Source organism: Budorcas taxicolor, chromosome 19 (genome assembly GCF_023091745.1).
Source record: "Budorcas taxicolor isolate Tak-1 chromosome 19, Takin1.1, whole genome shotgun sequence".
NCBI classification, from domain to species: Eukaryota; Metazoa; Chordata; class Mammalia; order Artiodactyla; family Bovidae; genus Budorcas; species Budorcas taxicolor.
The window spans coordinates 45,944,420-46,088,598 of NC_068928.1; the positions used below are offsets into that span (position 1 = coordinate 45,944,420).

Here is a 144,179-nt window from a genome sequence, read left to right on the forward strand (position 1 = left end):
CCTCTGAATGTTTTGATACTGCATCTGCTTTGGGCAGCCTTCTTCCAGGCTACCACAAGCTCTAAAATAGCACATCTCTTTCTCTCAGGACCTGCTTTACTTCCTCCTGCCCCCCAGCCATTCCTTGGGTCACACTTGGGTTTAGAGAGACAGTTCCACCTTTTACTTTTACTTCCTCTGTGGCCCCGCTTTTTGCTGAGTTAGCATTCCTACGACACCCCTCTGAGTTTTGGTCCAGACCCTGCTGAACCCCTGTGAGTGTCCACCACTCCCCATCCTCCCCCTCCCACCCCCCCAGCTGGTGCCTCGGGTTCACAGGCTTATTGCGTCCCCATGGTCCCTTCGGTTCCACTCTCCTTGATCAGGCTCCGATGGCCTCTGCTGGACTTTCTCCTTCAGACAGGTGTGTCCCTTGTGTTGTGAATCTTCTTGACGGTCAACACTCACATGCCTGTTCTAGCGGTTTTACTTTTCCTAGAACAGAGTCCATTGTTGAATGGAGATGATCCCTATCTCACAAATCTATGGTCACACCCAAGACAGTGTGTGCACTTCCTAAAAAATCTTCACTATTTTACATTCACGTAAGTCTCATAAGATGTTAGTTATTAGGGGCTGATGTGTCATTTCATAACAAAGGGCCGTTGTCGGTGTAAGGACAGGCTGATGAGGGTGTCCTGAGTGTATCAGTTTGTCTTTGTGCAGGGCGAGATTTGGGTCTGGGCATTTGAGGACTTGAAACAGTGCGTCTGGCCGTGCTGGTCTCAGGGATCCCTCCATTCCCAGCCCTTGGGCTTCAAAGGAAATTTTAAAAATGATCGTGTTACCCCTACACTTTCTCCCATTCCATCCCACCCACACTTCAGCCCTCATTGCAGCCCTTCTGTGCCCTACATATTGAGGAGCAGCCAGAGGTTAAAGATCTCGCGTTTTAAAAGCTTGGTTACCAGCTGGAATGTGGAGAGCGCTCTTGTGTGGTTAGTTTCATAATCATTTATTTAATGCACTTTATTACTGGTACTGCAAGTTTTTGTTTTTAGAATTTAGTCTTTGTGATATTTTGCCAGTGTCTAGTTTCTGATAATGGCAGCTGGAGTTTTGCCAGGCCTCTGAGGTTTAGAAAATTGAACAGGACCTGGTCGTTGCACTCAGAGCTGGTAGGTAAGTTAAGACATAGTTTCATGCCTGTGCTCAGTTGCGTCTGACTCTCTGCGGCCCCGTGGACTGGAGCCTAGTTTCCTCTGTCCATGGGGTTTTCCAGACAAGAATACTGGAGTGGGTAGCTAAGACATATATGGTACACAAACAGAAAAATGTCAAGTGGAAGGCAAAGGCTGTAAGATAGATACTAACAAGGAAGTGGGGGGATTTTAAAGGGAAAAGCAGCACTATTTCCAGTTAGGACATCAGAGAAGGCTCTTTGGAGGAGGAGGGGCTGGCACTGAAACTGTAGACGATGCAAGTGACTTGATGCATGCTCTTAGAAGAGAGCCGTGGTTAAGAGTGTAGTCTCAGGGTCAGGATGGGTCTATACTCATGAGCTGTGTGACCCTGGGCAAGGTTTTCAACCTCTCCAAGCCTCAATTTCCTAATTTATAACATGGGATAACAGTAGTACCGACCTCATTTGGAAATTACAAGGATCCAGTGAGTTGATCAACGCAAAGCACTTAAAAGAGCATTTGTATATGTATAACGGATTCAATTTGCTGTACACTTGAAACGAACAGAGCATTGTAAATCAACTATACGCCAATAAATTAAAAAGAAAAAAATCTAAAAAAACCCACCCAAAACAAAACAGCATTTATAACCTGGTAAGAACTCAGTTATTAACTCTATAGGCAGAGGGGTATTCTAGGCAGCACATAACAGTTCTAGCAAAAGAAGGAAAACGAAAGAACTCTTATTCTTTTGGGAAATCCTCAAACAGAAGTACCTGGGAAACAAGAGGGAGAGAAACAGCACTCATCAAAATAGTGGTAAGGAACCCGCCTGCCTAAGAGGTGTCTTCTGCATTGACAGATGGGTTCTTTACCACGACGCCACCTGGGAAGCCCATGATTAAGGTGGACATGTTACTAAATTTATTTTTTCCTGGGAATTTGGACTTGTTAGGAGTAGTCTTGTGTGATAACCATTCTCATATTTTTTATTTGCTTTTGTTTTACAGCTTGATAAAAAAATACAATTAAAAAATTGCTACAGATAAATAGGGGAGAGACTTAACGTCCCCAATCCATGTAGCTAATTGCATGTACTTTGGCAATTTACCACGTGCTTCTCCTCCATCTTCTGCCATGCTGCAATTAGTTTCTAAGTGTCTCTAAGAGTTCTGTCTTCCAGCCTCAAAGGACACTTATGGTCACCTGCCTCAGTGTCCCAAATGTCCATTATTATTCATTTTTTGGCCTTACCCCATAGCACATGGGATCTTAGCTCCCCAACCAAGGACTGAACCTCTGCCTCCTGCATTGGAAGCAGAGAGTCTTAACCACTGGACTGCCGGGGAAGTCCCTATGACGTATTAGTGCCTGGCAAATAATAAGCCCTTGATATTGTTACCTTCGAAGTCATCATCATCCTGTCATCTTACCTTAATGGATTGCTCAGTAGAGTTCTGAGGCAGTAGGCAGTAAAGGTTCATTCTGTGACCTGGGCAGAAGAAAGCTCTAGAAAACTAGGATGCCCCCAGTCTGAAGGCACTACTTCAAAATCCTTAGAGTACTTAGGGGATGGCTAGAGTGTAGGGTTTCCAAGGAAGAATCAAAGACACAGGGTCAGGAAGACAGATGAGCGGTGGTTGCAAGTAACCATCCACAGATGGGGAACATAGCCTTCAGGGTAATCATGGGTGACTGAGCTCCAGAAGGGAGGAGAAGAGGGTGAGAGGAGAGGGAAGGAGGAGGGGGAATCCGGGAGGTCAAGGTGTTCTCCTGCCAGGGTTCCTGGTTGGAGTGCCCTAGGTATGGGCTTTCCCCTTCCATGCCTTCCTCAGAACTTGGGGCTCCCAAGGTCCTTACTGCAGGCCTTATTGGGTTGGAAGCAGCCAGAGCCTTGGGGAAGTGAGGCACACTGCTGATCATACACCCAGCTCACAGTCACCCCTCTCTGTGTCACCCTTTCAGGGAAAAGCTGAATCCCAGGGGCTCTCTGTTCGGCCCAGAACTTGGTCTAACGCCCAGGTTTTTCCGGTGTAGTTGTCATATCTCAGGAGTCAGGCGGGCATGGCTGGTAACTTCTTGTAATAGTTAAGACAGGAAGTGGTCAGGACCTGGAAATAGAGCAGGGCTAGGCAGTGGGAGGGTAAGGAAAAGGCTTTTTCTGGAGAAAATGTTCTGTGTGCTTTCTTGGGCAGGGAGCACAGAATTCCCAGTCTTGGCCTGGGCTGCAGAGACCCTCGGGGAGACTTCTTTATGGACCTCCCGATTTGATTTCTTCCTTTATTCCAATATGAATTTCTCCCATGAACAAGGGAGAAATAGCAAGGCCCACTTGAAACATTAGAGGGTATTGGGCAACCTATAGCCCCACTTATAGTCAGGGAGACAGTGGGGTGTAGAATCAGAGGGACCTGCTTTCTTAGTCCGTGCTTTGTCACTTACTACCTAGGCACACTTTTTAAAAAAATAATAATTGACTAGGCTTTACTGGGTCTTAGTTGTGGCATGTGGGATCTAGTTACCTGGCCAGGGATTGAACCCAGGCCCCCTGCATTGGGGGTGCAGAGTCTTAGCCAGTGGACCACCAGGGAAGTCCCCCTAGGTGCTCTTCAGCTAACTATCCCATTTCTCTGAGCCTCTGTTTTTTCACTTGTAAGATCAGGATTCCCATGCCTATTTCGTGCCGATTAAATAAAGTATGAAAAAATTCTTAGCATAGTATTTTGCATATAAAAATTACAAAATAAATGAGAGCTAATATAATAACAACAACAATAATAATTGTTCTATTATCCTACTTGACCTCAGTTTCTATTTCTGTAAAATAAGTTATTATGAGGATTAAGGGAGATGATCAATATTTATAAAGAAAGTGGTGTATAAAAAGAAAGATATTTATTTATTTATCAAATTTATCTCAAATTCTAGTTCTTTTCCTTGGAGGAAAATCATACTTGGGGGAAAGGGCCTGGGTCAGCAGCTTATGACAGTGAGGGGACATGGGGGGTGGCAGGGAGAGGCCATTCTCTGGCTGGAGAAGACCTGGGGAGATAACACTCCCTGTTGGGAAGAACTGGGTTGAGGGATTGGGGAGTGGATTCAGGCAGGTTTTGGGAGACCCAGTGACTGGGCCCTGTTTCTTGGACTGATAGTAAGGACCTGTGGATACTCTTGACATTGGGCCTTTCTGAGTCCTCAGTGGCCCAGAAGAAGGCCTCCCAGCCTCATGAACTAGGGCTAAATAGGGTTCCCTTATCCCAAAGTGATAGTTCTTAACACATGGGTCACAGACCATTTAAGAAACTAGTGAAACCTAGGGACTATTTCTGTAGAATACACAAACTTTTGGCTATCAGAGGGGGTTCACAGATCTTTTGAAACTCATCCAAGGACTTGTGGTGAAGAAACAATGTCCCTGGCTTCAGAATAGCCCTGATGCTTTGGGTGTTGGCAAGAAGAGTGGTCCATGCACTTCGGACAATCTGAGACTTGTCCCAGCAACACTGATTATGCTAAAGATCTTCCAGGGGTTGAAATAGGGACAGGGACCTGATCCAAGAGCTACATCAGGGGATGGTCACTTTGACCAGCAAGGACTCTCCCCATAGCCTGTAACATCCCTCTGCCTCAAGTAATCAGCTCGCCTCAAGTAATCAGCTCACCTCAACTAGAGCCCAGGAGGCTAGTGACAAGCAGCAACAATGAAGCAGTGGGTATCGTGACTTGCAGAGAAAATTTGGGGAATTCAGTACAGATGAACTGATCCTAAGGGGAAGAAATAGCTCACTTTTATTGAGGATGGGATGGCTAGGTAGCATCACTGACTCAATGCATAGGAACTTGAGCAAACTCTGGGTTAGGACTTGGCACTTTGACTGCAGTGGCCTGGGTTCAATCTCTTGTTGGGGAACTAAGATCCCACAAGCCACATGGCATGGCTGGGAAAAAAGTCTGGAGCCCAGTTGCAAGTTTGGATTCACTGAAGCAGGGCCCCAGGGAGGGTGACTGAGAATAGAAAGATACCTGAACAGGAATTTGGGACCAGAAGTCAAGCAGCAGCTCTGTTACTGGAATGAGGCATCACCCTGGCTTGGGGTTTGGATGGAGTAAGTATCTGATTGGTCTGAGACGGGGTGTGAGCAGTCTTATGATGCCTTCTGTGCTCACAGAGCTTGAACCTGGGCTTGGCCAGGTGGTACTTTGTATGATGAGTTGAGATAGAAAGTCCTTGGGCTCTTACTTGTTCTTTTCAGCAGAGAAAGGTCTGGCTTATGTGAGAATGCACGCCAAGACAGAACTTGACTGTCTTAGGCCCAGTGGGGCTCAAGCTTTGGGAGGGCAGGGCCTGGTGCTCTTCACTGCAGTGTCCTCAGTATGCTGACACACAGCAGGCGCCTAATACATGTTTGTGAATGAATGTGAAATGCCAAGGCTGAGCTCATCCCTTCACAACTTTGATAAAAATCTAGGGGTACTTTCCCATGCAGCTCCCTAGAGCCCAGAATTCCAAGTTCTATCATCTTTAAGTCAGTGTAGACTCTGAAAACTCATTTCCTTTAAGCCAAAGGAACAGCTCTGTCATCCCTCTCTCTCAATGGAAAGAAGAGCCTCTGCCAAATGTGTAGGAGAATATTGTGAACCAATACACTTACTCCACACTCAAGACTCCTTAACTATAGGAACAAATTAAAAAAAAATTATTTATTTGACTGCTATGGATCTTTGTTGCAGCATGCAAGCCCTTAGCTGTGGCATGTGGGATCTAGTTCCCTGACCAGGGATTGAACCCAGGACCACGGCTTTGGGAGCACGGAGTCTTAGCCATTGGACCACCAGGGAAGTCCTCAGAGGAATGAATTTGCATTGATAGACCTACAATATCTCAGCAAATAATAACAATAAGAACATACTTTTCTGTGTTTTTCAGATTCTAGAGGCTTTCATATCCCTGATTTCTAGAACCTCATAAACATGTGTGGGTGTTGGGAGTGGGGGTGGGGAAAAGGGCAGGGAACAGTTATTTTTTACAGATAAGAAAAATGAGTATAGGGAATTCCCTGGGGGTCCAGTGGTTAGGACTCAGTGCTTCATGGGCTCTGGTCCATGTGGGCGTGGGTTTGATCCCTCATCAGGGAACTCAGATCTCACAAGCTAAGAAGGAAGGCCAGAAAAAGAAAAAAGAAAGAAAGAAAAATGAGTATAGATAGGATTTGGACTGTTTTTAGATCACTTAATCGGTAAGAGGTGGGGCAAGAATGTGATCCCAGGGACCTTCTGACTCTAAGTACAAAGGGGAAATAAACATGACCTTGAGGAAAGAGATACAGGAAATGGCCACAGAAGTGTTTCCTCCAACTTACAGTGGTGACAATGAGCAACTGGTTGGAGTGGGGCTTCCCAAGGGGGCTGACTATTGACAAGAGCACAGGGAAAGGGTCCCTATCTTGGTGTCAACCTGGCCAAGGTCAATCAGGGAACCAGATAACGTGACTCCTGCATCCTAAATGGATCTTGGGGAAGACCTACCTGCCATGCATTGGCTATCCCTCCGTGGTCTGATCCATTGAGGAATATGGCACTTGGGAAAATCACAGAATAGACACTCAGATCCCCCAGCATCACTGCTTGATTAACAATTTTTTAACATTAACCATCAAGGACTGCTAAGAAGGTAAAAAGGAGGAAGAAATTATTTTATTTACCGAGGGCCTACTGAGTAATATAAAGATGAAAAGCTACTGTCCCTGTGCTCAAGGATCTCACTGTCTACAAGAAAGAGGTGACGGCGGGAGAGGCAGAGATGGATAAATAATCATGGAACTTCTGCTCCTGACTATGACAAAGCGACTGGTATGGAACTCACTTTCCCACAATAAACAAGAATATATTCAGGCAAGATATTTGAGAAACTGCTTTAGACAGACTATGGCTAGCAGAACTATAATCCTCATGGGAAGGGAAACACATGAGGTGAGGAGCTCTACATCTGTCCAGCTTTTGGCCTGGGGGAGCTTTCTGGAATGCAGTGGGAGAAGGTGGAGCCTAAGAAGGGGCATGCTGGTCTCACTGGGGTGAAAAGCATAGATTAGCGTTCAGGGCCTCTGAGGAAGCTGTAATTTATGGGAACGGCTTTCAGAGAGGAGGAAGCTGAACAGAGGGGTGCCCCCAGAAGTCCGCATGGGTGATCTCTATGGTCTTTGGACAAAGGCCGAGCTGCGCAGGCACATAGTCAGGCTCTATAAGGCTTAGCAGAGAGCAGCAGAGAGCTGAAGAGAACACTAGAGGTGGCATACGGCTTAGAGATGGAGTTTTAGCCCAGTCAGAATGAAAAGATCTCACTAAACAACTTGGTGATACCGCTTAGATAATACAGGACGTCCACACCTTAGGAGCAAGCACCACGTTCTACAGACACATACACACAAACACACTCCAAGATTAAGGGTAGAATTGGAAATGACCAGCTCTCCCTGAAAAAGAATAACACCATCCTGTCAAGATAACCTGCCAGTAATTTGTCTAATAGAACTAAACTCAGTTCTCCTCAAGGGAAGACAACATAAACTCTGAAATGAATAAGTCACAACGTTCATATATAATCTAATATTACTATACATGTGAAGAAGCAGGAACTTGGGACCCACCATTTTTTTAAAAGCAATAAAGGTATACAGTTCCTGAGATGAGCTAGAATTAGCAGACTGGAATTTTACAATACTGGTTATAATCATGTTTAAGGACATAAAGGAAAATATAGACATAAATTATTGAAGATATGGGGAATCTCTGCAGAGCAAGTGAAACTGTGAAAGAGAAGCATGGGAAAATTCTAGAACTTAAAACATAATGGGCTTAACAGCATAATAGAGACTGCAAAAGAAAGGGTTGGGATAGAGATTACTATTTAATCAAAAAGCAAACAATAAAGCGATTTAAAAAACCTGGAGTCTCAGTGACCTGTAGGATAGTTTATTTTAGATGATATCTAAAATATGTGTGGTGGCTCAGCGGTAAAGAATCTGCCTGCAATGCAGGATCAAGTTTGATCTCTGGGTCAGGATGATCCCTTGGGGAAGGAAATGGCAACCCACTCCAGTCTTCTTGCCTGGGAAATCTCATGGACAGAGGAACCTGGCGGGTTACAGTCCATAGCGTTGCGAAAGAGTCGGACTTGACTTAGTGACCAACTGACAAGAAAACATGTGTAATTGGAGTTTCAGAAGGTAAGGAGAGAGAATGGGCAGAAAAAACATTGGAAGACATAATTGCTAAGGAGTTCCTATATTTGGTGAAAAACAAACCACTTACAATGTCTTCCCTGGTAGCTTAGATGGTAAAGCATCTGCCTGCAATGTGGGAGACCTGGGTTCAATCCCTGGGTCAGGAAGATCCCCTGGAGAAGGAAATGGCAACCCACCCCAGTACTCTTGCCTGGAAAATCCCATGGACGGAGGAGCCTGATAGGCTACAGTCCATGGGGTCACAAAGAGTCGGACACAGCTGAATGACTTCTCTTTCTTTCTCTTTCTATATAAGGAGAAAAGGGTGGCAGAGGATGAGATGGATGGATAGCATCACCAATTCAATGGACGTGAACTTTGGCAAATTCTGGGAGAGTGAGGGACAGGGAAGCCTGGCGTGCTGCGGTCCATGGGGTCACAAAGAGTCAGACATAACTTAGTGACTGAATGTAACAGCAACAAAAACCTTTCAAGAGTCCACCAACCGCAAGTTGGTGAAGAAGAAAAGCACCTATTCATCTTATAATCCAACTGCTAAAAAAACTGATAAAGAGTTAACTTAAAAGCAGCTATAAACAAATCTGAGACAATGTGGGCAACAAAATAAGTTATGATAGTTTTGTATTATAATTCATAGAATAAAATAAATACCCACAAATTCACACTGAATTTTAAAAATGAGAGGGAAGAGAGCAGGTCTTCCTTACTGTGGAATGCTAATTAATAGCTATAGAAGGAAAAATGGAAATAAAAAATTACTATTAACCAAATATCACACTAATTAATTGCAATCAAGAACCATTGATGGATGCTGAAATTAGTGGGTGAACGCAGGAAGAGAAACAGGATATTTGCATACAATTTAAGTATCTTCCCAGAAAATATTAATTACAAAGAGCAAAATCATTATTTTATAGTGAAGAAACCTGGCAGACATCACCTTCACCATGTGATCAAAGTTAACATCGTAAGCAATAAGATTCATTGTTATGTCAAACACAACTGAATGACTATACACCTGCCTCCCCCCCACACACGCATATACACACACTGCCTGGTATAAGGTAATGACAAAGCACATACTTTTTGTGATATTCTTGCTTAGAAAGCTTCAATACACTCATGAGAGAACACCAGACAAACCCAAAGTGAGGGCCATCCTACACCATGTGTGTGTGTTTAGTCACTCTCAGTCATGGCCAGCTCCTCGTGACCCCATGGACTGTAGCCCACTGTAGCCCACCAGGCTCCTCTGCCCAGGCGATGCTCCAGGCAAGAATACTACACCATAATTGGCCTAATAATTGACACAAAAATGTCAAGGTGATGAAAGAAAAGAAAGACTGAGAAAATGTCATAGATTGAAGGAGACTAAGGAAACATGGTAACAATACAATATGGGATCCTGGATTAGATCTTAGAAAAAGGACATTAGTGGAATATTGACAAAATTCAAATATTGTGTCTAGATTAGTTAACAGTATCATACTGAGGTTCCTGTACAGTTCTTCTGTATATTCTTGCCACCTCTTCTTAATATCTTCTGCTTCTGTTAGGTCCATACCATTTCTGTCCTTTATCAAGCATGAGATGTTTGCATGAAATGTTCCCTTGGTGTCTCTAATTTTCTTGAAGAGATCTCTAGTCTTTCCCATTCTGTTGTTTTCCTCTTTTTGCACTGATCACTGAGGAAGGCTTTCTTATCTCTCCTTGCTGTTCTTTGGAACTCTGCATTCAGATGGGTATATCTTTCCTTTTCTCCTTTGCTTTTTGCTTCTCTTCTTTTCACAGCTATTTGCAAGGCCTCCTCAGACAGCCATTTTGCTTTTTTGCATTTCTTTTCCATGGGGATGGTCTTGATCCCTGTCTCCTGTACAATGTCACGAACCTCTGTCCATAGTTCATCAGGCACTCTATCAGATCTAGTCCCTTAAATCTATCTCCCACTTCTACTGTATAATCATAAGGAATTTGATTTAGGTCATACCTGAATGGTCTAGTGGTTTTCCCCACTTTCTTCAATTTCAGTCGGAATTTGGCAATAAGGAGTTCATGTATGGATGTGAGAGTTGGACTCTGAAGAAAGCTGAGTGCTGAAGAACTGATGCTTTTGAACTGTGGTGTTGGAGAAGACTCTTGAGAGTCCCTTGGACTGCAAGGAGATCCAACCAGTCCATTCTGAAGGAGATCAGCCCTGGGATTTCTTTGGAGGGAATAATGTTAAAGCTGTAACTCCAGTACTTTGGCCACCTCATGTGAAAAGTTGGCTCAATGGAAAAGACTCTGATGCTGGGAGGGATTGGGGGCAGGAGGAGAAGGGGACGACAGAGGATGAGATGGCTGGATGGCATCACCGACTTGATGGATGTGAGTTTGAGTGAACTCCAGGAGTTGGTGATGGACAGGGAGGCCTGGTGTGCTGTGATTCATGGGGTCGCAAAGAGTCGGACATGACTGAGAGATTGAATTGAACTGAACTGAGCTTCCTGTGTTCAATAATTACAATATGATAACACAAAATGTTGACAGTAGGAGAAACTGAGTGAAGAATAAAAGGGAACTGAATATTTTGAAACTCTTCTGTAAATGTAAATGATTAAAAAAAAGAACAAAACTCAGAGGGAAAAGACAAGGAAACAAGAATATAAATGATGGGAATTCCTTGGTAGTCTAGTGGTTAAGACTCCATGCTCTCACTGATGAGGGCCCTGGTTTGATCCCTGGTTGGGGAACTAAAATTCCACACACCTCATGCTGAAGCCAGAAAGATAAACAAATAAAATAAATGATGGCTGGCTTCTCATCAGAAACAGTGGAGCCAGAAAACAGTGGGACAACATCTATAAAGTACTGAAAGAAAAAATAACCCTATTAACGTAAAAATCTCTATGTAAGAAATATCATTAAAAATGAGAATGGAACAAATGAAAGTTGAGCATTTTGCTTTTTAGTCACAAAGTCATGTCCAACTCTTCACAACCCCATGTGCTGGAGCCCACCAGGCCTCCTCTGTCCATGGGATTTCTGGCAAGAACACTGGAGTGGTAGCCATTTTCTTCTTCCGGGGATCCTCCCGACCCAGGGATTGAAACTGGGTCTCTTGAGTCTCCTGTGTTTACAGGTAGATTCTTTACCTCTGAGCATATTTGTTGCCTTTAAAGTCTGCTAAAGATAGTTCTTCAGGCTGAAGGGATGGAAACTTGGACAGCATATTTGCTGGACCGGTGTCCACCCCTAGAGGTTGGTACCAGCAGAGTTAGGCTGGGGAGACACCTAGGTGAATGGGAGATGGTTTATATACATGCTGCTGCTGCTGCTGCTGCTGCTGCTGCTAAGTTGCTTCAGTTGTGTCCGACTCTGTGCGACCCCACAGACGGCAGCCCACCGGGCTCCCCCATCCCTGGGATTCTCCAGGCAAGAACACTGGAGTGGGTTGCCATTTCCTTCTCCAATGCATGAAAGTGAAAAGTCAAAGTGAAGACCCCATGGACTATAGTCTACCAGGCTCCTCCGTCCATGGGATTTTCCAGGCAAGAGTACTGGAGTGGGGTGCCATTGTTATATACATGAGAATGAACCAAATAAGTAAACATCTAGGCAGAGATGAAACCTGTGTAATCTGGATTTTGATCCAGGGCAATAGCAACACTGTTAAAGTGGCTTCTGACCTAGAGGCCTTCCAGCATTTAGGAAAAGTGTATGGAGCTCAAGTCAGGAAGCCCAGCGACCCTTTGTGGGTGGCTCCTCCCCTGCCTCCTTGCAAATTACTAACGACACTTCTACTGATGTGTGCTCTTCTCTTTCCTAGTGTTTGGGAGGTCTGAGGAGGAAATGCCTATCTCTGCTGAGGCTGGGCAGAAGGAAGGGGGGGGAGGGGTGGATCAGACATGATTATATGGAAGAGGTGACATCTGAGATGTTTTGTAAGATAAGTGGAATTTTCCAGGTGGAAAAAGGAAGTAAGATCAGTCAGACAGAAAGGCGAGGAGTGTTTGGGAATGTTACATATCTTTTTGAGCTAGGATGGGAGATGAGGGTGGAGACCTGAGGCAGGGCCAGTTTCCAGGTATCTTGTGCGTTTCAGGAGAGGGTTTAGGGAAGCCTAAAGACAGCCTGGAAGGCTTTGGAGGAGCCCAACAGCTGGAGAGACTCCAAATCCTGCCTGATGCCTCAGGGCTTTTTTTCTTTTCTTCGTTTTTTAAAATTTTGGGCTGCTCTGGCTCACAACTCTTTGTTGCTGAGTATGGCTATCCCAAGTTGCAGTTTTTGCAAGAGGGGGCTATTCTCTAGTTGCATTGTGTGAGCTTCTCATTGGTGGCTTCTCCTGTTGCAGAACCAACGCTCTAGGGCTCCAGGGCTCAGTCATTGCTGGGTGTCAGCTTAGCTGCATGTGGGAACTTGGTTCCTGGACCAGAGAACCAGAGAACGAACCCAGGTCCCCTGCAATGGCAAGTGAAAGTGAGTCACTCAGTCGTGTCTGACTCTTTGAGACCCCATGGACTGTATAGTCCATGGAATGGGGACTGTACATTCCATGGAATTCTCCAGGCCAGAATACTGGAGTGGGTAGCATTTCCCTTCTCCAGGGGATCTTCCCAACCCAGGGTTTGAACTCAGGTCTCCCACTTTGCAGGCAGATTCTATATCAGTTGAACCACCAGGGAAGCCCCTGCATTGGCAAGCAGATTCCTAACCACTGGACCCCCAGAGAAGTCCTCAGGCCTTGTTTTTAATTATCCTTAGAGTTTCCTATTGAGGCAGCCTGCACCAGCCCCTATCTGTGGTGGCCTCCTGCTCATAGTCCTAGCATTGTCCCCTTTGAGCTTCCCGAAGTTTCTAGTTTGTGGAGGACCCAGAGACCTATAAGTAGGAATCCAGGGAGGCAGAAGGCCTTTGAAGAGAATAAGATAAAGCTTCAAAGCCTGTGAGTTTGAGTGCAGTGCAGACTGTCTTGAAATGTTTATCAGGTGCTTACTCCGTGCAAGCATCTATTTGCAGAGAAAGGTCTTTTATGGACATCAAGTGCTTACACAAGCTTGAGATGCGGTCTTGTCTTCAAGAGGCTTACTGTTTACTGGAAAACCAAACTAACCCAAGATAAATATTAGTGAATAATAAAAGACTAAACCGGTGCCTGGCACAGAGTAGGCGTTCAGCAGGTTTGCAATTAAATGAATGAACGTATCAATGACCAAAAGTCAGGGTACAGAAGGCAGGTGCCCGAGGAACTCTAGGGAAAGAGAAAGCCGTGTGGGTGTCTCCGAAGAGAGAGACCACAGGATCCTGGCTTTTCTAAGCATACCAAGGGCCCGATGCGGACCCTGGGGCCAGGATGTCCTCGGAGGATGCGCCCTCGACCTCCCTGGGGTCCCAGTCTTGCCTTGCATACCCGCAAGGCGATCCTCGCGGGCTGAGTCGCAGCGGCAGAGAGGAGCGGCGGTTTCCCACTTCCCGCCCTGCGGTGGAGGGTCCGCAGAAGGGCCGGAGGGGAGGGAGCGCCAGTCCACGGCCCGCCCCGTTGCGTCCCACCCACCGCGTCCCCTCCCCTCCGGCCCCGGGAAAAGCGGCCGCGGGCGCCGCTGCTCGCCGTGGGGCGGGAGGACGCTGCCGAGACGGAGCGCGGCGGCGGGCAGACGAGATGCGAGCGCGGCGGCTCTGGGCCGCGGTGCTGGTGGTGGGGGCGCTGGCGGGCGTCGGCGTCGGAGGTGAGTGGGGCTCCCGCGGTGGGGACCCAGGTCTCGGGTGAGCCGCGCCGCGCGTCCTGCCGCGGCCGAGTGTACAGAGCAGACGTGGAGCGGGGAAGCCGGTCGGGTGGGTCCTGCGCCTCTGCGCTCAGAGTGCGCGGGGCCAGGCTGGAGCCGTCGGAGCTGGGGACCTTCCGGGCTCCGCTGCGGCCAGGGCGAGCCACAAGCTACGGGCGGGTCCACCGGGACACCCAACTAACTCTTAAGCCGAGTTAGGCGGCTGTCCCGGGCCATCTCCACGTGAGCGGCGCGGTGGGCGCATCTCTGAGCCCCGAGTTCAGTCCCGGCTGCGCGCCTCGCAGGTGGTCCCGGCCGTGCGAAGGCAGGGTGGCTTCCGGAGCCCGGGCGAGCTTCCCGGGGCTGTTCCCCCGCGTTTGCAGAGGGATGCGGTTGTCGCTTCTCAAATGAGAGCTTGTGCGCGCAGACTTACCGGTTACTCGACATTTCTCTTTCTCTTTGTGTACACTTTATCCCAAGTTTTTGTTCGTTTAGTTTTTATTTGGAGGCTCCCCGCGGGAGCGATTCGGAGGAGGACAAGAGCGCTACTTCCTACAGTGTCCCAGGGTGGGGGCAGTAGCCTCCGCTTCCGGGAAAACCCAGCATCCGAACACTCTCCACTGTGTGCGAACAGCCACGCCAGGGGTCCCCGGAGCTGGCTTGGCTCCCTGGCTTTGTCTCTCTTGCTGCCGCACACGCACTATCAGCTGCCAGGGCACTTGGCATTCGGCCTCATTGGTGCTGGGAGGGGCACAGCCCAGGTTGCTGCCCGTGGTCTTTCTGGTACCCGGGTGACCCCGCCAGGGAGAACTCTGTCTCTTGGTCCACTGCGGCGTTTCTCTGCAGAGGACGCACAAGTGTGCGCATACCTACTTTTAGTGAAAAGAGTAGTACTCATGGTAAGTAGTACTCCCTGAGGGCTCAGTTGGTAAAGAATCCGCCTGCAATGCGGGACACCCCGGTTCGATTCCTGGGTCTTGAAGATCCGCTGGAGAAGGGACAGGCTACCCACTCCAATTTTCTTGGGCTTCCCTGGTGGCTCAGCTGGTAAAGAATCTGCCTGCAATGTGGGAGACCTGGTTTCCATCCCTCGGTTGGGAAGGTCCCCTGGAGAAGGAAGAGGCTACCCACTCCAGTATTCTGGCCTGGAGAATTCCATGGACTGTATAGTCCATGAGGTCGCAAAGAATCGGACAGGACTGAGTGACTTTCAATTTCACATTTTCATGGTAAGACAATTTAGATCCTACGGAAGATTAAGATTTATTGCTAAATCCGTCAGGAAATACTCGATGACTTCCTTTAAGACTCTTGTATGTATAACAGATTGTCCAGGATAGGGCAACAATATCTTAAAAAAAACACAACACTTTATTGAGGTAGGATCCACATTTTAAAAGCTGTATATATTTAATGTATATGACTTGAATTTTGAGATAAGTATACACTCATGAGATCATCACCATTTATAATCCACAATTTGATGAAGGAGTTCCAGATAATACATAGGGGGCTGTTTAAGTTATTGCTGCAGAGGCTTCCCATGTAGTAGATGCTCAAACAAGTCAACTGATGTCTTTAGCCTGCAGTGAGTGGCCTGATGACTATGGCCCAGAATTATGAATCTCCAGCATTCCACCCGGGGAGAGGTTAGAGCCTTGGTTTGGATGCTGTCTGAATGGAGAAGTCTGGAGGCAACTAGGCGTTCTCCTGCAGCGATGCCTGCTTCCGTGAACTTAAAACATTTTTTACTTTCTTTTCACATCTGCAATTTTCTGAATTTCTGAATGATTTCTGAATTTAATCATAATGTATTTTTACAGTTTTAGAAGTAAGATAATATGAGATAGAGTCTAGCATGGTACTTGGTTCAGCTGGTGAAGATGAAGAGTGCATTTTTTATTTTGCTGTCTCTCTTTCTACCCCTCACTTCTAGTATACTTTCTGTTGATCTGGTTTACACAGTTGTAATGATCTGTATAGGATTCTGTGTTGACATACCTAAGTTCACATGAATTATTCTTTTGGGGATCTGTTCACAGGTTCATCATTGTGATTGGAGTGATTCCAGAGTGGTGATGGGCTATGCTGAGCTAGCTAACCCCAGAGAACCATTGAGAGGCAGGGTAGAGTCGTATTTAAGAGTATGGGCTCAAGACTTCCCTGGTGGTCCAGTGGCTGACTTTGGGTTCCCATTGCAAGGGGCACAGGTTTGATCCCTGGTCAGGGAACTAGATCCCGCATGCTGCAATTAAGAGTTCACTTGCCGCAACTAAAGATCCTGCATGCCTCAAGTGAGACCCAGTGCAGCCAAATAAATAAATTTAAAAAGAGGATGGGCTCTAAGCAACTTCCTGATAGTCCAGGGGTTAAGACTCCACCCTTCCACTGCGAAGGGTTCTGGTTTGATTTTTGGTCTGGAAAATTTGCTGGTTGGGAAGTTCCCCATGCTGCGAGGTGTGTCCAAAAAACAACCCACAAAAACAAACAAAACAAAAACAACAAAACAACAATAAAAAAACAAAGGACAAAAGATTATGGATTCTAGAGAAGACCTCCAAAGTAATAAACCCCCAGTAATAGTGGCTTCCTCAATGTCTCAGTGGGTAAAGAATACACCTGCAATGCAGGAGACGAAGGAGATGCAGGTTTGGTCCCTGGATTGGGAAGATTCCCCTGGAGATGGAAATGGCAACCCACTCTAGTATTCTTGCCTGAAAAATCCCTTGGACAGAGGAGCCTGGCAGGCTACAGTCCAAAGGGTTGCAAAGAGTCAGACACGACTGAATGGAGCTGAGAGCAAAAGCAGTTTCGGTTATATTTCACACCCTCTTCACTCCAGTGTTTATGATGGGGTTCCAGGCATCATCAGATCCTTGGGAGGCAGATATAGGATGAAAGTAGGAGAGCTCTGTTGGAACACAGTGTCAAAGGGACACAGACTAGATGCAGATATCACAGAAAGGCTGTCCCAGTGTGGGAGAGTCTGGTAAGGGGAGAAGAGAGGCTGTTTGGTGGTAGACTTGAGTTTTGAAATTCATGTGCAAAGATGATCTTTTTAACTTCACTCAAGAAATATTGGGTTTTGTGGCTTCCTCACATATGGGTCTTTATTCTAACCTAAGACCTACTGAGTAACAGGTTTGTTTTCTATCTAATTTGATTAGCTCTGAGCTGAGGTGCTGATTTCTCCTCCTGAATTTATAATCTAAAACTCTCCAGCTGAAAGGAACTCTCAGAGCCTAGAGAGGCATAGCAGGGGGATTTTTGGCTGGGGAAAGGGACAGCTGTGGTTTGAATGTGTGAGTGCTAAGTCACTTCAGCCATGTCTGACTCTTAGCGACTCTATGGACTGTAGCCTGTCAGGCTCCTCTGTCCGTGGATTCTCCAGGTAAGAATACTGGAGTGGGTTGCCATGCCCTCCTCCAGGGGATCTTCTTGACCCATGGATCAAACCTGCATCTCTTGCACCTCCTACATTGGCAGGTGAGTTCTTTACCATTAGTGCCACTTGGGAAGCCCAGCTATGGTTTAAAGCCAATCAAATGTGGGTTTAATTCTTCTTCTTTTTTTTTTTTTTAACATTTTATTGTATTGGAGTATAGTTGCTTACCAATGTTGTGATAGTTTCAAATGGACAGCAAAGGAACTCAAATGTATACATGTATCTATTCTCCCCCAAACTCCCCTCTCATCCAGGCTGCCACTCGATGTGGGTGTAGTTCTTAATTTTGCCTCATTATCCCTTTTATCTTGGGCAAGTGACTTAATCTCTTAGGTCCTCTGTTTCCTCCTCTATAGAGTGGAGGAATTAGTACTTGTACAGTTGTACCAATTAAATGAAATAAAGGCACAAAATAAGTTTTCAGTAACTGTTAACCACTCCTGTCATTATTTTACTTGTCCATGGTAACTACAGTGTTTTGGAGGTTAGACTGTTAATGCTTCATCCATGCATACAATTCTAGTTCTTAGAATGAGACCCAGGCTTCTGTGGTAGGGGCGTGCATACGTGCTAAGTCGATTTGATCATGTTCGACTCTTGGACTATAGCCTGCCAAGCTCCTCTGTCCATGGAATTCTCCAGGCAAGAATACTGAAATGCATTGCTGTGCCCTCCTCCAGGGACTCGTCCTTATTTCAACCCATTCTGCATTGATATATTTCAGCCGCTCTGACCCAGCAAGAGCTCACAGAAGAGCCCAAGGGGGAGTGAGGGGTCTCTCCCCATACATTTGCTTTATCCACAGAAAACTTTAAGTCCTATCCCTGGGAAAAGAGGAAAGTAAAATACATTCATAGGATTTGAGAAGAAGGATGCGCCTACTTTGTTCAGTACTCTATGTGCAGTGGTACCTAGGTACAAAATATGTACCTATGGAAAGGCATCCTGAGGAGATATGCCTCACCTTAAGATATATAATATTTGAATATCTGCATTCATTCATAGACGATACTCAAATGCTCCCTCTGGGCATTCTGGAGGATATTAGAATACAGTCGAGACCATGAGTTCTTCGGGCACTTGGACCCCAACACTCTTGTGCCATTTGGACCTCTGCTCTGAAGGTCCTGGAAACTCAGGGGATCATCGTGAAGTGTCTGCCTTTGTCCCTGTCTTCTGGGAGAATATGCATGGGAGGGCAACATTCTCCTTTCCTCCTTTCAAAATTGTGAGTGTGAGTGGCAGAGGTCTCCTGGGGACAGCATAAATGAGACAAGGAGGCAGAGTGAGGAGGGGGAGTTAGGATATGACTCTGGACTTTCCTAGTAGAAATTCCTCCTCTGCAACTCCCCACCCAACTCAGGATCCCTGGTTATCATTCTCTCCCAGACCCAAGACTCCTTTTGTCCTTTTTGGCAGGAATAGCCAGAAAGCATGCCTGCAGGAACCACAACGCATGAATCAGCAGACAGATAATTAACTGGGGGAATGACTGAGCAGCTTCGGGGATTGACCGCTTAGTTTGACCCATCCCCTTCTGCTGCCCACAGAGCTGGCCTGCTGCTTCACTCCTGACCTCTGGCCCTTTCTGCGTGGAATGGTTATCGTGGCTAATGGAGCCCAGGTCACGAGTAGAAAAGCAAGTGGAAGCAGAGGAATGAGGCTGCCTGTCCTTCTTGGGAGAAAACTGCTGGTGTTTTTCAAATGGGGGACTCTGCAGCAAAGAATTGATAAAATCTGCCTTTCTCTCCATGCACAGTATCACCAGGAACACTCTTTTTTTTTTTTTTAAGTTTATTGAAGTATAATTTATGTACAGTGAAGTGCGTTCTTTGTAGGTGTTCAGTACTATGCGTTTTGACAAACACACAGTCAAGTGGGCTCTCTGAGTGGCTCGGTGGTAAAGAATCTGCCTGTCAATGCCGGAGACGCAGGAGACTCTGGTTCGATCCCTGGGTCCAGAAGATCCCCTGGAGTAGGAAATGGCAACCCATTCCAGTATTCTTGGCTGGGAAGTCCCATGCGCGAGGAGCCTGGCAGGTCACATTGCAGGTGTTGCAAAGAGTCTGACACGACTGAGTGACTGATGCACGCACCAGAGCGGGAGGGGAGTGTGGTGTCTCCTTCTAGGACTCCTACAGGTTGAGAACAGACCACACTCTCTCCTGGGAGTTTCCTGTGGGAATGGGCTGGACCAAGTTTCATCTGGAGTTCCCCTTGAGCTTTGGGATTCCAAGAGGTTACCAGGTTTTGACGCTGAATGTGCTTATTTGTATAGAGCCTGGCGTGCTCTGGAGAACCTGCATTTAAATGAATGCAAATCTAGAGACTGAGGCAGAACACAGGATATGTAAAAATAGCTGTATATATATATATATATATATATTTTTTTTTTTTTTAGCTTATAAAAAAGTAATTCAACTTTTTGTGGGGGGAGAAAAAAAGTCAGTGGAATTACCTGTCCGTCCAGTGGTTAGGACTCAGGGCTTTCACGGTGCTGGTCCAGGTTTAATCCCTTGTCAGAGAACTAAGATCCTGCAAACCTCGCTCCGTGACCAAAAAATAAATTAAAAAAAGTCAAGCAGTGCAAAAATAGAATAATGTAAAAAGTACAAGTGCCTTGTAGTCTTGTCCTTAAAGATAACCACTTAAAAGTTTTTTTGAATTATAGTTTTTTATTTTTAAAATTATGAAATTATGATAACATATTTACAGAAGACTTGGAAAACAGAACAAGGTTACATATAGTTCCACTGTATATTGCACTTATTTTTTAAGTAGATAAATTAAGATTTTTAGTTGGAGTTTCATATCAAACTCTCAAAAATTAATAGAATGAATAAGCAGAAGTAGAAGTAGACCTGAAAAGCACTATGAACCAATTCAACATAATAAAGATTTATACAGACAGAAAAAAACAAAATTCTGTAAAGCAATTATCCTTCAGTTAAAAAATAAATACATTTTAAAAGTTAAAAAAAAAAAGATACAATTTTCACACAACAGCAGGGTACAAACTCTAGTCAAGTTCCCATAGACTATAAACCAGGAGACACTGAAACATATCCAGAGACATAAGATCAGGTACAAACATTTCAGGTCTAAAGGTATTGAAATCATACAGAGTCTGTTCTTTTATTATTGTGGAATTATGTTAGAGATCAATATGGAAATATTTGAAGATAGCCCACATATTTTCAAGTGTGGTGTGACATTTACCAAGAGAGATCCTTGACTTAGCTATTGAAAGCTTCAGTTAAGTTAGAAGACCAAAGAGACACAGAGGGTGATTGCAGAGAAGAAAGCATTTAAATGAGAAATTAATATCAAAGATACTTTAAAAATCCCATGTACTTGGAAATTAAATGTCCACTTTTAAATGATAGGTGTAAGATAACCACTGTTGGCAGTTGCTCCAGAATTCTATGTATATGGAAATTTTATTTCCATAAATAAATTTCTAAGGAAATATTTTCCCATGTATATTTCCACTGTATATAATTATTTATCTTTATTGTTGTTTCTCAAGCAGAATCATTCACAGTAGCATCATTGTCACTTAATAATATACCATGGGCATCTTTTTATATCAGTTTATGGCTTTCTATTACTGTTTATTCTAAGAGCTGTCATTCTAGCCCAAAGGCATATTATTATATGGATATATCTGAATTTTCTTAACCAAGTCCCTGTTGGTAGTCATTGGGATCATCTCCAATTATCTGCTACTACAGATAAAGCTGCAGGGGACATCCTTGTTCATTATTATGCACCTTTGTTCAAGTGTCTCTAAGGCTGAATTTCTTAAACTAAAATTCCTGGGTCAAAGGACACAAATATTTTAAATTCAAATTTTTATAGCTTTTCCGAATTGTCCTCGAAATGGTGGGACCAATTTGCCTTCCTACCAAGACAGGCTGGCAGCAAGGGCTGGTGACACCAGATATAGCAGATATGACCACAAGATATGAGTCGGAGGAAGGAAAGTAATGAAACTGAACAGTCAAATGCCAAGTGAAGTGAAGTGAAAGTCATTCAATCGTGTCCGACTCTGTGTCCCCATGGACTATACAGTTCATGGAATTTTCCAGGCTAGAATACTGGAGTGGGTAGCCTTTCCCTTCTCCGGGAATCTTCCCGACCCAGGGATTGAACCCACATCTCCTGCATTGCAGATGGATTCTTTACCAGCTGAGCCACCAGGGAAGCTAAGGAGGTCACCAAAAGGGCACTGCTTGGCTGGGCCTCAAACAGAGCTTGGTACAGGCTTGCCTCTTTGCTATATTGAGTGAGTCAGATAGGAGGTGGGTCTTGTGCTGATAAAGTTTTCCAGAACTTGAAGTGCAGCATTTGAATGAAATGTTAGTTAGTTAGGACATTAGGAAGAAATAGACATGAATATAAAATTAGAGGGATCTTGGGCCCTGGGATGCTAGGCTTCCTATTAGCCTACTGATATTTTCTGCCTGGAAAATACACTTTCAGGGCTGGCTACACTGTGAAAATCACTAATTTGGTCCCATTTATTTTACGGAGAAGCACAAAGGGAGGTCCTGAGAGGCAAAGAGGCTCAAGATCATACAGCTAGTTTAGTGGCATTGGGGGAGTCTAGCCCTGAGGGCTCCTGTCTCCTGGCCAGTAATTCTTCACTGTATTCCGTAGAGACCAAGGGCCCTCTCTCATCTGCCCCTGAGGTGGGTGGGGAAGGTGTGGGGGTGGGCATTCCTAGTGCAGGAAGTGATTGGCATGAAGGTAAGGAGGAAGGAAACCAACACTTACTGAGCACCCACTAATTTTTTTTCTATTTTAAAATTGGAGTATAATTGCTTCTCATTGTTGAGTTAGTTTCTGCTATGTGACGAAGTGAATCAGCTATCTGTGTACATATATCCCTTCCCTCTTGAGCCTCCCTCCCAACCCATCCCATCCCTTTAGGTCATCACAGAGTGCGGAGCTGAGCTCCTTGTGTGATACAGTGGCTTCCCACTGGCTATCCAATTTACACGTCGTAATGTGGGTTGGGGAGATCCCCTAGAGAAGGAAATGCCAACCCTCTCAAGTACTCTTGCCTGGAGAATCCCATGTACAGAGGAGCCTAGTGGGCTACAGTCCATGGGATCCCAAAAGAGTTGGACACTACTTAACAACTGAACAACAACAACAACAGCTAAGTGTATATATCTCAATGCTACTCTCCATTCATCCTCCCGCTTCCCTGCTGTGTCCACAGATCTTTTCTCTATGTCTGTGCCTGAGCATCCGCTATTGATGGTTCATGTTATCTCATTGAATTGTAACGACTCTTGCAGTGAGTATTATGCCCATATTTGGGAGTGTGGGGGGGAAAGGAAGCAGTTGTTGAGGGTCACAGGGCTTGGTTGATGTGGTTGGGTTAGAGCTGTTAAACACAAGAGAGCAATGATAAGTTCTTGAACAGGAATGTGACAGAGACTCAGAGTCACTGGACCTTAGAGCACCAGAGAAATGAGGGGATGTGCTTGAGGTCACACAGCCGGTGGAGTGGTTAAAGGGCTCCTGCCTGCTGTCTGCATGCTTCTCACCACATCCACTGTTACACAATAATAACCTTCATTGTGTTTTAAATTGGGGCTTAGTTGCTTTACAATGTTGTGTTAGTTTCTGCTGTACAGCAAAGTGAATCAGCTGTACATATACATGTATCTTCTCTTTGTCACACACACACACAAATGTTCATTGTTTTCTCCTCCTGCCTTCAAGGTGTTAGTTTTCCAGGGGTCGGCTGTTAATTTTAGATGGCAATTACACGGAAGACAGGACTCTGTCCTTTTTATGTGGTGTTCAGCACATGGCCGTCTAATTACACCAGTTGGAGATGATAAGCAGACATGATCTGGCTTCACTTATAAGGACGGGGACTACTGGCTGAAGAAGGGTCAGTGAAAGGGCATGGCCAGTGGTCAACATGTTTGAAAACTTTGTCCAAAGGGATCCACTTGCTCATGGCAAAATCCGTCCTGTTTTTGGGTCTTGCCCCTCATACCATTGGATCAGCAAATCCTCAGAGTACATCTAGGGCCTAACCACACCATGAACACCACTACCATCCAAATCCAATCCCCTGCCCTCTAATGCCTGGATTACTATTTAAAAAAATTTTAAATTTATTTAATTTTGGTTGTGCTGGGTCTTTGCTGCTGCAAGCAGGCTTTCTCTAGTTGCAGCCCACGGGGGCTACTCTTTGTCGAGATACATGGCCTTCTCACGGTGGTGGCTTCTCCTGTAGCTGAGCAAAGGCTCTAGACATGGGCTCAGTAGTTGTGGCAGTGGGCTTAGTTGTCCTGGGGTATGTGGGATCTTCCTGAATCAGGGATTGAACCTGTGTCCCCAGCGTTGGCAGGTGGGTTCTTAACCACTAGAGCACCAGGTAAGTCCTGATGCCTAAATTATTGTAATGCTTCCTAACTGGTCTCTTTCTGGTCTTGTTCCCCAACTTTCTGCCCTCCTTTCAGTGGCCGGGATGCTCTTTTTCTGTTCATCTCTGCTCACAGTCCACCAGCGGCTTCCCACTGCATGGAGAATGATGGCCACACTCCTGTGGCTACCACCTCCCAGTATTATGGTTCCTGACTGCATTTCCGGCCGCCTCTCCACCTAGCCCCTCTTCCCTCTCTCTCCCTGCTGTTTCTTAAAGAGGCTGAGGTCCATCTAGCTGTTGCGGGTGTTTTCTGGAGTACTTGTCCTCTAGATCTTCCTATGATTCACTCCTTCATGATTTTGAAATATCACTCGGAGAGGCCTTTCTTGACTTTTTAAAGAGAATTATTTATCTATTTGGCTGCATCGAGTCTTAGTTGCAGCACTCAGAATCCTCACTGCCTCATGCGGGACTTTTCCTTGTAGCGCCCTCGCTTAGTTTGTCCCGTAGCATGTAGGATCTTAGTTTCCAGATCAAGGATTGAACCTGAGTCTCCTGCATTGCCAGGTGGATTCTTAACCACTGGACCACCAGAGAAGTCCCTTGACCATTTGACATCCTCCCCTCACTGATGCTTTACCCTGCTCTATTTTCTTTTTTGAGAATAAATTTATGTACTTTTAATCGAAGGATAATTGCTTTACAATATTGTGTCTGTCTCTGCCGCACGTCATCATGAGTCAGCCCTACTATTTTCTTAATGCATTTGAGTATTTTTTGCTTGTGTGTGTTTTGGTTTTCTGTTGAGCATGTTTGATTTTCTAAGCTCCGCCAGAGTAGGGCGGTTGTTTAGTTCATCAGTGTGTCTCCAGTGCTTAGCAGAGTGCCGGACACAGATAGGTACTCAATGAGTTTTTGTCGGGTAAATGAGTGGGTGAATGAATGGCAACGTCTTGGATACATCTTAGTAGAAAAGTATATAAGTCAAGTGACTACTTTTCTGTTATCCATAGGTGGATTAACCATTGCAAAATGTTCAGTCTAGGCTGGTTTTTCTCAATCATGCCAAATATTTCAGGTCAGTGTTCCTCAAAATCATGTCATATATGCTGCTGCTGCTGCTGCTAAGTCGCTTCAGTCGTGTCTGACTCTGTGCGACCCCATAAACGGCAGCCTACCAGGCTTCTCCGTCCCTGGGATTCTCCAGGCAAGAACACTGGAGTGGGTTGCCATGTCCTTCTCCAATGCATGGAAGTGAAGAGTGAAAGTGAAGTCGCTCAGTCATGTCCAACTCTTAGCGACCCCATGGACTGCAGCCTACCAGGCTCCTCCGCCCATGGGATTTTCCAGGCAAGAGTACTGGAGTGGGTCGCCATTGCCTTCTCTGTCATATATGCTATGGAAATGCAAATCCATTTTACATTAACTTCTTAGGGCTGCTGTAACTGGGTGACTTAAAACAACAGAAGTTTATTCTCTAGAGGCTTGAAATCCGAAATCAGGGTGTCAACAGGGCCATGCTCCCTCTGAGACACTGGGGTGGACTCTTTCCGGGTATCTTCCTAGCTTTTGGTGGTAGCTGGCAACGCTTGGTGTCCCTTGGCTTCCAGCTATATCACTCCAACCTCTGCCTCTGTCTTCACATGGTGGTATTCTCTCTATGTCTTCACCTGATGTTTTCTTCTTATGAGGACATCAGTCATACTGGATTATGTATTCCAGGAGCTCATTTTGATTACATATGCAAAGACCCTATTTCTAAATAAGGTCACAGGTATAGGTCCTGGGAATTAGGACTTCCATATGTCTTTTGTGAGGACGCAATTCAACCTATAACATATTTTAATATTGGTTAAGACAAGTTGTACACAAATGCCTTCAGATGTTAAGTACCATATTTAATTGTCTCTGATACACTTAAAAAAAAATGGGAAAATCTCTGAAATCAGGATGCTTTCTGTATGGTTGGGCTTCCCAGGTGGCTCAGTGGTAAAGAATCTGTCTGCCAGTGGAGGAGATGCAGGTTCGATGCCTGGGTCAGAGAGATGCCCTGGAGTAGGAAATGGCAACCCACTCCAGTACCCTTGCCTGGGAAATCCCAAGGACAGAGAAGCCTGGTGGGCTACAGTCGGTGGGATAGCAAAGAGCTGGACTTGACTGATTCACTAGGCAGGCACATATGCACCTGTATGGTAATTTGGACTCCCTACTGCTTTGGGTGATGCTTACTGGAGCTTTCTGTTGAGAGCACTGGGTTACCTTGAACTCCACCTTCCTGTCTTCTTCCCCTTCCTTGGCTCACTGAGCTGCCCTTACATGTAATGAAAGAACCAAAATAAAATAAACTCTCTTAACAACTTGCTCCAGAGAAACCACTTGTTGCACACACTGTGCAGTTAGGGTATGTTTTGCTCTTGGATGACTCACTCAGCCAGGTGACTGCAATGGAGGATCAGGCACCTCCTGAGTCACCCAGTGTCCCCGTGAACCTGTTTAGGAAATCACCAGTCAAAGGTCACTGGCAGGGCCAGAACTCTTCCCTGGCAGACAGTGGGAGAGATAGCTGTAGTGTTTGCAGGGTGGATCGTCCTTTCTGCCCACTGAAAACCTCTCCCTTTGACTGAGCCCTCTCAGAGGGCTCACGAGGGTGGCCTGTTCCTGAATGCTCACATCCTGTCTCATTGGACAACATATCCTTGAAATAGCTCTCACTGACGCATTAATAACTTCCACTGGTTCCAACTCCCTTCCTTGTTCCTCTTTTTTTTCCTCTATTTTTCCCACTCTTTGTCTCTCCTCTGGTTCTGTGAATTGATCTGATGTGTCAAACCACAGCCTTCTACTTCTACTTTCCAGGCAACATTCTTGGCTAATCTCATTTGTCTTTTCTAATTGGCGTTCTTTTCTTGACCATCCCTTCTAGACTGGATTTTTGATCACCTGCCTTTTACTGCTTGGGACTCAGGATAAAAACATCAACAACAAAAACAATAGCGTCAAATAGATAACCAACGAGGACCTGCTGCATAGCACAGGGAACTCTGCTCGGTGTTATGTGGCAGCCTGGATGGGAAGAGAGTTTGGGGGAGAATGGATACATGCATCTGTATGACGTAATTCCTTTGCTGTCCACCTGAAACTATCACAACATTATTAATCAGCTATACAGCAATACAAAACAAACAAACAAATGGCAACCATAGCAGCAACAGCCTCTATAGGATGCTTCTGTTTTTGCCAGCTGCTGTGCTCAGAGTGTGACAGGGGTTGGTTCACTTATAACTACCCTGGGAGGAATGGGACCAATCCGACCTTGTTGTCTTGCTCTAGCTAAGCTGTCCGAAGAAATGGGTGGTGGGAGTTGTTAATTCATTTCAGGGACAAAGTTCTAATGAAGGTCCCTCATTCTCCAGCAGGGCTGAACCTGGCCCTCTGAGACTGGGTAAGAAAAGAGGCCTTATGAATGACTGGAAACAGACCTAAACTCCTTCCACATGTTTGCAGGGGAGGGGTGGCCTCAGAGCAGCAGCTCACTGAATCAGCACAGTCAGGCGCAGGGACTTCTGATGAGTCAGTTGCTTTCAGCCACTGTGTTCCAGGGAACCTGCCCTCGGTGGCAGGTCTTGGTGGGGGGCATTCTGGGGAAAGGGGGGAATCATTGCTCTCATGAAATCGACCTGTGGTTCATTACACAGAGGATGGGTAAGGGGAACTGGGTAACCATGACTCCCCAGGCATGACTTCCTAAAGCAGCTCCTCTCATTCTCTGGGGTCAGGGACCGCCTGTTCACGGGGAGGGGGCCTGCTGTTGTTTATTTCACATCCGGTAAGGCGTTCTTTTGTGGCAACAAGTCAAGGAGTCCTGGGAAATGCTAATTTGAGAATGAATGGAGGGCTAAATGGATAGACTGGGAAAAGTTTTAAAAAAATAATTTGACGGTGCACACACCTCCTTGGTCGGTCCTCTTCTCTTTTCGAACTTGTCCCTCATCTCCCTACTGGAAATCCGTGGTACTTATGTCCAGAATTACTCCCCTGGATGCTGAAAACTTCAAAAAGGGATGCTTAAAATAATGCAGGCTCTGTTTTTCTCAGAACTCTTCCAATAAGGCAGGAAGGAGTTCACATCAGGCTGAGAAAAGAGCTAAGAGAAGGCCAGGCAGCCTTGGCAGGGAGAGGCCTCCTGGATGCATTGCAGGTTCTGAACTCTCTGTCATTCTGCCTCTGGCAGCTCTGGGAAGACTGGCTGCTTTTCTCCCATTAGAGGCAGTACATGGCTGAGGGCTGTCCCAACTCAGAGATGGCCTTGGTGCCTTAGGGCCAGACCTGGAACTACTGCTGTAATTTCCACCTTGCAGCCTTGGTATCACACACTTAGGCTGGAGTCAGTCAGAGGCTGGAGTCGTAGAAGTTACTCATGAGCTTACAGTGGCATGTGACTTGCAGAATTTTCAAGTTGAGAAAGGCCTTTGAAGTTAGACAGACTCAGGGCTCTGAGGAAACATGGGGCTTCCAGGAGGTGCTTCAAAGATTCCACATATAATCTAGTGTTCTTCAGAGAACAATGAAAATTTCAATTTTCCAAGGAACTGTATCAACCCATTTGTGTGTTTTATATCGGAATTCTAGGCATAATTTGGAGAAATGAGCTCAGTTGCTTAAAAAACAAAACAAAACGGACCTAGTCCAGTACTTCGCAATTTGCTCTGTTTGTACGTGTGTGAGCTCAGTCACATCCGACTCTTTGTGACCCCATGGACTATAGCCCACCAGGCTCCTCTGTCCATGGGATTCTCCAAGCAAGGATACTGGAGTGGGTTGCCAGTTCCTACTCCAGGAGATCTACCTGACCCAGGGATGAAACCCACTTCTCCTGTGTCTCCTGCATTGGCAGGTGGATTCTTTTACCAGTGAGACACCTAGGAAGCCCCATTAAATGTCTCATCCAAGACCATGTTGTTAGTGGGTGACTCAGAACCACAATATACTGATTGTGTGTATACCTTTTCTGTTAGGTCACTCTGTCCTGAGCTGGATACTGTTGCAGTGTAATTCTTAGAGTTAAAAGTATGATTCTCATACAACTATAAAATGAAGCGAAAGTGAAAGCTGCTCAGTTGTATCCGATTCTTTGTGACCCCATGGACTGTAGCCCACCAGGTTCCTCTATCCATGGAATTCTCCAGTCAAGAATACTGGAGTGGGTTACTCCTTCTTCAGGGGATCTTCCTGACCAGGGATAGAATCCAGGTCTCCCACATTGCAGGCAGATTTTTTTACTATCTGAGCCACCAGGGAAGTCCAATAAAATGAACACGTGTCAAAGATTTCATTCAACTTAATGAGAGAACCAGTAAGATGTTGACTAGTTTAAAAGAGAATTCAAGGAAGGGAGTTACCGTCAGTCAGTCAATGGAATGCTGAAATCAGTTGCCCAATAGAGTCAAGATTGGTTAATGTTCTACAAAGCAGTAAACCTTAACCTCTGGTGGTTATCTTTGCTACTAGACAGAAATCATTTGCATTGCTGTTGGATAAGAATCATATACATCATTCTCTTCAAGAATTATATCCATTGTTATTCATTTTCTACAGGCCAACCTCTGCTCTTATAGGACTATAAGATATCCTAATCAATAGAGGTCAAACAAAGATACACACCCCTGAAATTATATAACCCCTTAACATGGTGAGGCTACTGGTCAACCCCTTGCATTACCTTGAAAAGTCACCCAGTATTCCCTTTGCCTATTTCCACATTTTGGATAATTTCTTTTAACAATATCATGTGTATGTTTGTACGTGCACATTTTCTGTCCCCCCTGCCCCCCCAGATGTTGAAAGGGAGTTCAGTCATAGTATTATAAAGTGATCTGAGATACCCAGCTCTGTAAAAAGTTCAAGGGACACTGGGGAAACATCCCAATGATGAGGATGATTTTCCCTCAAATATATTTGCTGGTCTTAACGGCTAAGGACAAGGGACCAATTCAGAAAATTGGATAAACGAATTGTCAGGATAATTGAGTCATATCAGGAAGGGGTCTGGGCTTCCCAGGTGGCGCTGGTGGTAAAGAACCCACCTGCCAATGCAGGAGACATAAGAGATTTGGGTTTGATCCCTAAGAGATTTGGGTTTGATCCCTGGGTCAGGAATCAGGAGGGCATGGCAACCCACTCCAGTATTCTTGCCTGGAGAATCCCATGGACATAGGAGCCTGGAGGGCTACAGTCCATGGGGTCACACAGAGTCAGACATGACTGAAGCGATTTAGCACGCATGCACAGGAAGGGAGTCTCCCTCATTTTATTCTTTGCACAATTGTTCCTTGGGATCCACAGGGGATTTATTCCAGGCTCCCAAAATCTGAAGATGCTTAAGTCCCTTATAAAAATAGTTTAGTGTTGGTGTATAACACACATAGTCTTGTATTCTATAAATCATCCTACATTCCTTACAGTGTGAATGCTATGTAAATAGTTGTAAATCCAATGTAGATAAATAGCTGCTGCCACATGGCAAATTCAAGTTTTGCTTGCTGGCACTTTCTGGATTTTTTTTTTTTTTCTGTATATATTTTGACCCTTGGTTGTTTGAATCTGCGGATGTGGAACCCATGGATGTGGAGGGGTGAATGTACTGGAAGAGGCCTTCCTGGGAGCCCTGGAGGAAGAGGTTTCCCTGACTGAGGCCGGGAAGGCTAAGCTGTGGGGAACATGGAGGATGGGGGCTTCTGTCCAGGGGAATGTCTGTGGTTTACTTCCTGGCTGGACTTCTTATGGAATGCTTTTCATCCCTCTGGTTGTCTCTGTTCCTCCCTCAACTTTTTCTGCATCCTTTGACAGTTTGAAGACTGTTCACAGTCTTCAACTGAACTGAGATAATTTGGAACCAGTTCTCAAAATTCTGATATAATCAGACTTGAGGGGTCTTTACCCTTCCATGTTATTGGAATCCAATAGCAATTTATTGAACATCTATTGCTCTCCAGACACTGCAAATGTAGTGACAAAATGTCAAAGTCTCTATGATCAACATCAGAGATTTCTTCAAAAAAAGGAATGTTAGTTCTCTTCTGGTGTTCCAAAAAGGTTCGACCCATCTCTTGTACTTTCTATGTCAATAGTCCTGAGCAAGGAGATTTAACATTTACAGTGTCATTTTGAATGGCATTTTGTAGTGTACCCAATGCTTCTTTACCTCACTGAATTCCTTGCACAAATCCTGTGAGATAGATATTATCAGCTTCGTAGAGGTTCACCAGGTTGACGGAGGTCATGACATGTCTAGCTAGCAAAGCATTCAGAATTCAAATACAGGCTTTCTAACTCTAAAATTCCATGTTCTTCCAGCTTATATCAGTCAACTTTTTCTAGTATTTCTTTAGTTCTCCCTAAAGCATTCTATGCTTGCATCCCAAGATATATGTATTGGGAAGCTTGAGAAGAGTTCAGAAGATTTGCTTTCCCCTCACGGTCCAGTTGGACACTCCCGTGGCTATCACCCACTACCCGCATATTTAGGCTGTGTGTTAATATTAGTTCATCCAGGCTCTGAATTCCCTGTGTAGTGGCTATGAATACATCATTAAAGTAATTACCATGGCGCTGGACCTCAGATTTTTATTTGTACAATGTAAGTGTTAAATCAGTTGTTAAAGCCTTTCTTTATTAAATCTAGTTTTTGAGTGTATGTGTGTGTTTTAATATTTATTTATTTAGCTGCATCCAGTCTTACCTGTGGCACCATGAGATATTTCACTGGTGTGCTGGCTTCCCTCTAGCTGTGGTATGTAGGCTCTAGAGGGCTTGGGCTCAGTAGTTGTGGTGTGTGGGCTTAGTTGCCCTGTGGCATGTGAGATCTTAGTTCCCTTACCAGGGATCAAACCCATTACCCCCTGCATTGGAAGGCAGATTCTTAACCACTAGAGAAGTCCCAATGAAAGCCTTTCCAACAGTTATGATCTGACACTTGCTCGATCACTTGCCATCCCTGTGGCCTCATCAGTTAAGAGCAGTGATGAGTGTCTCTTGACTTTCCTCATTCTCCTTCTCTTTCCCCAAACTGTCTATGTTGGGTAAGCGCCTATGGGCTGGTGAAGGTGTATTTGTGTGCATCTGAGAGCTGTAAACTTGGGCATTTGGGGAAGCTGGGCAAGGATAAGGCAGGCCAGTTACTGTGTCAAGCGAAATTGGATGCTAAAACTTCTGTTTTCTGTTGCAGGGCCCAACATCTGTGCCACACGAGGTGTGAGCTCCTGCCAGCAATGTCTGGCTGTGAGTCCCATGTGTGCCTGGTGCTCAGATGAGGTAAGGAGCAGATATCTGACTTTATTTCTTTCCCAGACTTAGTTGCCTTTGTGTAGAAACAGACCCATGGGTCTATCTCCTCCCTCCTAAGTATACAAACCCTTGTCCCTTCTGGGCAACACTAGGGAGAAGCCTTCCCATGGATGGATGTTGAAGGGAGCTGTCATGCGCTATTGCTGGGAATGCCATCCAGAGCGTGTTAGGCAAGTAGGCTGGACCTCTTGGCCTCCCCTGTGGCCTTTTTACCACTTTGCTTGTTTTTGTTGGGGTGCAACACCCCTGGGAGGCTGGGCCTCAGGTCACAAAAAGGGAGGCACAAGGGGGTTATAGGTACAGAGTGGATGCTGGCTTATGAACATTCCAGAATTTTTAAAAGGCAAATGACAGACGGATCTTGCATTTGCGTGTCATGTGGGGTTGTTTAGTCAGAGGGCCTCTTCTCTCCCTTTCCTGTCTGACAATTGGGCCCCGTGGCTTTACCGTCTCCTCTCTCTTTCTCTCCTTCCTTCCTTCTCTTGGGAAGGTGTTTATGAGAGAAGAAGCTGGGCCAATTTGATGAGGCCGGGAGGGTGACAGGAAAGGGTTAGCTGTGTCTAGGCAGTGGATTTGTTGTGTCTGGGGCCCTGGGGAATGAGTGTGTCTGAGGGGATGGTTGTGTTTGTGGCTAGGATGGGAATTTGGAGCTGGCAAGGCTGGGCGTGAGTGTGGCTGGAGGGGGTCCAGTGATTACAGAGTGTGAGGCTGAGTCATGGGCTTCGTCCCCGGCAGGTGGTTACCTGAACTCCTGGCCTGGGTGGGTGTCAGCCGCCTGAGGTGGCCTCTGTCAGGACAGCCTGTCCCCGCGCTCCGTGGTTCTGTGAAGTGCCCTAAACCGAGCCCTGGTTCTCTTTGTCCGGCTCCTCTCCCCCATCTGCTGAGTTTCCTAAAAAGGCAACCTCCCTGGCAGGCTGGTGAGAGGAGGGGGAATGGGAGCTGCGAGGCCGTGTTTATCAACGAGAGGGAGGCCGGGACCGGCCGAGGCCCGCCCAACACAATGCCTTGGCCTCTGTGCAGTTCAGCACGAGAACGGCTTCCAGAGGCAGCTGCCCAACATCTGGGCTACACTGACTTCATTTAGCAAATGAAACGTTCCCTGAAGCCGGGAGTCGGGGTGGGGCGTTGAGGGAGTCCTTCCCCTCCACCCCCGCGGGTTCTCCACCCCTCTGGGCTGAGCTGGCTCCTCAAGTGTGATGTGGCCTCTCCCTTCTCGTTTGCCATATCCTTCTTCCCTTGATCATCATCATATTATTAAGCTTCTTTTACAAGGAAATTGGAATTCTGCGTCTGAATCCTTGAAGAAGGGAGAGCCGGATGGGCAGGGTGCTGGATTGGAGGGCGTCTAGCTGGCTGGAGCAGAAGGGTAGTCAGGGGAGAAGCCCTAGGATCGCTCAAAGGATGCTCCTCCCTCTGTCTTCCCCCCTTTGCAACCCAAAGCAAGACAAAAGGGAGAAACTGGTTCAGAGGAATCTGGGGGAAAAGAAAACCATTCTTGGAATGTCTGTCACCTCTCTTGATTGGCGTAGGGACAAACCAGGTAATAGATATGCTGAGCACCTACCGGACAAAGCCCTTGGGTCATGTGACCAGATTTTAGAGAAAAATGTAGAATATTTAATGGTGGCCATGGTGAATTTTGTCCAGTCTGAGGTGGGAGGAGGAAAGAAAGAGGGGAAGAAAGGTACAAGATAGGATCAAAGCTTAACATAGGACAAGCCTAGGGATGAGGGTGTGGAATCAAAGAGAAGAGGTGTGTGTGTGTGTGAGTGAGTGCGTGCATGCCCAGTCATGTCTGATTCTTTGTGATCCTATGGACTGTAGCCCGCCAGGCTCCTCTGTCCATGGGATTTTCCAGGCGAGGCTACTGGAGTGGGTTGCCATTTCTTATTCCAGGTGATCTTCCCCACCCAGGGATCGAAGCTGTGTCTCCTGCATTGGCAGGTGGATTCTTTACCACTGTTCCTCTTGCGGTGTATTTCTGGGACCAAAGAAATCTAATGAGATGGTCCAAAAAGATATTTTCTGGGAGGATGGAATTTAAACAGGAAAGTGTTTGTTTATTTGTTTTGAGTGTCAAAGTCAGATTTATTGCTCTGGGTTGAATAAATGGAGACAGGACCTAGGGAGCAGAAGGCGGAGACAGGAAGTTGGTGAAGCACCCTTTTGGCCTTCATCAGCATCCTGGGAAAGCTGGGGGTGGGGTGTGGTGTGGAGGCTATAGGGCTTAGTGAATGACTACAACTATCTCTCGAGGAAGGAGGAGGGGAGGCGGGATAGCAGAGGAGGCCAGCATGGGGCAACGTTTATCAACCAGCGAGAATGGAATCCTGGCCTGTAACTTGAACATGACTGCCATTTTCATTTTTTTCCCTGAGGGCTTCCCCTGCACTGACCAAGTGTAACTGCTGAAAGTGTCTTGGCTGTTGATTTTGAAAACCAAAATGAACCGTCTGGGCCATTTTGCCTGTGATTTGTTGAATAATCGACCCTGGAAAACCTTCAGCTTCTGCTTCCCCTACCTTGGCTGTTAGAGGCAGAGTTGGCAGTGCCTGCAAAAACAACTGGTTGGGCTGAGCTTTCCTTGGTCCTGCCGGACAGCAGCTCTGGGTGTGGACAGCAAGCACTTGGCTGGGTCTTAGGAAAACATAGCCAATGTGGATGAGTGCAGACTTTTCGGCCCATCTGCATAGGGTGTGTTCTTGGGGGGCTGGATGCTGATATGGGTTGAGGTGGTATGCTGTCTCTGGACTATGAATCTAGCAGAGAAGTTGGCCTCACACTGAGATTCAGCTTGTGGTCTTGGCCTCGGGGGCATCATGTAGGGAATTAGAACCTTCCAAACTTGCCTGCTGGTAAGAATCAACTTGGGTGCTTGTTAAATATAAGGATGTCCAGGATGAACCCTGAACCTGTTGCATTAGAATGGGTTGTTATTGAATATCAATAACAATAAACTAAAATGCTTTCCTTTTTCACTTCTTTCTGTTCTCTCCTCACCTCTCTCTGTATGTTCAATTTCTTGTCCTCATCAGATGTCAATCAAGAGAACAATTTATTATTGTTAGTTATTGTTAATTTATTTGGAGGCATTTGTTAGCTCTCTCAGAGAAGGCAATGGCACCCCACTCTAGTACTCTTGCCTGGAAAATCCCATGGACAGAAGAGCCTGGTAGGCTGCAGTCCACGGGGTCGCTAAGAGTCAGACACAACTGAACGACTTCACTTTGACTTTTCACTTTCATGCATTGGAGAAGGAAATGGCCCAGGGACGGGGGAGCCTGGTGGGCTGCCGTCTATGGGGTCGCACAGAGTCGTAGACAACTGAAGCGACTTAGCAGCAGCAGCAGCAGCAGCAGCAGTTAGCTCTCTGGGAGAGGGAAAAGCCACATGATATATTGTTCCTTGCCCTCCAAGAAAAAAGCATACAGTAATAGTAGTAGTGGGGATTTTCCTGGTGGTCTAGTGGCTAAGATAACACGCTCCCAATGCAGGGGGCCCGGGTTTGATCCTTGGTCAGGAAACTAGATCCCACATGCTGCAACTATAGATCTCACATGCTGCAAAGAAGTTTGGAGACCCCATTTGCTGCAACTCTGACCCCGCACAGCCAAATCAATAAATATTTAAAAAAATAGTAGTTAATACTTACCTGGCATGGGAGATACCATGATCACGAAGGTGGTTTTCCCAGGGCGAGGCTTATCCATTACACTCCGGATGTGCTGACCCCTGCGATTTCCCCAAATATGGGAAACTCAATTGCATAATTTGTGGTAGTGGGGGACTGCTTTCCCCTGGAGGAAAAAAAAAAAAAAGTTAAAATGGCAACAGTAGAAAAGAGTTACCTATTTGAACTTATTGTTTCTCTGTGTTAAGTTGCTTTAGTTGTGCCCAACTCTGTGGACTGATGCTGAAGCTGAAGCTCCAACATTTTGGCCACCTGATGGGAAGAACTGATTTATTGGAAAAGACCCTGATGCTGGGAAAGATTGAAGGCAGGGAGAGAAGGGGACAACAGAGGATGACATGGTTGGATGGTATCACCAGCTCGACGGTCATGAGTTAGAGCAAGCTCCGGGAGTTGGTGATGGACAGGGAAGCCAAATGTGCTGCAGTCCATGGGGTCACAAAGAGTCGGACATGACTGAGTGACTGAACTGAACTGAACTGAACTGTGCAACCCTATGGACTGTAGCCTGCTAGGCTCTTCAGTCCAAGGGATTCTCCAGGCAAGAATACTGAAGTGGGTTGCCATGCCCTCCTCTAGGGGATCTTCCTGACCTATGGATTGAACCCAAGTCTCTTCCATCTCCTGCATTGGCAGGCCGGTTCTTTACCACTAGTACCACCTGGAAAGCCCTTGTTTATATCAGATCAAAAGGACTTGAGTATATAGGACTTAGACTGAGATTTTTACATCTTGAAAGCATTTCCTGTTCACGGTTTTATTTTATCCCCTGACCAGCCCTGTGAAATAAGTAGAATAATGACTATTTGCACTGTGCTTCCCCAGTTTCTAAAATGGGATTAATGGAGAATGGGACTAACAGCGTGTGTCATTCTCCCAGGAGAGGGTGGGAATTCAACTCATACAGAACGTGGGCTGGAGCCTCCCACCTCTGTGCTCCAACCCTTTCCCTGGGTCTGGGTTATTTTTGCCCTTTTTGTGTAACATCTGGTTTCACTAGGCACTGGAACTTGACCACTCCTCTCCGCCTCCTTCCAGCTTTCTCTCTGAGTCACCTGCACGCATTCCTTCTATCTGCTCAGCCTGGGTTATTAGGACAGGGAATGGAGCCCAAGTGTGTTGAGGTCACTGCCTTGGTGTGCTTCTGGGATAGCAAGCTCTCAGGGAGAGGGTGGCCAAGGAGCAGCCCTGTTAGGCTCCTGACCTCTGATGTCAGCGACCACGGAGGGAGGGGAGGAGAGTTTTTGTTTCTTAGTGTTTAGATTTCTAAAGAAATTCATAACAAACCATAAGCACTGTCAGCAAGGCTTAGTACTTCAAACTTTCTTCTACTAAACACTGCCTTGTTAGAAAATGGGGGTCAGGAAACCCCCTCCAAAACATTCTCTCCCTTTACGATGCAGCTTGAAGATACCCGACAGCCTTGCTGTTCTCATTGTTTCCTGGGCTCTCCCTTCCCCCTCTCTCTTTCAGCATCTGTCTTACTCCTGGAAAGGATCAGCAACAGGGCATCTTGGTCCATCCAGTCATTGCCTTTTTTGGAAGGTTTTCTGCCTGGGGCTTTGTGGGCAGCTGGAATCAGAAGTACAGTAGGGAGTTTTGTGAGCAAGAAAGAGACTGCTTCCTGAGAGAGAAGGATTGGGAGAGACAGGCAGGAGCAGGAAGAATTAGAACACAAAGACGCTAAATGCTCATGAGTTCTCCTCTCTGCCATTCTGCCCCGGGCTGAGCTAGGGGAGTGGGGCAGGATTTTCATCTCTCTGAGACTTGGAGGAGCTGTGATGTCCTCTTAGGATCTTTTGAACCAGGAAGGTTAAGTCTCGTGTGCTGTTTCCCGTTGCTGATGCCGTTTCTCTACCTCTTACCCGTGAAACCGAGAGAGTAAGAAGGAAGCTCTTTCCGTGTTTTGCCCGGGCCAGGTTGGTGCTTGTGCCATTTGTCTTAGTCTGTTCAGGCTGCTGTAACAAAAGTGCCATAGCCACAGTGGCTTAACAATGAACATTTATTTCTGACTCTTCTGGAAGCTAGAAAGTCTAAGACTGGGGTATCAGCAAATTCAGCATCTCCTCACTATGTCCTCAAATGGCAAAAGGGGACAGGGAACTCTATTTTTTTTTTTTTCCTTCAATTTTTGGCCATTCCTCTCAGCATGTGGGATCTTAGTTTCCTGAACAGGGATCAAACCTGCACCCCCTGCTTTGGAAGGTGGAGTCTTAACTACTGGACTGCCTGGGAAGTCCTCCAGGGAGCATTCTGGGGCCTCTTTTATATGGGCACAGTACCTTTCATGAGGGCTCCCCCTCATGATCTATCACCTCCCAAGACCCCACCTCCTAATACCATCACGTTGGCGGTAAGGGTTTAGTGTATGAATTCTGGGGGGATGCAGAAATTCAGTCTGTAGGACTGTTGGTGTTGTTCATGGTCCCATCCATGCGGGGAAGCCCTTCTGCCTATTAGAGGAGGGCTGGGCAGGAGAGTTCAGTTCAGTTCAGTCGTTCAGTCATGTCCGACTCTTTGTGACCCCATGAACCGCAGCACACCAGGCCTCCCTGTCCATCACCAACTCCCAGAGTTCACTCAGACTCATGTCCATCGAGTTGGTGAAGCCATCTAACCATCTCATCCTCTGTCGTCCCCTTCTCCTCCTGCCCTCAATCTTTCCCAGCATCAGGGTCTTTTCAAAGGAGTCAGCTCTCCGCATCAGGTGGCCAAACTATTGGAGTTTCAACTTCAACATCAGTCCTTCCAATGAACACCCAGGACTGATCTCCTTTAGGATGGACTGGTTGCATCTCCTTGCAGTCCAAGGGACTCTCAAGAGTCTTCTCCAACACCACAGTTCAAAAGCATCAATTCTTCAGTGCTTAGCTTTCTTTATAGTCCAACTCTCACATCCATACATGACTACTGGAAAAACCATAGCCTTGACTAGATGGACCTTTGTTGACAAAGTAATGTCTCTGTTTTTTAATATGCTGTCTAGTTTGGTCATAACTTTCCTTCCAAGGAGTAAGCATCTTTTAATTTCATGGCTGCAGTCACCATCTGCAGTGATTTTGGAGCCCCCCCCAAAATAAAGTTAGCCGCTGTTTCCACTGTTTCCCCATCTCTTTGCCATGAAATGATGGGACCGGATGCCATGATCTTCGTTTTCTGAATGTTGAGCTTTAAGCCAACTTTTTCACTCTCCTCTTTCACTTTCATCAAGAGGTAGTTTAGTTCTTCTTCACTTTGTGCCATAAGTGAAAGTGAAGTCGCTCAGTCGTGTCCGACTCTTTGCGACCCCGTGGACTGTAGTGCACCAGGCTCCTCTGTCCATGGGATTCTCCAGGCAAGAATACTGGAGTGGGTTGCCATTTCCTTCTCCAAAGAGTGGTGTCATCTGCATACCTGAGGTTATTGATATTTCTCCCAGCAATGTTGATTCCAGCTTGTGCTTCCTCCAGCCTAGCGCTTCTCATGATGTACTCTGCATATAAGTTAAATAAGCAGGGTGACAATATACAGCCTTGATGTACTCCTTTTCCTATTTGGAACCAGTCTGTTGTTCCATGTCCAGTTCTACCTGTTGCTTCCTGACCTGCATACAGGTTTCTCAAGACGCAGGTCAGGTGGTCTGGTATTCCCATCTCTTTCAGAATTTTCCACAGTTTGTTATGATCCACATAGTCAAAGGCTTTGGCATAGTCAATAAAGCAGAAATAGATGTTTTTCTGGAACTCTCTTGCTTTGTCCATGATCCAGAAGATGTTGGCAATTTGGTCTCTGGTTCCTCTGCCTTTTCTAAAACCAGCTTGAACATCTGGAAGTTCATGGTTCGCGTATTGCTGAAGCCTGGCTTGGAGAATTTTGAGCATTACTTTACTAGCATGTGAGATGAGCGCAATTGTGCGGTAGTTTGAGCATTCTTTGGCATTGCCTTTCTTTGGGGTTGGAATGAAAACTGACATTTTCCAGTCCTGTGGCCACTGCTGAGTGTTCCAAATTTGCTGGCATAATGAGTGCAGCACTTTCACAGCATCATCTTTCAATATTTGAAATAGCTCTACTGGAATTCCATCACCTCTACTAGCTTTTTTTGTAGTAATGCTTCCTAAGGCCCACTTGACTTCACATTCCAGGATGTCTGGCTCTAGGTGAGTGATCACACTGTCGTGATTATTTGGGTCGTGAAGATCTTTTTTGCACAGTTCTGTGTATTCTTGCCACCTCTACTTAAAATCTTATGCTTCTGTTAGGTCCATCCTGCTTCTGTCCTTTATCGAGCCCATCTTTGCATGAAATGTTCCCTTGGTATCTCTAATTTTCTTGAAGAGATCTCTAGTCTTTCCCATTCTGTTGTTTTCCTCTATTTCTTTGCATTGATCGCTGAGGAAGGTTTTCTTATCTCTCCTTGCTATTCTTTGAAACTCTGCATTCAAATATAACTTTCCTTTGCTCCTTTGCTTTTCACTTCTCTTCTTTTCATAGCTATTTGTAAGGCCTCCTCAGGCAGGAGAGGGAGAAGGACTTCAAGCATCAGGAGAGGTTTTAGGCAACAGATTCAGGATTTTCTGAATATGGATGGCTCCTTGTGGTTCAGTCTTTCTCCTGGAAACATGGCTTCCAGTCCCCTGAGGGGCCGGGAAGACAGGATGTTACCTATCCATCCCACACCTCCCGTATCCCCATCTAGCATTCCTTTCCCTACTCGCGGCATTCTCAAGTGTGGCTCTTCCCAGGACACTCTCTTCCACAGTCCTGATTCTCTGCCTTGATTCCCACTCTACATGGAGTGTAATACAACTTACCATTTTATCAGGTTAATCACAGTCAGGCCATCTAGTCAGCATCTCACCTCTGCCCCTTCTGAGCTCTGCAACTCTGGGAAAATTACCTATTTCCTCCAAACCTTTGATTTCTTACTCATTAAGATTGGGTTCCTCATTTGTGAAACCTCCAAGCCTCAGGTTTGTAATTTGTAAGAAAGCAATAGTTCCAGCATTATAGAACTGTAATCAGAAGGACTACACTATTCCACGTACAGTGCTTCTTACAGTGCCTGACATGCAGTGTGTGTGTGCGTGTGTTAGTTTCTTAGTCATGTCCAGCTCTTTGCGACCCCATGGACTGTAGCCTGGCTGTCCATGGGATTCTCCAGGCAAGAATACTGGTGTGAGTCGCCATTTCCTTCTCCAGGGGATCTTCCTGACCCCGGGATCGAACCCAGGTCTCCCTCACTGCTAGCAGATTCTTTACTGTTTGCGCCACCAGGGAAGTTACAGGTCAAAGAGTTTGTGTTGTGTGGTTGTCGCTTTAAAATGCGCAGTGAAGACCGTTGAGAAGCAAGGCCAGTGTTTCTTCTGCAGAGACCACGGTTTGGCTCAGAGGATGTCCCTCCACTCACGAGCGTGCACCCAGCCCCGGACAGCCTCGGGACAAGGGCCTCAGCCCTAGAGGTGGAGGCTGAGGGTGAGCTTGGTGGTGTCTTGGTCCCATGTGAAAGAGATCAGGTTTCACTCATTTGAAGAGGTTAATGACATGCAGTACGTACTCCGTAAATGTTAACACGCGTTGTTCTGGGATGTCGGTAGGGTTATTCAGCTGCCTTCTGAAAGTGGTTGTGAGAGGGGGTGGCTGGGGGTGTGGGGGATTGTTGGACTGAAGGCCTAGATGTTGTGAAATAGGTCTCAGGAGAGGTCTTCTAGCTTTCCAGGCAGTCCCCCCACAAGGCTGGCAAGAAGCCCTAGTGGGCTTGTGTCCACAGAGTGCTGGCTAGGTTTGCCGAATGTCAGAGGAGGAAGAGGCTGAAAGCATCATGTCATCTAAGCCCTCTGACAAGGGTGAATGGGAGAGGAAACTGAGGCTCAGTGGAGTGAAATGACTGTCTGAGGTCACATGGCTGGTCAGTGGCAGACCTAGGATCGAACCCATTTACTGATTTCTAGTGTCTTTTCTGACACAGCGTGTCCCCCTGTTCAGTGCTTGGGTGGGAACACACACAGAGCTCCAGAGGGTGGTGGGACGCATTCCAGGGTGTTTGGAAGGGTGCTCAGCCTGCCCTTTGGCCAGCATGAGGGAGGAAGCTGAAAGTAATAAAACAGGCTTGGGTTAGTGGCCTGACATCATGGGATTTGCCCAAGCTTGTGAAGTTTATTCATAATTAATTTATCCAGGAACTATTAATAGAACGTCTTACAATAATAGCTAACATTTATCGCGCACTTACCCTATGGCAGGCACCGTACCCTGTGTTTTACAGGTACTGCCTTATACTGTTATCCTGTGGAACATCCTTGTGAATATGACGAAGCAAGGCCTGGAGAGTTTAGGTCACTTGCCCTGGTAACTAGCTAGTAAGAGGCAGTCCTGAGCTGTGATCTCAGCCCATCTGTGCTCTTAGCTCCTACTTACTCTGTTCTCTCCCTGTATCCTCCCCTATCACCTTGGTGGCCAGCCTCAGATTGGGTGCTGGGAATAGAGGGGAAAAGAGATACACATAATCCCTGCTCTCATGGGTCTCACACCCCAGCAGTGTCTTAACACAGTGGCTTCCAAACTGTTTGGACCCTGACTCACAGAAAGTACATCGTCTTCCTTTCTTTCTTTTTTATTGGAGTATAATTGCTTTACAATGTTGTGTTAGTTTTTGCTGTACGACGAAGTGAATCAGTTCTATATATACATATATCCCTTCTCTCTTGCCTCCTTCCCACCCACCCTTCATTGCAGAGCGCTGAGTTGAGCTTCCTGTGCTTTATGGCTTCCTACTTGCTATCTGTTTGACACATGGTAGTGTGTATGTCCATCCTGCTCTCCCAGTTTGTCCCACCCTCTGCTCCCCCAACTGTGTCAGCGTGTCTGTTCTCTATTTTGCATCTCTATTCCTGCCCTAGAAATTGGTTCATCTGTACCATCTTTCTAGATTCTACATATATGCATTGATATATATTTGTTTTTCTCTTACTTCACTCTGTATGACAGGCTCTAGGTCCATCCATATCCCTACAAATGACCCAATTTTGTTTCTTTTTATGTCTGAGTAATATTCCACAGTATATGTATACCATATTTATTATACAATTTATACCCCACTTCCCAATATGTAAACCTTTCACAAAATAATATTTACTTTTACTACTTATGTACTTTGATACTTTCTATTCTGTTATGTTGTTGTTTAGTTGCTAAGTTGTTTCTGACTCTTTTGGGACACAATGGACTGTAGCCCACCAGGCTCCTCTATCCATGGGATTTCCCAGCAAGAATGCTGGAGTGGGTCACTGTTTCATTCTCCAGGAGATCTTCCTGACCCAGTGATCAAACTCCTGTATTGCAGGAAGATTCTTTACCACTGAGCCACCTGGGAAGACATTCTATTATGTTGTATTTTACTTAATTAGTGGGTAGTTGAAACCTACTATGTTGATTTTTCCAACCCACAGGTAGATTGCATTTTACAGTTTGAAAAACTGCCCAATAAGCATCTTATTGTACTGCCCCTCTTGTTACCTGCCAATCCAAGAACAGACACTCACCTAACCTTTCTGATGCCTCAATTTCCCCATTCTGTACAACAGGCCTAGGTACTGTCTTAGGAAGGACCACACGTGTTCATTGATGTTGGTTTAGCTCCAAAGTGCTGGGTAAGCTCTAGGCGGTTGGGAGGTGGCAGAGGCTGCAGGAAGCAGAGAGCCACCATTGGTCTGATCACAGGACTTGCCCCTGGACCTCTGTCTTACAGGCGCTGCCTCCAGGCTCGCCCCGCTGTAACCTGAAGGAGAACCTGCTGAAGGATAACTGCGCCCCAGAGTCCATCGAGTTCCCGATCAGTGAGGCCAGAATCCTGGAGGCCAGGCCCCTCAGTGACAAGGGCACTGGAGACAGCTCCCAGATTACCCAAGTCAGTCCCCAGAGGATTGCCCTCCGCCTACGGCCAGGTAGGGAGCCTGTGGACGTGGCTCATGAGGAAATTGTGGTGGGAAGAGAAGGATGTGGGGGGAGGTATGAGCAGGAGAATGGAAGAAAATGGAAGGCTTGGGGACCTGGAGTCCGAAGATCGGAGTTTGAATCTTCACTCTTCCATAGATTAGCTGTTTGACCTTGGGAAAGTTATTTAACCCTGCTGACATTGTGATGCTTAGTCGCTAGGTCGCATCCCACTCTTTGTGACCCCATGTAGCCCACCAGGCTCCTGTGTCCATGGGATTTTCCAGGCAAGAGTACTGGAGTGGATTGCCATAAAAATGTCGGTTTCTTGTTTTCCTCAATGTCTGTTTTACTGAGTACATAGCTTTCTCTTGGGGCTCAAATGATATATAAGATGAGGAAGCAGTTTATAAGACCCTTTTCCATGTGAGATTGAGGCAAAACCATGCATAGGGACAGAGAAAATAGGGGCGGGAGACCTTCAGAGGGGGTAAGGATTAGGCTAAGAGACAGGCTTTTCAAAGCACTGATACTGACTTTCCAATTAAATCAAGAATTTAAGAAAGAGCGTTTTATGTGCAAGGCATGTGTTGGGTACTGTGCGATTCCGAGAAGAGTGGAACACAGTTCCTCCCTTTACGGAGTTCGGAATGTAGTAACTGCCAACACTTCTGTGATCCTGGGTGGTAAACCCTTGGGACCCAGGGATTAGACAGATGGAGATTTAGAGACAGTGAAGACTTTTAGAATGGAAAAGAAGAGGTTAAAAATAGGTGAGTTAAGAGATTGAAAGAGTAACAGAATCGCAAGGGGAGAGAAAGAGGAACAAGGGCTTTCAAGTTCGGTTTGCTCAAGAAGTTACTTCAGGGAATTCCCTGGTGGTCCAGTGGTTAGGACTTGTCACTTTTACTGTGGTGGCCTGGGTTCAGTCCCTGGTCAGGGAACTAAGATCCCATAAGCCACATGGCACAGCAAAAAACAAAACAAAACAAAAATTTGCTTCATCGTAAATATGTCCAAAGGCTTCCCTGATAGCTCAGCTAGTAAGGAATCCACCTGCGATGCAGGAGACTCTGGTTCCATTCCTGGGTCAGGAAGATCCCCTGGAGAAGGGATAGGCTACCCACTCCAGTATTCATAGGCTTCCCTGGTGGCTTAGATGGTAAAGAATCTGCCTGTGGGAGACCTGGGTTTGATTTCTGGGTTGGGAAGATCCCCTGGAGGAGGACATGGCAACCCACTCCAGTATTCTTGCCTGGAGAATCCCATGGGCAGAGGATCCTGGCAGTTTACAGTCCACAGGTGGCAAAGAGTCGGACACAACTGAGCGACTGAGCACAGCACAGCCCAGCAAATATGTCCAAATCTGCTTAAGTCTTAGAGGAAGAAGAGGAGAAAACTTAATGTCCTTCTGCCTTACAGATGATTCGAAGATTTTCTCCGTCCAAGTTCGGCAGGTGGAAGATTACCCTGTGGACATCTACTACTTAATGGACTTGTCTTACTCCATGAAGGATGACCTGCGGAACATCCAGAACCTGGGTACCAAGCTGGCCTCCCAGATGCGTAAGCTCACCAGTAACCTGCGGATTGGCTTCGGGGCCTTTGTGGACAAGCCCGTGTCACCATACATGTATATTTCTCCACCAGAGGCTATCAGAAACCCTTGCTATGAGTAAGTCTCTCCTGTAGAAGCCAGGGTAGCATCTCTTCCCATTGCCCCACATGTGCCCAAGTCCTGCTTCTTATTTCTACCTCCAGGTTGGCTTTGTTGGCTGCCTTCTGGCCACATTGTTTCTCCTCTTTACCAAGGTCTCCCTGTCTGGCAAGCGGGCTGACCCACTGACTGTGTTCATAGTTAATAATTAACCAAAATTGCTAATAATAAACAAGGCTATTTGGAGACCTAGAAAGGAAATTCATTAGCTTCCTGGTCTAGGTCACAAATAAATAGTAGACAAGAGAGAATAAAAGAGAAATGAGACCAAACGTAGAGAGAGAACTTTATGGATAAGTAAATAGAGGAGTTATGATTTCAGAATGATTGATTCCATTGTTATTGTCCTCCTTATCTAGAAGATGGGTCCTACAGGGTTAAAATGCAAGGAATTAAGTCCTAGAGGAATATGAAAGAGTGGAAATGATATTTTTTGAACCATCTAGCATAAATGGATGTGTCCCTACTTTGAGACTTTGGCTTACAACTGAATGGTTTATTTATTTAATTGGTGGAGAGACTGTGCAAATTCATGAATTATAATTTAAAATAATGGTTATCAAGTCTGTCAGGGTACGGCTTTACTTTTTAGATTTGAGAGTTATGTGGGTTGTAAGTTTACCCAGTAAGGATGTCAACCGTGAGTTAAAGAAATAAACCAATGGAGTGGGGACAGAAAAAAAAGAAAAAACAACTATGTCCTGTTTGACACAGATCTATTAATTTATTGATAGCTCAGAGACATAAAGTTATTGATGAACTTTTGCTTATTGTTATGTTAATGTTACTTTAGAGAAGTGTTGAGTATAAGGTATTTAGCAATAGCAACCAAAGCCTCACTCTGATCTGAGAACCTTCCCCATGTTAACTCACTTAAACCTTACAGCTAAAAGACGCTTGCTCCTTGGAAGAAAAGTTATGACAAACCTAGACAGTGTATTAAAAAGCAAAGACATTACTTTGCCAACAAAGGTCCGTAGAGTCAAAAAAATCTGTATAATCAAAGCTATGGTTTTTCCAGTAGTCATGTATGGATGTGAGTTGGTCCATAAAGAAGGCTGAGTGCTGAAGAATTGATGCTTTCAAACTGTGGTGTTGGAGAAGACTTGAGAGTCCTTTGGACAGCAAGGAGATCAAACCTGTCAATCCTAAAGGAAATCAGTCCTGAATATTCATTGGAAGGACTAATGTTGAAGCTCCAATACTTTGGCTACCTGATACAAAGAGCTGACTCATAGGAAAAGACCATGATGCTGGGAAAGATTGAAGGCAGGAGGAGAAGGGGACAACAGGGGATTTGATGGTTGGATGGCATCACTGACTCAATGGATATGAGTTTGAGCAAGCTTTGGGAGTTGGTGGTGGGCAGGGAAGCCTGGTGTGCTGCAGTCCATGGGGTTGCAAAGAGTTGGACACAACTGAGCGACTGAACAACAAGGCTTCACAACAACCCTTACTAGCTATCATGTCCCCATTTGTTTTATAGGTTAGGAATAGAGAAGCTTGCCTAGGGTTCCATGACTAGTAAGTCAAGGAACTGGGATTTGAATCAAGGGAGTCTAGTTCCACAGTTTACCCTCTTCTCCACTGAGCTAGGTGGAGGTTAGTTCAACGTGATGCCTAGGTAATTTGAAGGGTTGAGAGTCTAAACTCTCTGGATAATTCTAGCTGCATAGAACTGGACTGGGTATACCACTTTCCACATCTCTCTCCCACTTTTCCCTCCCATTCCCCAGGTAGTCTTTTCTCCACCCTTATCCCTGGCTACCCCGCATGGCATGTGGGATCCCTTAGTTCCCTGACCAGGGATCAAACCTGCATTCCATTGTATTGGAAGCACTGGACTGCCAGGGAAGTCCCCCTCCCTGCCATCTTTTATGTCAGATGTCTGTTTAAATCATCTCCTTCCCTCCCTAGTATGAAGGCTACCTGTTTGCCCATGTTTGGCTACAAACATGTGCTGACACTAACTGACCAGGTGACCCGCTTCAATGAGGAGGTGAAGAAGCAGAGTGTGTCACGGAACCGAGATGCCCCAGAGGGTGGTTTTGATGCCATCATGCAGGCTACCGTCTGTGATGTGAGTTTGGAGGGTGTGGAGTGCCAGGTGTGGTTGGTGCAGACCAAAATGGGGAGGAAGTGGTTCAACGGTGGGGATTTCTGGGTGAAATACAAGATAGGAACTAAGCAGAGCTTTGTACAGTATGAGCAACATGTTGCTGCTGATAAACAACCTCTGCTTGTATTTGCTCCCTGGCCAGAGCTGATATTTTTTTGAACCTTAGGGGACCCACATGCTTACTGGGGAGAGCATCTCCCTACCTTCCCTGGAAGTGTATCTGAGTCCAGGCTGGGTTCACTTAACCTCAGCAAATTGGGCAGATGTTCAGGCAAGATTTCTTCTAGCCCAGCCCAGCTCTGTAGATGCAGGTGGGTTTTTGGATGGGCCGTGTGATTCTCATTGAAGAAGTTCTATTTGGAGATGAAGTGGGTGTCTTTCAGCTCCTTGAGCTAGTGAGCTCTGAGACTGTTTTTCTAAGAGAACAGAAACTGCTGAGTTGGATAGCTCCAGCTTGTGTTCCAAGGACTGGGACTGAGGCCATTCTCCAGCCCATGTCTAGCCCTTCAGATTGGGAACTCCTTGGGTCTTTGTTTTGCACCAGTGACATAGCTAAAGTTGCTGTCTTTCACCTTTTTTTTAAAAAAACAGGAGAAGATTGGCTGGAGGAATGATGCCTCCCACTTGCTGGTGTTTACCACTGATGCCAAGACCCATATAGCGCTGGATGGAAGGCTGGCAGGCATCGTCCAGCCCAATGATGGGAAGTGTCATGTGGGCAATGACAACCATTATTCTGCCTCCACTACCATGGTGAGATTCTTTTTTCCACGTATGGTTCCTATTCACTGTGGCCAGGACTGCCCTAACTCAGGCAGAGTCTTTGTGTGAATATGAAAATGACAGGCCTTCCTCTGGGCAAGATACAGGGCTCTTTGCAGCCTGTCTTCATCCAGGGTTCAACCTGCACAACCATTAGAGATGGTCCTGGCTGGGGTCAGTGTTACTGCTACCCCCACTGCCTCCAGCACCAGCTGCAGCCTCATGGCATCCAGAATGGACCCAGAGGACTTTTACATGTTCAGCTGGAAAGCAGGGCCATCCTGTCATTGTGTACAGATTAGCCCCTTCTTGAAGCATCATGCTCTCTGTGGTTATTGGAAGAAGACAGAGGAAAAAGAGACAAGGACTGGCCAACCACAGCGAGCCAGTCCTGTGAGGAAAGGATAAAGGGCTTAGAGTCATTTAGCTGGAATACAAGGGCTAAAGGATGGCTTAGCTGATACATGAGAAGACTTTTTAAAGTTAAAAACTAAAAAAATTTTATTATTATTTTTTAATATGGAAAACCCTTAAAGATATTTAATTTATTTATTTGGCTGCATTGGGTCTCAGTTGCAGCACTTAGATCTTTGATTTTCATTGTGGCATATGAACTCTCAGTTGCAGCATGTGGGATCTTAGTTCCCTGACCAGGGATTGAACCCAGGGCCCCTGCATGGAGAGCCTGGAGTCTTAGCCACTGAACCATCAGGGAAGTCCCAAGAAGACTTTTTTAAAAGTTATAATTTTTTTTGAGGTAACGTTAATTTATAACATTATATATGTTTCATGACGTACATCAGTATCTTTCTGCTTCTGCATACACTTCACCATGCTCACCACCCCAAATTTAGTTTCCATCTGTCACCATACAGTTGATCCTCTTTACCCATTTCATCCTCCTCCACCCCTTCCCCTCTGGTAACCACTACTCTGTTTGAGAAGACTTCTTAGAAGTTGTTTTCTATGTCCACAGAAGGTAAAACAAAAGAAAGGAATTTACATGGAAACAAAAGAAATTGCAGTAAACCATAAAGAAAATGTACAGACCTGCAGAATACTGATACTCTGAGTATATAGGGGGAGATGGGAACTCTTCATTTCTTAAAGACAATATAGCAATTACTCCATCTAGGTGGCTTAAATGTACACCTGTGTAAGGGTAGGAACCTGAGTTTCATGATCTCATGAGCTCCCTGAAAGGTCTAGGATTCCAGAGATATGTTCATAATTCGTCAGCACTGCCTTTTTGGCTTGAGTTTTTGGTATCAGCCACATGCAGGTTGAGTACTACCAAGCAATGGGTGAGTCTATAGTGACTGACATCTAGTCTATGCAAGGCCTTGGGGCTTCCCTGGTGTCTCAGTGGTAAAGAACCTACCTGCAATGCAGGAGACTCAGGAGACGTGGGTTCGATCCCTGGATTGGGAAGATCCCTTGGAGGAGAGTATGGCAACCCACTCCAGTATTCTTGCCTGGAGAATTCCATGGATGGAGGAGCCTGGCGGGCTACAGTCCATGGGGTGGCAAAGAATTAGACATAACTGAAGCGACTGAACACACACACACTAGGCATGCCCTTACTGGGGTTGGAGAATGTTAACAAGACTATATAATGCCCTGCTCTTAAAGAGTTTTTGGTTTAGTCAAGAAGATATGGTACCAATAACAGAAGGTGCATGATTAATGCTAACTAAGTGAAACATTTGATAAAGGCTTTAGGTATTCAAAAGAAGAAAGCTCATTGTGAATTGGGGTGGTCAAGGAAGGCCTCCTGGCAAAGGTGAGACCTGAGCTGGATCCTAAGGAAGGAGGGTTAACAAAAAGAAGTCCACTTCAGGTGGGAGAAAGACAGAGTTCCAGATCAGTGGTGAGTGAAAGGGGGAGAGAGGTTGCATGATGACTGGAAAGGAAAGTTGAGATCACATGGCAGAGTACTGTGAGCACCAAGCCAAGGCATTTGTCAGGAGCCGCAAAACAGGAGTAGGCATCAAAACGACGAGGCCTGGCAGTACCTGGTCCAGGAAGCTGCTCCTTGGTGTGGCTGCTTCACATCTGAGTAGGAAGAAAGAGGTGTTTAGTTTTGATACTACAAGCCTGTATCTCTTCATCTCTCCTGAGTTCACACCTGAGTTTGTGTTTGCTTCTCATTGTCATGGGGTGAAAAAGTTAAAGCCCCACCACTGTCTGGGCCATGGCCCCAGTCAACCAAGTCCTAAAGTTTAGAATCCAGGGATGTATGTGAATAGACTTCTTACTTTTTAACTAATTCCCACATCCTCCCTTTTTACAGGATTATCCCTCCTTGGGGCTGATGACTGAGAAGCTATCCCAGAAAAACATCAATTTGATCTTTGCAGTGACTGAAAGTGTAGTCAATCTCTACCAGGTGACTCTACCTTCGGGGCTTCCTGGAGTGGGAGTGGGGTCTGTGATGGGTGGACCTATCTCAGGGAACCAACCCAGACTACCTTTGGCCATGGTCCCCAATCAGGAAAGACTTGGGAGCTAATGATTACTTTTGGTGAACCTCTCTCCTCCAACCTTGAACCTAGAAGGATGGGTGTATTGACGTTTGCAGAGGTGGAGGGGAGTAATTTAGTGGGAAGAGCGGTGTGAGAGGTTCTCTGTAATTTTTCTCAGGGCTGAAAAGCTGCTAGATATATTCCTGGCAGTGATAAGTAAAATATCCCATCCCTCCCTCAATTTTCTTTTCAAGACCCTCCATCTATTTGGGGAGGGCTTTGGAGATCACCACCTTTATCAGTCGTTCCTAGATATCTTTGTCTTCTTTTCTAGAACTATAGTGAGCTCATCCCAGGGACCACAGTGGGGGTTCTGTCTACTGATTCCAGCAATGTTCTCCAGCTCATTGTGGATGCTTATGGGGTAAGTGTCTTAAACTGGGAATAGACCCGCTAAGAGTCCACTGCCCTTGGCATTACCCAGGAGGCCTCAGATTTGGGCGTCCTGGCAGCTAGTCCACCATGCAGCCTTGACTGCCTTCTTCTTGTGCTTCTAGAGGCTAGGCAATAGGCAGCACTGGGAGGAGTGCAGCCTTCTGCAACAGAAGTGGCTCAGGAGGGGATGGAGGGAGCCGTAGGAACAACAGAGGAAATGCTTAGAGAAGGTGAAATGGAAAGAGACAATGGGGATGATGTTAAGGAGCAGGGCCCTGAAACTGGGAGTGGGTACAGACTGAGGGAGAGCTGGGCTCCAACAACAGAGGAAAGAGGGAGCTGAATTATGGGGAATGTGAGGCTGATGAAAAAGTAGGTAGAAAGTGGTACTACTCAAGGCGAGCAGTATCAGCACTCCTGCAGGAGGGAACAGCTGGTTTAGATTTTACCCAGACTCACCTAGACACAAGTGGAGAAAGAGCAAGAGCAGGTCTTGGGCTGGAAGGTTAGTGGGATACAGGCTCCGAAGGATGCTGTGGCAGGCAGGTGGACCTCAGCATTTAGGGGGGTAGGTGAGTCCAGGACCACCTGGTGATTTTTGCTTGGGATGTAATTGACCCCTACTTGTGTCCTCTCAGCCCGTTTTCTTGCCTCTTTTGCCCTTTTTTGCTCAGAAAATCCGCTCTAAAGTAGAGCTGGAAGTGCGTGACCTCCCCGAGGAGCTGTCCTTATCCTTCAATGCCACATGTCTCAACAACGAAGTCATCCCAGGCCTGAAGTCTTGTGTCGGACTCAAGATTGGAGACACGGTGAGGTGGGCTGGACAGGGGCTGACGCTGAGGCGCTCACCTTGGCTCGTGCCCTGGAACCTCTGTGGGCACCCACCCCTTCCTTCCCTGTACTTTCTTCCTGAACGTCCTTACAAGTCCGATGTAATGGAGCTGCCAGCCTTTGCCTCCGAGGCTTCTGTTACCTAAACTTTCTCCGTTAAGTAACTTCCCTGTCAGGATTTTTTAAAAACTTGCACTTAGGTGACTGTTTATGCACAGTCGATTGCAGATGATAATATTTCTTGCCTTCAGCCCCTTACTGGTCTCCACCCTCCTCTAAAGTAATGCCTTTCTTTGCTTCACAACGTAAATGGAAATGTCATCTGTAAATATTTATTGAGCCCTGACTTTGTGCCAGACATTGTCCTAGCTGCTGAAGATTTGGCAGCCAACAGAATAGGTGAAAATACCCACCATCATGGAATTTCAGAATGCAAACGTTCATTTTGCCTCCTTAGTCCCTCTGTGGCTTTCCTTCCCTAGTGGTTCGTTCTCCTCAGCTTCTGCCTTAGGGGAGAGGGATGGTGAAAGGGGTGGGAAGAAAAGAGGGGCTTATCTATAGTTATATCATCCATGTCTGTATTATTTAATGTCCATATCTATCCCTCTTTCTGTCTATATTCTAGGCACATGTGCACACACCCTAGTAAGAAACATTGGCCTGAAACATGTTTGATTGCACAAGTGATGAAATGTCATATGGAAATTGAACAGGGATCTCCCTGGTGGTCTGGTGGTTATCACTCTGGGCTTCCACTGCAGGGCGCATGGTTTCGATCCCTGGTTGGGGAATTAAGATCTTGCATGCTGCAAGGCCGGACCAAAATAAATAAATAAATAAAGAACAACAAAAACTATAAAGAAATTGAGCAGTAGGTCTTGAGCCTGAGGTTGGCCACTGTGTGACACTGTATGGGTTAGGGTTAGGGTTACCGTTGTTGCTGTTTAGTCGCTGTCATGTCTGATTCTTTTGTGACCCCATTGACTGTAGCCCCACCAGACTCCTCTGTCCATAGGATTTTCCAGGCAAGAATACTGAAGCGGGTTGCCATTTCCTTCTCCAGGGGATCTTCTCCACCCAGGGACTGAACCTGTGTCTCTTTCATTTCCTATATTGGCAGGCAGATTCTTTACCACTGAGCCACCCGGGAAGCCCCAGGGTTACCATACAATGCCACAAAATAGTGCTTTGTGTACCTTGATATTATGTAATCAGCTAGTTTAGTTGGCCAAAGACAGAGTGTTTATAAGATCATAGGTTCTGCTCTGCTTGAACTGGTTTATTTATTTTTTTTAAAAAAAGCTATCTCGTGATTATAAGCCATGTCTACACCCAGCCAGCAGGTCACAATGGCACAACTGTCCCCAGGTCTTGCTTTGGCTTTGCAGACCCTGGTAGTGGCAAAGCTGAGGAACTTTGGCTTGCGGGGGACAGGACACCCAGTTTGAGAATTCCTGGGCAGGGCAGGGAACAGCTTCTTTCCCTCCAGCGCTGGAGTGTCAACAGGGTCCCCTGTGTCTGAACACGATCTTACTTTCTGTCCAGGTGAGCTTCAGCATTGAGGCCAAAGTGCGTGGCTGTCCCCAGAAGAAGGAGAAGTCCTTCACCATCAAGCCTGTGGGCTTCAAAGACAGCCTCACTGTGCAGGTCACTTTCGACTGTGACTGTGCATGCCAGGCTGAGGCTGAGCCTTACAGCCACCGCTGCAACAATGGCAATGGGACCTTTGAGTGTGGGGTGTGCCGCTGTGGGCCTGGCTGGCTGGGATCCCAGTGCGAGTGCTCGGAAGAGGACTACCGCCCCTCGCAGCAGGACGAGTGCAGCCCCCGGGAGGGCCAGCCCATCTGCAGCCAGCGGGGCGAGTGTCTCTGTGGCCAGTGCGTCTGCCACAGCAGTGACTTTGGCAAGATCACGGGCAAGTACTGTGAGTGTGATGACTTCTCCTGTGTCCGCTACAAGGGGGAGATGTGCTCAGGTGAGTGGAATTGCACATGCCTTCCATCCTGGTACCCACACACACTCACGCATCTGCAGCCTCTGGAAATGGATGCAGGCTAGGGCTTGAGGTGGGCACAGGGTGGCTCAGGGGCAGAGGGAGCTGATGGTGTTCCACTCCAAGGGCAGGAAATAGAAGCAAGGTTCTCTTTAATTCCCCTCAGCTCCCTCTGTCCTTTCGCGAGGGACACAAGGAAGGAAATGAGTGTCTGCTTTCAGAGGGTGGGAAAGAGTGGGGAAAATTGAAAGTGAAGATAGTTTTTTTCTTTTCTCTCATTTGCCCTTCGGCTCACATTTTAAGTCACTGGTTTCTAATCTTTTTGAGGATATGAATCAACCCCTTTTTTAAATTAAAAAAGTTTTTGTTTTTTTTTTTTGCCATACCATGTGGTATCTTAGTTTAGTTCTTCGACTAGGGATCGAAACTTGCCCCCCCTCCCCCACATTGGAAGAGTGGAGTCTTAACCACTGGACTACCAGGAAAGTCCTCCAACCCTTTTTTTTACTTAAAAAAAAAAAATCGCTGACTAATGCTAATTAGAATTTTAGTATACATAGGTTTGGAAACTACACGATGTCAGAATATGTAATGAAGTTAGTAATGATTATTTTACATGAATTTATATTTTCATCACACAACATGTGGAAAACAAGTAGTGTCTTTGCAAGATATTGGAGCACATTTAATGAGCCAGTACACTTAGGAGAGTGACTGAAAAATAGTAAGTGTTGGTACTATTTTATTATCACTGTTGGTATATTATTACTTTTTGTACTTTAGATCTCTACAGTCCAAAATGGTGGCTATTTAAATTTAAATGAATCAAGTTTAATGAAAGCTTAAGTACAAAGTTTAAATCAAATTAAATAAAAAAAGTTAGTGTCTGTGTTCCTCAGGAGCCATGTGTGGCTAGTTGCCACCGTATTGCACAGCACAGATGGTTTTTGGGGGTGCTGCCACAGACAGTCCCAGACTGCAGGCTGCCGCAGACAGTCCCAGACTGCAGGCTGGGGACTATGAGTTTGAATCCTCCGACCTGCAGGATACTGAATTGTTGTGTACCTCATTACAAAATTCAGTAAAATCTTGAGGCCCATGATACTCTCAAGCTGGTTTCTGCTTACCCCAAAGCCCACTCCTGGGGTACTTCCCTAGCTAGAAGTCCAACTAAGTTAACATAATCCTTATCTGCAGACACACTGACAACATTCCCAGAGGCAGTTAGGCAGTCTGAGTTGTTCCTGAGCACTAGGGATACATTTTTGCTGGGCTGTAGTCACTGTGGCTTAATCCCCATTGTGAGAGAGAGACTGAAGATATCTGCAGTTTGGTTGGGACCAGTTTGCAGTTGTATTGTGTGGCCAATTGAACAGAGAGTATCCCTGGGTTCTGGGGTCATCAAGCCTATGACCCAGATGGGCTTCGCTTGCGCTGGGGCTCTAACCAGCGGAGCTAATCTACCCAGGTGTTCACTTTAACATTGGCCTTGAGGAAAGCTTGATGAGAAAGGTAAGTGTGTGTCATTCTAAAGCATACCCAAGTAATATAAAAATGGCTTCTATCTATTACCTACAACATTGTTTACTCAAGTCAACAAAATTTGAGAGACTGGAGAAAAATGGTATCAGAGAAAAGGAATACTGTTCCTAGAATGTTAAAATCTTCAATTTGCGGTAATATTTTATAGCATATGAGACTGATCAAATTAAATATCTTCTTATAACAAAAAATTGATATGAGAGAGATTAGGGGAAAGAGAGATCAGATATGCACGGACACACAGACACACCCAGCAATTTGAATTCAGGAGTGAGGCAAGAGTTTCGGTTCCTTTTCACAGGGGTCCCCAACATCTGGGATCTAATGCCCGATAATCTGAGGTGGAGCTGATGGATTAATAATAGAAATAAAGGGCAGAATAAATGGAATGCTCTTGAATCATCCCCAAACCATCCCCCCCAACCCCAGTCCATGGAAAAATTGTCTTCTGTGAAACCCATCCCTGGTGCTAAAATGGTTGGGGACTGCTGCCTTCTAATATTTAACAGTAATTTATGTCGTATCCAGAGCTCCCTGGTGGCTCAGACAGTAAAGAATCCATCTGCAAGGCGGGAGACTTGGGTTTGATCCCTGGGTTGGGAAGATCCCCTGGAGGAGGGCATGTCAACCCACTCCAGTATTCTTGCCTGGAGAATCCCATGGACAGAGGAGCCTAGCGGGCTACAGACCACGGGCTTACAAAGAGTCGGACACAACTGAGCGACTAAGCACGCACACGTCATATTCAAGGCACCAAAGGGAATGGTTAAGTTTGACGTGGGAGACACATGAGGAGAAGGCTGGGACTGAGGGAAAAAAAGTTCCCCTAGGAGAGGCTTACACACAGACCACGACGGCACCAGGGTGGGAGGGAGGCCCGCTGCTACTCTATGGGCTGATTGTTCCTGGTCTGATGTGGGGCATGCGGGGGGGATCCCAGCCAGAGTGTGTTTCCTTTGGCTGCCCGCCCCACTGAAGCCGCAGAACAAAGGCCCTGGGTCAGCAGCCCTTATTCCTGCCTCCCAGCCGCACAGGAACAGCTCGTCCCCAGTGAGCTCCAGCCCATCACACGAGGGAAGCCCAGGCAGCCACTGCAGCTCTGAGGCCTCCCTCTCCCTTCCTGCCAGGGTGTTGGGTGCCCACTGGCCTCAGGTCTGGACCCTCTGTTGCCGTTATCACATCCTCCAGGGACACATGCTCGCTGAACACCTGCTCTGTGCCAGGCCCTCGGTCCACATGGGTGCAAAGGGGTCATGTGTGGTTCCTGACCTGGCGGGGCTTATAGCCCAGCTCATCCTTGTCCCTCCCTGCCTAGAGCTGCTGGCCTGGTCTGTTCTTTGCTCAAGCAGGGGCTCGGGAGTGCAGTGACTTGGCCATGGTCCCAGCCCCTGGCTGTCCCTGTCCCCTCCTCCCCACTGGAGGCATGGTCTTTGTGGTTGCATGGTATCAGCACCCCTCAAACATCAGGGCGTGTGCATCCTTGTCCTCAAGGGATTCTTCCCCTGTCACATCAAGGTTTTTTCCCAGAAACTGTCCTCAAGCAGGATACATTATTGATATATAATCCTAAAGAATGTAGAGGGAAAAAAAGTTTGTCCTTTCCTCCTCCTTGAGAATTCCAGATCCCTGTCTCCTTGGGGACCCCCGGGCTTCTTATCAACCTGCCTAGGAATTGACTCTCTCACGTGAACGCTGATCAGGCGCCCATGTGAGCCAGGTTCTGTGCTGTGTGCCATAGTGTTGTGGGACAGAGAGGCATGAATAAGGGACTTCCTTGGTGGTTCAGTTGTTAAGATTCCAAACTCCCAATGCAGGGCGACCCGGGTTCGATCCGTGGTCAGGGAACTAGATCTTGCAGGCCGCAACTAGGAGTCTTCATGCCGCGACTATGACCTGGCACAGCCAAAAAAAGAAAAAGAGAGAGAAGCATGAATAAGACAGTTTTGTCATAAACTTATCCAAGGAGAATTCACAGCACAAGGCAGAACCTGCTAGATTCCAGAAGTGAAGTGTCCTCAGTGAGTGTTATAGAGAGACTCACTGTGGACAGGGGAGCCCTGGGGGGCTTCATGGAGAAGGTGGGAAGTCAGAGAAAGGGCTGGCCCATAGAGGAGGGCAGTGGAGTGATGTGTCAGCCCAGAAGGTCAAACTGTATGGGGGAGTGGCTGCCTGACCTCTGTCCTGAGACCCCTGCTCCTCCCTTTCCGTCCCCTCCCCCACACCTCCCGGGCCACCTTCTTTCTCTCCCTCCTCTTTCTCACGTTTTCTTTTCATTTTCCACCCTCCTCCCCTGACTTTCCTGTGAACCGCTTTTGCTGGAGGGATGCCAGTCCTGTGACATTACCGCACTTTGGCTTCCTTTTAAAGCTTGACCCTGCCGGAGCCTTGGAGCCAGCCTGCTGGCGCTGGCCTGCCACTGTCCACTCCCAACCTTACTCCCGGGCTGGCCTGTGGGCCGTCTTCTCAAAGATCACTTTGTTTAGCCTCACAAAGGAAACACTATGAGACAAGGGTTTCTGAGGAGACTGAGGCCTCTGAGTGCTGCCAGGCCTCTGTGGGGTCCGCTTTTCCTTATCCAGGAGGCATGGTCAAAAGCTGGGTGTAGCGGACGCTGTGGGGGTCCCACTCTGCTGGCTGGCCCACCCATCCCCCTGCCGCTGGTACGGCTGCTGGGAATACCTCACAACTGTACCTTCTCTGGAGAATTATTTTCAGCTGATACGAGCTGGATGGCCCTCAGACCTTGGCTAGTGACTGGTGGACAAGGGCTTACACAAGGCCAGTCCCTTTGCCTCAAGGTTGCTGTGGTGCTGGTCATGCCCATCAGCCTGCCGTGGGATCAAGCTGAGGGGAGTTGTCAGGCAGGCTGTGACCACATTCCTGCCAGCTTTTTTTTGATGTGGACCATTTTTAAAGTTTTTATTGAATTTGTTACAGTATTGCCTTTTGGTTTTTTGGCCACTGGACATGTGGGATCTTAGCTCCCCAAACAGGGATTGAACCTGCTCTCCTTGCGTTGGAAGGCGATATCTTAACCACTGGACCGCCAGGGAAGTCCCCCTGTGAGCATTTGACTCCTGCCCTGTCCTGCTACCCTTCTTCCCTTCTGCATCCCCAGGAAGTCACTGGGACAAGAATTCTCACCACAAGCCATACTTATAGGGAACCCAACCTCAAAATGCAGTCTATCTTCTTTCTTCATCCTTCTACCAGCCCAGTATCTCTACTCTCTAGATCAGGGGTTCCTGATCTTCGGGATCTAAGGCTTGATGATCTCAGGTGGAGCTGATGTAATAATATTAGAAACAAGTGGAGAATAAATGTACCAGGCTTGGATCATTACAAAACCATCCTTCTACCCCAGCCTGTGGAAAAATTGTCTTCCATGAAAACATGATGTCTTCCACTTTTGACCATGGTGCTAAAAAGACTGGGGACAGCTGCTCTAGATGTATTAGGTTGGCTGAAAGTTCATTTGGGTTTTTACCATAAGATGATATGGAAAAACCCCAATGAGCTGTTTGGCCAACCCAATATTTGGCAGCTGGGGTCACTGGGGTTATGTTTCCCATCCTTCTTGGGAAACAGACACACACAGTGAAGGTGTGTCTGAGCCTTGAATGCCATTGTGGTTCCCAGAGGATTATGCTGGTATCAGTCATCCTTTAGTGGGTGATACCAGCCAGAGGGACCTATAGGGGCCAAGAGATACTAATCGGACCCCCGGGGTCACTGGGTAGCAGGGGCTGTGCCAGCTCATTGCTATTTGAGCCTGGCTGTGTACCATCGTCTCCTCCACCATCTTGGGGCCCATCTGCTCACACAATGGTTTGGTTTTCAGATCAATTCATGTTACTTCCCCCTTGCTCCCTGCCTTTCCTCTGATTAACAGTCAGATTTTTATTATTCATCCACTTCTTCCTGATTCAGAGTCCTGGAGAATGAGTCACCTTTCTACAAGATTTAGGAGCCAAGTTTTAAAGCCTTGGTAAATGAATATTAGGGAAATATAGTGTTGAGAGTTAATGCCTGCATTTAAGCAGTCTAACCCCTACCCTCACCCTATCTCTCTCTCCTCTTCCTATACTCAGGTAGGGACGCAAGTAAGTCTTTCCTAGTAAGGCTGGTGGCTCTTTGCAAACTATGATAATACAATGAAGGGCATATGTTGGTGAAGGTTTATGTGTATTTTCTAGGAATTTAACTAGAGGAGGTAAGATCTATGACAGTAGGGATCTTGCCTGTCTTGTTCACTGTTGAGTCCCCAGTGCTCAGGATGTGGTATGAGCTCAGTAAATATTTGTTGAATGAATAGATAAATAAATTGCATTAGTTGTACACCTACTGTGTATCAGATTTTATACTCATCACTATTGATGGAAAAATGAATATAATGAATATAATATTGTGCTGCCCCATCAGGGAGCTCACAATCCAGAAAGAAACAGATCAGCAAGCAAATGGGTTGAACATCAGGGTTGAAATAAAGGTATCTATAAGTACTGGGAGAATACAACTGTCCCCACAACAGTTGATTTGGCCTGGGGAGGTCAGAAAAAAGTTACAGAAGGGAAGGAACATTGGAGTTGGGCTTTAAAGGATGAGGAGGAGTTCGGTAGCGGTCTCAGGATGAAAGGGCATCTAAACAGAGGGAACAGCAGGGAGAGAAGCATGAGGCTATAACAGTGTAGAAGACAGTGAATGGCTCAGTGTGGAGGCAAAAGCGTGGTGATATGAAAAGGGTGATGAGGGGTAAAGCCCCGAATACCGTCCTGGAGGGGGGTGCCTCACTGACTGGTCTGCCCCCTTGGGCTGTGTGTTTGCAGGCCATGGCCAGTGCAGCTGTGGGGACTGCCTGTGTGACTCCGACTGGACCGGCTACTACTGCAACTGTACCACACGCACGGATACCTGCATGTCCAGCAACGGGTTGCTGTGCAGCGGGCGGGGCAAGTGCGAGTGCGGCAGCTGTGTCTGCATCCAGCCTGGCTCCTATGGGGACACCTGTGAGAAGTGTCCCACCTGCCCTGATGCCTGCACCTTTAAGAAGTGAGTGGGCAGAGACGTGAGTTGGAGAGAGTTGGGTGTCTGGGATAGGGAAGGGGGTCCCCCATACTGTGCAGGTTCTGTCCCTTACTCACCAGAGCTTTAGAGAGACAGGAGTCTGTTCTAGCAAATGACTGGCTTTCATCTTTCCATTGTAAACTTGAGGGAAAGCTGGAGATAGAGCCAGGGTGAAGGAGACAGAGTGGTACCAGCTGGACTGCAGTTGGAGAAACCTCTCTTTTAGGTGGGATCCTGAATCCCTGAGTTGGGAGGAAGGCTAAACCAGATTAACTCCTGGGGAATGTTCCAGTGCTGAGGATCTGATTTTGTGAAGGATGTGGGGCTGGCATTATGAAGGCTACTGTGTGAAACAGGAGACATTCACCACTACAAACATCATTCATCTCGGGGCAGAGGAAGCCCCATCAACCCCGGTGCATGGCCCCACTCTTTGTCTTACTACTTTAGCCTGGCTGGACTCATGGGTGTGCAACCTGCACATTTGTACAGCACCCTGTGCTTAGAAGGGCCTCACATTTTGTTTAATGCTCTGCTACCACTGTTTTGAAATTCTTCCTAATTTAAAGAAAATTTATTTATTTATTTATGGCCACACTGGGTCTTCACTGCTGCACAAGGGCTTTCTCTACTTGTGGTGAGCAGAGGCTACTCCTTAGTTGTGGCATGTGGGCTTTTCACTGCCGTGTCTTCTCTTGTTGCAGAGCTCAGGCTCTAGGGTGCACAGGCTTTAGCAGTTGCAGCAGGCGGGCTCAGTAGTTGTGGCGCAAGGACTTAGCTGCCTTGTGTTATGTGGGATCTTCCCGGACCAAGGATCGAACCTGTGTCCCCTGCATTGTCAGCAGACTCCCAACCACTGGACCACCAGGGAAGCCCCCTACTAATTTTTGAATAAGGGACTGACATTTTTGTTTTGCTCCAGGCCCCCAAATTATGAGACTTTAGGGCTCCCAGAAGTGACATAGAGTTTGCCCTCCTGTCACAGTCTTGGATGGGACATAAAGAAGTTTAATAAAGTTCCTGGAGACCTCTGCCTACCTAGCCTTACCTATCAGTCAGGAGGGCAGTCCCACCCCTGAACTGCAGATGTGAATTTCTGGTCCCCCAGGGTTGTCTTACAAATGTTTTTCTTTCTGTGTCTGTTTTCTGGTGTGTGTGGGGAGCAACTTTCTGGGTATATGGCAGGCAGAGCCAGACTGTAGCACACTTAGGGGTCTTCCTTCCCTGCCTTCACCCCTGTGTCCCCTCTCTTTTAGGGAGTGTGTGGAATGTAAGAAGTTTAACCGGGGAGCCCTCAACAAGGAAAATACCTGCAACCGTTATTGTCGTGATGAGATTGAGCCTGTGAAGGAACTTAGTAAGTTCAGCAAGCCATAGAGTTATGCACACCCACGTTCTAGATTTTTCCAGTTTAACCCCAGAAGCTATCCAACTCTCATCTGTAAAATGGAAGAGTAATTCCTACCTCAAAGGTATACTGTGCAGGCCTGATACACAGTAGTTCCTTCCTAAAAGCTAGCTTCCCTGAGAGTCTTTCTGCATGTCTGCTAATGTGTTCAGCAGTCCCCTCCCCTTTTACTTCATAGAGCCCATGGGCTCAGCAAAATCCTGCAAAGAACTTTTAAAGTATGTATAAATCTGGCAACCCTAGCTTTACTACCCCAAGGAAAGAAAGATGACGTACCCCATTTTACAGGTGAAGAAACGGAGGCACAGAGTGAAGAAGTAGTTGCCCATGATAATCTTAGTTTGGTAGGCCAGTAAGCATTTACTAAGGGGATTCCAGGTGGCTCAGCGGTAAAGAATCTGCCTGCCAATGCAGAAGAGGCAAGAGACATGGATTCGAGTCCTGGGTTGGGAAGATCCTCTAGAATAAATAGGAAACGGCAACTCACTCCAGTATTCTTGCCTGGAAAATTCCATGGACAGAGGAGCCTGGTGGGCTTCAGTCCATGGGGCTGCAAAGAGTGGGACACGACTGAACGACTGAACACACAAATTTACCTCAGCATGTTAAGCAAGGTCCAGCATACAGGTCTGCAGATACAGAGGGAAACCTTCACCTTTATGGATTTGGAGCCAGAATTATTAGCCTGAAGTCCTTTTGGCTCTTGGGAGCCCTTCCTGGCATAAGACAGAAATACAGTGAGGAACAAACTTGCCTGCAGTTATTCTGGTTTGTGCTTCATCTTGATTTAAAAGGAGTTGCTCTTTGCTGCTGCCACATATCTGATGTAGTTATCTAGGTCAGTTAGACAGTGGGCGATGCTGAGAGATAGGGATCTCACATGAAGGAAGGAACACCTGTTCAGGGGGAGCCATAGGAAGACACAGCTAGCCAGCCAGCTTCAGGGTGGGGGTGCTTTGGGAAAGAGTCAGATTTCTAGATCCTTTGGCTAATGTCTGAAGTGGATCTGGAGTAATAGTGATTTGGGAGTTGAATTTGAAAAGGCAGTTTTTCCTCTGGAGGAGACCAGGCTTGCTATGATTAGCTTAGATGGAAGAGGCTGCTGATAGGAGAGATTTTTATCATCTAGACTAGATGAGTATCACAAGTTAGTCGATAAATACCCCCATCCTCCAGCATGATAATCATAAAAATAAATGCTTCTTTGTATGGAATTGTATAACATACAAATGACAAAAGTATCTTTTTGTGCACATTATCTTATTCTTCTCCCAATAACCTAGTAAAGTAGAACTTAGTCCTATTGTTAACCTCATTTTTGAGGATAAGAAAATTGAATCTCAAGAAAGTTGTCACTTTCACAAAGCAAGTTAGTGGTGAGTTAAGGTTGGAACTAAATCCTGAAATCCTTACTCTTTGCATTGTCCTGTAATACCACTGGTTTACTGAAGGCTCTGTAGGATGTGGTTTGAGACTCATGTCCTAGTCCTGCTCCATCACTTGTTTGCTGTGTGACCTTGGTACACTTGCTTAATCTCATCATGTATCAGATTTATCCATCTGCTAAAGCTGGTGGAGGGCATTGCGAAGCTGGTGGAGGCTCTAGCGCAGTTGGTGGAGGGTAACCCATAGTATCACAGTCAGAATAACAGGTTTTAGAATTGGAAGGGATGAAGCCAACAAGACATGATGAGATTAAGCAAGTGTACCAAGGTCACACAGCAAACAAGTGATGGAGCAGGACTAGGACATGAGTCTCAAACCACATCCTACAGAGCCTTCGGTAAACCAGTGGTATTACAGGACAATGCAAAGAGTAAGGATTTCAGGATTTAGTTCAGAGAACTAAATTCAGAGAAAATTCAGAGAAAAAGAGATGGCTCTGGGGAGGAACACTGGATAGAAAGCAGAAACAGAAGAAATCTAAGGCTTGAGTAAGCAAACTATTGGGAATCATTGAGCAAACAGAGAGAGGAAAGAGAGGAAAGGGAACACCCACTGTGTGTTAGGTGGTTTATGCTGTTTGATTCTCAACCATCCTTGTGAGTGAAGGCATCTTTTCTGCTATAGAAGAAGAAAGAGATTCGATGAGGTCAGGTAACTTACCCAAGATCACACAGCTGGGAGGTGATAGAGCCAGGCTTTGAATCAGACTGTAATACTGTTACGTCATATCCCTTCCAGAGGAAGGAATAAGAACCAAAAAGTACTTTGTGAGGGACAAAGTACTAATATAGCAGTGAGAGTCATCTAGAAGCAATTGCCAGGCACGACAGCCATCTCTGAGCATACTGCCTAATGTCAGACATAGGGTTTCCTGTCACATGCTTTCCCAGAAGTCTCAGGACTGGATTTGGGGTGGCTCTGTCTTTCAGGGATTGACCTGTTTTTCATTCTCCCATCTTGCCTCCTCTCCCAGAGGACACTGGCAAGGATGCTGTGAATTGTACCTACAAGAATGAGGATGACTGTGTCGTCAGATTCCAGTATTATGAAGACTCCAGTGGAAAGTCCATTTTGTATGTGGTGGAAGAGCCAGGTGAGTGAACCCCGAGGGTCCCGACCCTTCCCCAAGGGAGAGTGAGACCAATAGTAGACAGTTAGTTCCATCCATCACTCCTCTTAAAAAGAACATCTGGGTGAAACCTGATGTTACAAGTGATAGATCAGGGCTTGTCATCTCTCAGTGTGGGGTACATAAATAAAGACATTAGCAAGAAGATGACCTGCTAATTGAGGAGATAGAAGAATAAGAAGGTGGGTAAGGAGAGGAAGAGGGTAGGTGTGGAGCTCATCAAGGAACAGATGATAGCCTGGTGTTTTTTTAGGTGACGTAAAGAAGAAGTAAGAAATTTAAATTCTAGCACTTTTAAGCACATGGCATCTGCTCTACTAAGAGTTAAATGGTTGCCAGGAACAACCTGCTTGGGGCTTCAGAGGAAGGCCTGAGGTTTGAGGTCTTCACCTTACTAGCTTTGCCATTTGATGTGGTGAAGGATTTGAGGCTGCCTCCAACACTGAAAAGTTAATGCTTGCTCTCAGGACCCTCTGGAGGCAGGAGAGCCCATTGTATCATACACACACCCACCACAGGTCTGTCACCATCCAGTGCAGTAGATTTGCTTGTTTCCCCTTATTTTCTTTATCTCCTTTCTTTCCCTTAAACAACAGATGAAGGTGTGAATCATTAGACTTTTTTTTTCCCACCACATCACTCAGCATGTGTGATCTTAATTCCCTGACCAGGGATTGAACTTGCACCCCCTGCACTGGAAGGTGGAATCTTAACCATTGGACTGCTGGAAAAGCCCCAATCATTAGACAGTGTTTTTGAGTACTTATTATACATCAGGCATGGGCTAGGTGCTGGGGATGTAATAGTAAATAAGGCAGGTGTGGTACTCACAGGCCATGGATGAGAGAGGCATGTAAAGCACTCGTGACACTGCAGGGGGATAAGGGCTATGGTATGGTGGGCATGGGGGATGGGAGGGGTGGGCCAGAACTCTCTGGAATGAAGGAACAATCTCTGAAGGCAGAGGCTAAATCAGTTGGTCACTTGACATTCTTTACAGCTGTAGGAGTTTCTTCAAATCTTTCTTTAGACCAGGGGCCAGCAAACTGTTTCTGTAAAGGGCCAGATGTTACATATTTCAGGGTTTGTGAACCAGATGGTCTCTGCAGTGACTGCTCAACTCTGACACAGTAGCAAGAAGGCAGCCGTAGACTATATGCAAATGAAGGCATCTGAGTGTGTTTACCAAAACAGGTGGCCAGCCACATTTGGCTCACTGGGCTGTTTGCTGGTCCCTGCTTGAGAGCAGTGGTTCTTGAACTTTTGTATGTTCCCTTGTTAAAAAATCCAGAGTTCTGAACCCTGTCTTACTTCTACAAGCCAGTGCCTCTCTGTTCATTGTTAGTGTTCCTGGTAATTGCGATATATTCTCCAATGTTTTAGACATACCACTTCCCAGGTGAGCCATCTCAGACCTCCTCCAGCATCCATTCTGATGATTAGATTTGGTACACATCTTTGATTTTCAGAGCAGCTGTGCTTCCCCACCCCACCGCTTTTTTTCTTAAGTTTTTTTTTTTTTTTGGTATGGACCATTTTGAAAGTCTATTGAATTTTCTTCAATATTACTTATATTTTATGTTTTGTTTTTTTAGCTACAAGGCATGTGGGATCTTGGCTTCCCGACCAGGCATTGAACTTGCATCCCCTGCATCGGGTCACTGTGCTTCCCTTTAGATCGGCTAAGTTGTTATATTGCTTCTTTAGGGAATTCCCTGGTGGTCCAGTGATTAAAACTCTGTGCTTCTATTTCCAGGGGCCCAGGTTTGGTCCCTGGTTGGGGAACTAAGATCCCACAAACCTCAAGGAAAACAATTGCTTCTTTAATCTATATGTTCCTTGAACACAGAAATTGTGTCTGTCTTATCTATTGTTATAATATCTCTATACCTGGCTCAGTTATTTACAGAGAAGATACGTCATACACAGTTTTTGAATGAATGCATAGGATGGATTATGCCCAGGGGACAGGCAGACTCATATACATCTTAATATCTGTTGGGAGAATTTTGGCTGCTTAAAGACAGGAGCGGTTGAAAGTGGGGAAAGGGCTGCGTCTATGTCACTGGGGGTGTTGTCCTCCCCGTGGGTGGAGGAGAGCATGGAGTCCCCATTTGTGATATTGTTTATCTGTCTCTCCAGGGCTCTCATCCTTTATAAGGGAGAAGACAGGTAAAGAAAGGGTATCACCTTAGTTTTATTTTGTGACTCAAGGGAACACTGACAGGGGGAAGTGGAGAGGAAAGAATCTGGGTATGTACTGGGTTGGCCAAAAAATTCATTCAGGATTTCCCATAGGACGGTATGGAAAAATCCGAATGAACTTTTTGGCCAACCCACTACCTCTGGGGAAGCAGATGTAGGTTAGTTTCAGCATGACTGCCTCGTACTTTCTCATCCACCTGTGTTAACAGGTTAAATGGATTTTTCCACACCCACCCTATCTGTACTTGTGTCCCTTCTCATCTCAAAAATGCATGTGTTCTTGCTTTGGGGTTTAACATTACCTCATCTCTTTGCTATAACAATCTGGCTGGTGCTCCTGCTGTAGCATGCACAAAAATCATTTGACCTGGTATTCTGAGACTGAAAACTATTGCCTGGAGTCCTGGGAAACAAAGATGGTGATAACTGGGATGGTGACACATCACTGGTTAACAGAGTGGAGGGTAACTTTTTACAGCCTTACTGCCAGTATAGCCCTTCTTCCACATTAGGAGACAGGTCCCCACACCTACATTTCTTAGCCTGTGGCCTTGAATTCCAAATTCTGCCTCTCCTCTCATCCTGGCCTCCAATCATTTTCAGGGGCTCTGGTTTTGAGTAAAAGGTACCATCTGGGGCCCGCAGTCTAGGAGGAGATTATTCTCATTTGCTTCCCTAACTCTTGCCCTTGCAGATGTTCTCTTTGAAGGGCTGAGCCACTACGGGGCCATGAAGAGGGCACCACTAGAGTTTGACATTAGCCAAGTGGTCAGGGAATGATCTTTGAGCTGGGCCCTCATCGCTTCCAGATAGGGTTGTCTGATAAAATACAGTATGTCTGCCACTGGACATTTAGGCTGTTCCCATGTCCTTGCTATTGAAAATAGTGTTGCAGTGAGCACTGGGGGACATGTGTCCTTTTGAATTACAGTTTTGTCAGGGAGAAGATATGGTTCATATGTACAATGGAATATTACTCAGCCACAAAAAAGGAATGAAATTGGGTCATTTGTAGAGATATGGATGGATCTAGAGTCTGTCAGACAGAGTGAAGAAAGTCAGAAAGAGAAAAACAAATATTGTATATGAACACAGATATGTAGAATCTAGAAAAGTGGTCCAGATGAACCTATTTCCAGGACGGGAATAGAGACACAGAGACTGGGCATGTGGACATGAGGGGGGAGGGGAGGGTGAGACGAGTTGGGAGACTAGGATTGACATATTAATATATACACGACTAGGCTTGAAATAGATAGCTAGTAGGAAGCTGCTGTATAGCACAGGGAACTCAGCTTGGTGCTCTGCGATGACCTAGAGGGTTGAGATGTGGGTTGTGTGGAAGGGAGGGCCAAGAGGGAGGGGATATATGTATACATAGAGTTGATTTCACTTTGTTGTACAGCAGAAACTAACACAACTTTGTAAAGTAATTATACTTCAATAAAAAAGTACAATATGTCCTATGCAAGATGTGGTACATACTTAAAAAGTTATTTGTTATTTATCGGAAATTCTAATTTAACTGGACTTCCTGTACTTTTGTTTGTCGATTCTGCTAACCCTCCCCAGTCGTCCCTGCCTTTAGGTCATCATCCATCATGGGTCATCACTGTGGCTGGGAAGGCATTTCAGAGACCACCTGGTCTTGTATCTGTTTCCAGGAAACCTGCCATCCACCCCTTTTAGGACAGATAGTTAACAGGTTTAATCTTTCCCCTGAAGATTTGGCTTTGTACCTGTGCTGGCCATACTGACATGTAAAATTGAAGTGATTCCACTTTGAAGTTTGAGGGTCAGCCCTACCTCAGTCTTCCAGAGAATTCATAACTGCTTTTCCCAGAAGAACTGGGACCCTTCATCCCTGGGAACTCAGACGTTGGGATCTCATAGCCTCTTTCCAGACATTCCTTTAATTATAGACAGGTTGTAATTTGGTGGGATAGGAAATAGCCAGCTTGGGTTGTGGTGGTGGTTGTTTTTGGGTCATGTGTGGTGAGCATAGTGTGTATGTTTAGAGAAGAAGGTGGGAGACAGTGTGGAAAGTAGGTGTGACATCTCTTTAGACCCATCAATACTCAGATATACAAACACCTAATTATATAACACCCGAGAAGTTACTGGAGTGAGGTCACTCATCAGACGTCTGTGGTTTATGGGAAATGGAGCTGTTCAGAGCATACTCAACTTGGCCCTCAGAGGGCTGACGTCGTACCTCTGTTTATGTTGGTTGTTGACTGGGGTTGAACAGGAAGTTGGTTCTCAACAGGGTGAGGATTTTAGATGACTAAATATTTTGGGAAGAAACCCAAAATATTGTCTTGGTTGGCAGACCTCCTAGTTTCAAAGTATGTTAAAAAGGTCATTAGGTTCCCAGCCCTCGGGGGGTTGTAAATATCTGAACTAGGGTAACTAACTCAGATACCCAGCTCAAACTTGAGGAGCTGGGTAAATAAATTAGGGAAAATAGCCTCGGATAACAGGGATACCAGTAATAACGGTAGCTGATATTTATTGAGCTCTGACTCTGTGCCAGGCACTGTTCTGAGTTCCTTAAATATATTTAACTTAATTATTCCTTTTTTAAGATTAAGAAAATTTTTGTTTTATTTATTTTGGCTACACTGGGCAGGGCTTCATTGCCATGCATGGGCTTTCTCCAGCTGCGGTGATTGGGGGCTACTCCCCAGTTGCAGGGTTCGGGCTTCTCACTGTGGAGGCTTCTTGCTGAGCACTGGCTCTGGGCATGCAGGCTCGGTAGTTGTGGTGCGTGCACTTTTTAGTTGCCCACGCATGTGGAATCTTCCTGGACTCGGGATCGAACTCGTGTTGCCTGCATTGGCAAGTGTATTCTTATCCACTGTACCACCAGAGAAGTCCTTAATTATTCCTTAACTATTACTCATAATACATTTTTGAAATCAGGGCTATTACTGTTAGAGATGGAGAAACGGAAAACAGACACCCAGAAAGTTGATATCATTTATTAAAGATCACATAGCCAGGATTTACTCCCCGGCAGTCTGGCTCCAGAGTCCATAGGGGCACAGACTTGGTGACAAGTCACACTTCGCCTCTGTTTAAAGCAGAAAAGAAAGAGTGGTGAGGAGTCTGGCAAACTAAAAAAAATGTGTTCCGACTAAAAGTGGCAGCTACTCCTCAGCCCTAGCTGTTTGAAACCCTATAAAAGTCTAAGTTCAGTGTTTCTAGATCTTTTGACTTTTTTTTTTTTCTGAAGAGAAGAAGAATCTGAAATTTTAGGGGGAGAATTTCCTGGATTAATGTTGCCAGCAAAATCAAACGTTTTCTTTATTTGGCTGCACCAGGTCTTCACTGCAACGTGTGGGATCTTTAGCTGTGGCTTGTGAACTCCTAGTTGCAGCATGTGGGATCTAGTTCCCTGGCTGGGAATTGAACCTGGGCTCCTGCATTGGGAGCTTGGAGCCTTAACCACCATTGAACCACCAGGAAACTCCCCAAATCGAATTTTTAATGAATATTTGTGTGAACTCTCACCAAGACTCTGCTTGTGGATGACCAGCTAATGACCTTTGATTTAAACCACTCAGGATAGAGGATTACTGCTCTAAGGATTTTACCCCCTCCTTTTAAAAATTAATAGGCTTATTTTGTAAGTTCTGTTTCCTTTGGAGAACGCTCCAGTTCTATATTCCTTTGTCGAGAAGATCTCATTTGTAACCAATTCACATGATTCCTGCTCCATTCCCAACCACCCTGCTCTCTGCGCTCTCTCCTGATAGAGTGTCCCAAGGGCCCTGACATCCTGGTGGTCTTGCTATCCGTGATGGGGGCCATTCTGCTCATCGGCCTTGCGACTCTGCTCATCTGGAAGCTCCTCATCACCATCCATGACCGGAAGGAGTTTGCTAAATTTGAAGAAGAGAGAGCCAGAGCCAAATGGGACACTGTAAGAGGCCGGGCTGGGCATTTTCTTAAGTTGTTGGTTCAAGAGTCTGAAGTGGAAGTAGTAGATGCTTATGTAGGGAAGGCCAGGTTCAGCCAGCACCGTAGTTTCCCAGTTAGCCTTTTTCTGGAAGTTGGGAGATGGACTAACTCTCCTATTGTCATTATGCTTCCTGGAAACCATCTGATTCTTTCTCTATGACATCAGTGAGCACCAGCTGAGCACAGATAGGGCTCAGCTCTGCCCTGGAAGCAGGGAAAAGAAAACTTACTCTCCAAGTGAGTAAGATAAGAAAGACTTGAGAATCCTACATTGAGGACATATAGTAATCCACTAGATACTGATGAAGTCCAAAGCATTCAACAGAAACAGAAACAAATGATAACAGCTACCGTTTGCTGTTAGCTGAAGATTTACCATGTACCAGGAACTGTCCTAAATGCTTTTTATGCATTAACTTATTTGCTTCCTGTAACAGCCCTATGTGATAGATAACATTATTATCTCCATTTTATAGATAAAGAAACTGAATATAGAGAAATTAGCAGCTTCCTTGATTATGGGAGGGAACTAGGTTATGATAGGAATTACTTTTTGTATCAGCCTCTTAAAAGAATGCTCCCTGCAGTTTGCCCTGATTGAATTTAATCAAACAAGCTTTTAATTGAGAAACTTTTATATACCTAAGCCTCCTCTCCTCTGGCTCATGTTCCACATTTTAACTTTTTCCTGGATTTCCAAGTGAATGACTTCATTGAATATCCGAGGTTAGGTTGAAAGTTTGTTCCCATCTGATGGTGACCTCAGGCCTTTGAACTCAAGGATTCCAAGAAATTGAGATGTTTCTGTTCAGACAGTGTAGAAATCCTGACCCTCTGAGGCACATGAGAATGTGTTGTGTTTCTTGAGGCTACCTACCACTAAGGACTATTAGACCTAATGGGATTTGTCACTTTGTTTTAGAAAATAGTTTGGGAACCCTAGTGAGGGTCTCTTTCCTGATGTGACAGTTTGTGGGCAAGGCTTGAGGGATAAGATGAGAACAGATTAAGAATCCTTTGAGCAAAATGGACCTCTGTATTCCAATCATCACCTGCTACATCTGTCTTCTCTGCCTGCACCCCCTATCACAGTCACAACAAAGAAAAAAGGGGGGCAAAAGGGAGAAAGAGAGTTCAGAAGAGAAGGAGGAAATAGATATTGGCTAAAAGCTAATCTTGAAGGGTTTGGGGATCCCCAAGAGTGATGGGCTGAATTTAACCCCTCAGGAATGGTGGAAGGATGGCATGCCATTTTCTCTCTCCTCTTATTTCCTACCCATTCCCTCTGTAAGAGCAAATGTATGAGTATTACAGGCATCACATTGTTCATCGATGGTATATCAGAGAAGAGTGTTGTGGGTAAACTTCTCAGATAACAAGTAAACCCCCAGGATAGACAAGAATTGAGGAATTTGCTGTAAGACATGTTTCTGTTCTCTCTGCAGGCCAACAACCCACTGTATAAAGAGGCCACGTCCACCTTCACCAACATCACCTACCGGGGCACTTAATGAGCAGTCATCCCAGGATTGCTCTTGGACTGTCCCAGGATTGTGGACGTCTCTGCTCTCATGTTTACAGGGGGCAATACCTGTGGGGCGGGATTGAGGGCTTGGAGTGGGGTGGGTTGGAAGAAAGTGGGTCTGTGTGTGTGTGTGTGTGTGTGTGTGTGAGTGTGATACGTGTAGGGGAGTATATAATTTAAAACTTGTGTCCCAGATGAGCAAAGCTCCTCAGTCTTTGTCCTCAGAAGGCCTCCTTCCTTCAGGGAGTTTTCCTGCTTAACCTGAGGGTGACCTACATTGCTGAGCAGGTGTTCTTTATTACCTCAGTGGGAAGCCAACTTTCCTTCTCAGGACAGTCTCTTGAAGAGGAGGGCAGGGCCGAGGACTCTCGTTCCAGAGAGAGGGACCTTGGTTTGCCCTGTCTTTCTGCTTCTCGGGCCTGACTCTCGGCAGCTCTGGTGGGAGCTGCCGGGTTTTGAGGCCTTGTGTCATTTGAGCCTCCGTCTCCTGTCCCTTCCCTCAGGCTGAGGGAGACATTAGGGGAAAGCTGAACCATCAGGCCTGCCTGTCTTTGCTGTCTAGTCTTTGATCTATTGGGAAAAAGGCTGGTGGTGGAGGGCGGGGACATGCATGACCTGGCGTTAAGGTGCCTGGGCTCCCCCGTTCATGTTCATAACCCTTCAGATTTGCCTTATTGGCAGCTCCACCCTAGAGGTTCCTTTAGAAGTTGTGTGTCACCCTTAGCCAGCATCACCTCTTTGGCTCCCATCCCATCTTTTCACTGCTATAGACATTTGCTAGGTACTGGGAGGGGCTTCCCAGGTGGCTCAGTGGGCAAGGAATCCACCTGCAGCTCAGGAGATGCAGAAGGCGTGGGTTTGATCCCTGGGTCAGGAAGAACCCTTGGAAGAGGGTATGGCAATCCACTCCAGTATTCTTGCCTGGAGAATCCCATGGACAGAGGAGCCTGGCACCCTACAGTTCACAGGGTCATGGAGTCAGACACGACTGAAGTGATGAAGCATGCACGCTCACACATATACTGGGAATTTCTCTCATGACCAAAGGCTCTTCCTTCCAGGGAGAGTGCTATGGTTAGAGTCGGAGGTCTGACCTCACCCTTCAGGCCTTCTGTCCCATGTTCCAGGCACCTCCACACACCCGATTTTGTGCTTCTACATGCTACACCCACCCATGGGGCTGACTGCATGGATCTACCTCTTGGGTGTCTTGTGAAGGAATCATTCCCATGGGACTGAGTCTGCTGGGCATAAGTGCCAGGGTGGAAGGATGGGCCAAGTGTATCGGCATGTATGCGCCATCCTCCTCTGGGCTGGGCAACCTCATTTGAATTCAGTCTTTAATTTGAGAGGCCACAAGTGGAATTGTGTTTTTCTCATTGGGACACCTGAAATCAGGATGAGGCTTGCTGAATCTAAAGGAGCATATATATAAACACACTTGCATTATATTTGTAATTTTATTTGATGATGAGGAAGAAAATGTTGAAAAGCCATACCGACTTGAGCTGGGTGCTGACACTCCGACTTGGCATCATTCATAAGAAGTCACTACCCCGTTGCCGGGTCTGTAAGGGCTCTCTCATTCTGGGAGCCTGCAGGGTTAGACACATGGATATGCTGGGCCTCTCCCAAGGAGGAGGAGGAAAACGGGCTGTGCTTTTATTTTTTTTCCCTAGCAAAAGCAGTTTCTCCATTGGTGTTTACATTTGTTCAACATTAACCACCACCACCATTCCCAAAGAAAAAGGGAAGGGCCTATAAAAAACAGGGGTCTGATGATCAGAAAATCTAGGTCCTGACCTCAGTGTTACAGGTAAGGAGCTTTAACCTTAATTAAGGCAAGTCTTCTCCCTGGGGCTCAGTTTTCTAGTTTGAAAAATGATGAATTTGGCCTAGCCAATCTAGGAAGTCTGTCAGTATCCACATTCCATAATGCTGGGACTTACTGTGGCATCAAATAGGCAGTCAAGATTCTGTGGAATGTTGATAGTGTTTGTTTTTTCACTTGGGAGATCTGGCTCTGGCAAGAGCAGGTGGCATCCTATATCACCTTTCTCAATGAAAAAAGCCTCATTCTACCTTCTCTGAGAACACCCTTTTCCAACTTTTGTTAGCATCTCCTGATATAGCTCTTAAGCTCCACTTAGTTATTATTTCTTTGTTCACTTTGCACATGGTTTAATCCATGTATTGGGGAAGAGGAATCCATAAGAACCAGCTGAAATGTGTGTTCTGTATCCATGTGTTAACATTGAGAATAAACCTTGGGATTAGGAATGGGGCAGATATCTGAGCCCGATGTCACTGATGGATTACTCCTTCCCGTAGGGAATGGTAATGTTGTAGAGGGATAAATGGGAAGAGATGATTATAAATACAGGAAGTTTAGAATCTAACTGTTGGCTCCTGAGAAAAGACTCCACTGAAGTAGCAGTCATTTTCTTTAAATAAGATGGTTTATATTAAGAAACAGTACCAAAGGAGGAGAAAACTATCCTAAGGAGGAAAAAATTAGTAGGAATCTTTCTGAGCTTCTGGAATGAGGCTTACAGGCTTTGAAGATAGTACATTTGTATGTGGGGAGAAACCATAGCTGTGTTCATGAGCTAGCAAATAGCAGTCAGTTTTGACGTCATGTAGGGGGAAAATGAGGTTGCACAGAGTCGGACACAACTGAAGTGACTTAGCAGCAGCAGCAGCAGCAGCAGCAGGGTGAACCCCTAAATAGTATTTTAGCATCAGAAAACACAGCCCAAAGAAGTTATTTGTTCTGAGCTCTTTTGGAGATATTTTACGTTCAGTCTCAGGGTCTGTGGACAAAAATGGGAAACTTTGAACATCCTTGATAAGTTGTCACCTAAGGAGTCAAGTTCTTTACCTCTCAGATATTCCTAGACCATCCATGATTTCAAGATATTTCTCTTTGTTAAGTATTCCTGGTTGACCTAAATGCCTTCCTGACTTCATAACCGCCTCCTCTGTTTGAGTTGTGCAACAGTGAATTAAATGTGCTTTCCAAAAAGAATTGGCCCAAGGCTCCTCAGCGCTTCCTGTGCTGTTTTTCCTGTTTCCTTTGGGTGAATAAAGTGACATTGCCTCACAAATGATTACTTTAGAGCAAACATGTTTCCAAATGTAACAGAATGATGATGACTCCAGGAACTGAAGTTAGGGTTAGTTTCCAAATCTAGAGCTTTTGTTTAGACTTGAATCACATTTTCAAAATGAGTAGGTTTTTACTGGTCTAAGAGTTTTTTGGTTTTGGGGTTTTTTGGGGGGAGGATTTTTTTTTAAATTGGGGATTTCTTAGAACCTTGTATAACTTCAACAGAAGGGACTGTCAATTTAGTCTAGGTTTTGTTTGCTGGAGGCATAAATTAGTAAACTAAAGGCTTAATGGCAAGTTATTTACAGGACCATGTAAATGCCTGGTGGGCTGCCGCCTATGGGGTCACACAGAGTCGGACACAACTGACACGACTTAGCAGCAGCAGCAGCAGTAAATGTCCAACTTTAGGACAATGGGTTTCAAAGTGTCGGCCCTAGGACCAGAGGAGGTAATCCCTCTGGTGATTCTGTTGCATGGTCAAGTTTGAGAACTACTGATTTAAGGAATGACATACTTACCCTTTCTGGCTTAGAAAGAAATTTACAATAAGTAAGCTCTGCTGCTAAAAGATTAAGAACATACCTTGGCTGATAGATTAAGAAAACCAAGATGTACTCACAGAAAACGAAAGTCTATTTTCAATCCATTTTCCAAGTTAAATAGTCACAGGCTTGTTGGATTCACTCACAGCCAAATTCCCATGAAAAACTAAAAGAAGTAATAGATCAGAATCTCAGAGGGAAAAACAGCTAACAGAATACTTGGCAGGCATCAAAGAAAACCTTTCCTGTATCAAGCTGAAACAAGAAAATACTCTTAGACATACCTATGGCTGATTCATGTTGATGTATGGCAGAAACAAACACAGTATGGTAAAGTAATTATCCCTCAATTAAAAATAAGTAAATTTAAAAATAGAATAAGCTTACAGCATTTGTTTATAGGAGATAGGATCAAAATCTTAAATATTAATATCATACTATAGGATGTCAGAATAAGACTTTAGAACTTGTAACTTTACTTTTTGCTATTTAAAATTTATTGATCACAGTGTGGCATTGAAATACTTTATAGAACACTTATAATTCTTGCCGTTGAGTTTTACATTCCCTACTTGAAAAAAAGCACAATACAGTACATGACATCATTAAAAGATTATGTGAGCTCAGACTGAGTCCTTTTATGGTGAAATTTGGTAAGATTCACTGTGTTTTATTTATGTCATGCTAACTGATGACTAAGTGTCTGGATGAAAATGGAGGACTTTATGTGAAAATGAACTGGGTAGCAATATGTCAAATCATATCTAAAAGCCTTGAACTCTGTAGCCTGAATTATTTGATAATAGCCATCTAATAACCACTGGGACCAATCACAAGCAGATTGTCTTGGAATTACAATACCCTCATTTTTCACAATGATGTAAGGAAACAATATGCTTTGCAGTAAGCCATTTAATACTTGAAACTAATTTCTCTTTGGTTTTGTAATGTATTTCTGGATATATGTTTCCCTAATTTGTTTTATTTTGACTAATACGCACAAGGAGGCAGTTTTAAATGTTTTGATTGGGGTTGACCATATTGTTAAATAAAAATTTAAAAATCCACTACAGTGGGTATCCAAGAATGGATTGTATGTGAAAGGAAAATTATAGATCAGGAACATGATGGTGTTCCTTGCAGTTCCTAATGTCATAGTGATGTCTCCAGCCTCTTAAGAGAAAATATTTTTTGTTAGCGCTATATTTTCTGACAATACACCAAGGAATGAAGAATATAAATATTGGGTTGACCAAAATGTTCATTCGGCTTTTTCCATAACATCTTATGGAAAAATCCAAACAAACTTTTTAGCCAACCCAATGTCTAGAGAGCAACATTTAGGAGATTTAAGAGCCCTTAGGCAAAACCACCATTGTAAATTATTCTCTAGCAGTATCCCTGAGAAGAACTTTGAAAGGAAAAAGTTTTACAATTCATTGTGATTTACCCAATATATCAGTTGGATTTTCTTATGACTCACACCATTGGCATGATTCTTTAGAGAGGTCAGAGTGATGCCTGTATAAATATCATTTGTTGGCTGATGGAAATAGTTTGTTAAGTAATAGGAAAAATGTTGACGGATATATGCTAGACTTTACTTTTCCTGACCCTTATAATCATCCATTGTGATAGAGATTGCTACTTGTGCCCGTTATCTGTTATCACCATTCTCACATTGTATTAGATTCTTAATTTTTAGTCAGACACATGGTTGCTCACAATAAATACAGCTGGGTGTGCAGTGGTCATCTCTTTGGCAGTGAGATGTTAATGAAGGGTGTACACACAACTTTCAGCAAGTGCTGTTGAAGGGAGGGAGCGTGTCTTTCTTCTCTTCCTTCTTCCTGCAGGCTGATATGTAGAGATGATAGCCAGACTCTAAGCAGACATCATGAACCAAGATGTGACCTAGGGATTATATTAGTTATCTATTGTTGCATAACAAATAACCGCACGATTTTAGCAGCGTAAAACAACAAACATTATGTTAAAGTTTCTGTGTTCAGGAATTCAAGAACGGCTTAGCTAGGTGGTTCTTGCTCAGTCTCTCTTGAGGTTGTAGTCAAGCTGTTGGCCAGAGCTACAGTCAACTGAAGACTCACAGGGGCTGCAGGATCCATTTCCAAGATGGCTTATTCACATGGCTGTTGGCAGGAGGCATTGGTTCCATACTGGCTATTGACAATAGGACAGTTCCATAGGACTGCTTGAGGGTTCACAAGACATGCCATATGGCTTCTTCGCAAGTGAGTAATCCAAGAGAAAGCATGGAGAAAGCTGCAGTGTCTTTTATTACCCTCTCTTTGTAAATGTCACATAATCACTTCTGCCATACTCTTCATTATAAATAGCTTACTAAATCTAGCCCACGTTCAAGGGGAGGGAAGTAGATGCCACTTCTTTATTGACTTATGTGGCTGCATTGGGTCTTATTTGCAGTGTGTGGCATCCTTGCTGTGTGATGTGGGATCTTTTGTACATGAACTCCAGGTGGTGCTGGTGGTAAAGAACCTGCCTGCTAGTGCTGGAGACATTCTTGGGTTGGGAAGGCTTGATCCCTGGGTTGGGAAGATCCCTGGAAGAGGGCATGGCAGCCCACTGCAGTATTCTTGCCTGGAGAATCCCCATGGACAGAGGAGCCTGGTGGGCTACAGTCCATAGGGTCACAAAGAGTCAGACATGACTGAAGTGACTTAGCACACACATGTACTCTCTAGTGTCAGTGGCAAGCTTAGTTGCTCCGTGGCATGTGGAATTTAGCTTCCCAAAGTCCCTAGATGCCACTTCTTGAACAGAAGAGTATTGTGGTAGACAAAACCATTGCCTATGACCACTCCTACCCCCCAGCCAAAAATATCCTTATCTTAATTTCCAGAACCAGTGAATATGCTACTTTTCATACGATAAACTTTTAAGGTTCTGGCAGGTGGGTGCAGAGACCTACTTGTCTTGCAGCCACCAAAATAAGTCTTCTTGTATGTAAGTTCCCTTGCTTATTAAACTTTCCATCTACCAAGGTGGAGTGGTCTGCCTCTTTCTTTGGTCTCTCCCTACCCTTCATGTAAGAGAGCTGGTTTCAGATTTCACCTGGGACGCTCTCAAGGTTGCAAACTAACAAGCATCAGCTCAAGTCCAGAGTCTTAGCCTTTAAATACGTCCAGGGGCAGATAGGCTTCTTGGGTGAATTCCTTATATACTTGAGTACAATACTTCTCAGTTTGAAGTCCTGTGAACTAAAGAAAAAAGCTATATGCTTCCTTCATACAACAACCAATGTAAAATGGTGGGACAGGTGGGATAACTGCTAGTCACTCCTGTTCCAACAGGCAGAAAAGAGGAGATGCACAGATGTTCATAGCAATTGTGAAATTCATTCAGGTACAGGTCTGCAGATCCACCTTCAAGGCCTCAGAACAATTCTCCGTGGCTCGATGTTTTACCCTCTAGGCTGTCAGTTGTTATTGTTCAGCAGCTCAGTCATGTCCGATTCTTTGCAAGCCCATGAACTGCAGCTCGCCAGGCTTCCCTGTCCTTCACTATCTCCTGGCATTTGCTCAAACTCACATTCATTGAGTCGATGATACCATCCAACCATCTCATCCTCTGTTTCCCCCTTCTCCTTCTGGCCTCAGTCTTTCCCAGCATCATGGTCTTTTTCAATGAGTTGACTCCTTGAATCAGGTGGTCAAAGTACTGGAGCTTTAGTTTCAGCATCAGCCCTTCCAATGAATATTCAGGGTTGATTTCCTTTCGGATTGACTGGTTTGATCTCCTTGCTGTCCACGGGACTCTAAAGAGTCTTCCCCAGCACCATAGTTCGAAAGCATCAATTCTTGGGTACTCAGCCTTCTTTATGGTGCAACTCTCACATCCGTACATGACTACTGGAAAAACCATAGCTTTGACTATATATATGAACCTTTGTCAACAAAGTAATCTCTGCTTTTTAATATGCTGTCTAGGTTGGTCATAGCTTTTCTTCCAAGGACCAAGTGTCTTTTAATTTCTGGCTGCAGTCACCATCCACAGTGATTTTTGTCTTGCTTCAGTTCAGTTCAGTTCAGTCTCTCAGTCGTGTCCAACTCTTTGCGACCCCATGAATCACAGCACGCCAGGCCTCCCTGTCCATCACCAACTCCCGGAGTTCACTCAGACTCACATCCATCGAGTCCGTGATGCCATCCAGCCATCTCATCCTCGGTCGTCCCCTTCTCCTCCTGCCCCCAATCCCTCCCAGCATCAGAGTCTTTGCCAATGAGTCAACTCTTCGCATGAGGTGGCCAAAGTACTGGAGTCTCAGTCTTGCTTCACTTCACTTCAGTCACTCAGTCGTGTCCGACTCGCTTAGTCAACTATTATTCAGCTTTTTGTTACTGGCAAAGGAATCTAATCCTAATTAATATATACTTGGTGCTATTTGAGGCCTATGAAACTGAATAATACAGTATCTAACTAGCTCTTCAATAGATTCAATGCTAAAAAACCTACATGTGTTCAAGATTTTTAAAATATTCAGTCTGTTGATCAGCATACAGATGGAAGCCGTTGCAATTCTTACAAATTAGAAATTGAATCTTTAAGAATAAGTGGAAAATGGGATGAGTCACTAGGGAATGGAGAGTTTACAAAAAAAACCATGGTCTCAGCACTCAGATTACATATAGACTATTTAGAGAGATAAACTGTATACACTTTAAAAGTACTAAAGAATAATATTCCATTGTGTATATATATGTATATCACATAATCTTTATCCATTCCTCTGCTGATGGACATTTAGGTTGCTTCCATGCCTTGGCTATTGTAACTAGTGCTACAGTGGACACTGGGGTGCATGCATCTTTTGAAATTATCGTGTTCTCTGGGTATATGCCCAAGAGTGGGACTGCTGGGACATATGGCAGTTTGAACCATAAAATGGAACAAAATTATGCCATTTGCAGAGATGTGGATGGACCTAGCGATTGTCAGAGCAAAGTAAGCCAGAAAAACAAATATATATGAATGCATATATGTGAAAATGAGAAAAATGGTACAAATGAACCTATCGAGAAGGCAGAAATAGAGACACAGACACAGAGGAAAAAAACGTATGGACACCAAGGGGAAAAAGGGAGGGTGGGATGAATTGGGAGGTTGGAACTGACATACATACACCACTATTTATAAAAAAGATAACTAATGAGAAGCTACTGTATAGCACAGGCAACTCTACTCAATGCTCTTGTGGTGACCTAAATGGGACAAAAATCCAAAAAAGTGGGGATACATGTATACGTACTGTTGACTCATTTTGCTGTCCAGCAGAAAATAACAACACTGTAAAGAAACTATACTCCAATAAAATTTGTTAAGAAGAAGTACTAAAGAATGCCTACAGAGCAGAGTTTAAGACATAAAGGAGCATAGCAGTATCACTGAAGGAATTAATTATGGTAACATACTGACTACTACATACATTTTTGAATTATGATCCTGGGAAAACTGAGGCTTAGACACCATGGGTAATTTGCCCCACTGCATACAGTAAATAAGTAAGACTTGAATTAGAACAGATCTGTCTCTAAAGCCCATGATGTTCACCACATGTAAATAATGGAAAGCTCAGGTTGGATTAATGTGAACAATTTTACCTATGTTTGTAAAGAAAGATACTTTAAATTGTAGGGTTTTTGGGTTTTTAAAAACACCCTTTGCTTGAAGGCATTTACAAGTATAGTTTAACAAAACTTAAAAATGATTAATTTCATCCAATTGGATTTACACAACGTTTTAGGGACTAACTGAGGAAAGCCAGGAACAGAGAACAAACGCTGCTTTGCCTTCTTTCACCAATTATCTGCACCCTGCATAAAAAGCTGATTTTCGTATAAAAACAAAGTATCTCTTCCAAAAGCAGGGTTAGTCCTTTGAAGGGCAGACTGGAACAAACTTCAGTAAGGTTGTGGGACAACAGCTTCGAGCCACTGTCCTCTATTAAGTAGGAGAAGCAAAGTTGGATGGAACATTTTAGCAGAAAGGGAGGGCCGGAGGTATTCAAAGCATGGATAGAAGATAACATTGAAATGGGACCAGATGGAGTGGGACAGCACATCAGAGAATGAACGGAACTGCCAGAAGAGCAGAGAGCCTGCAGGATGGAGGGAGAAATTCAGGCTCTTGGTGTGCAGAGATGAGCCCCGCCACTCTTGTCCAGGCCGCCGAGCCCTGTCCGGGTGAGGTCACAGGCCCTTATGAAGGTCACAGGCCCTTGTGAGGTGGGGCAGACGGGTGTGGCCGTAGCGCTGTCCTGTCCGCGCTAAGGCGGCGGCGATCAGCTGCTCCTTTGAGCCCCGGAGCCCCTGCAAAGTGGCGGCGGCAGCAGCAGCCGAGGGTAGCCTGGGTCCCGCGATTGCTCAGCGCAGGCGGCTCAGTGGGCGGAGATTCGAGCGCTGTCAGGTGACCCAGGGGCGGGGCCTCGCTGCAAGGGGGCTCGGGAAGGGAGGCGGAGCTAGAGCGTCGTGCTGAGCTAGGGCTGAGGGGCGGAGGGGGCTGCGTGCGGATGGGGAGACAGCTGAGGGAACGAGGGACAGATTGGGGAGCTATAGGGGGTGATGGTGGGACCTTCAGGGGACAGGGGTGGGGAGAGGAGACCTGCTGAGGCGATGGGAAGGAAGGGCCTCTGAGGCTGAGGGAGAGAAGAGTATCACGTGGTGTGAGGGACAAAGTAGAACAGTTCCAGAGTTGGGCGAAAGTTCCAGAAAGGGCAGTGAGGGACGAGCCGGACAGTCAAGTTGCAGAGTGAGGGGTGACTGGACCAGAGCCGGCGGCCCCTCAGCAATGGTGGTGGTTCTGGAAGGGTGGCAGTCTGTGGTGGGGGACTTTAATGCTTCTTCGCAGACCTTTCGGCTTCCGTTGGAGCACTTGTTTCCGTCTTGCGGGATGATTTTCTTGTCTACTCGTTTGCTTACTTTATCCCTGCTGCTGCTAAGTTGCTTCAGTCGCGTCCGACTCTCTGCGATCCCATAGACGGCAGCCTAGAGAAGTAAACTTCGCAAGAGCAGGGCCTGTTAGAATCCTCTACAGCGCTGGGTTCTGCATGAAGCGGATTTTCACTTAATGTTTGTTATAAACAAAGGCAGCTAGTGGGGGAGGTGTTGATACAAGTTTCATGTTAGTAGCAGTAGATGCAGTGACGCGGTTGTAAGATTGTAGTTAATGTGCCGTCAACAAAACGGAAAGAGTGAGCGAGTGAGTGAGGCGTCTCGTGAGGGGCGGTGTGAAAGGAAAGAGTGGAAGGTACTATGTGAGGGGTTGACATCCTTAGAAGTAGCCAGTTACTCTGTGAAGGTGGTGATAATTCACCAAGGGAGAAGGTGCAACGCTGAAAGCGCAATGTCAGCCTAAAGGCACGAAACAAGATTAAGCCTTGTTTTGGACTTTCGGAGTTGGAATCTTGTTTGTTTTCTGCCTCAGCTCTGCTTGTTGGTTTACTGAGAAGCAATGGAATTTTGTATATTATCCCTGGACTTTGGTTTCCCGGGTGGCTCAGTGGCAAAGAACCTGCCTGGCGATGCAAGACATGTGGGTTAGATATCTGGGTGGGCAAGAGCCCCTAGCTCACAAAAGAGTTGGACACCACAGAGTGGCTAAATAACAACACAATATTCCTGAACTTGCGAGTCAGAGATCTGAAGTTTGCTAGTATGTATTTTCTTCTGTACTTTGTGTGGGCAAATCAATCTCTGTGTGTTAGTTTCATCATGTGTAATTAATAATTAAGGGGTTAGACTGGAAAGGTTTGTTCATTCTAGCAGTGTTAGGGATTCTGTGATTTCATGTAACATTACCTGCCCCCAAGCCCTTAGTCGTATGTGTTTCCCCCCTCCCCATTTCCATTAAAATACTTATTTAATTGACAATAGTTTATAGAAATAAGAGGAGTTTTTCTTTAATACAGATAGGTATATTTATCTATTTATATTTCTCTATTTACAAAGTTGAAGCATATCAAATTGTTTTCCCTAAAACTGTAGTGCAAAAAGGAATACTAGGAAACAAATACTGAAATATGTTCATCATTAAGTTATAACCAAGGGCCTTCTGAATCTCAGCAAGGTATATGATTCGGAGAAAGAACATGAGATTTGGAGCCAGGAAACCTGGCCTGCACTGTTTACTTGCTTTGTGTCATAGGCTTATTTCTTAGTAACTCTGAATCTCAGTTCTCCACCTTGAAAACAGGAATGATATTAATTAGTGTTTTGATTTTCTTAGCACACATACCCAGCAGTGGAATTGCTGGATTGTGTTATATTTTTATGTGGGGAACTTCATATTGTTTTCCATAGTGGCTGTACCAATTTACAATCCCAGGAACAGTGTACTTGGGTACCTTTTCTCCACATGCTCACCAACATTTGTTAACTTTGATGATAGTCATTCTGACAGGTATGAGGTGACTGGGCTATAATCACTTCTTCCACTCTCCTAAATGACTCTTTTATAATAATGCCACTCTCCGCAAAACTCCAGCTCACCGCCTCATCTTCATTCTCTGTTGATTACCTTGCTTGTTTTTTCACTAAGAAGATCAAAACAATCAGAGATGATTTCCACAAGCTCCCATTACCAGATCTACTCACCTATTCTACATGCAATTATGCTCAACTACTCTGTGTTGTCTCTTACTTTTATGAATATGTTCTTAGCTAAGGCCAGATCCTCCCTTATGTCCTAAATCCTGTTTCTTTTCTTCTACTTGAGAATATTGTTCCGGTAATTACCCCCTCCTATATGATCCATTTTTGCTTCTCTGCTAGTTTATTTCCATCAGCATATGAATATGCCTTCATTTTTCCCATCTTAAAACCTTCTAGCCATGCTTACCTCTCAGCTGCTACCTCATTTCTCTTTCCCTTTATAGAATGGCTCCTAGACTTGTCTCATATTTCTGTCCGCCATTCTCTCTTCAACTCACTCCAAGGATATTATTTCCTTATCATAACACCCAGATGGCTCCTCTTAGGGCAGGTGGTGTCCTCTATGTTGCAGGATCTAGTGAATCATTTAGTACTCATCTTACTTGACTTAGTAGCAACATTTGTCACAGCTGATTACTCATTCTTTTGGACTAGTTTTTTCACTTGGCTTTCAGGAACCCAAGACCCACCGGATTTTCTTGTAGAATCCAGAGTGATCCTTTCAGAAAGGACTTTAGGTCATGCTATTTCCCTGCTCAAAATTCTCCTATGGCTTTCTGTCTTCTCAGAGTACAGGCCAAAATTCCTGCTATAATCCAGGAGCCCTTCATGATCCGCCTCCCTTCCTTCATCACTCTGATCCCCTCTCCCTCCTTTCTTTCCCCTTTGCAGTGTTTCAGCCTCATGGGTCTTCCTACCATTTCAGAACATTGAAACTCCTTCTGGCTTTGGAGCCTTTGTAGTTACTTTTTTCTCTGACTGAAATGCACTTCGCTAAGTTACGCATTGGCTCCCCACTTTAACTCCTTCAGGTGTATCCTCTTTAAGTCTCCTGCTCAGTAAGGTCTTCTTTGGCTATCACGTCTACTCTTTGTATCTCTTCCCCAACACCGCATTTAATATTCCTTTCACTGTTTTACATTTTCCCCCTTAGTACTTGTCACAGATATTATGCTATATATTTTATTTATTTATTTTATTGTTTCTCTCCCTGGTTATAATGTAAGCTCCGTGAGGGCAGTTTTTGTTTTTCTGTTTTGTTCACTGCTTTATCCCCAGAGCCTGGAAGAAAGCCTTGCACATAGAAAGTGTGCAATGTATATGTGCTGAATTTATGGATGGAAGGATGGAATGGATTGGAGAAAAGGGATACAATTTTTTAAATTTTTCTTGGTTTGCCCTTGCAAGTTCACATATCTGTCATAAGATTCAAAGAGTTGAGAAACAATTGTGTTGTCACAGTTATGGGGAAGAGACTTCCTGTGCTATCTTTTCTCTTAGCTTGGAGAGAGTTATGTGGTATCCAGTTTATATAGCAACTTGAGACCTGCTAACCTTTTGATAATGTGATCAATAATTATGAAACAGTTCTTCCTTTCAAAGTTTATTTGTCAGGCTTACTCTGCTTAATTAAGTACTTTGATGACCTAAGAGTTCTTGGTATGTAAGCTCAGAAGGGACTGAATTCCTTCCTTGCTCCCTCTCTCCCTCCCTTCCTACCTCCCTCCTACCGTCCCTCCCTTCTTTCACTCTTTCTTTCCTCCTTCCTCCCCTCCCTCTCTTCTTTGCTTCTCTCCTCCCCTCCCTTCTTTCCTACCACCCTTTTTTCTTTCCTTCTTTTGCAATGCCTTTATAGCACTGTGCTTGGTTATGTGAGAAATAATTCAAAGAATGATGAGATACCAGCCCATTCTTTAGAAGACTTTAATTGGTGTAAGAGTTATACATATGATAATTAAATAAAAATACAAGGCAAATGATTAATGCAAGTTGAATAATGAAAACGATAAGAATACTGAAGACAGTAAGTGCTATGCTAAGAAGTTTAAAAGTGAAGATTAAACTGGTTAGAGAAGTTTTAGAAGAGGTTACGTAGAGTGGTTTGTGGGGAGACCTATAAAACCTCTAATGTCTTCTGAGATGCGTATTTTTAATGTGGTTTCATTTTATTTTTAACACATTGAATTCCAGGAATTTTGGACATACCACATTCAACAGTAATTATAATTACATATTATAGAAATATTTAAAAATACTGTCTATTAGAATATTAATACAGTTAAACTTTACAATATGAAAAAGACACTAATAATTGCAACTAACAATGTAATGTAGCTAGCAATGTAATAAACAGTGACTCAGATATGAGTATTGGGTTGGTAGCTCAGACAGTAAAGAACCTGCCTGCAATGCAAGAGACCTGGGCTCAAACCCTGGGTCGGGAAGATCCCCTGGAGAAGCGAATGGCTACCCACTCAAGTATTCTTGTTTGCAGAATTCCATGGATAGAGGAGCCTGGTGGGTTACAGTTCATGGGGTCACGAAGAGTCGGGCATGACTGAGCTACTAATGCACTTGGATCAGATATGATTAAAATATATTGTGAAAAATTTGGGAAATTTCTAAAGTTGGTTATCACATTTACATAGTGTGGAACTGGATAAAACATTTTTTGTTTGCAACAGTATTGTTTTGAGAGTCAGTGTTGTGTGATGCTGAAGACCTCAGGCTGTAGGGTGCCTGAATTCAAAATCTGATACTACTATTTGTTGGCTGTGGAGTCTTGGGCAATTTGATCTAAGTTTTTATTTTCCTCATCTGTAAAACAGAGATAATGGTAATTCCTTGAAAGCTAATTGTGAGGAATAAATGAAATAATGCAGGTTGAAGTGTTTATCATAATGTTTAATAGACAGTAAATATTAAATAATGTTAGCAATTACTACTTATGTTAGTTCTACTTAACTGGGTTTGTTTGAATAAATATTATTGAATTTTCTGCTTTTCATGCCATTCAAATTTGGATTTCTCTACTCCTCCTTGTACCACAAAGTTAAGGGACTGGATGATCTCCTGTGATTTATGATACATTAACTGCTTTTTCTAGCTTTTGTATATGTATCTGAGTTAGGAAATGTGTATTAGGTTTTGTGCTATAAGTGAATATTACATTAGAATAATAGCTTCAGGTAGTTTAATTACTTACATCTCCTAAACAAGGATATGATTTTTTATTTTTCTTTTTTTGGCAGGAAATCATTTTGTGCTGTTGTTCATTCATACTTGTTCATCGAGTCTTCAAGGGCAGAATTTACCTCTAAACAGAAAGATGGAAACTAAAGGTCACTTATTTTGCCAGGTATTTTTTAAAACAGTTTGTAAAGATTCATTCCTTTTCTTCCTGAAAAATTTGTTTACATTACTTCACATCTATAATCAGTAAGCAGATTCATAGCAACATAGTCACACGATCTTGCTTAAAAACTGAGGTGACTTTTGAACTGTTTTAGTGGAAATATATTGAACTCTCATCCTAGCAACCCATGTAATGTCAAGAGATCTGTAATGTATGATAAAACTTATTTGGGCAGGGAGGGACAGACGCAATTTTTCTGGAGACCGAAGGATTTAAACCTATGTGAGAGATTGTAAACAATGTGATTAATAACATGGCAGTCTAACCAAAAGCTAAAAGATAATTTAAAACATGGGGCTTTGCTGGTGGCTCAGTGGTAAAGAATCTGCCTGCCAAAGCAGGAGATGCAGATTTGACCCCTGGGTGGGGGAGATCCCCTGGAGCAGGAAATTGCAACCCATTCTTGCCCGGACGATTCCACAGGCAGAGGAGCCTGGTGGGCTACAGTCCACGGAGTCGCAAAAGAGTCAAATATGACTTAGCCACTAAACAACAACAACAATTTAAAAGATACCAAGTGTCTCTAGTCTTCTTATCTGTGATTCAGGGGGATATGCTTATCTATTGGCCAGTATCATGTCAATAAAAAACCAAATCTGGGCTTATTATTGAGAGACTTTGTTCAAAAGGATTATTGTAAGGGAGGAAAGAGACTACTGAAATAGGAGGAGGGGGGAGTAACTGAAATAGGGACCACAAGATCTGCAAGCATCTCAAGGACTAGGCAAAACATTTTCTTTTTAAGTTTTATTTTATTATTTAAAATTTTTATTGTGTATTGGAGTATAGTTGATTGATGTTCTGTTAGTTTAAGGTTTACAACAAAGTGATTAAAAGAATGTTCTTTTATTGAGAGTGTGAACAAGGTTAGGTGCTAGAATTGGGTTTGATACCTGGGTTGGGAAGGGGATCCCTGGAGAAGGAAATGGCAGCCTTCTCCAGTATTCTTGCCTGGAAAATTACATGGACAGAGGAACCTGGCAGGCTATAGTCCATGGAGTCACAAACAGTTGGACACTACTGAGTGAGCATGAAGAAGGCTAAGAAGAATTGGTTATGGGGAAATGGGATGATAGAGTAGCATGATCAGATAAAGAGATTAGAGAAAGAGGGCAGCCTGTTCTCTAGAGGGACTGCCTGCTCACTGGCTCAGGGTGGTGGTGGTGGTGTTCATTCGTTCAGTTGTATCCAACTCTTTGCGACCCCGTGGACTGCAGCATGCCAGGCTTCCCTGTCCTTCACCATCTCCTAGAGCTTGTTCAGACTCATGTCCATTGAGTCAGTGATACCATCCAACCATCTCATCCTCTGTTGAGATGCTTCAGGGTGAGGGTAGGCCAAAGTTCAGGGGCTTGGAGGAAGGAGAGAAGCTTAACCAAACCTTGCTTAGTAAGTGTTTTGTCCTGATAAATTGGTGGGGATGAGACAGTTCAGCTAATCATTTGTGAGGCAAAGAAAGGAAAATTTGAAGATGTTTGGCCTTGTCATAGGTAAATGGGGGGTAAATGAGAGGTATGTAGTAAGTCTTATCTAAGTCATTTGAGGAAGGGTGGTTCTTTGCAGCCAGCTGTTATCCAGAACACAAAGGAGTGAGGGAATTCTTTTAAATTTCACTCTTTTTTCAGAAGCACAAGGCTCAGGTGAAATTTAACATTGTCAATTGAGTCTTAATCTTTTAAATTTATTGTCTTAGTGGATCTGGTGTCACCATATAAGGCATGTACCTATACAGTAATCCAAAATATAATTTCAGAACTTTTTGCTAATTACTAAAGGCTGGATGTGTCTAGACCTTTAGGCTCAGACAGTAAAGACTCTGCCTGTAATGTGGGAGACATTCATTACATTCAGTCTTTGGGTAGGGAAGATCCCCTGGAGAAGGAAATGGCAACCCACTCCAGTATTCTTGCCTGGAGAATTCCATGGACAGAGGATCCTGGTGGGCTACAGTACAGTCCATGTGGTCGAAAAGAGTCGGACACAACTGAGTGACTAACACTTCACTTTGGCTAATTACTGAGACATATATACGTTGTTGATGGTTCCCTTATAAGCTGATTTTGAAGATAAATTCTTAAATATTAAAAATTAACAATATCAAAATATCATACCAGTTTATTTCCTTAAGCTATCTAGTTTGTATTTTACAGATGGTTCACCTTTAACAGTAAAGTTTTAGAGATTCTTTTCTTCCTCTGTTACAGTTCCTACTCACTGTCTCTTTCTGTTCATCTGAACTTTGATAACAGATTTTTGTTCCCCTCCGTCTTAAAATTTTTTTTAATTAATTAATTTCTGGCTATGCTGGGTCTTCATTGCTGCATGAGGGCTTCCCCTAGTTGTGGCAAGCAGGGACTACTCTCTAGTTGTGGTGTGCAGGTTTCTCGTTACGATGCTTCTGGTGTGGAGCATGGGCTCTAGGCGCTCAGGCTCAGTGGTTGTAGCACATGGGCTCTAGAGTGTGGAGGCTTCAGTAGTTGTGGCGCACAGGTTTAGTTGCCCTGTGGCATATGGTATCTTCCCAGACCAGGGATTGAAGCCATGTCCCCTGCACTGGCAGGCAGAACCCATGTCCCTGCACTGAACCACCAGGGAAGTGCTAGAATTGATTCTTGATGTTGTACATTCTATGGGATTGGACAAATGTGTGATGACATGTAGCCATTATTAAAATGTTATATAGAATATTAATAGTTTCACTGCCCTAAAATCCTCTGTGCTTTGCCTATTAATCTCTTCTCACCCCACCAACTCCCACTAGCAACCACCGATCTTTTCATTGTCCCCAAAGTTTTGCCTTTTCCAGAACGTCATATAGTTGGAATCATACAGTATGTAGCTTTTACAGATTGGCTGCTTTCACTTAGAAGTAAACATTTAAGATTCTGCCATGTCTTTAAATGGCTTGCTAGCTCATTTCTTTTTAACACTGATGGCACCCCATTCCAGTACTCTTGCCTGGAAAACCCCATGGACGGAGGAGCCTGGTAGGCTGCAGACCATGGGGTTGCTAAGAGTTGGACACAACTGAGCGACTTCACTTTGACTTTTCACTTTCATGCATTGGAGAAGGAAATGGCAACCCACTCCAGTATTCTTGCCTAGAGAATCCCAGGGATGGGGGAGCCTGGTGGGCTGCCGTCTATGGGGTTGCACAGAGTCGGACATGACTGAAGTGACTTAGCAGCAGTATTCCATGATCTGAATGTACCACAGTTTATCTGTCCTTTGATGCACTGAAGAACATCTTAGTGTTTTTTTTTTTTTTACAAGTTTTGGCCTTTATGAACAAAGCTATAAATGTCTGTGTTCAGGTTTTTGTGTGGATATACGTTTTCAACTCTTCAGGGTAAATATGGAAAAGTACAATTGCTGAATTCTATGGTAAGAGTATGTTTAGTTTTGTAAGACACTGTCAAATTGTCTTTCAAAATATCTATGCCATTTTACATTCCCACCAGCAATGAATGGGAGTTCCTCTTGCTTCACATTCTTGTCATCACTTGGTATTGTCTATGTTTTTGATTTTGGCCATTCTAATAGATGTGCAGTGGTATCTTGATGTTTCAATTTGTGATTCCCTAATGATGTGATATTGAACATCTTTTCATGTGCCTGTTTGCCATCTGTATATCTTCTTTGGTGAGGTGTCTGTTAAGATCTTTTGCTTATTTTTTAATTAGGTTGTTCTTTTTCTTGTTGAGCTTTAAGAGTTCTTTGTATAGTTTTGAATATATAAAATAAACATACTTTGAATACAGTCCCTTATCAGAAATGTCTTTTGCAAATATTTTCTCCCAGCCTATGGGTTGTTCTTCCATCCTCTTGACAGTGTCTTTTGCAAAGCAGAAGTTCTAGTTAATGAAGTTAAGTTTAATGGTGCCATAAGAACTAGATTCAGTGAGTGTTAGATATATTCATGAATGCTGCACATTTGTAGCTGCATAGTGCACTAAGAAAAGTTGGAGTCATTTAGAATATACACCTAATCCAAATTAATGCATTAAGTAGCTCTTTTCAACAAAATTCTTTTAGGTAGCACCATTTTGGAGAGAGTATTGATCTAGAGTGAATGATTTGACTCAGAATGTCATATTTAATTTATGTATGCAGAAAGAACATGGCTGACAGTGACTTTTGATTGCTCTCCAGGAGGAAGAAAATACTGATTCATCAGATGATGACTGTAATTCTTTTGCAGCTGACTTTTTATCAAGAGATATTGACAGCAAAAAGTACATAAAGTTTTCTAAAACAACAGAGAAGAGAATTTCACCTGAAATTAGGGGTTTGAGCCCAGAACACACAAAAAAGTAAGTTGAACTATGAACTTACTTAATTGAATTATACTTTTGCCAGTTTAAGAGAACCGAAAATGTAACTCACGTGTTCTCATAATGTACTAAGTATAGAAGATCATGCATATTGCTGAGCATTCTTTTAGGAGCATGGTTTTAATTCCTAATTAACTTCTCATATTTTTCTCACTTCTCTTACAGCCATGTGGAGGCCTATAAGCTATCATAGTTTTCCAGTAATGAGGCCATTATCCATATATCTGTCTGGTTTTTTTTTTTGACAAAATTGTAATTTATTTAAATATACGGTGTGGTGATTTAATGTATGTATTCATTGTGAAATGACTACCCCCATTGAATTAGTTAACACATTCATCATCTCACATATTTACATCATCATCATCATCATTATTTTGGTGAGAACAGAAGTTCTGATCTCAGCAAATTTTAGTTCTGACAGTACAGGATTACTAACTAGTCACCTTGTGACTTTAAAAAAAAATAATGTATAAGTGACATAGCATTTGTCTTTCTCTGTTTGACTTATTTCACTTTGCATAATGCCATCAAGGTCCATCCATATTATTTCCTTCTTTCTCGTGGCTAAATAGTATTCCATTGTTTATATTTACCACATCTTTATTTGGAGAAGGAAATGGCAGTCCACTCCAGTACTCTTGCCTGGAGAATTTCAAGGACAGAGGAGCCTGGCGGGCTACAGTCCATGGGATCTCAAAGAGTCGTACATGACTGTGTAACTAACTTTCACTTTCACTTTTCTTTAACTATTAATCTGTTGACAGACACGTATATAGTTTTCATATCTTAGCTATTGTGGATAATACTGCAGTGAACATGGGAATGCATATATCTCTGAGATCTTGTTTTCATTTCTTTTGGATATATACCCAGAAATAGAACTGCTGGATCATTTTATGGTTCTGTGTTTAATTTTTAAAAACTTTTATTTATTATTTATTTCTGGCTGTACTGGGTCTTTGTTGGTGCATGGGCTTTTCTCTAGTTGCAGTGTGTAGGTTTCTATTTAGAATGGCTTTTCTTGTTGTGGAACATGCATTCTAGAGTGTGTGGGCTTCAGTAGTTGCAGCACGTGGGCTATGTGGTTGTGGTTCCCTGGCTCTAGAGCAAAGGCTTAATAGTTGTGGCACATGAACTTAGTTGCTCTGTGGCATGTGGGATCTTCCTGACCCAGGGATCGAACCCCTGTCTCCAGCATTGGCAGGCAGATTCTTTACCACTGAGCCACCAGGGAAGCCCTGTGTTTAAATTTTTTTAAGGAACCTCTCCATACTGTTTTCTATAGTGACTGTACCAACTAATATTCCCACCAACAGTGTACAAGGTTCTCATTTATCTACATCCTTGCCAACTCTAGTTATCTCCTGTCTTTGTAATGATGACCATTCTAACAGGTGTGAGGAGATACCTCACAGTGATTTTGATGTTAATTTCCCTGATGATGAGTGATGTTGAGCACCTTTTCATGTATTTGTTGGTCATTGGTATGTCTTCTTTGGAGAAATGTCTATTCAAGTCTTTGCCCATTTTTAATTGGGTCATTTCTTCATTTGCTTTTGGGTTATATGAGTTGCTTATGTATTTTGAACATTAACTCATCAGATATATGGTTTGCAAATATTTTCTCTCATTCCCTAGGTTACCTTTTCATTTTGCCAATATTTTCCTTTGCTGAGGAGAAACTTTTTAGTTTGATATAGTCCCACTTATTTATTTTGCTTTTATTTTTGGTATCAATTGAAAAATCATTGCTAAGACTGATGTCAAAGACATTTGTTTTCTTCTAGGAGTTACACAGTTTCTTTACCAAGATTGTTTTAGCTTTTTGAAGTCTTCTGTAGTTCCATACAGATTTTAGGATTGTTTGTTTTATTTCTGTGAAAAGTGGCATTGGAATTTGGATGAGAATTGCTTCGAATTCATAGTTGACTTTAGATAGTAATGACATTTTAACAATATTAGTACTACCAAACCATGAACACAGAATATCTTGCCATTATTTGTAATCTTCTTCAATGTCTTTCATCAGTGTTTGTAGTTTTCAGTGTACAGATCTTTCACCTCCTTGGTTAAATTTATTCCTAAATGTTTTATTCCTTTTGATTATGTAAATAGGGTTGTTTTCTTAATTTCTCTTTCTGATACTTCATTGTTAGTGGATAGAAGTGCAGTTGATTTTGTATATTAATTTTATATTTTGCAACTTTATTGAATTTTTGTGTTAGTTATAGCAGTTTTTTTTTTTGGTGGAGTCTTTAAGGTTTTTCTGTGTATAAAATCATGCTGTCTGAAAACACAATTTAACTTCCTATTCTGATTTGAATATCTTTCTTTTTTTTCTTGCCTAATTGCTCTGGCCAGGACTTCCAGTTAAATAAAAGTGGTGAGACAGGGCACCCTTGTCTTGTTTCTGATCTTAGAGCAAAAGCTTTCAACTTTTCACTTTCAACATCACAGTATGATGTTAGCTCTGGGCTTGTCATATATGGCTTTATTATGTTGAGGTACATTCCTTCTAAACCTATTTTGTTGAGCGTTTTTATCATAAATAAATATTGAGTTTTGTCAAATTTCTCCATCCATTGAGATGATCATGTAATTATTATCCTTCATTTTATTAATGTGGTTGTGTTAGGAAAAGCCTGAGTTCTCCTGTTTATCTCCTTTACTTTCATGCTACCACGCTAACACTTCTGACACCAGATGTGTGGATTTCCCCCCACACCAAGAAATTCTGTGATACCAGCTGGGTATCCTACAATTTAACTAAATTCTGTTGCTATCTAGCTGCAGATAGTGCCAGATCCCACAGGTTAAGGGTTCAGAGCCATGAGACTGCCCCACCCCCATTTCATCTTACAGTCTCAGTGGTAGGTCCTCAGGTTACTTCTGTCTGACTTGGCCATAAATCAGAGGTCCCTATGACCCCTCCTCAGGTTTGATTAATTTCTAGAAGAGCTCAGAAAGCTCAGGGAAACACTTAACTTACATTTACCAGTTTATTAAAAAAACGTGATAGAAGATACAGATGAATAGCCAGATAAAGAGATACATTGGGAGAGGTCTGGGAGGGTCTCAGATGAAGGAGCTCTGTCCTCATGGAGTTGGAGTGTATCATCTTCCCAGTATGGGGATATGTTCAAGAACCTATAAAGCTCTCCAGAGAGGGTAGAGGACTGTAAATGGAGTTAATAATTGGTCATGCCTACATGGGGGGAGGCCTCTAAAAAACTCCCAATAGTATGGAGTTCAGAGATCTTTCAGGTTGGTGAACACATCCACATACCAGGAAGGGTAATGCACCCTAACTCCACGGGAACTTAATTTCCTGCAACTATGATCCTTCAAGACCTTGTCTTATATATCTCTTCATCTGGCTATTCATCTGTATCATTTTTCATGTCCTTTAATAAACTGGTAAGCATATGTAACTGTTGTGAGTTCTTGAGTCCCTCAAGCAAAATAATGAAACCTAAGGTATGGCTTGTGAGAACCTCTGATTTATAGCCAGTTGGTCAGAAGCCCAGGTGAAAGATGGCCTGCAGTTGATATCTGAGGTAGGGTGGGGAAGTCTTGTGGAATTGAGCCTTTACCCTGTGGAATCTGAAAGTATTTCCAGGAAGAGTTGACTCACTGGAAAAGACTCTGATGCTGGGAGGGATTGGGGGCAGGAGGAGAAGGGGACGACCGAGGATGAGATGGCTGGATGGCATCACGGACTCGATGGATGTGAGTCTGAGTGAACTCCGGGAGTTGGTGATGGACAGGGAGGCCTGGCGTGCTGCAATTCATGGGGTCGCAAGGAGTTGGACACGACTGAGAGACTGAACTGAACTGAACTGAATGTCAGGATTGAGTTAACTTATAGGACACCATCTGGTGTCACAGAGAATTGCTTAGTGGGGGCAAACCCCACACACATTTGGGGTCAGATGTGAGTATAATGGTAGTGTGACAGTAAAGGAGAAAAAGAAGGAAGATTGATTTTTCCCTACATAGTTGTGTATCACATTTATTGATTTTCCTATCTTGAACCATCCTTGTGTCCTGGGAATAAATCCCATTGATCATGGTAACTCATCTTTTTAATGTACAGTTGAACATGGTTTACAGATACTTTGTTGAGAGTTTTTGCATCTGTGTTCATCAGGAATATTAGCCTGATATTCTTTTCTTGTAGTGTCCTTGTCTGGCTTTCATATTGGTAACGCATTCTCCATTGCTTCAGTCGTGTCCTACTCTTTGCAACCCTATGAACTGTAGCCTGCCAGGCTCCTCTGTCCATGGGATTTTCCAAGCAAGAAAACTGGAGTGGGTTGTCATGCCTTTCTCCAGGGAATCTTCCCTGACCTTGGGATCAAATACACGTCTCCAGCTTCTCCTGCATTGCAGACGGATTGTTTACTGCTGAGCCACTGGGGAAGCCCATTGGTAATGCTGTCTTCATAAAATGAGTTTGAAAGTATTCCCTCCTCTTCAGTTTTTGGAAAGAGTTTGAGAAGAATTGGCATTAATTCTTCTTTAAATCTTTAGTAGAATGCACGAGGAAGGCTAACTGATTCTGGACTTTGTTGAAAGGTTTTTGATTACTGATTTAATATCTTTACTAATAATTGGTCTGTTCAGATTTTATACTTCATAATTCAATCTTGGCAGGCTGTATTATTTTAGGAATTTATCTATTTCTTCTAGATTATTTAATTTATTGATATATAATTGTTCATAGTAGTTTCTTATGATCTTTACTATTTCTCTGTTATCAGTTGTAATACCTCCTTTTTCATGTCTTATTTCACTTATTTGAGTTTATCTCTCAGCACCCCCTACCCCATTTTGTTTTTGATGTCACAGTTTACATCTTTTTATATTATATATCTATAAGCAAATTGTTGTGGTTATAGTTATTATTAATACTTTGGTCTTTTAACATTTATACTAAAATTGTATGTGATTTACCTCCACCATTACAATAGTGGTACACCATTATACACCTTGGATTTCCTAGGTGGCTCAGTGGTAAAGAATCCATTTGCCATTGTAGGAGATGAGAAGACCTGGGTCCAGTCCTTGGGTTGGAAAGATTCCCTGGAGGAGGAGGTGGCAACCCACTCCGGTATTCTTGCTTGGAGCATCCCATGGGCAGAGGAGTCTGGTGGGCTACAGTCCATACGATTGCAAAGAGTCAGATGTGAATGAGTAACTGAAAGAAGTCAGAAAGTGAAGTCACTCAGTCGTGTCTGACTGTTTGTGACCCCGTGGAGTGTAGCCGACCAGGCTCCTCCACCCATGGGATTTTCCAGGCAAGAGTACTGGAGTGGGTTGCCATTTCCTTCCCCAGGGAATCTTCCCAACCCAGGGATCGAACCCAGGTCTCCTGCACTGTAGGCAAATACTTTACCGTTTGAGCCACCAGGGAAAATGAGTGACTGAGTACATTACAATATTAGAGTATTCTGAATTTGACCATATATATATATATTTACCTTTACCAGTAAAATTTGTATTTTCATATGTTTTCATGGTACTAAGTAGCATACTTTCTTATTAGCTTGCAGAACTCCCTTCAAAATTTCTTATAAGGTCAGTTTAGTGGTGATGAACTCCTTCAGCTTCTGTTGGCCTATAAAATTCTTTATCTCTCCTTCAGTTCTGAATACAGCTTTATGGGGTAGAGTATTCTTGGTTTTTTTCTTTTTTTTTCTTTTTGAATATATCATCTCTCTCCCTCCTGGCCTGCAAGATTCTTGCTGACAAATTTGCTGATAATTAGGTGGGAGTTCCCACTATTCCTCTGAGTTAGAGGAAAAAGATGAGACAATTATTTCTAGGCCACCACAATAAGGGGCTTCCCTGGTGCTGCTAGTGGTAAAGAATCTGCCTGCCAATACAGGAGACCTAAGAGATGCAGGTTCAATCTCTGGGTTAGGATGGTCCCCTGGAGGAGGGCATGGCAACCCACTCCAGTATTTTTGCCTGGAGAATCCCATGGACAGAAAAGCCTGGTGGGTTACAGTCTGTAGGGTTGCAAAGAGTCAGATGTGACTGAGGCGATCTAGCATGTGTGCACAGCACACCACAATAAAGCTTGTTACCTAGGAAGAAATGGAACATAGTAGGAGTGTTTCTTTCCTTTCTTTCATTAGTATTGTTTAAAATGGTTAATACCTGGGGAGACACAATGCACCTAAGGAATGCAATATGAAAGAAATGTTTTTAGTTATTTGTTATTTATATCAAATCATTCCTATTCCCTAAAATCTTTGAGTTATCTTGTAATTGAAAGAACACAGTTATACTTTTAAAAATGATAAAACATAAAAGGTGATGTAATGAGGTAAAAGTCATAATTATTCTAGAAATATGAAAATCAGTTTCAGTAAGGATATATGGAAGGAGATGGGGGATATAAAGCAGCAGTATGCTGTAGGTTGTGATTAATTCATGTGTCATGAAATCAACTTAAGAGGTAGCTACTAGTAGTTTTCTAAAAAGAAATTAGACTAGAATCGAAGACATTACAGTGCTTTTCATATAATAAGGATAAGTATTCTTTTGTGAAATTGTTTCATTTCTCTCTTTCTTTCTATATGGGTGTTACATCTCAATAGAAAATGTATTTTATACCCTGGGACATAGTCAAAGTAAAGTCACTGTCTTGTGAGAGGAGGACTGTCAAGGGGACTGACCACAGGGCATCTTCAGTGGGGATAAAAGCAAGGTAATAGGGCTCTCAGGGTAGAAGTTTAGGGATTGGATTTAAAGGGGTATAATGTCAAAAGGGGGCTTCCCACCTGGTGCAGTGTAAAGAATCTGCCTGCCAATGCAGGGGATTCAGGAGACATCAGTTTGATCCCTGGGTCTGGAAAATCTTTTGGAGGAGGAAATGGCAACCCACTTCAGTATTCTTGCATGGAAAATTGCTTGGACAGAGGAGCCTGATGGGCTGTAGTCCATGGTTCACAAAGAGTCAGACACAATTGGGCGACTGAGCTTGCTCTCAATGTCAAAAGATCAAGGTACCTACTAAGAAAGGGGAGTAGGCTACATGATAAAAATTTCCCTTATTTCACGGTTTTGCTTAGTGCTAAATTTATCTAAAGATGTTGTAGACTCAATCCAGTCATTTTTCTATGTATCACCTAAGCAGCCCTTGCATAGCAGATTACTCTAAAAGAAAGGAATCATTTCTGCTAAAGAGTTTTTAGTTTTACATACAAGGAAGAATAAGGTGTTACTTCTAAAGTACTAAATTACAGCTCAGTTGATATGAGTTCTGGGTAGAAACAAGCCAATGAGGTATTGCCATAATGGTTCTCAATTTATTCTCTGTGTTAGAATCTAGTATCTTAAAAACAAAAACCAAAACCCAGTATCTTTAAAAAATTCCAAATATCAGCTCAGTCTCCAAAATAATTAAATCACAATTTTGGGAGATTGGACGCAGGCATCAGAATTTTTCGAAGCTCTCAGGTGATTCCATTGTGCAGACAAGTTTGGGATCTAGTTTATCTCAGTATCATTCTTGGTCTACAAGATCCCAGAGCACAAAATAAATTTAGGATTGTCCTTGAAACTGAGATCTTCTTTGGATTACTTAAAGCAAAGAATGAAATTTCCAAAATCTCTTCTTTTTCAAATTCATTTCAGGGTTATTTTATTGATCTCACTATTATATAGTTTATGGAGTATTTGTGTTACAAAAGTTCTTGACAGTTCAATAAGAAGAGGAGGGAAAGAGGCATAAACATAGAAAACCAAGAAATAAGAAAGCAGAGTAATTGCTAAAAAGTAGTTCAGAATCTAGCTTGGACTTTAAAGTACCATTTCTTATTGAAAGGAACCATTTCTTTGGAGAAATGTGTGATAGCAGGTCTGGGAAGGGAAGTGTACAGATGAGCTTGGAGCATCTTGTCTTCCTGAAATGAGGAAACTAAGACTGCTACCAGAGATGAATCAAGAGCCCACTTGAAAAGGCTCTCACCCCTTCCCAACACACATTAGAAAATTAAAGCATCATAAGAATAAAATTTCAGGTAATTAAAGTGAATTTAATATATTTAAATTAGTGTGTTCACAATGATATAAAAATCATTTTGTCATTGTTGAAGATTCAGTTCAGTTCAGTTCAGTCACTCAGTCATGTCCGACTCTTTGCGACTCCATGGACTGCAGCACGCCAGGCCTCCCTGTCCATCACCAACTCCCGGAGTTTACCCAAACTCATGTCCATTGAGTCGGTGATGCCATCCAACCATCTCATCCTCTGTTGTCCCCTTCTCCTCCTGCCCTCAACCTTTCCCAGCATCAGGGTCTGTTCCAATGAGTCAGTTTTTCTCATCAGGTGGGCAAGGTATTGGAGTTTCATCTTCAGCATCAGTCCTTCCAATGAACACTCAGGACTGGTCTTGTTTAGGTTGGATCTCCTTGCAGCCCAAGGGACTCTCAAGAGTCTTCTCCACAGTTCAAAAGCATCAATTCTTCGGCGCTCAGCTTTCTTTATAGTCCAACTCTCACATTCATACATGACTACTGGAAAAACTATAACCTTGACTGGACGGACCTTTGTTGGCAAAGTAATGTCTCTGCTTTTTAATGTTGAAGGTTACAGGTCAGCAAAGTCACTGTTATGGAAAGTGATAAATAAGGGGAAAGCAATGAATGATCTTGCCTTTCTGAACTGTACCAAAGGGTAAGCAAATAGTACATGAGAGAAAGTTTCTGTTTATGGAAATATTTTAGCTAATGAGTGAAGAAGGAATGATACTAGATTTAGAATGTAACCATTTTGCAGTCCCTGATGATTTACTGCAGATCGTTATTAATAAGTAGCTGCTAATATCACAAATAGAGAGTCACTTGGACATTATATGCTTCCTGATGGGAAAATACCATCACCTATATAACCCCTTCCAACTACCCTCTAAAAAAGTAGAGTGTTAATCACATCAAGTCTTTAAACTCCTACAATCTTGGCAATAAAATCAGCAAAATCTAGACTGTGAAAAATCTATAAGACAACTGGCAGTAATGATGATAATGATAATAAAAGACATGAGGGAAGAACCTATAGGTGGAAAAAGATCTAAAAGACATGTCAGCCAACTGTAATGTGGGGACCTTATTGAATCCCAATGTAAAGTGTTAAAAAATTTTGACACTTATGAGGTAATTGGATATTTGAATACAGGTTCAGGTGTATTTGATGATATTAAGACATTATTGGGGATTTTTGGCTTCATAACTGTGTTTTAAATACGTTTTTAAACGTTATTTAGCTAAAATATTTCCATAAACAGAAACTTTCTCTCATGTACTATTTGCTTACCCTTTGGTACAGTTCAGAAAGGCAAGATCATTCATTGCTTTCCCCTTATTTATCACTTTATCAACACCTTAGACTAGGTGGTGTTGCAGAAACTGCCACCTCTTTCCCTCTCTTCTTCACTTATATTCAGACTTGCATTGTGGCCTGTCTGCTCTCCTAGATTTCTTTCTTGTGTTCCCTACACAGGCATTTCTCCTAATAAAATCCTGCTTGCATTATTAACTCTTTCTTGGTGTCTATTTCTTGGATTATTTGGACTAACACATGGAGTGACTTTAGACAATTACTTCATCTTTGAATCTGTTACTTCATATGTAAAACAGAGTTAATAATACCTGTTACATGGATGCTATAAGAATGATTAACTATGATCATGCTTGAAAAGCTCTTAACCCCATGCCTACAAATATGATGCTTAAAAAATGCCACTTTTATTCCCTTTCCTATCTTGTTTTTTCCTTTGAAAAGTTCCTAGCAATGGGTTTAAATCACATTCACCTATGCCATGTGACCTGTAGCATTTGGGAACAAATGAAGTTTTAATGTAATAAAATTGTCTTAATTATAAATTAAATTAATTATAATTATTAATTATAAACTTAATTATAAAATTGTTTTAATTATAGTCCTTCCTTCTTCTCATTAACTGCTCCTCAATTAGGGGGAAGTCTTACTTTCCATACTCTCTGAAATCATTGATCTGTTTAATAATGTGAGTTGAAAGGGAAAAATAGCTTTGAGGGGAAATCTTATTAAGCTTTGTGTGCTAGCTTTATTACTTTCTTCAATTAAAAAAAATACGTTTTTAAAAGAAAAAACATCTTGAAGAAATGTATATAAAAATCCTATGGATGAAACAATGTGATACTGGAATTTGTTTTAAAGTAGTAAGGAATGAGAGCAGGGATAAGAATATAGATGAAATAAGATTGTTCATTATTGAAGCTGGGTAGTGGGTCATTACTGAAACATGGGGAGATCATCACATTATTCTGTCTACTTTTGTCTGTGTTTGAAAATTTCCATAAATAAATGATGAAGAAGAGTCAAGAAAAAAATCAATTCAGGAATTACTCCAATTTTCTGTGCAATTTAGGTATGAAACATCAATGTTCCTACTCGGAGAAGAAAGATCCTCTGATTTTTCAGAAGGAAAAAAAGGCAGGAGGAAGAAGAGTTTACAAGTACAATTGCATACTAAAAGAACTGAGGTAAATAAAGGTTTGCAAATATTTTTGCTTTGCTTTCAAGTATTTTATTTAGCCCTCAAATATTCCATTACATTTTAGTCCAAGTATTGAAATGTCATAATCTTAAAAATTTCTTCTTCTTCCAGCTCCTTTACCCTATTCCTCCTGCACCTTCCCCTCTTTCTTCTCTTCCTCCTTTAAAAATATCAATAGAACATGGAACCTTTCGAGAAGAATATTAATTTTCCCCCTTTATCCATCAGACCAGTATTTTTAATTGTTATGCTCTCTGTTAATGTTTCTGCTGTTGTAGCAATGACTCTGGCATTCCTTGGCATTTGGCAGCATAAATTCAATCTTGGCCTTCATGTTGCTCTTCATATGGCCTTCTCCCCTGTGTCTATAGTTCAGACTTTTCTCTTATAAGTACATCATTGTATATTTCATCTTGAGGTCTTTAACTTGAGATTACACTGTAAAGACGATTTCTGCAAATAAGGTCACATTCACATTTTCCAGGGATTAGGATATAGATATCTCTTGGTGGGGTTATGCAACTTACTACATTCACTGTATGATATATTTAAGTATATATTCCTTTGTTTCGATATTTGTTTGCTTCCTGAGGGTGAGAAAATTTGGAAAACTCAGCAGTGGCCATAGGAATTTGGTGATGGAGAGGGAGGCCTGGCATGCTGTGGTCCGTGGGGTCACGAAGAGTTGGACATGACTGAGCCACTGAACTGAACTGAGGCTGAGAACACATGTCTTCAACTCTGGAAAATTCGAATCCATTATCTTTAGACTATTTTTCCCCCTCCAATCTCTTTATTTTGTTGTTCTGTATCTTCTATTAGATGTATGTTAGACCTTATCATTTTGTTTTCTGTGTTTTTTAACATTGCTTCATATTTTTGATCTTTTTCTATTTTGTTCTGAGTAATTTCTCCCATCTACTTTCTTGTTTACTTTTCTTTTTTCCAGCTGAATATAATCTGCAGTTTAACCTATCTATTGAAATTTTAATGTCTATACATTTTAGAAGTTTTATTTAGTTCTTAAAATTTGCCTTATATTATTTGCTTATGTCCCATAATTATTTCAGGATTGATATTTGGTAAATCTAGATATGAAGTCATTGGGGGATTGAAATCTTCTGTTTGTTGTTTTGTTTGATTCTCACTCATTAGCTCATATTCCTCTCAGTCTTGTATGGGTTGAGAGTCCTCTCTGGATCCTGCATGGTCTTTAAAAGTCAGTGCTCTAGTGAATTCCTTGGAGGTCCAGTGGTTAGTAATTGGGTTTATACTGCAGTGGGCCCAAGATTCAAATCCTGATTGGGGGACTAAGATAGCAGCCAAAAAAAGCAAAAAAAGTCAAGGCTCTAGGTTCCTTCCATAAAGCCATGTGAAATTGAAGACACCTCGAATTCAGTTCTTATTTTCTAAACTGACATTTTTCTATCTACCTAAGCTGTTTACCATTTTTGAACTAGTTTATACATGCAGTGTTATTTTTATCAATGTTTATGGTAGTTTTCTTAACCATAAGAATAAAGCAAACTTACCTGTATTATTTAAATAACTGTGTTGATTCTTCACATTACTTTACTTATATAGTCAAAACTTGTATATGTAGCCTAGAGATTGATAGTCTTGTCTTCGCTATACCATAGATTTGCCATCTTTTATAAAATACATTACTATAAATTGACACAGTATTAATTATGAGATGATGTTGCATACTTAAGAAAAATGTGGCTTTGCCAAAGAAAATGATGTAGTTTATTTAAAATTTTAGTATTATAAGCTGTCATTTAATTACAAAAAGTAATTTTATATTAGAAGTATAGTTAAGTGAGGAGCCTAGGTATGATGATTAATCTTTTAAGGGGTTTATTGTTCAAGAATGCCAGTTTACAAATGTGATCTGAGACACAGATATTCTTGTATTTGGCTCTAGGTTTCTCCTTTGTCTGTGAAAGAGAAGATGACTAGAAAAGAAAGCTCTTTATGCAAATTGCCAAGTCAGTACAGCATTCACAAGACTTTGTCACCTCTTGATAGATCTCCCTCAGTTATTCGGTATTTAAATCATCGTATTCTTTTTAAATGTTGGATTCAGATTTGGGATTTTTCTACAACATTCATTTCTCCCTTCTACAGAAAGTATGGCAAATAGTTTGTGCTAACTAAGACTGGTCTTAGGAAGGCTGGCATGGCACTAGGAGCCCTGCTTGTGGAATTGAAAGACTTAGAGTTGAGTCCTGATCGACCTCACATGCTGGTTTAAACTCATAGAATTCACTTTGTATTTCTGGGCCTCAGTTTCCACATCTGTGTAAGAATCTTGTACTAGATGGACTCTTAACATTTTTTCCAACACCAACATCCTGTGATTTCCACGTTATGGAATCAGATGAATCATCTTTTTAAGATGTTTTTATCAACAGGTTATGGGATCTGAGATTCTTTGACTGTTTAAAGATAGTCTTATATATCTTATAATGTTGTCATTAAATCCTGTCTGACTCTTTTGTAGCCCCATAGACTGTAGCCCACCAAGCTCCTCTGTCCTTGGAATTTCCTAGGCAAGAATGCTGGATTGGTTTGCCATTTCCTTCTCCAGGAGATCTTCCCCACCCAGGGACTGAACTTGCATTTCCTGGGTCTCCTGCATTATAGGCAGATTCTTTACCTGCTGAGCCACCCGGGAAATCTTATAATAACTTTCTATAAATTTTGTTGTAAGTTGAATTAGGAATAGGAAAAAGTGGACCACAGCCAAGAGATATTATATATTGACCAGGGTAAATCTGCTCCATAGAGATATACCTAAAAGAAGTGAGAATTCTAGGGTGAATAATATGTAATAACTGATTATCACTTGGACAGTTTTTAAAGAAAGGTTCTTATGGAGTGTAAGAGACTGGAGAATTTCAGGCTAAATTTTAATGGCAAAATACTATATATCGCAAAGTGACATAAATGTTTTGTGGGTTTTTTGTTTAATTTTTGTTTTCTTGCTTTCTGATATGGCTGTTTCTTTGACAGGAAAGATGAAAGACTTTCTAACCTTAACCAGACACTGTATGATGAAGTACCTGAAGGACGCTTTTACTCAGAAGAATTAAGTGGTAATAATAGGTTTCAGAATTTCTTGAATAAATTTCCTGATTATGTGTTCTGTGTTCTCAAAGAGACAATCAAGTTTTTTCTTTCCAATTTTGATGGCTTTCTAAAGGGATGGGTTTTTTTGCTTGATAGTTTTTTTTTTTTTTTTCTTTCAGTATTTTCAGTATATCATCACATTCTCTCCTGGTCTGAAAAGTTTCTGTTGAAAAATTTGCCAATGGCCTTATGGGATTCTCTTGTCTCTTTTCTCTCCTTGCTTTCAAAGTTCTTTCTTTGTTCTTGCCTTTTGACAGTTTAATTATAAAGTGTCTTTGTGTAAACTTATTTGGGTTCAAACTATTTTGGGATCCTCTAGGCCTCTTGGATTTGATGTCCATTTATCTTCCTAAGTTTGGGATGTTTTCAGCCATTGTTGTTTTAAATATATTTTCTGTTTCTTTCTTTTTGTCTTCTCTTCCTGGAATTCCTGTAATGCAGATATTGTTTCTTCTGATTGTGTCCTATAAGTCCTATAGGATCTCTTTGCTCTTTTTTCCTTTTTTCGCCTGGGTAATTTTAAGTGTTCTTTCTTTTAGATTCTTTCTTGGTGTGGTTCAGTTTGTTTTTAAAGCTATTTAATTTTCCCATTCAGTTCGCTATATTTTTCAGTTCTAGGATTTCTTTTTCTTTTCTTTTTAAAAAATATTTTCTGTTTCTTTGTTGAGCGTCTTGTTTTTTGGCTGACAGTTAATAGATTTCCATTTGTTTAGGGCCAGTTATTGAAACTTTATTAGTTTTCTTTGGTAGTGTCACATTTACGGAATTATTCATTATCTTTGATTCCTTATGTTGGCATCTACATTTGAGTAAGTGACCTCCTTTTCCAGATATTACTGGTTTGCTTTAGCAGAGACAGTTTTTCACCAATCAGCTTAGTTTCTGTTTCTGGATGTGTTAACTGGCAATGTCCTTGGGAAGGTGGGTCTTGCTATCAGAGTCTATTTTGGGGCTAGGCCCCTGCTCATGTTCTAAGGTTGGGGAGGGGATGCACTGGTTGAGAACAACTGGCTAGAACTTCTGGTTCATCCCCTAAATGAAGCTATAGGAAAGGTTCTGTGTTGCCTGGGTTCTCTGGTCATTCAAGACTGGGTACTCTGCTCAGTAGTAGGCAGGGCTATGAATTAACTTTTGAGCTTTGAAAGGCAGTAGAACTGGTCCCAAAGGAATGCACTGCTTGTTGTTTGGAAATCTGAATCAGGCTAGACAGCACTGAGTTTCCTGGTTAGATGCCCCAGTTTTGCTCTGTAGACAGGGAAAACCCTGGGCTGGGCTATCTGTTCAACTGTTACTGTAAAGAGGGCTATAGGATGGGTTATACAGCTCCCCGTGTGCTCTGGTTAAGTCTCCTGGTTAGGCAGGTTAAAGGCTGTGTTCAGCAGTGTGTTGGGATTATGAATTAGTTTCCTTGCTGAGCAAGGCACCATACAGGCCCTAAGACCTGCAAGGTTAGTTTGGGTATCAATTTGGGCAGAAATATGCACCAAGTTCTCTGGTCTACTGATTTACCATCCTGTCTGCAGATAGGTAGGGCCAGCAGTGGGATTCTCTCAAGTGCCATTATATACAGATTCTCAGGAGTTATGGTTAGGTTTCTTGGTCATATTGGACTGGAGCCTTTATTCAGTTTTCGATGGGGTTATAAATTACTTATTTGCCTGGTTGGGACTGAAGGATAGGTCCCCAGGGCTGGCAAAGCTCTTTGTTTGGGAATCCAATCAGACAGATCTCTGCACCAAACTCCCTGGACAGACAAGGCCACCATCTTGGCTTTAGAGATGCAGAGTTGCTGATTGGGTTTTCTGATCAAATGCCAAAGTAATAGAGGCTTCAGGGTGGGCTACTGAGATTCCCAGGAGCTCTGTTTAGGGTTCCTAATTAATAGGATTGGAGTTTATATTCAGCAGAACAGGCTCCAAGGCTGATAAGACTCTTGTTTGGGGAGTTAATCAGGTAGATCTGTACACCCTGGCTAGATGCAGTTGCTGGCTTGTTTCTGCAGACAGACCCACTATCCAGGCTACCTGCTCAAGTACTGCTGGGCCAAGTCATTTCCCAGGTGTTCAGGCCAGGCTTCTTGGTCAGGCGGGGCCAGAAGCTCCATTCAGCAGTGCACTGGGCTGTGAATTACTTCCTCTCTCTGGGTAAGCAGGAGAACCAGCTCCAAGGCTGGAAAGGCTTTTTGTTTGTGGTCTTGACTCAAGCAGACCTGTGTCCCAAGTTCCCTGGCTAAAGTAGGGCACTGACTTTTTCTGTGGATGACCAGTTCTGCTTTCCGGACTCTCCATTTGAGGATTGCTGGGCTGCATAGCTTCCTGGGTGTTTTGGCCAGGCTTTCTGGTCAGGCAGAACCAAGAGATGGAGATGTGAATTAGCTCCCTTGTCTAGATGGAGTAATAGAACTGACCCCAAGTAGCTTTCCAGGTATTCTGGTCAGTCTTTCTTGAAAGGCAGGGCCACATATCTTTAGTGTCTTTAAAGACATCTTTAGTGTCCAAGTGGTTGATTAATGTAATACTCATACAATACTTTTTAAAACTAATTATTTTACTTCAGTTTCTCTCACCAACCCTGATGTACACAATTTGATCATTTTATAATGTTGAAACCGCAGACTTTAATGTCTTGTTCTCTGTTCACAGTCTCTTATACTTGTAGTTCTTTTTATTTTGCAATTTTATTTCATAGACTACCTCATTTGGTGCCCCTGTGAATATATGATTTCCAACCTGAGCTGCCTTTAGCACCAGTTGGTATTCCCTTTTGTTTTGATCATATCCCTCTCCTGTTTCTTCCTGTACTTATTTCACATCTTCATTGCTCTCTTCAAATCTTCAATCCTATCACCTAGTCCTTCAGTTCTTAAGAGGTGACATTACTTTTTCATAGAGAGTTAATAAAGACTGTTTGGGAGAATCTTCCTGAACTCCTTGACTATAAACAAAATCTGTATTGTCTCATTGAGAAAGAGTCGCTTTCACAAGACCAATCCTTTCACTTCTCTTTTTTTCAGTTTTATTTTCTTCTGCTTCCTTAGAGATTATGCTCTGTCAGCTTTATACTCTTTCAGAGAAGCTTATTGAAAGAGCTGTATTCATTAATTACTATTTATTTCCTGTTGTTGTTCAGTTGCCCAGTTGTGTCTGACTCTTTGCAACCTCATGGACTGTAGCACACCAGGCCTCCCTGTCCTTCACCATCTCCCGAAGTTTGCCCAAGTTCATGTCCATGGCATTGGTTATTACTTCATCCAGGCTGAAGTAATGGAACTGGATGCCATGATGTTAGTTTTTTTTAATATTTAGTTTTAAACCAACTCTTTCACTCTCCTCCTTCACCCTCATCAAAAGGCTCTTTAGTTCTTCATTTTCTGCCATTTGGCGGTATCATCTGCATATCTGAAGTTGATGTTTCTCCTGCCTATCTTGATTACAGCTTGTAACTCATCCAGCCCAGCATTTCTCATGATGTACTTAGCTTATAGTTAAATAAACATCAGACAACCCTGTCATAGTCCTTTCTCAGTTTGGAACCAGTTTGTTGTTCCATGTCCGTTTCTGACTGTTGCTTCTTGACCAGCATACAGATTTCTCAGGAGACAGATAAGATGATCTGGTATTCCCATCTCTTTAAGAGCTTTCCATAGTTTGTTATGATCCACATAATCAAAGACTTTAGCACTATCAATGAAACAGAGGTAGATATTTTTCTGGAATTCCCTTGCTTTCTCTATGATGCAGCATATGTTGGCCATTTGCTCTCTGGTTCCTCTGCGTTTTCTAAACTCAGCTTGGACATCTGAAGTTCTTGGTTCAAATAAGGCTGAAGCCTAGCATGCAAGATTTTAAGCATGATGTTACTAACACAGGAGATGAGTGCAAATGTCCAAAGGTTTGAACATTCTTTAGTACTGCTTTAGTATTTACTTCCTACTTCACTGAAATCTGGTTTCCACCTCCAATACTTTAGTGAAACTTCTACTAGTAAAGTCATTAGTGTCTTTTAAAAAGTCTTTTTCTGATATTTATCACTGTTATCTGTTGCCTCTTTTTCTGAAAACAAGGTGAATTCAACCCAGTTTAGTTCAGTAGACATTTTTTGAGAATCTGTTCTGAAGTAGATTCTGGGACTTGAAGAATGAAAAACCTTGCCCTCTATTAGCTGACTGTTTAACTGAAGGATACTTACTGACATGTAAGTAGTCAGAATATCAAGAGATTTGACTGACAACACACACAAGTTATAAGGAAGCAGAGAAAGGTTTAACATGTCCAGGAAAAGTTGTGGAAGCCTTTGCTTATGTGAGCCTTGCATGAGTTTTCTGATAGTTTCTGAGAATTCTTTAGAAACTCATAGGTTTAGAGGTTACTGGCTCCAGACATACCTAAATAAGTGACAAGACTGATGTTAAAGCAAAGAATTGGAACACAAAGATTTGCTCCTCTTTTTTCTTTAGTGATTATCCCCCACCTGCCCCTCAGCCCTGACCCCGGAAAGGATGGGGAGAATAAATGATTATTCCCTTGAATTAATTAACTGTTTTGTTATGTGTATTTAGGACTTCAGAAAGCCTGTAAAATTTTTAGTAAAATTCGAGGTGGTAAGATTTATATGAATGATCTGCCAATGATCTGTCGCATCTTGAAGATCTCTATAAGTGACACAGAAATGCGAAAGGCACTGAAGACTGTTGATATTGATGGTAAGTTTTTAATGTGTTCATTAATAGTTTAGGGGGTGTACAGTCATGGACATAAGTTATATGTTGTTTTTGGTTCAGTCACTCAGTCATGTCCAACTCTCTGCAACCCTGTAGACTGCAGCGCACCAGGCTTCCCTGTCTTTCACCATATCCCCGAGTTTGCTCAAACTCATGTCTGTTGAGTCAGTGATGCCATCCAACCATCTCGTCCTATATCATCCCTTTCTCCTCCTGCCTTCAATCTTTCTCAGCCTTAGGGTCTTTTCTAATGAGCTGGCTCTTCGTTATCAGGTGGCCAAAGTATTGGAGCTTCAGCATCTGTCCTTCAAGGAATATTCAGGACTGATTTCCTTTAGGATTGACTGGATCTCTTTGTGGTCCAAGGGACTCTCAAGAGTCTTTTCCAGCACCACAGTTCAAAGGCATAAATTCTTCGGTGTTCAGCCTTCTTCTCAACTCTCACATCCATGCATGACTATTGGAAAAACCATACCTTTGACTATAGGGGCCTTTGTCAGCAACGTAATGTCTCTGCTTTTTAATTCACTGTCTAGGTTTGCCATGGTCAGATTAATTACAAATGATAGAAAAGTTAAACTTTAAAATGTTATAAAAAAATCTGTGCATATTAACATCTGTGATATTAAAAAACTGGGCCTCTGATACACATGACTGGATTGATCGATTACTAGGTTGGGTTATGACATGCTGTCATCAACGTTTGATATTTTTAGACTTTTAATTTTTGCTAATTGCCTTAGTAAGAAATGGCATGGGATAGGGAAAGTTTCTTAAGGCAAAAAGTGTTTGAGATTAATATATTTGATATATTTAATTATATTAAAATTCATTGCCTGGGTTGGGAAGAGCCCCTGGAGTAGGGCATGGCAACTCACTCCAATATTCTTGTTTGGAGAATCCCATGGACAGAGGAGCCTGACAGGCTACATACAGTCCATTGGGTCGCAAAGAGTGAGATATGACTGAAGCAACTTAGCACGCATATTTAAAAAGTGAAAGTGAAAAGACAGGTTACAAACTTGGAGATATTTGCAGTTCACAAAACTGACAAATGATTAGTTTACAAAATGTGTAAAGAATTCATACAAATCGATTACAAATAATGAAATAGAAAAGAGAACAAAACACATGGACAAGTATTTCACATAAAATACAACACATATAGTCAATAATTATATACAAATAGGTTCAACATCACTCTTGTTCAAGGACATAAAAATAAAACCCTAATAAATAACACTTTAAGTAGCTAGAGAAATTGGACATGACTGGACTATTGAACAACAACAGAAACCTAGAAAAATATATATTTTTGCACTCAATGTTTGATATTTGAATCAAAGAAGTAGATAATAGAGAATGCATTACATTTACAGAGCATTCAAAGCTTGTTATTAATTAAGGGAGCCACAGGTCATAATATCCATCATCAAAAAGTGCATAAACAATAAATGCTGGATAAGACGTGGAAAAAAGGGAACCCTCCTATACCGTTGATGGAAATGTAAATTGGTACAACCACTATGGAGAACAGTATGGAGGTTCCTTAAAAACTAAAAATAGAACTACCACATGACTTGTGTATAGACTATGGTATTCTAATGTCAGTTGATTCTAGCCACATTTTTAGTTTGTATTTTTATCTTATATGCTCAGTGAATCTGCTGATAAATTTGCTAATGGAGTTTTTTTCTTTCTTTTTCTGAATCACTTCTTATAGTTAATGGAATGCTGGATTTTTCAGATTTCCTTAAGGCTGTGAATGATGTCTGTTATTTGGTCTCTCAGGATCCAGGTAAGAAGATTTTCTTCAGAATTATAGAAGAAAACTATTTTTGATGGTAACTGATTTTAGGGTGGGGTGGTTATACAAATTTATGTTTTTTCAGAATTTCTTTTTTTTTATTTTTATTTTTATTTTTTTTTTATTTTTTTTAATTTTAAAATCTTTAATTCTTACATGTGTTCCCAAACATGAACCCCCCTCCCACCTCCCTCCCCATAACATCTCTGTGGGTCATCCCCATGCACCAGCCCCAAGCATGCTGTATCCTGCGTCAGACATAGACTAGCGATTCAATTCTTACATGATAGTATACATGATAGAATGCCATTCTCCCATATCATCCCACCCTCTCCCTCTCCCTCTGAGTCCAAAAGTCCGTTATAGACAGCTGCGTCTTTTCCCTGTCTTGCATACAGGGTCGTCATTGCCATCTTTCTAAATTCCGTATATATGTGTTAGTATACTGTATTGGTGTTTTTCTTTCTGGCTTACTTCACTCTGTATAATCGGCTCCAGTTTCGTCCATCTCATCAGAACTGATTCAAATGAATTCTTTTTAACGGCTGAGTAATACTCCATTGTGTATATGTACCACAGCTTTCTTATCCATTCATCTGCTGATGGACATCTAGGTTGTTTCCATGTCCTGGCTATTATAAACAGTGCTGCGATGAACATTGGGGTACATGTGTCTCTTTCAATTCTGGTTTCCTCGGTGTGTATGCCCAGCAGTGGGATTGCTGGGTCATAAGGGAGTTCTATTTGCAATTTTTTAAGGAATCTCCACACTGTTCTCCATAGTGGCTGTACTAGTTTGCATTCCCACCAACAGTGTAGGAGGGTTCCCTTTTCTCCACACCCTCTCCAGCATTTATTGCTTGCAGATTTTTGGATCGCAGCCATTCTGACTGGTGTGAAGTGGTACCTCATTGTGGTTTTGATTTGCATTTCTCTGATAATGAGTGATGTTGAGCATCTTTTCATGTGTTTGTTAGCCATCCGTAAAAATATGGAACGCTTCACGAATTTGCGTGTCATCCTTGCGCAGGGGCCATGCTAATCTTCTCTGTATCGTTCCAATTTTAGTATATGTGCTGCCGAAGCGAGCACTCAGAATTTCTTAACTCCTTTTTGCCCTAGTAGTCCAGGTTGAGAAAAATTAGACATGGGCTGTTCTATAAAAGGCACTAAAAAACCTGGATCACTGCCATGGTATCCTAATTTTCTGTCCCCAGTCTCCACTTTTTCCTGTACACAACTACGAGACCAATTTTCTTAAAACACAATTTTTGTCATGTCAGTATCTCAAAAACTTAGCTGCTCTTCTTAGGCCAAACTCTTATGCTTCTGGTCCTCACTTCTTCATAATTTTGCTTGCTGTTCTTCCTTTCTCCGTAAATCTTTCCCAGGCAAGAACCCGATGCTCCAGTTCAGTTCAGTCACTTAGTCGTGTCCAACTCTTTGTGACCCTATGGACTTCAGGCTTCCCTGTCCATCATCATCTCCCGGGGCTTACTCAAACTCATGTCCATGGAGTCGATGATGCCATCCCACAGTCTCATCCTCTGTTGTCCCCTTCTCCTCCTGCCGTCAATGTTTCCCATCATCAGGGTCTTTTCTTATGAACCAGCTCTTCACATCAGGTGGCCAAATTTTGGAATTTCAGCTTCAGCATCAGTCCTTCCAATGAACATTCAGGGCTGATTTCCTTTAGGATGGACTGGTTGGATCTCCTTGCAGTCCAAGGGACTCTCAAGAATCTTCTCCAACACCACAGTTCAAAAGCATCAATTCTTCAGCGCTCAGCTTTCTTCACAGTCCAACTCTCACATCCATACATGACCACAGGAAAAACCATAGCCTTGACTAGATGGACCTTAGTCGGCAAAGTAATGTCTCTGCTTTTGAATATGCTATCTAGGTTGGTCATAGCTTTTCTTCCCAGGAGCAAGCGTCTTTTAATTTAATGGCTGCGATCACCATCTGCAGTAATTTTGGAGCTCAAGAAAATAGTCTCTCAATGTTTCCATTGTTTCCCCATCTATTTGCCATGAAGTGATGGGACCAGATGCCATGATCTTAGTTTTCTGAATGTTGAGCTTTAAGCCAACTTTTTCACTCTCCTTTTTCACTTTCATCAAGAGGCTCTTTAGTTCTTCTTCACTTTCTGCCATAAGGGTGGTGTTATCTACATGTCTGAGGTTATTGATATTTCCTGGCAATCTTGATTCCAGCTTGTGCTTCATCCAGCCTGGTATTTCACATGATGTATTCTGCATATAAGTTAAATAAGCAGGGTGACAATATACAGCCTTGACATACTCCTTTCCTGATTTAGAACCAGTCTGTTGTTCCATGTCCAGTTCTAACTGTTGCTTCCTGACCTGCATACTGATTTCTCAGGAGGCAGGTCAGGTGGTCTGATATTCCCATCTCTTTCAGAATTTTCCAGTTGATTGTGATCCACACAGTCAAAGGCTTTGGCATAGTCAATGAAGCAGAAGTAGATGTTTTTCTGGAATTCTCTTGCTTTTTTGATGATCCAGCAGATGTTGGCAATTTGATCTCTGGTTCCTCTACCTTTTCTCAATCCAGCTTGAACATCTGGAAGTTCATGGTTCACATACTGTGAACCTCCTGGCTTGGAGGATTTTGAGCATTACTTTACTAGCATTTGAGATGAGTGCAATTGTGCAGTAGTTTGAACATTTGGCATTGCCTTTCTTTGGGATTGGAATGAAAACTGACCTTTTCCAGTCCTGTGGCCATTGCTGAGTTTTCCAAATGTGCTGACATATTGTGTGCAACACTTTAATAGCATCATCTTTTAGAATTTGAAATAGCTTAGCTTAGCTGGAATTGCATCACCTCCACTAGCTTTGTTCGTTGTGATGCTTCCTAAGGCCCACTTGACTTCACATTCAAGTGGGTGAGTGATCACACCATTGTGATTATCTGGGTCATGAAGACCTTTTTTGTACAGTTCTGTGCATTCTTGCCACCTCTTCTTAATATTTTCTGCTTTTGTTAGGTCCCTACCATTTCTGTCCTTTATTGAGCCCATCTTTGCATGAAATATTCCCTTGATATCTGTAATGTTCTTGAAGCGCTCTCTCGTCTTTCCCATTCTATTGTTTTCCTCTATTTCTTTGCATTGACCACTGTGGAAGGCTTTCTATCTCTCCTCGCTATCCTTTGGAACTCTGCATTCAAATGGGTATATCTTTCCTTTTCTCCTTTGCCTTTAGCTTCTATTCTTTTCTCAGTCATTTGTAAGGCCTCCTCAGACAACCACTTTGCCTTTTTTCCCCATGCTCCAGTTAGTCATAAATCTCCATACCTGCCAATTGCATTCTTACTTCATGCCTTAGTTCATTTTTTTCCCTTCTGTTGAAGACTCATATCTGTTTTCTTGTCTACCCTTGACAGTTCTTTTCCCATTGCCTGGAATCTGCATGAGTTTCTACCTCAAGTTTTCTTACTGAATTGTCTCTTAATAGCTTTTAGCTTGCACTGCATATAAATTGTAAAGAAAATAGTTGAAAGGACTATTCATGTTAATGATAGAAATAGTGCTTCCAAAGGTCTGCAATCTCTAGTGTTTATGATCTAATTTTAGCAGTCCTTTTGTTTTTCCCTTAGTCAAGATCAAGTTTCTGTGCTTATAGAAGATTACATACATTGGGATTATATATATTTATTGTCAGCCAACCTGTATTTTCTTAGAATCAAGGATACATGAATGTGATAGTCAATATTCCTGAGTAAGCAAACAAGAGACAAGAAAAACTCTTCAAAGTTTACTGATTCATTAATGTAATAAATGTTATTAAATGCCTACCATATGAAGCTGTGATTAATATAGACATGGTGCTTGGTTTGCTTTTCCTTTTTTAATTCCTTACTTCCTACTTGGCATTTTGATGAACTCCTGTGGCGTTGGGATTCTCTTTTTTATCTCCTTGGTTTTTGACTTACAGCCTTTTCCTGACCATAGATTTATATGTTTGTTTGGACTTCTAGGTACTGCCTACTTGTTGTTCCACAGTTAAGAATAGCTTATTTGCTCCGTTATATTCCTTGGTTTTCAGTTCCTGGTTTCCTATTTTGACCTTATTTCTGTTTATTGCCACATGTTCTGAGACTAATCAGGAGGTCCCAGGCTTCTTTTTTTCCTTTTAAATAAACACACATAATTCTTGAATGTTATTTTTATAAAATATCCAAGAAATATTTAAGTGTATAAAGATGTGAAAGACACTCTTTAATTCCTCCTATAATTTAATGTTGACCTTAGAATCCATTTTGTATTCAATTATGAATATATATATGTGTATTTTTAAGATGAGATAAGTTACCAGTTTTAGGCAGAGGGTTGATTGAACCCAGGTCTCCCACATTACAGGTGGATTCTTTACCAGCTGAGCTGCAAGGGAAGTCCTTTGATCTCACAGAAGCTAGTAAAAAGATGAAGCGTACAGTTAGGAATCGAGAGACCCTCTAAAAAAGGGAAAAATAGAAATAATCTATTTTAAGACAAAAGAGTCATGCTATATACATTGTTTTCTAGTATGATTTTTAAAAAATAAGTAATTTATCTTGAAAAGTTTTCCATGTTAATAGATACAGGTCAGCCTTTTGTTTTTTTATTGAAACTTAAAAAATAAATTTATTTATTTTAGCCTTTCATTTTCAAATAGCTACATGGTATCTGAAAATGTAGATATACTGTAATTTAACCCCATAATGTTGAATATTTAATTGGTTGATAGTATATTCAAAAGCAGAGACATTACTTTGCCGACTAAGGTCCATCTAGTCAAGGCTGTGGTTTTTCCTGTAGTCATGTATGGATGTGAGAGTTGGACTGTGAAGAAGGCTGAGCACCGAAGAATTGATGCTTTTGAACTGTGGTGTTGGAGAAGACTCTTGAGAGTCCCTTGGACTGCAAGGAGATCCAACCAGTCCATTCTGAAGGAGCTCAGTCCTGGGATTTCTTTGGAAGGAATGATGGCAAAGCTGAAACTCCAGTACTTTGGCCACCTCATGCAAAGATTTGACTCATTGGAAAAGACTCTGATGCTGGTCTTAGGGAGAATGCTTTCAGTTTTTCACCATTGAGAATAATGTTTGCTGTAGGCTTATCATATATGGCCTTTACTATGTTGAGGTAGGTTCCTTCTATGCCCATTTTTTGAAGAGTTTTAATCATAAATGGGTGCTGAATTTTGTCAAAGGCTTTTTCTGCACCTGTTGAGATTATCATACATAGTTTTTATCTTTCAATTTGTTAATATGGTATATCACTTGATTGATTTACATATATTGAAGAATCTTTGCATCCCTTGAAGAAACCCAATTTGATGATGGTGTATGAGTTTTATGATGTGTAACTGAATTCTGTTGGCTAGAATTTTGTTGAGGATTTTTGCATCTATGTTCATCAGTGATATTGGCCTGTAGTTTTCTTTTTGTGTGTTGCCTTTGTCTGGTTTTGGTATCAGGGTGATGGTAGCCTCGTAGAATGAGTTTGGAAGTGTTCCTTCCTCTGAAATTTTCTGAAAGAATTTTAGAAGGATAAGCATTAGCTCTTCTCTAAATGTTTGATAGAATTCTCCTGTGAAGCCATCTGGTCCTGGGCTTTTGTGTTTTGGAAGATTTTTGATCCCAGCTTCAATTTCAGTGCTTGTAATTGCGTTGTTCATAATTTCTATTTCTTCCTGGTTCAGTCTTGGAAGATTGAACTTTTCTAAGAACCTGTCCATTTTTCCAGGTTATCTATTTTATTGCATATGGTTGTTCATAATAGTCTCTTATAATCCTTTTTATTTCTGCACTGGCTGTTGTAACTTCTCCTTTTTCATTTCTAACTTTGTTGATTTGATTCTTCTTTCTTTCTTTCGTGATGAGTCTGACTAAAGGTTTGTCCATTTTATCTTCTCAAAGAACCAGCTTTTAGTTTTATTAATCTGTACTATTGTTTCTTTGATTTCTTTTTCATTTATTTCTGCTTGGATCATTATGATTTCTTTTCTTCTACTAATTATGTTTTCTTTTTTGTTCTTCTTTTTCCACTTGATTTAGGTGTAAAGTTAGGTTGTCTGTTCGATGTTTTTCTTGTTTCTTGAGATAGGATTGTGTTGCTATAAACTTCCCTCTTAGAACTGCTTTTGAGTTGTGTTTTCGTTGTCATTTGTTTCTAGAAATTTTTGATTTCCCTTTTGATTTCTTCAGTAAACTGTTGGTTATTTAGAAATGTGTTATTTAATCTCCATGTGTTTGTGTTTCTTATACTTTTTTTTCTTGTAATTAATATCCAATCTCATAGCATTGTGGTCAGAGAAGATGCTTGATACAATTTCAGTTTTCTTAAATTTACTGAGGTTTGATTTATGACTCAAGATGTGGTCTATCCTGGAGAATGTTCCATGTGCATTTGAGAAGAAAGTGTATTCTTCTGCATTTGGATGGAATGTCTTGAAGATATCAATGAGCTCCATCTCATCTAATGTATCATTTAAGACTTGTGTTTCCTTATTAATTTTCTGTTTTGATGATCTGTCCATTGGTGTGAGTGAGGTGTTTAAGTCTCCTACTATTATTGTGTTACTGTCAATTTCTCCTTTTATGTCTGTTAGTGTTTGTCTTATGTATCGAGGTGCTTCTATGTTGGGTGCATAGATATTTACAATTGTTATGTCTTCCTCCTGGATTGATCCCTTGATCATTATGTAGTGTCCTTCCTTATCTCTTGTAATCTTCTTTATTTTAAGGTGTATTTTTTTTCCTGATATGAGGATTGCTACTCCAGCTTTCTTTTGCTTCCCATTTGCATGGAATATATTTTCCCATCCTCTCACTTTCAGTGTATATGTGTCTTTAGGTCTGAAGTGGGTTTCTTATAGACAGCATAGATATTGGTCTTGCTTTTGTATGTGAGGGCTTCCCTGGTGGCTCAGAGGTTAAAGCGTCTTCCTGCAATGCAGGAGACCTGGGTTCGATCCCTGGGTCAGGAAGATCCCCTCGAGAAGGAAATGGCAACCCACTCCAGTATTCTTGCCTGGAGAATCCCATAGACAGAGGAGACTGGTGGGCTACAGTACACGGGTTGCAAAGAGTCGGACATGACTGAGCGAGCGACTTAACTATTATTGTGTTACTGTCAGTTTCTCCTGTTGTGTCTGTTAGTATTTGTCTTATGTATCGAGGTGTTTCTATGTTGGGTGCATAGATATTTACAATTGTTATGTCTTCTTCCTGGATTGATCCCTTGATCATTATGTAGTGTCCTTCCTTATCTCTTGTAATCTTCTTTATTTTAAGGTATATTTTTTTTCTGATATGAGGATTGCTACTCCAGCTTTCTTTTGCTTCTCATTTGCATGGAATATATTTTTCCATCCTCTCACTTTCAGTCTGTATGTGTCTTTAGGTCTGAAGTGGGTTTCTTGTAGACAGCATAGATATGGGTCTTGTTTTTGTATACTTTCAGCCAGTCTGTGTCTTTTGGTTGGAGCATTTAATCCATTTACATTTAAAGTAATTATTGATATATATGTTCCTATTGCCATTTTCTTAATTATTTGAAATTGATTTTGTAGATCTTCCTCCCCTTTGACTATAGAAGTCCCTTTAACATTTGTTGTAAAGCCAGTTTGGTGGTACTGAATTCTCTAAACTTTTGCTTGTCTGAAAAGCTTTTTATTTCTCCATCAATTTTGAATGAGATCCTTGCTGGGTACAGTAATCTTGGTTGTAGATTTTTCCCTTTCAGTACTTTAATATATCCTGCTATTCCCTTCTGGCCTGCAGAGTTTCTGCTGAAAGATCAGCTGTTAAGTGTATGGGGTTTCCCTTTTATGTTACTTGTTGCTACTCCCTTGCTGCTTTTCATATTCTTTCTTTGTGTTTATTTTTTGTTAGTTTGATTTTGGTGTGTTTTTCCTTGGGTTTATTCTGTATGGGACTCTTTGTGCCTCTTGGACTTCACTGACTATTTCCTTTTCCATGTTGGATAAGTTTTCAACTATAATATCATCAAAAATTTTCTCATACCCTTTCTTTTTCTCTTCTTCTTCTGGGACCTCTATAATTTGAATGTTGGTGCGTTTGATATGGTCCCAGAGGTCTCTGAGACTGTCCTTGGCTCTTTTCATTCTTTTACTTTATTCTGCTCTTCAGAAGTTATTTCCACCATTTTATCTTCCAGCTCACTGATTTGTTCTGCTTCAGATATTCTATTGATTCCTTTCAGAGTATTTTTAATTTCAGTAATTGTGTTGTTTGTCTCTATATGTTTATTGTTTAATTCTTCTAGATCTTTGTTAATTGATTCTTACAATTTCTCCATTTTGTTTTCAAGGTTTTTGAACATCTTTACTATCATTATTCTGAATTCTTTTTCAGGTAGTTTGCCTATTTCCTCCTCATTTATTTGGAGTTCAGTGCTTCTAGTTTGTTCTTTTATTTGTGCCATATTTCTCTGCCTTTTCATTATTATTATTATTTTTTAGGGTATTGTGTTTGAGGTCTCCTTTCTCATGCTTCAAGGGAAGTTGAATTTTTTCCTTGAAGAAGATTAAATTCTTTCTTCCTTTTGGTTTCTGCACTCCTAAGATCGGTCCTGTGGTTTGTGTGAGCTTGTATAGGGTGAGATTTATGCTGAGTTTTTGTTTGTTTGTTTTTCCTCTGATGGGCAAGGCTAAGTGAGGTGGTAATCCTGTCTGCTGATGATTGGGTCTGTATTTTTGTTTAAATGAGGTGTCCTGCACAGGGTGCTACTGGTGGTTGGGTGATGCCAGGTCTTGTATTCCAGTGGTTTCCTTTGTGTGAGTTCTCACTATTTGATACTCCCTAGGGTTAGTTCTCAGGTAGTCTAGGTTTGTTATGGCATTAGGTGAGATTAAAGCAAATATCTAAAAACAAGAAACCAAAGATGAACCCCAGACAAATATCAGTTACAAAATCAGGCAAATAATAACTAAAATAATGGAATATACACATATACACCCGTGAGAAAAGTGAAAACAGTCCAACAAAAATAAAGTACAGTAGACTGATCTGGTGAACAAAGGAAATAAAAAATTATATTTACCAGTTAACAAAACTAACTTAAGTACAAATTGGAAAACAAAACTAAAACAAGGTGCCAAGTGGAGAATAAAGCAATGTAAACAAAACTAACAAATATGTTGGGAGAAAAGGAAAGAAATAAAAGAAAGAAATAATAGATATACAAAGTTAAATAGAGGTAGATGAAGATTTATGTACATTAAAGATTAACTGCAAGTGGGAAAACAGTAGGAACGGCAAACAAAGAAGTAAATGTAGAAAAATATTTTAGGTTTTTAAAAATTAAAATAAAAAAGAAAAAGATAAAAACAGAAGAAGAAAGAAAAAAGGAAAACGCCACAAAACTGCAAAAGCCCAATGTAGAAGCAGAAGTTTATAACAACAATAGAAAGTGTGACTGAAAATACACATATACATATACACCCGTAAGCAAAATCAAAACAATCCAACAAAAATAAAGTACAATAGATTGACCTGGCAAACAAAGGAAAACAAAAATTATATCTACCAGAACAAAACTAATTAAAGCACAAACTGGAAAACAAAACTAAAGCAAGGTGCCAATTGGGGAATAAAGCAGTGAAAATAAAACTAACAAATATGTTGAGAGGGAAGGAGAGAAAGAAAAGAAAGAAAGAATAGATATACAAAGTTAAGTAGAGGTAGATGAAGAAGATTTATATACGTTAAAGATTAACTGCAAGGGGAAAAAGCAGTAGGAAAAGCAAACAAAGGAATATATGTAGAAAAAATAATAATAGGTTAAAAAATTAAAAATTAAAATTAAAAAAGAGAAAACAAAAAAAGAAGGAGGAAAACTCCACAGAACTGCAAAAGCCCTATGTAGAGGCAGAGGTTTATGACAACAATAAAAAATGAGACTGAGAAAAAAAAAGCTCAAAAGCTTAATTGGATTTCTTAGTGCCAATAAAGCCAACAACTACAACATAGGAAGGAAAAAAGGAAAAAAACCACCAACAACAAAGTCCACAAGTATCTACAGAAAAAGTAAAAATAAGAATAATAAATGTTTTTCTTGAGCCACTGCTGTCAAGAGCCCTTTCCCTCACTGGGAGTCACAGTCTACCTTACCTCCCTAGGATGCCCTCCAACACTGCTGATTTCTGGACCTGCAGTGGGGGCCCCTCAGATTCTAATCTGGTCCTCGTCCTGTGTGTTCTTGCCTCCAATGTCCACAGCTATCAGAACTAGTACATTTTTTTTTAATGGAAGCTCTCAATGCTCTTTTATATATTCCATTGACACAGAGTCTGCTTAGTTGATCTTGTAGATTTAATCTGCAGCTTGTACAGATGTTGGGAAGGTTTGGGGTCTTATTCCTTAGCCACACTGCCCCTGGGTTTCAATTGTCGTTTTATTTCCACCTCTACATGTGGGTCATCTACTGGGGTTTAGCTGCTGAGGCTACCCTGGAGGGCTTGGGTTTCCCCCCGTGAGGGCCAGGTGTGGAGGTGGTGCAACTGCTTGGGTCACAGGAATTCTGGCAGCACTAGGTATTCAGGGGGGTTGGTGGCTAGGGCAGCAGGAAATATAGTGCTCTAGAAGGGTATGGCAACCAGTATTGGCCAATATGCTGCAGTATTCTTGCCTGGAGAACCCCCTCTCTGATAGAGAAGCCTGACAGGCCACAGTCTACAGGGTCGCAAACAGTCAGACATGACCGAAGCGACCCTGTGTGCAATAGATACAAGACTCTTTTTTTGCCCATGGTAGCTCTGCCCCAGTGAGACTTGAGTGTGAAGGTGGTGCAGCTGCTTGGCTTGCGGGGACCCTGGCAGCACCAAGTGTGCAGGGACACAGACTGCCTCTGCTGCAGGAGTTACGGCCCTATCAGAGTCTTTTTTTCCCAAGCCTCTTGTAGCTGTCAATCAGAAGGCCTTTTTGGCCAGTCTTTCTCTGTAGCTCCAACCGTTCAGGCACTTACAGGGCTCCCTTGCCTGGGGTCCTTCTCTGTTGTTTGGCGCGTCAGGCAAATACAGGTGCCCCCCTGCCTGGGGTCCTACTCTGTAGATAGGTGCATCAGGCACTTAAAGGGGCACCCTGGGTGGGGTCCTACTCTGTAGTTCAGTGCATCAGGCATTTGATGGGTCAGCCTCTCTATTGTTCAGCTGCCAATGCTGGCCTGTGGGGAGAGAGAGGCTATGGTGATGGCTCCACCCCTACATGTGACTCAGCAGTATCGCGTTGCTTCCATGGTTGCCTCGCTTTCCTTCACTGGCATTTCCCACCACGATATCCCTCACATCCCCTCAATCTATCTCTCTGAAGTCAATAGCAGCCCTCGCCCTGGGATTGCTCCACAATCCCTAAACTCCAGCTCCCAGCTGCTGCCCATTCCAGGAGACCAGCATTCCTGCCCGAGGTGTGTATCGCTGTGGCAAGGACCGTCTGATTCTCATTCCAATTAGGCTGCCACCAATCAGCTGTTTCACTCTCAGCCTTAAATGTTTCTTCTCTGACTCAGACAGTTGCCCCATTGTGGGGATCAGACCCCTGCTTCAGTTCCCCCACCTGCTGAAGGCAGGTCCGGTCCTGCTAACACTCCTGTTTTTCTCCCTGGATCCTTCGTCCTATCGAGTTTTGCATGGTTCTATATATTCTTTTCCACTGGTCAGGTACTCCTGTCTGTTCTCAGCTGGAGTTCTGCATGCACTTCTGTGTCTGAAGGTGTATTCCTGATGTGTCCTTGGAGAGAGGTGTACTCCATGGTCCACCTACTCCTCTGCCATCTTGTTCTCTTTCCTCTGCTGTTTTTGCTCACTTGACTAATAACTACTAGCTGAATGAATAGTGCTCAGTTCTTGCTCTTCTACTGTGCTTATCTAAGGACTTGTAGATCATTATGTTCACTATATGCTGAATTCCAAGCAAATCTAGTCTGACTACAAAGTGATTTGCCCTCTGGAATTATTTGAATTGTGCTTCCTTATCAACGTAAATTAAGGGAGATAGTGGTCTAAGTTACACTTAAATATCTTAAATGTAGTATTTTGATACAGATAACTGTTTAGGATCAATGCAGGGAACAAGAGGAAAACAACAGAATGGGAAAGACTAGAGATCTCTTCAAGAAAATTAGAGATACCAAGGGAACATTGCATGCAAAGATGGCCTCGATAAAGGACAGAAGCAGTATGGACCTAACAGAAGCAGAATATATTAAGAAGAGGTGGCAAGAATACACAGAAGAACTGTACAAAAAAGATCTTCACGACCCAGATAATCACGATGGTGCGATCACTCATGTATAGCCAGACATCCTGGAATGTGAAGTCAAGTGGGCCTTAGGAAGCACCACTACGAACAAAGCTAGTGGAGGTGATGGAATTCCAGTTGAGCTCTCTCAAATCCTGAAAGATGATGCTGTGAAAGTGCTGCACTCAATATATCAGCAAATTTGGAAAACTCAGCAGTGGCCACAGGACTGGAAAAGGTCAGTTTTCATTCCAATCCCAAAGGAAGACAATGCCAAAGAATGCTCAAACTACCTCACAGTTGCACTCATCTCACGTGCTAGTAAAGTAATTCTCAAAATTCTCCAAGCCAGGCTTCAGCAATATGTGAACTTTGAGCTTCCAGATGTTCAAGCTGGTTTTAGAAAAGGCAGAGGAACCAGAGGTCAAATTGCCAACATCCTCTGGATCATTGAAAAAGCAAGAGAGTTCCAGAAAACCATCTACTTCTGCTTTATTGACTATGCCAAAGCCTTTGACTGTGTGCATCACAATCAACTCTGGAAGATTTTGAAAAGAGATGGGAATACTAGACCACCTGACCTTCCTCTTGAGAAATCTATATGCAGGTCAGGAAGCAACAGTTAGAACTGGACATGGAACAACAGACTGATTCCAAATAGGAAAAGGTGTACATCAAGGCTGTATATTGTCACCCTGCTTATTTAATTTCTATGCAGAGTACATCATGAGAAACCCTGGGCTGGAAGAAACACAAGCTGGAATTAAGATTGCCGGGAGAAATATCAGTAACCTCAGGTATGCAGATGACACACGACCATTATGGCAGAAAGTGAAGAGGAGCTAAAAAGCCTCTTGATGAAAGTGAAAGAGGAGAGTGAAAAAGTTGGCTTAAAGCTCAACATTCAGAAAACAAAGATCATGGCATCTGGTCCCATCACTTCATGGCAAATAGATGGGGAAACAGTAGAAACAGTGTCAGACTTTATTTTTCTGGGCTCCAAAATCACTGCAGATGGTGATTGCAACCATGAAATTAAAAGACGCTTACTCCTTGGAAGGAAAGTTATGACCAACCTAGATAGCATATTGAAAAGGAGAGACATTACTTTGCCACCAAAGTCCGTCTAGTCAAGGCTATGGTTTTTCCTGTGGTCATGTATGGATGTGAGAGTTGGACTGTGAAGAAAGCTGAGTGCCGAAGAATTGATGCTTTTGAGCTGTGGTGTTGGAGAAGACCCTTGAGAGTCCCTTGGACTGCAAGGAGATCCAACCAGTCCATCCTAAAGGAGATCAGTCCTGGGTGTTCATTGGAAGGACTGATGTTGAAGTTGACACTCCAATACTTTGGCCACCTCATGCAAAGAATTGACTCATTGGAAAAGACCCTGATGCTGGGGGGTATTGGGGGCAGGATGAGAAGGGGACGACAGAAGATGAGATGGCTGGATGGCATCACCGACTCGATGCACAGGAATTTGGGTGAACTCCGGGAGTTGGTGATGAACAGGGAGGCCTGGCATGCTGCAATTCATGGTATCGCGAAGAGTTGGACACGACTGAGGGACTGAACTGAACTTAACTGTTTAGGTTTTAAGGAAGCCTTCTTTTGGGGGGAGATTCTCTTCGTGATTATATTTACTTTCTTTTAACCATGTTCTTCCCAGTTCACTTTTGATATCAAGGACAGTTAAGAGATTTCTATAAATAGACATTTTAATAGTGGTTAAACCATTGTCAAATTTGTGTAGTATATTAAAAATCTGAAGAAAAATTCTGTATTTACACCATTCTTCTCTCTTTTACAGTATCTTTCCTAAATTATGCTTTAATTAATAACTGCCCCCAATTTTGGATTAAGGTGTCTTGCTATTGTAGATTATACCACTGTTAAGAAATTGTTATACCTAAAAGTTTTAACTAAGAGGTGAGTATAGTATAATGATTAAGAGCAAACATTTTGGATTAGAATTCTGGCTTTTCCATATACTTAAAGTATAATCAGAAGGGACTTTCTGAGCCTTAGTTTCCTTATCTGTAATGTAGGGATAATGAAAAATTTTATTTATAGGCCGATTGTGATAATGGAATTATATAGCCCATAAATTTTTAGCACAGTTCCTGGCACATAGACAGCATTCAGTAAAAACCAATTATTATTGATAATATTATTTTAGCAGTATAATAGTATAATAGCAAATATTACATTTTATGCTAAGAATATGGCTAGAATTGGGCAAATGCCTACTTGCAGGTAAATTTTTAGAAATCCTTAAATTTATTTTTCCCAGATCAAAATCTGCTCTTCCAGGGAGAAATGTTGATTGTCATCGTACAGTAATTTCTTTGTTTATTGTACTTTTGCAGCATTTCAGAATGCCTTGAAGATTTTTCACAGGATAAAAGGTGGTCGCGTTCCAGCTTCTGAAGTGGATAAAGTGTTGGATAGCATGGATATCCTGGTAGTCCCTGAAACTTTGCAGGAAGTGATAAAATATGCTAATATCAACAGTGAGTTATTTGAATCGATGTATATGTATTTCTTTCTTGGCTACCAATTTTCCTGATTCATCCTTTACTTCTCCTTTTTTCTACTTGATTTTTGCCCTTTGCCATGACACTGCTTGCTGGTGTCTATGATAAAAGATGGTCTAGAAAAATTAAGTGAGAAATTTCTAATTGTTATATTTTGGTATGTTTGGCAAAAATATAAGAGAAAAATGGATTTTTTTTTCATTTCATTGTTATCTCTCATTTCAAATAGTCATTTCTTGTCTTTGTGGAGAGGTAGTTTCTGTGGTATCAAGAGCATTGACTCCACAGGTTAGGAGACCTAAATTTCTTAAATTTCCAACTTTGTTTTGTAGTTTTGATTACAAAATCTTCCTGTGCTGTATAATTACATTCTCTTTAAACAGTATATTTAGCATATATTTTATATTAGGTGTTTACATGTGACCAAGAGATGTCCTATAATAATGGATTGATTAGTGATTGATTAATTGATTTATCCATTCATTTAATGAGTCAGTCATTTAATATCTACTGTGCCTGAAACTGGTAGGTGATAGATACACAGATGAATAAAACATATTTATTGTTCTGAAGGAGCTCACATTCTGATGTAGAAAAAGGCAAATAAACTGAAAATTATGATAATATATGTAGCAAATACTATTATAGAGTGTATATATGCATATTGGAAGCACTAGAGAAAGATTATTAGAGGAGGTGACATATGAGCTAAATGTTGAAGGATTTGTAGGAGTTAGTTGCAGATGGTGGTAGAGGGTGAAACTTTAGACTAAGGGAGCAGTTTGTGTAAATGTGGCAGGAATATAATCAGACATGGCATCCTTTCTGGTGGGATTCTACTTGATTTTGTCATTTGGTAGTAGTGGCTTTATAGTGGGCCTTTGGTTGGTGAAGTGTAGTCTGGAGGTAGAAGCAGGCTGCAAGCAGTTTCAGTAGGTAGTCATTTATGGTGGGCTCTTAGGTAATAGACATGAGTGGAGAGATCTATGTATTGGAGCATGAAGATGTATATAAATAGGAATTTTAAAGACTAATGTCAAGTCATATTATTAAATAGCCTTCAGGGCATGCTCTACCAGGAGCAACAGAAATCATATATGAAACGACTGCAGTGCCTTGCTTTTTGGCTTATGAAATTCTAGTCTGGGCTTCTAGGTCACCCTCTTTATTTGGAGACATGGATTAGACAAATAATACTAATTTCATAGGATTATTGTAGGATGTAGATATAAAAATTTATCACTGTTTGGCACCTAGAACAGGCTCAAGAAATGTGAAGCAGAAACCTAAGAATCATCCTTGACAGCTATATTTTCTATGTTTTCCTTGTGAAATTATTACAAAGTACTATTTTAAAATCCTAATATCTCTTAAATCTTTCTGTTTTCCAGCATTACTACGTTTTTCCTTAGGACAATTGGAGGTCTACCCATATTCTAACAAGTCTGCCCATATCTGGGCTTCCCTGATAGCTCAGTTGGTAAAGAAGCTGCCTGTAATGCAGGAGACCCTGGTTTAATTCCTGGGTCTGAAAGATCCCCTGGAGAAGGGACAGGCTCCCCACTCCAGTATTCTTGGCCTTCCCTTGTGGCTCAGCTGGTAAAGAATCTGTCTGCAATATGAGAGACCTGGGAGACCTTGATCCCTGGGTTGGGACTCTCTCCTGGAAAAGGGAAAGGCTGCCTACTCCAGTATTCTGGCCTGGAGAATTCCTTGAAGTCGCGAAGAGTTGGACACGACTGAGCAACTTTCACTTTTCACTTTCATGCATATCTCCCTTTACACTGTAGCCAGAAAGATCTTTTCAAAAGAAACATCTGGTCATGTTACCTTCTTTGTATAAAATCTAATAATACCTCTTTAATGTACAAGACTTTGCAAAGTCTGGCCTTTACCTGGATCTTAGCTTTATTTCAGACCACATTCTCCCTTACCGTCTGTGCCTTTTTAGAGTTTCAACTTTATACTGCTTTCCTCCTGCCACAGCCATTACACATATTCTGTTCTTTTCCTGGAATATTTCTCTCCTCCTAGTTATTCCTGCTTATATTTGAAAAGTAAAAGTGAAAGTCAGTCATCTCTGACTCTTTGTGACCCTATGGACTACACAGTCCATGGAATTCTCCAGCCCAGAATACTGGAGTGGGTAGCGTTTCCCTTCACCAGGGGATCTACCCAATCCAGGGTTTGAACCCCGGTCTCCTGCATTGCAGGCCAATTCTTTACCAGCTGAGCCACAAGGGAAGGCCAAGAATACTGGAATGGGTAGCCTATCCCTTCTCCAGTGGATCTTCCCGACCCAGAAATCAAACTGTGGTCTCCTGCATTGCAGGCAGATTCTTTACCAACTGAGCTATCAGGGAATTATTCATTTATTTTTAAAAAATTTTATTTATTTTTAATTGAAGGATAATTGGTTTATAATATTGTGTTGGTTCCTGCCATACATCAACATGAATCAGTCATAAGTGTACATATGTCTACTCCCTGTGAACCTCCCTCCCACCTCCCACCCCACCCCACCTCTCTAGGTTGTCACAGAGCACAGGTTTGAGCTCCCTGAGTCATACAGCAAATTCCCACTGGCTATCTGTTTTATATGTGGTAATGTAAATGTTTCCATGCTACTCTCTCCATTTGTCCCACCCTTTCTTTCACCCCATGTCCACAAGTCTGTTCTCTGTGTCTGCATCTCCACCGCTACCCTGCATATGCGTTCATCAGTACCATCTTTCTAGATTCCATATATGTGCATTAGTATACGATATTTGTTTTTCTCTTTCTGACTTACTTCATTTTGTATAATAGGCTGTAGATTTGTCCACGTCATGTGAGCCAACACAAGTGCATTCCTTTTAATAGCTGAGTAATATTCCATTGTGTATATGTACCACAACTTCTTTATCTGTTCATCTGTCGATGGACTTCTAGGTTGTTTCCGTGTTTTAGCTACTATTGTAAATGGTGCTGCAATGAACACTGGGGTACATATATCTTTTTAAATTATGGTTTCCTCAGGGTCCTTCTTAATACTTTAAATCTAAACTACACTCTGTTTTGGTTTTTTTTGTCATTGAAATTCTTTTTGTTTGTTTGTTTTTTTAATTTTTATTTTTACTTTATTTTACTTTACAATACTGTATTGGGAACTCATGTACACCTGTGGTGGATTCATGTCAATGTATGGCAAAACCAAAACTAAACTACACTCTGTTTTTTAGAGATGTTTCCCTGACCTCTCTGACTAGGTCACATTCTCATATTGTACACTTTAACTGGATTGATCTCAGTTGCAATTTATATTTTAAACTGTTTGATTAAGGTTTGTGTATTAATTAAGACTAGTTAAGCACCAGGAGAGCAGATATCGTGTCTACTTTTGCTCAATATTGTATCCTCAGTATGTAACACAGTGAATATGGCAGATATTAACTGCTGAAACAATGTTGAAAGAATTAATAATTCTCACTCCTTATTCCATCTCCCCCAGTCAAGAAGAACAAGATTTCTTCATTTTGTCATATTAATGAAGTCTTATGTTTCAGTGTATACTGAATTACTAATTCATAATTCCAGATATTGTTCAAAACCCATAATAGCTGGCCCTTTGTTCCTATTTGCACACATTTATGTGGTGTTGTAATTTTAGAATAGGATAGCAGCTGTATTGTGTTCAAAAGGAAATACAGTATCTAAACTCAAGAATTCTTTGTATTGCAGGTAATCAAATGGTGGATATTGGGGATATTGTATTTACTTTGGATGAACTACAGCAAGAGTATGAGAATATTTGTAAGTGATCTCTTGTTGCTATATAAGTTTTGTTTATAAATTATCTTTAAGTTCTAATTTATAGATTTTATTATATGAGTTTTGAAAGACTTCTTTAAACTCTTTACTCTCTTAAATCAGAGAGATTAAAATTTAATATAGTACCCTGAATATACCTAATAATCAATATTATAATTATATTCCCTGATGGCTCAGATGATAAAGAATCTGCTTGCAAGGCAGGAGACCCAGGTTCAATCCCTGGGTCAGGAAGATCCCCTGGAGAAGAAATTGGCTACCCATTCTATTCTTGCTTGAAGAATTCCATGGACAGAGGAGCCTGGTGGGCTACAATCCATGGGGTCACAAAGGGTTGGACACAACTGCGTGACTAACATTTTCACATAATTATATAATATTACAATCTCATAATTTTTCTGTTTTTATCTTTCTCTTAATATTTTGTAACATAGTCAACTTTAAAACAAAGTAGTAACACTAAAGAAAAAGGGAACATTTAATTTGCAATCTGTGGTCATTCTGACATCTTGACATTGACTATTTAAAAAACCATAGTATGTTTTTCTCTATCACACATTGTTTAGTTTTTCTTCATTAAGTGCATTGTTTTTGGTGTCTTCTTGTTCAGTTCAGTCGCTCAGTCGTGTCCGACTCTTCACGACCCCATGAACCGCAGTATGCTAGGCCTCCCTGTCCATCACCAACTCCCGGAGTCCACCCAAACCCATGTCCATTGTGTCGGTGATGCTATCCAACCATCTCATTCTCTGTCGTCCCCTTCTCTTCCTGCCCTCAATCTTTCCCAGCATCAGGATCTTTTCAAATGAGTCAGCTCTTCACATCAGGTGGCTAAAGTCTTAGAGTTTCAGCTTCAACATCAGTCCCTCTAATGAACACCCAGGACTCATCTCTTTTAGGATGGACTGGTTGGATCTCCTTGCAGTCCAAGGGACTCTGAAGAGTCTTCTCCAATGCCACAGTTCAAAGGCATCAAATACATCGTCATTCTTTACTCTTTGTCTCATTTGTCCAAATATCATTTGACCAAGATTATCTATGTACATAATTTTAAGGATTATATAGCTCTATAAAGCTTGTTAGAAAAAGAAAAAAGGCAGCCTCTTGCCTAATCCTCCTCTCAGCTTCTCCAGAGGCAAAAATTTCAAATATTTTAGCTGATTACTTGATATTTATCTTCATGACTGAAAATAGCCTGTTTATATTGCTACTTGTTAATTTCTAAAATTTTAGGTAGACAAAGTAAACTTCCTACTATTGATGCTGAAAGCTTGGCTTCTCTGCACCCATGCTGGATTGAATCTCAATAACAGAGTTCTGGGTGAAGTAGGAAAGAATAGCTTTATTGATTTGTCAGGCAAAGGGGAACACAGTGGACTCCTGTCCTGAAAAACTGTGTCCCAACCCAGGGGAGTTTGGTCAGGGCTTTTATAATAATGGTCCAAGAGTAGGGTGTCTGAAAAAATTAGGGTGTGTATAGTGAAAGTGAAAGTGAAGTCACTCAGTCATGTCTGACTCTTTGTGACCCCATGGACTGTAGCCCACCAGGCTCCTCCCTCCATGGGATTCTCAGGCAAGAGTACTGGAGTGGGTTGCCATAGATGCTTTCAAATTGTGGTGCTGGAGAAGACTCTTGAGAGTCCCTTGGACAGCAAGGAGATCCAACCAGTCAATCCTAAAGGAAATCAGTCCTGAATATTCACTGGACAGACTGATGGTGAAGCTGAAGTTCTAATACTTTGGCCACCTGATGCAGAGCCAACTCATTGGAAAATGCCCCGATGCTGGCAAAGATTGAGGGCAGGAGGAGAAGGGGACGACAGAGGATGAGATGGTTGGATGGCATCACTGACTCAATGGACATGAGTTTGAGCAAACTCTCAAACTCTCTAAGTCCAGGGAGGTCTGGACTTAGTGACTGAGCAACAAAAACCACCAGGGCTTGCACTCCCTTAATCTTGTCTCAGGTGGTTGGTCTCCTAATCTTGATTAGTTTCTATGATCCTTTTAGTCTTGCCTCTGATAGTTACTTGGCTGCTTCTCCCTTGATTGTTGTTGTTCAGTCACTCAGTCATGTCCAACTCTTTGCAGCCCCATTAACTACAGCATACCAGGCTTCCATGTCCCTCACCACCTTCCAGAGTTTGCTCAAACTCATGTCCATCAAGTCCATGATGCCATCCAACAGTCTCATCCTCTGTTGACCCCTTCTCCTCCTGTCTTCAGTCTTTCCCAGCATCAGGGTCTTTTCCAGTGAGTCAGTGCTTTGCATCAGGTGACTAAGTATTGGAGCTTCAGCTTCAGGATCAGTTCTTCCAATGAATATTCAAGGTTGATTTTCTTTAGGATTGACTGGTTGGATCTCCTTGCTGTCCAAGAGACTCTCAAGAGTCTTTTCCAGCATCACAGTTTGAAGGCATCAATTCTTTGGCACTCAGCCTTTTTTATCCCTGGCTCTCACATCTGTATATGATTACTGGAAAAATCATAGCTTAGACTATACAGACCTTTGTCAGCAAAGTAATGTCTCTGCTTTTTAATGCACTGTCTAGGTTTCAGGGTAGGTCATGGAGGCTGGAGTTTTGCCTGTGAGAAACTGGGGACACAAGGACTTCCATGCTTGGGGGTCCCACAGAGCCTCATTTGGTTTTACTATTGAAAATAAGAATTTAGTTCTGTTTCATTTTCCCTGTCTACACCACATCCACCTACTCTTCCTGGACCTATTAAGAAGAGGTGGCAAGAATACACAGAAGAACTATGCAAAAAAGATCTTCATAACCCACATAACCATGGATGGGCAATTGTTCATCTAGACCCAGACAGCCTGGAGTGCAAAGTCAAGTGAGCCTTAGGAAGCATCACCATGAACAAAACTAGTGAAGGTGATGGCATTCCAGCTTAGCTGAGCTATTTCAAATCCTAATAGATGATGCTGTTAAAGTGCTTCACTCAATATGTCAGCACATTTGGAAAACTCAGCAGTGGCCACAGGACTGGAAAAGGTCAGCTTTCATTCCAATCCCAAACAAAGGCAATGCCAAAGAATGTTCTAACTACCTCACAATTGCACTCATCTCACACACTAGCAAAGTAATGCTGAAAATTCTCCAAGCAAGGCCTCAGCAATACGTGAACAGAAATTCCAGATGTTCAAGCTGGATTTAGAAGAGGCAGAGGAACAAGAGATCAAATTGCCAACATCCGCTGGATCATGGAAAAAGCAAGAGAGTTCCAGAAAAACATCTATTTCTGCTTTATTGACTATGCCAAAGCCTTTGACTGTGTGGATCACAATCAACTGTGGAAAATTCTGAAAGAGATGGGATTACCAGACCACCTTACCTGCCTTTTGAGAAATCTGTATGCAGGTCAAGAAGCAACAGTTAGAACTGGACATGGAATAAGAGACTGGTTCCAATTCGGGAAAGGAGTACATCAAGGCTGCATATTGTCACCCTGCTTATTTAACTTATATGTAGAATACATCGTGCAAAGTGCTGGGTTGGATGAACCACAAGCTGGAATCAAGATTGCCGGGAGAAATATCAATAACATTAGATATGCAGATGACACCATCCTTATGGCAGAAAGTGAAGAGGAACTAAAAAGCCTCTTGATGAAAGTGAAAGACGACACTGAAAAAGTTGACTTAAAACTCAACATTCAAAAAATGAAGATCATGGCATCTTGTCCCACAACTTCATGGCAAATAAATGGGGAAACAGTGACAGACTTTATTTTCTTGGGCTCCAAAATCACTGTAGGTGGTGACTGCAGCCATGAAATTAAAAGATGCTTTTTCCTTGGAAGAAAAGCTATGACCAACCTAGACAGCATATTAAAAAGCAGAGACATTACTTTGCTGACAATGGTCCATCTAGTCAAAGCTATGGTTTTTCTAGTAGTCATGTATGGATGTGAGAGTTGGACTGTGAAGGAAGCTGAGTGCTGAAGAGTTGATACTTTTGAACTGTGGTGTTGGAGAAGACTCTTGAGAGTCCCTTGGACTGCAAGGAGATCCAACCAGTCCATCCTAAAGGAAATTAGTCCTGAATATTCATTGGAAGAACCAATGCTGAAACTGAAGCTCCAGTACTTGATCACCTGATGCAAAGCACTGACTCATTGGAAAAGACCCTGATGCTGGGAAAAATTGAAGGTGGGAGGGGAAGGGGACAATAGAGAATGAGATTGTTGCATGGCATCATGGACTTGATGGACATGAGTCTGAGCAAGCTCCAGGAGTTGCTGATAGACAGGGAAGCCTGGCATGCTGCAGTCCATGGGATTGCAAAGAGTTGGACAAGACTGAGTGACTGAACTGAACTGAACTGAACATTTTATGTGTAGTTATATTCCTGGACTCTCTCTTCATCAACATTCTGGAAGAAGAATTTTTCACTTCTTTCCCTGTATCAGATTCTGTACTCATGTTTGATTGGCAGTTTAAGTATAGAATTCTAGGTTGGAAATAAATTTCCTTAGAATTTTTCTGTTTTCCAGTTTTCAGTGTTGCTGTCAAATCCACAATTCTTTTGATTCCTGACTTTTTGTATGTAACTGATTTTTTTCTTTGAAAAAATATTCATTGGAAGGATACAGAATAGCTTCTTTTTTATAGAATAGTGTTTTGAAATTTCATGATTATGTGCCTTGAAATAAATTGTTTTGACAACAATTGTGTTGAGTACAGTATAATGTGATTCTGGGAAATTTAAGCAATTTGTTGATGATTTCCTTTCCTCTCTGAAACATTTATTACTTGGATACTTGACATCCTGAATGGATTCTCCTCTTTTTAAAAACAAACAAACAAACAAACAAAAAAAACCTTTTTCTCTGTCATTTTTTGGTGAGATGTACTTAACTTTATCTTCCAACCCATGTGTTTAGGCTTTCATTTGTACTTTTCAAGATTTCCAACAATTTTTTTTCCCTTCTGAAAGTATATTCTTTTAACATCTTCTTGTTACATGGATATTCCTATTGTTCCATGAACACAATATCTTCTGTTGTGCTAAGGATGATGTTTAAAATTTTTTCTTTTTCATTCATAATGTTTTCTCCAAGTTATTTTTCTCTTATTTGGCCGTCATTTCAGAGGCATTCTCCAAATGTCTGGTGATCTTTGGTTGTCTGCTTATGTTTGAAAATAATGAACTCAAAAGCTGTTTGGAAACTTTGAGACTGGGAGTGGAACTAGTTGACTATGGACTGAACACTCTAGAGTAGTGGTTCTTAACCAGAAGTGATTTTGGTTATCACTCTCCCACAGGAACATTTGGCAACATGTGGAGATGCTTTTTGGTCATTAAAACATGTGTTACTGGCATTAAGTGATTAGAGGCCAGGGATGCTTTTGTTGACTTAAAAAAAAAAACAAACAGCACAACCTGAAAGTTGAGAATTGTATTTTATTGGGTGGCATTAATGAGGACTTAAGCCTGGGATACAGCCTCTTAGAAAGCACTGAGGGACTATTCCAAAGAGATAAGGGAGGAGCCAGGATATACAGGAGTTTTTGCAAAACTCCTATAGAATTCATGTGATCAATTTTTTTTTTTTTGGTTGTGTGGCATGTGGGATCCTAGTTCCCTGATCAGCAATCGAACCCATGCCCCCTGCTTTGGAAGTTCAGAGTCTTCCAAAGTCTTCAAAGTCCACTGGACCTTCAGGGAAGTCCCTACACACACTTCTAGATATCCCCTTCTCCCCTTCTTAATAAGGAATTGAAGTGAAGTGAAGTTGCTCAGTCGTGTCCTACTCTTTGCCACCCCGTCGACTGTAGCCTACCAGGCTTCTCCGTCCATGGAATTTCCCAGGCAAAAGTGAGGAATCGTGTGTCCCCAAATGCCAATGCTGCTGAGGTCAGGGCATCATGCTATAGGCAATCTGGCTGGAATTTTGCCTCGAAGACCCTTGACATCACCATCTTTAGGGTGTTTTTCCTTTCAAGATGGTCAGTGTTTTCAAAGAAGCAGCTTCTAGTTTCCTTCTTTGAAGCTGTAAGTTATCTTGCCAGAGTTTCAGGTGTTTAATGAGATAAAAGAACTGGAGTTCTCTTTATTCAGTGGTAATTGTCATGTAACCCTCCCTTTTCATTATCCAGATAATACCATTATTCTCTTCTATGTTTTTTATTCCCTAACCCAGAGACTTTGTGTTTAACCCTCTCTGGTGTAGTGTTAGTCTTCTGCTGCAAGGGGAGAAGATCAGTACATGGCCATGAGAAAATATATGGCTGTGTGAAGGTTATCTTGTGTTGTTGGAAGAGGGTGTTTGCTATGACCAGTGCTTTTTCTTGGCAAAACTCTATTAGTCTTTGCCCTGCTTCATTCCGCATTCCAAGGCCAAATTTGCCTGTTACTCCAGGTGTTTCTTGACTTCCTACTTTTGCATTCCAGTCCCCTATAATGAAAAGGACATCTTTTTTGGGTGTTAGTTCTAAAAGATCTTGTAGGTCTTCATAAAACCATTCAACTTCAGTTTCTTCAGTGTTACTGGTTGGGGCATAGACTTGGATAACTGTGATATTGAATGGTTTGCCTTGGAGACGAACAGAGATCATTCTGTCATTTTTGAGATTGCATCCAAGTACTGCAGTTCAGACTCTTTCGTTGACCATGATGGCTACTCCATTTCTTCTGAGGGATTCCTGCCCGCAGTAGTAGATATAATGGTCATCTGAGTTAAATTCACCCATTCCAGTCCATTTTAGTTTGCTGATTCCTAGAATGTTGACGTTCACCCTTGCCATCTCTTGTTTGACCACTTCCAATTTGCCTTGATTCATGGACCTGACATTCCAGGTTCCTATGCAAAAGACTCTACACATGGACATCATCAGATGGTCAACACTGAAATCAGATTGATTATATTCTTTGCAGCCAAAGATGGAGAAGCCCTATACAGTCGTCAAAAACAAGACCGGGAGCTGACTGTGGCTCAGACCATGAACTCCTTATTGCCAAATTCAGACTTAAATTGAAGAAAGTAGGGAAAACCACTAGACCTTTCAGGTATGACCTTAATCAAATCCCTTATGATTATACAGTGGAAGTGAGAAAGAGATTTAAGGGTCTAGATCTGATAGAGTGCCTGATGAACTATGGAATGAGGTTCGTGACATTGTACAGGAGACAGGGATCAAGACCATCCCCATGGAAAAGAAATGCAAAAAAGCAAAATGGCTGTCTGGGGAGGCCTTACAAATAGCTGTGAAAAGAAGAGAGGTGAAAAGCAAAGGAGAAAAGGGAAGATATAAGCATCTGAATGCAGAGTTCCAAAGAATAGCAAGAAGAGATAAGAAAGCCTTCTTCAGCGATCAATGCAAAGAAATAGAGGAAAAGAACAGAATGGGAAAGACTAGAGATCTCTTCAGGAAAATTAGAGATACCAAGGGAACATTTCATGCAAAAATGGGCTTGATAAAGGACAGAAATGGTCTGGACCTAACAGAAGCAGAAGATATTAAGTAGAGGTGGCAAGAATACATGGAAGAACTGTACAAAAAAGATTTTCACGACTCAGATAATCATGATGATGTGATCACTAATCTAGAGCCAGACATCTTGGAATGTGAAGTCAAGTGGGCCTTAGAAAGCATCACTAAAACAAAGCTAGTGGAGATAATGGAATTCCGGTTGAGCTCTCTCAAATCCTGAAAGATGATGCTGTGAAAGTGCTGCACTCAATATGCCAGCAAATTTGGAAAACTCAGCAGTGGCCACAGGACTGGAAAAGGTCAGTTTTCATTCCATTTCCAAAGAAAGGCAATGCAAAAGAATGCTCAAACTACTGCACAATTGCACTCATCTCAAATGCTAGTAAAGTAATGCTCAAAATTCTCCAAGCCAGACTTCAGGAATACGTGAACCATGAACTCCCTGATGTTCAAGCTGGTTTTAGAAAAGGCAGAGAAACCAGAGATCAAATTGCCAACATCCGCTGGATCATCGAAAAAGCAAGAGAGTTCCAGAAAAACATCTATTTCTGTTTTATTGACTATGCCAAAGCCTTTGACTGTGTGGATCACAATAAACTGTGGAAAAATCTGAAAGAGATGGGAATACCAGACCACCTAACCTGCCTCTTGAGAAATCTGTATGCAGGTCAGGAAGCAACAGTTAGAACTGGACATGGAACAACAGACTGGTTCCAAATAGCAAAAAGAGTACATCAAGGCTGTATATTGTCACCCTGCTTATTTAACTTATATGCAGAGTACATCATGAGAAATGCTGGACTGGAAGAATCACAAGCTGGAATCAAGATTGCCGGGAGAAATATCAATAAGCTCAGATATGCAGATGACACCACCATTATGGCAGAAAGTGAAGAGGAGCTAAAAAGCCTCTTGATGAAAGTGAAAGAGGAGAGTGAAAATGTTGGCTTAAAGCTCAATATTCAGAAAATGAAGATCATGGCATCCGGTCCCATCACTTCATGGGAAATAGATGGGGGAACAGTAGAAACAGTGTCAGACTTTATTTTTCTGGGCTCCAAAATCACTGCAGATGGTGACTGCAGCCATGAAATTAAAAGACACTTACCCCTTGGAAGAAAAGTTATGACCAACCTAGATAGTATATTCAAAAGCAGAGACATTACTTTGCTGACTAAGGTCTGTCTAGTCAAGGCTATGGTTTTTCCTGTGGTCATGTATGGATGTGAGAGTTGGACTGTGAAGAAGGCTGAGCACTGAAGAATTGATGCATTTGAGCTGTGGCGTTGGAGAAGACTCTTTTTTATTTTTATTTATTATTATTTATTTATTTATTTATTTAATTGGTTTTGCCATACATTGACATGAATCCACCACGGGTGTACATGCGTTCCCAAACATGAACTCCCCTCCCACCTCCCTCTCCATAACATCTCTCTGGGTCATCCCCGTGCACCAGCCCCAAGCATGCTGTATCCTGCGTCGGGCATAGACTGGCGATTTGATTCTTACATGATAGTATACATGTTACAATGCCATTCTCCCAAATCATCCCACCCTCTCCCTCTCTCTCTGAGTCCAAAAGTCCATTATACACATCTGTGTCTTTTTTGCTGTCTTGCATACAGGGTCGTCATTGCCATCTTTCTAAATTCCATATATATGTGTTAGTATACTGTATTGGTGTTTTTCTTTCTGGCTTACTTCACTCTGTATAATCGGCTCCAGTTTCATCCATCTCATCAGAACTGATTCAAATGTATTCTTTTTAATGGCTGAGTAATACTCCATTGTGTGTATGTACCACAGCTTTCTTATCCATTCATCTGCTGATGGACATCTAGGTTGTTTCCATGTCCTGGCTATTATAAACAGTGCTGTGATGAACATTGGGGTACATGTGTCTCTTTCAATTCTGGTTTCCTCGGTGTGTATGCCCAGCAGTGGGATTGCTGGGTCATAAGGTAGTTCTATTTGCAATTTTTTAAGGAATCTCCACACTGTTCTCCAAAGTGGCTGTACTAGTTTGCATTCCCACCAACAGTGTAAGTGGGTTCCCTTTTCTCCACACCCTCTCCAGCATTTATTGCTTGCAGATTTTTGGATCGCAGCCATTCTGACTGGTGTGAAGTGGTACCTCATTGTGGTTTTGATTTGCATTTCTCTAATAGTGAGTGATGTTGAGCATCTTTTCATGTGTTTGTTAGCCATCTGTATGTCTTCTTTGGAGAAATGTCTATTTAGTTCTTTGGCCCATTTTTTGATTGGGTCGTTTATTTTTCTGGAATTGAGCTGCATAAGTTGCTTGTATATTTTTGAGATTAGTTGTTTGTCAGTGTGGAGAAGACTGTTGAGAGTCCCTTGGACTGCAAGGAGATCAACCCTGAGATTTCTTTGGAAGGAATGATGCTAAAGCTGGAGCTCCAGTACTTTGGCCACCTCATGCGAAGAGTTGGCTCATTGGAAAAGACTCTGATGCTGGGAGGGATTGGGGGCAGGAGGAGAAGGAGACGACCGAGGACGAGATGGCTGGATGGCATCACAGACTCGATGGACGTGAGTCTGAGTGAACACCGGGAATGGTGATGGACAGGGAGGCCTAGTGTGCTGCGATTCATGGGGTCGCAAAGAGTAGGACACAATTGAGCAACTGAACTGAACTGTGAAGGTTATCTAGATATCTGATTACTGCTTAAACAGACTTTTAAACAATCCTTTATTTTCAGTTTTACTCTTTCCTTCACTTTCAGAAGTAACTGCTACTGCTGCTAAGTCGCTTCAGTTGTGTCTGACTCTGTGTGACCCCATAGACGGCAGCCCACTAGGCTCCTCTCTCCCTGGGATTCTCCAGGCAAGAATACTGGAGGGGGTTGCCATTTCCTTCTCCAATGCATGAAAGAAAGTGAAAGTGAAGTCGCTCAGTCATGCCCAACTCTTCGCGACCCCATGAACTGCAGCCTACCAGGCTCCTCCGTCCATGGGATTTGCCTGGCAAGAGTACTGGAGTGGGTTGCCATTCCCCGCTAATTTATGAGCCTTTGGAGGTTTTGTGTTATGAATTGGGTTGTTGGCTTTTTCCTTCTGGCTTAGAATTCAGCCTTTTCCCATCTACTAAGTTCATGCAGTTGTTTCTTTTCCTATTCTCCTTCTTACGGATTTATGATATTTTAAGAATAATTTTAATGGAATTTTTGAAAGCTGTTCAATTTGCTATCATTACCTGAAAGTTTCAAAGTTTATTTTGAATTCTAATTTTGCCTCTGGTATACAAGTTTTACATTTATTTTTCTTTTCCTGCGTAGATATTACTGACAATTACATACCCACTCCCATGCATGAATCTCATCATTTATAATTTTTTTCTGAATCTTTGCTGATTTTCTATTAGTTCTATTACTGTGAAAGAAGAATAGTATTGAAATATATAATTGTGGATTTGTCTGTTTCTCCTTTCATTTTTGTTGGCCTTTGATTCATGCATCTTGAAGCTCTGTTAGTTTCATTCACATTTAGGATAGTTGTATCTTCTTGGCAAAGTGGCTCTTTTATCATTGTGTAATGTGTATGTAATCAATGGTAATTTTCTTTGCTCTGCAATTTACTTTTTAAAATATTAATAAAACTACTTCGGCTTTCTTTAATTAGTGTTTGCATGTATAGATTTTCTATCCTTTTCTTTTTACCTTCTTATATCATCATATCTGGGCTTCCTAGGTGGCTCAGTGGTAAAGAATCCACCTACTAAGCAGGAACTGTGAGTTTGATCCCTGGATCGGGAACATCCCCTGGAGAAAAAAATGGCAACCCACTCCAATATCTTTGCTGGAAATCCTATGGACAGAGGAGCCTGGCAGTCTTTAGTCCGTGGGGTTGCAAAAGAGTCAGACACGACTTAGTGACTATCAAGAACAACTGTCCTCATATTTCAGGTATTTTGTAAACCACGTAGAGTTGGGTGAATGTGACTGTGAAAGTTGCTCAGTCGTGTCTGACTCTTTGCAACCCCATAGACTATACAGTCCATGGAATTCTCCAGGCCAGAATACTGGAGTGGGTAATCTTTCACTTCTCCAGGGAATCTTCCCAACCCAGGGATTAAACCCAGGTCTCCCGCATTGTAAGTGGATTCTTTACCATCTGAGCCACAAGGGAGAAGTCCAAGAATATTGGAGTGGGTAGCCTATCCCTTCTCCAGCAGATCTTCCTGATGCAGGAATTGAGCTGGGGTCTCCTACATTGTAGGTAGATTCTTTACCAACTGAGCTATCAGAGAAACCCCGTAGAATTGGGTGATGCTTTTATATTCATTCTTATAATTCCTGTTTTTTAATTGGAGTATCTAGGTCATTTTTACTTAATGTGATTAATTATATCAGATATAGGTAACCATGTTATTTCTTTTCTATTTTTTCCTCTCTTTTTCAACCTTTTCTACCTTCTTTTTTGGAAGTTTTTAAAAAATTCTTAAAACAATTTACCTATATTTTTTTTTTACCATATGTCTACATATTTCAGTAATTATTCTAAGGATTATAACATACATATTTAACCTTCAGTTTGGAGACCTGGCATGTTGCGATTCATGGGGTTGCAAAGAGTCGGACACGACTGAACAACTGAACTGAACTGAACTTAGTCAATTCAGTCCCTCAGTCGTGTCCGACTCTTTGCAACCCCATGGACTGCAGCATGCCAGACTTCCCTGTCCACCAACTCCTGGAGCTTACTCAAACTCATGTCCATCAAGTCGGTGATGCCATCCAACCATCTCATCCTCTGTTGTCACCTTCTCCTCTCATCTTCAATCTTTCCCAGCATCAGGGTCTTTTCCAATGAGTCATTTCTGTGCATCAGGTGGTCAAAGTATTGGAGTTTCAGCCTCAGCATCAGTCCTTCCAATGAATATTCAGGACTGATTTCCTTTAGGATGGACTGGTTGGATCTCCTTGCAGTCCAAGGGACTCTCAGGAGTCTTTTCCAACACCACAGTTCAAAAGCATCAATTCTTTGGTGCTCAGCTTTCTTTATAGTCCAACTCTCACATCCATACTTAACTACTGGGAAAACCATAGCTTTGACTAGACAGACCTTTGTTGGCAAAGTAACGTTTCTGCTTTTTAACTTGCTGTCTAAGTTGGTCATAACTTTTCTTCCAAGAAACAAGCGTCTTTTAATTTCATGGCTGCAATCACCAGCTGCAGTGATTTTGGAGCCCAAGAAAATAAAGTCTGTCACTGTTTCCATTGTTTCCCCATCTATTTGCCATGAAGTGATGGGACTGGATGCCATGATCTTAGTTTTCTGAATGTTGAGTTTTAAGCCAACTTTTTCACTTTCCTCTTTCACTTTCATCAAGAGGCTTTCAGGATACTTTCTTTTTTCTTTAGTTTTTAGCCATTTGATTATGATGCATTGGGAGTGTGTTTTTTTGAGTTTATCCTGTTGGGGTTCACTGAGCTTCTTGGATCTATCTTGCCAAACTTGCAATCTTTT

At 42.7% G+C, this 144,179-nt stretch overlaps 1 protein-coding gene and 2 non-coding genes across 3 annotated transcripts; 2 read left to right on the plus strand and 1 right to left on the minus strand.

Moving 5' to 3' along the window:
* Positions 1-13,736: 13,736 nt before the first annotated feature.
* ITGB3 (integrin subunit beta 3) lies at positions 13,737-72,573 on the plus strand. The gene is made up of 15 exons (XM_052657862.1): positions 13,737-14,109; positions 32,212-32,297; positions 43,748-43,943; positions 45,355-45,607; positions 47,567-47,729; positions 48,360-48,521; positions 50,824-50,919; positions 51,330-51,419; positions 52,105-52,239; positions 53,807-54,236; positions 60,623-60,845; positions 62,117-62,217; positions 64,688-64,807; positions 70,810-70,976; positions 72,460-72,573. Exons 1-15 carry the CDS (start codon positions 13,737-13,739, stop codon positions 72,523-72,525), a joined length of 2,661 nt encoding a protein of 886 aa, XP_052513822.1. The 3' UTR covers positions 72,526-72,573.
* LOC128065724 (U1 spliceosomal RNA) lies at positions 35,975-36,130 on the plus strand. The gene has a single exon (XR_008201102.1). It is a non-coding gene; the product is annotated as a U1 spliceosomal RNA (small nuclear RNA).
* A 41,037-nt stretch (positions 72,574-113,610) lies between the features above and the next one.
* LOC128065796 (U6 spliceosomal RNA) lies at positions 113,611-113,717 on the minus strand. The gene has a single exon (XR_008201166.1). It is a non-coding gene; the product is annotated as a U6 spliceosomal RNA (small nuclear RNA).
* Between the last annotated feature and the right edge of the window lie 30,462 nt (positions 113,718-144,179).

What these genes read in the sequence shown, in the direction of transcription:
- ITGB3 (XM_052657862.1), top strand. Translation starts at nt 13,737, where the DNA reads ATGTCCTCGGAGGATGCGCCCTCGACCTCCCTGGGGTCCCAGTCTTGC. An exon ending in GTGTAGTCAATCTCTACCAG is followed by an intron (nt 50,920 to 51,329) that starts GTGACTCTACCT and finishes CTTCTTTTCTAG; the next exon opens with AACTATAGTGAGCTCATCCC. An exon ending in TGAGCCTGTGAAGGAACTTA is followed by an intron (nt 62,218 to 64,687) that starts GTAAGTTCAGCA and finishes CTCCTCTCCCAG; the next exon opens with AGGACACTGGCAAGGATGCT.